We start from the raw sequence: 125,000 nt of genomic DNA, 5'->3' as shown, positions 1-125,000 counted from the left end.
GACTATACGGTGTGTGTAGGCAAAGGGAAAATGAACCGTAACCAGAAAGAACGATCCAATGTAGTACTGTCTGGCCAGTCAAAGGACTTCATAACTCTCTAGCGGTAGTATCTAAACGGGTGGCTGGTGCCCTGGCCAACCTACTACCTAAAAATCAAGGTAATTAAGGCAACGTTCGAACAGTTGCTTTCGTTTTAATTTCAGACCTATCTCTAAAATTTGATCGTAGTCTGTTCTAAAAATTTTCATGTGTGCAATTATTAATGAACATTTTAAATCCTAAAGAGAATAGCTGAATCTTGAGAGGTATTTCTTTAGACTTTTCATAAAATCGGCGATAAATTCTTATGCATTGCTAACACTTTCATAACTACAACATTATTATTACTAACAAAGTAGTAGTAATAATAGCGAATGAGAAAGGTGGTATTCCTCCTTTTGTGATCAGCAGAAGCAATAATAGTTGTGGTGGAAAATCATTAAATAAAAACCAGCAGAGAAAGCACACCATCGTCTCATTAAACTAAGCAAATCAAGCTTTCAAATTGAAGACAATTTACTCGGTTTCTTCCTAGTCACGTCACGTGCTACAAATAAACGTGTTACGAACAGGTAGCCATCATCGTCATCATCATTTATCAATCAGACGTGTCTGGGTGAAGGTGCGGAACTAAGCACTTTTAACACACTCTCTCTCTCTCTCTCTCTCTCTCTCTCTCTCTCTCTCATTAAGGGTCTATTTATTTCTCTCATCTTCTGATTCTTTGTAATTTCCTCAGTTTAAGATAATATAGTTATGATTATCTCTCTCTCTCTCTCTCTCTCTCTCTCTCTCTCTCTCTCATTTCCAGCTCCTCGCCGAATACTAGCGTACCATTCATAATACAAATTGGTGTATGGTAATAATAATAATAATAATAATAATAATAATAATAATAATAATATCAAAATGTGTTATCTCAAAGGCGTGGTGATTCAAAGACTCAAATTTATTTGAGGATCATTTTGGAAAATCTATTCATTATAGCCGAATTTTCACAACCTTTCAACATTTAATCTCGTTAAGGCTGATGAACAATCCTTTCTAAATCAATTGGGTATTAGGTTGGCCATGGCACCAGCCACCCGCTGAGATACTACCGCTAGAGAGTTATGGGGTCTTTGGACAGGCCAGACAGTACTACACAGGATCCTCCTTTCTGGTTACAGGTCATTTTCCCTCTGCCTACACATACACATACACATACACACACACACACACACACACACACACACCGAATAGTCTGGCCTATTCTTTACATATTTTCCTCTGTCCTCACACACCTGACAACACTGAGATTACCAAACAATTCATCTTCTCTCATGGGGTTAACTACTGTACTGTAATTGTTCAGTGGCCAATTTCCTCCTGGTAAAGGTAGAAGAGGCTCTTTAGCTATGGTAAGCAACTCCTCTAGGAGAAGGACACACCAAAATAAAACCAATGTTCTCTAGTCTTGAGTAGTGCTATATCCTCTGTACCATGGTCTTCCACTATCTTGGGTTAGAGTTCTCTTGCTTGAGGGTACACTCGGGCACACTATTCTTGCCTATTTCTCTTCCTCTTGTTTTGTTAAAAAATTTTATAGTTTATATAGGAGAAATTTATTTTGATGTTACTACTCTTAAGATATTTTATTTTTCCTTGTTTCCTTTCCTCGCTGGGCTATTTTCCCTGTTGGAGCCCCTGGGCTTATCGCATTCTGCTTTTCCAACTTGGGTTGTAGCTTAGCAAGTAATAATAATAATCAGTATGCAACTCTACATGCACTTAGCCTTAACAAATGTCTTCTTTAGCTATTTGACAAATCAAGTTACTACACATGTATACTAAAAAAGTTCCCGATTGTACAACGTTTTTCTTGCTTGATGGTACAAAATATATGTAAAAAGGGAAAAAAGTACGTTTTTCTCAATATTTTAACACCTATCAAATAAGATCTAAGAAAGTGTAATTCTCACACACTGTGACATGTGCCCAAAACGCAAACCAGAAAATACAACGGACTAAAATCCAGATTGAAGAAACGAAAATAAAATCGTATAACTCTTAGAATAAAATAAGAAATTCGAGCAAAATAGAAATAGAACGACCGTGAGAAATGGAGGAAAACAAAGAGAAAAATATGCAAATATATCGAAAAAATTAACATGCTTAGCAGAAAGTACAGAAAACGGGAGTAGGGTAAACTACATAAAACTCTGGTCGTTTGAGAGGAGGTTCCAGGTAACTCCTAAGAAAGTAGTTCGAGGTAAGTCCCTGTGTTGGAACAAAATTAATTTAGTCAATCCTTCCACAAAGGATTATGTAACCCAGGGCACCTCCAAATACAAAAGCCTGACATCATACGACCCTCTCCGACACACCCAAGGGCGCGGGCAACTTCTAAAAATACAAACAACATCCGTTTTCGAAATCAACAAATGGGTGGGCGCAGAGTCATGACTCATTAAACGACTATCTTTTATCTTGGAGAGAGTGGGGAGTAATCCGTGCTTTTAAGGAACTTACCAGCTCTTAAACACAGACATCCGGTATGTGAGAGAGAGAGGAGAGAGAGAGAGAGAGAGAGAGGCTTGGTATGAGGGTAAAATGGGAGATGACAAAAGAGAGAGAGAGAGAGAGAGAGAGAGAGAGAGAGAGGCTGGATATGGATGTAAAATGGAACACAAGACACGTATGATAAGAGGGAGTATGAAAAAAACAAAGGCTATACAATGGAAACAGAGGAATAGGAGAGAAATTTGGTAGGTGGGGATATATATGGAAAGACTACAGGTAAGAAAATGGATAAATAAATGTCATGTAGGTCTTAGTGGAGAAAGAAAGAAAGAAAAGAGACCCTTGGTTAAACACAGCAATAGGCTTTAACAACCCGCAAAGATTACAACCTTCAAAACGCTCTCCTAATTCGTAGTAGCAGCCAAAAGTATCAAGTTTAAAGGCCGCTCATGAATGGCAGAGGCAAGAGACAGTGACAATGCCTTAGTTAGCCGGACAACTCTACCCAAAAGCAAATGGAGTTTCTACGGATGGACTAAACAGTCTTTGATACATCCATAATCCTAATAAACTCACTCTCTCTCTCTCTCTCTCTCTCTCTCTCTCTCTCTCTCTCTCTCTCTTCCAGCGGATGTAGTATACAGTAACACGGTAAACGTGTTCAAGAATAAGTTAGACAAGATCATAAAAACACTAAATGTTCAAACAAAATTGGTCTACCCAAGGACAAATGAAGTCTCCACAGATGGACTAAAAAGTCTTTGAGACATCCAAAATCCTAATAACACTCTCTCTCTCTCTCTCTCTCTCTCTCTCTCTCTCTCTCTCTCTCTCAGATAAATCAGAGCCAAAACGATTGCCACCACAAAAAAAAACCTATAGAAAAATTATCACACTGTTCATCTGTCACGACCTGTCAGCCTGTCACTTATTGGTTTACCCTAAGGAATGTCAAAAGTTACGACAGGAACCACACCCTTTTCCCCCATACCTTCCCTTTCCTTCGTCCTGCAACGGTCATTTAAAACATAATTAACAAATTCCCTTCGCTACAGTAAGCTGTCGAGAGAGAGAGAGAGAGAGAGAGAGAGATGAGAGAGATATTGACTTCTTTCGTCGGTCAATAAACAGAAGAATATTGTGATATTTTTTTATTTTGTTCTGGTTGTTATGCCGTCTATATATATATATATATATGTGTGTGTGTGTGTGCATATATATATATATATATATATACATATGTGTATATATATATATATATACATATGTGTGTATATATATATATATATATAAATATATGTGTGTGAGAGAGAGAGAGAGAGAGAGAGAGAGATACTCTGTAAACAATCAGATGGCGAATACTGAGTTTATGTTCATTTGTTCTGTTTATGTAGTTTCTTTGTTTCATACCAAAAATGCATAACTTGTTTGGTTCATAAAATACCAGCTGACATAAGTAAATAAAATCAACTGATGCAATCATCATCACTCCACTCCATACGGTTGTGGTGGCCGATGTGGTAACATCCCTGACTGGTGAACGCCAGACTGGGGTTCGAGTCCTGCTTAAACTCGTTAGTTTCTTTGGTCGTTGCAACCTCACTATCCTGGTGAACTAAAGATGGGGGGGTTTGGGGGAGCCTATAGATCTATCTGCTGAGTCATCAGCAGCCATTGCTTGACCCTCCTTGGTACTAGCTTGGGTGGAGAGGAGGCTTGGGCAATAATCATATGTGTGTGTATAGGGTCAGTCTCTAGAGCATTGCCCTGCTTGGTAGGGAAGTGTCACTGTCCCTTATGTCTGCCCATTCATGGGCGGACTTTAAAGCCTTTAAACTGCAAATTTCATATTGCTCTTAATGCACTTGTCTATTCCTAATTTTTCTATATATAATTTCTCAATACAGATTTAAATGATAACGATCTGACGGTATCTACCACTCTCAATTGTGTATTTCAATTATTAGAGAATATCACTAAGTTTTGTCTGTACAATATATTTTCTTAATAAATAGGAATGCCGAGTCTAGCAATAAAATGGTAACACATGAAGCTTTCACACAACCAACGCCAATGACATAACTGCAGACGAACAAAAAATATGCTAAAACCTTCCAACCACAAACATCCCTGAGAGGACCATGGGCGTATGCATGCGGAAAAACGAGAGGAGAGAGAGAGAGAGAGAGAGAGAGAGAGAGAGAGAGTGAGTTTGCGTCTGCTACATCCTCCTGTAGCCAATAAGATCTACAGTTATCATAAGATTATTAGTCTTCGAAAAAGGAACGTTCATCATTCAAGGAGTCTCTAGAAAACTTGACACAAGGGCGGACGTCAAAATAAAAAAATAAATAAATAAATAAATAAATAAATGAAAATAAAAAAAAAGGCAGCAAAATAACATCACTAAAACAATGATTAATTCTGTCTTCCAAATCTAGTGTCCTTCCCTCATTCAAAAGACAAATTCTTGTTTCTTCCCAAGATTTAAAACTTTTTACTTTACCCAGATCTGTCTTTTGCTTAGGGAAAGCAAGGCTTTGGTATATTTATCTTTATCTTATTATATATATTTCCCCAATTAATACTAGAGTTCACAAATGCTCATTAAGAAATGCATTTAATCCCATGAAATAAAAAATGAATTTCAGAAGGGAGAAACAATAGCCATCATAAACATCAGAGAAGCAATTACAGAACTGTAACTATTCAAACAGAAATACTTCAACGTAATTTGTATTACCCCTTTAGCCTTGTAATAATTACGACTGACAAATAGTAAGAGCATATGCCACAAGGGGAATAACAAACTTGAAGAACTGTTATTGCAAGAGTAAAAGGACGGCAGTTATCAACAACATGTGATCCTCAAGACTTCAAGGAATTAACCATTCCGCCATTTAAGCAATTATGGGAAGGAGTACACGCCATAAGTGATTTCATGAAGTATTGCACTCTTGCAAGTTACCCAACTTTTAAATTGCCTAATGCAGATAAAACTTTCTTTTTAACTTAAAGAGTTCCCCTAAAGGAAGAGACTATTGGGGAAAAAATATTTGTTATCATCACATTTATACTTTAACTACTAAATGGTGGATGATATCACTGGAGAAAACTGCCTTAAAATTAGTTGCTTCATAAAAATATGCTCGAGGGTCATTAGCTAAGAGTCAAACTAGCATTCACACATTGTACAACGCACCTCTTTTAATCAAACTTTTACGCTTAAAGGTTTTAAAGATTTAAAGGCCGTTCATCAATGGCAGAGGCAAGGGACAGTGACATTGCCCTAGCAAGCAGGACAATGCCCTAGAGACTGACCACATATATATATGATCAGCACCCAAGCCCCCTCTCCACATAAGTTAGGACCAAGGAGGGCCAGGCAATGGCTACTGATGAAAGACTGCAACAACTAAAGAAACTAACGAGTTCGAGCGGGACTCGAACCCCAGTCTGACGTTCACCAGTCAGGGACATTAACACATGGACCACCACAACCCCAAGCTATTACGGCCCTTCCTTTCCAATACCTCTATTGCTACTTATAATAAACATTTTCCAAGTTTTCTCTACTCCTACATCATAACATCAACATACTGAATCTTTATATTCAACTCTAATCCATTTCATTCCACATAAAAATTAATCTGGAAATCTTCAAAATACTTGTCCCAATAACCACACAATCTAACTTGTCTCCTTAAAAACTGTCTAATCTTTTCCAAACCTCCACCAGGACTTAGATGATTTACTTCTCTGATACTCCTATTTTCACTAATCAATAACATCCACTTTTCTACCATCCACAATAACATTCATTGGTCACCTTTCTTGGGTTCCATTCACCACCTTAACACTACTCTTGCAAACATTCCCTTTCAACTTTCCCAACTTGCACAAACTTTAAACTCGCAATTTCTGAGGTTTTTTTATCACTATTACCAATCACCTCTGTAGCATCTGTAAATATACGCATGGTCTTAGTAAATTCATGATCCCCTTTCTTATCCCTTCTACTTGCTCTATCTCATGACCTTTTCTCAACTTCTTTCATCACTCCATAACATCAAATAGCGATAGAGACAAAGATGATGATCTTCTGAGACCATCTTTTATACTAAAACTCTCTTAATCTCCATACTAGCTCAGGCTTCCAATTGTTATCACTAGAATCATTTCTATAGCACATCTCAACAACCTCCACTTAACATCTCCATTAACTACACAAGCATTTCCTAGGTCAATATGTACCAAATATGCAGCTTTTATTTTTATTCAGAATGTTTATATCATCTATATTCCTTGATGTAAACAATTTCTTCCTCAATTACAAAATTGATCTCCTAAACGACAATCTTACTTCCTCAATCGGTCTTTTACAAAACATTTTTTCCAATATATTAGATTACTTTGCATCTATACACTATGTACAATGCTATAACACCTTCCATCATTTTACAAGTACAATACTATGGTAAGATGAAAATAGTGACAAGAGGATGAGCAAGTTGCGCGAGTTATGTCTAAATGTAGGACACATAAATAAGATACAGCATAATCAATCATGTGCAAAGATAATTATTTCTCCAGATAACTAAATCATCACTTTTTCACGTTCAATTTCATAAAACAATGTATGATAGCTTAATTTTCTTTAATTTTCATGTAACATCCACTCCTTTTCCATATAAATTCTTCCAGTATATTCCTACTCTTTAATGTCGTGGCTAAACCATAAAGTACAAATACAGAAGAAAAGGAGGTAGAGCATCATATTGTAACAGATAGGCAAAGTTTTATATGAAGTACTGTACACTAGAACATTTCTTTTCTATTGGGTACAAATTGGTCTACGAACCAGGTACAATATTGATAATGCAGTTGGAAAGAGGGTACCAATGGAAAGGATGATGTGGAGAGAGAGCTGTCCTGTTTGTTTCCCATTAATAAACAAATGTTACTTGAACATAAGGCCTGAACTATAAATATTAGGAATGAGGAATGGTAAAAGAGGTCAACACTTAGTCAAATGAGTGGTGAATATGGAATTGGCAGAACAAGACCTGTATGAAGACCAAGGAGATCTATATCAGATATAATTCCAGTAAAATGTGTACTGTACTAAACAAAAGGGGTAAATAAAACTCACTACCCATCTAACCCCGTAAAGAGAAAAGCCGACGTAAAAAAAAACTTACTAATGATGATGACGGAAAGATTTCCTTCTGATGAGGAATAATGCTTTACAGCCTGTGTACAACACCCTGAAGAAGAAAGATTTAGTCTAACAATTCCAATGCCTCATCTAAGGCCCAGGAGCTTACATCCGTATTACAATTATGGGATTCACATAAACGTGGTGTTATCAGACAGCACTACTAGCAAAAGAGCAATGCTGTCGATACTGTCTCATACAAAGGAAGCATCATAACCACTGATATCACTGGTAATGCATCGGTGAGGTGTCCTCTGCATTCTTGAAGCACTTCAGATACTCAGGCCCAAGTCCTTACTTAAAATCACTCAAAACTCTAATAAGCAATTGTAGTAAAGACTGATAAAAGTTGCAGAATGTGACAATACTCCTCAAGCGAAAGACCTTGAAGAACCATTTAACCAAGGTACCCAAAACATCCAGCCTGATCTGACATGACCATTGCAAGTGTAACAGATAAATCCTAACATTACTCCAGTAGATATGACCTGCCAGGCAGTGAATGACCTAGATATCAATCAGCATTTTGGTGGGACTACTTTCTTGAGTGTCGATGCCATATAAATAAGATCCCAAACTCCATTTTAATTTAGTTTATTCCCCCTTTTTGTGACTCTTCCCTGCTACATCATGAAGAGACTTGAACACTGAATTTTTTTCTTTGTATTTAATCCCTAAACAATGAAAGTAACAATAGTACCTGAAGAAAAAAAACTTATAAAAGTTTGACACAAGTACTACACAGAAAATTAATCAAAAGGTAGACTAGTTAAATACAGATAAAAAGCTGATGATACAAGGAAAAAAATTGACAATATGATTGTAAAAGATTCTTGACTTATGAATTTTGTATTACAGTATTATTATCGTCATTGTTATTAATAACTTTGATACTTTTCACAATTTTATTTTTCAAAACGGAGTTGAAGAAATTATCAAAATCCTGCATAAATATTCTTTAAGTGTATTTTCATATACCAATATTGCCATATATAATGTACAAAGGATATGCCAAACTTAAAAATGTTGGACAGCAGAGAAACTGCCATATGTAATTACAGTAGTTTTGTCAGTAAGTTATAGAAACAAGAAAACATTTTTATTATTTTTCTCTAATGGGTAATATATTTCAGTTGAAAATATATAACCAATTTTTTCTTATTAGAAATTCAACACTACTTCAAAAAATGCATATCAAGAATCCTCTTGCATTAACCTATTTGATTCAGTAAAATATTTCATTGCCTAATTTATTCATTCTTCATATATTCAATAGAGAAATTATCACATGAAAGAAAACTCAAATCCCCTTCCTTCTTTTCAGGTTGGCAGTGGTGTGCTGCACCCTGTGCATAAGTGTCACAGCTTTGCAGCATCATTCATCATATCGCCTAGTTATTGGAGATGGAGGTTACGCCCGTATTCTCAAACCAGCACCTTCTCTAACCGACCTTACTTTGGCTGCCTGGGTCAACATTACACAGTTCCCGTATGGGGTTGCACCAATTCTAACAGCTGTGTCGCCAGAAGCAGACAGCCAAGTGGCTTTTTTCCTAAGACATGATGGATTGGGTGTACTGTGGGGAGGACCACTTCCTGTTCAACCATACGAAACGGACCATGTAGATCGCCACCCACGAACACAGTGGACACAAAAGGAGCAACCCCACCAGAAGAGGCAACGAAGAGACGCAGTCGACTACAGTGTTGGACTTGGAGACATAGAAAATATAATGGCAGATTCCCGCAAAGGTCGCTCTTTTGATACATGGACACCATACAGTTTTGTTGATGTAGATACAATGGGTGTGGCAGACCTAGAGGCTTCTCCATCCGGGTTGAATGATAACCTTCATCTCCTTAAAACTCGAGATGGCTTTTCAAGATCAGAATCTTATAATGATTGGACAGTGGTTCCTTATGAACTAACAATGCAAGAAAGTGATCCATATGACTTGCACTTAAAAGAATCAGAACCAAGGATAATCACCGAGCCTTCAGGTGACGACGACTTTGTACTCTTCAACTGGAATGTTCCCCCGCCACCAAAGCCCTCAATACCACAGTCACCAAATGAGTGGTCCCCAATGTGGCACAACGACCAAGAATCCAAAGGTGTGGCTGACCAAGAAGAAACTAAGCATACATCGACTGAGAAAATTGATAGGGCAAATAACGTGAGATGGTCCTCCCAAGTGACCGAGGTAAAACTTGGACCCAACCACTGGAATCCATATGGAATCAGAGGAACAACCTTCACAAGCCAAAGACCTAAGCAGCAACCTCCAATAACTACAACACTTCGCCCCACTACAACTACACATAGAAAACCAACTGCTTGGCCAGCAAGAACCACTACACCTTGGCCAACAAGCAAGCCTAGTGAATCACGTCTCTCAGTACAAAGATTGACAACATCTCAGTCAACTTTAAGATGGAGGGCAACACAGCCCCCAACAACCCCCACCCCACCTCCTTCACCAGCAATTCACCATGACAGGCACGAGCTTAAATCTAGTACACAAAACATACTAAGAGGTACCACCACAAGAAGACCACATAGCGGAGAGCAAAACAAACCACGTCAAACCCCTTCAATATCAAGGCAATCGACTCGTATGCCTTTGTGGAAACTCATAAACCAACCTAATTCTCAACAACCTTCTTTATCTCATCATAAAAACGAAACAACCACCTTACCACCAACAACCACAACAGCTGCTCCACAAACAACACCCACAACAACAACTACAACAAAAACCACAGTAACAACAACACCGAAACAAATAATAAGGACTACAACAAGAAAAAGCCTGCCGCAAACCACAACAATAAGAACTACTACTTCAAGACCAAGACCTGTTTCTGTTATTCGTTTTACATCATCACAGAGGGAGCCAACAGAAAAGCCTCAGGTAACAGGACTAAAATCGAAAGTATCTGTTTGGTCAACAGCTGAAGATGTTTTTAAAAACAAGGAGCAAAATCATCATGAAAAATGGAGTGACAAATCATATGGGACTGCAAATACTGTAAATAAACACAAAGCAGTACAAATCAGACCTCAGCATATAGAAGAATTCAAACGTGCAATGGAAGGACAACCTGCAATCAAAGATGGAAATACAGCAGTTGTCTACTCTGTACCAATCACAAATGTTGATGCATTTAATGCTATGTATGAACATTACCAAGCACAGTCAGCCCCAGAACCCCCTAAAACAACAAAGGCTCCCTTTATCCTGAAGGATGAAACTTTTGTAGTCCATGAAGAAGAGACAAATGAAAATCAACTGGGAGAAAATAATCTGCATTTCACTGATAGTCTTCCATACGAGTTCCCAAATGGACCAGAAGATGTCTTTGAGGAGACTGTGGCTCCTGCCATTATAACAGAAGAGAAAGCTGTACTTATTCCAACTGAGGAACCTCTACCACCTACTCCTTCTAGAAGTGATATACCTATCAAAGAAGAGGAAGAAGAAGAAGAGTCATCCCCCTCTCGACCTACCAGTGATAAACCAATTGTACAGTATGTTCCACCAATTACAAAACACGAGGATGTACTTGAAGAGGCAGCTACCAACTACTCCCCTTCTGTCATCAAACTCACTGAGGAAAATTCTCAACATTTTCATAAACAACCAATTGTTATAGTTGCTAAAGAACAGGACAATTGGGATGCACATGAAGTCACCTCTGAAATCCCTGCAACAGTGACATCAAAAACTACTCTAACACCTGAAATTACTACCAAGATCTACAAACAAAATGTTGTTACTAGTACTTTGCCAGGTGTTTCAGAACCAGCAACAGCCGAAACTTCCCTACGCAACTCGGGATACAAACCAACTATCCCGCCAATTATAAATTTCTCAGCAGACACTGTAGGAACAGACAAACCACCAGTAATAAATGAACTTAATCCATCTCTACAAGGAAATCCTGTACTGCCAATTTCTGCAAAACCAACAACAGATGCAATCCCTATTACTACAACACAGAGAACAATTCATATCAAAACTAATGCTCACTCCAACCCACCAAAAAGTCAGTCATCAGGAGATAATGCCCCACTACAACCTTCATCTGAAGCAGATAACCCTTCACTACAATCCAACAACTTTGCAGTATTCCATATATCTGAAGATGACATCCCCTATTATCCCGAAGAAAGGATACCACCATCTGAAGTAGTGTTGTCAGTTGATGAGATATATCAACCCGAAGGTATTCTAGTAACACAAGAGGAAATCCGTCCTGTGTCCCATTACCAAGAACCCACTCATCTCTATCATCAACAATTACCACCAGAGTATAAATATGAAGCTGCCCCTCGTCCAATTGCTTACGGAGGGCCTGTTAACCAAGCAGCAGAACCCAAAACTGGGGAATCTGAGAATGTACAATACAGTGCTGACCCACAAACTTTGATAGAGCAAGGATTATTACCCCAGCCAGTGCACTATGTGAGTTCAAAAGAGGAAGCCGACATATGGATGCAAAGTCAATATGAGCAAGAGCCCAAAGGAGAAGAGCGTGTTTTTGCGGTTGATTCTAGTGCTAATGTGGATGCCGTATCGGAAATATCTACTCCTGATCTAGAAAATCCCTCTTCTGCAAGTGATAACTTCCACTTTAAAAAATTACCTTTTGAATTTTTAGAAAATCAATGGTACCACATTGCTTTTACTTGGAGTAGTAAGGATCACCAAGTTGGAGTTTATATCAATGGAGAACTTACAGGGACACTAACCAATGTCCTTTCTGGTCAAAATGTTCTTGAAGGTGGCGGATTAACAATCCTAGGTCAAACTCTCCTACCTGACCTGACTGACTTTGACCCCACATCACAGTTCATTGGCGAAATAAGCGACATCAACTTATGGGGACAGCGACTAGGACCCGATGCGGTGAAAGCACTCAATCAATGTAGAACAGATATCTCAGTTTCTCCTGTCTTGAATTGGCAAGAGCTTTCCATGCGGTTTTACAGTGACGTTACCACCCATGAAAACAACATTTTATGTGGAGCATGAACAGAAAGAAATATAGATTTCTAAAAAGACAAATCTACAGTGAAGGGGTCTGGATGTCAACATCAATTAAAAAGCAAACAGTGTACTACTTGGGAATAAATCCCCATATACATATGAAGAGTGTTAAGCTTAGAAGCATACAAAACTAAGGCCAATCACTTATCCATATGTAAGAATGTACTGTACATAAATAGATTTTAAGTCTTGAACTATTGCCCTGCTTCTTATTTCTTATTAAAGCAGGCCATTCAAGTGTTTGTGGTGGTGTGACAAGGCAAATGGGATTCGACCCTAATTGATGACATTTATCTGACATAAGTGCTATTACCAGTATTACCATTACATACATCAACATGCGGGTCGTGTTGATCAATTAAATATATTTGTATTGTGCTGTGACAAAAGACACTGAAATGACAGAAAATAGGATTCTCAATAAAATATATATCTATATGCCATACAGTATACTGTATTGTATATTTCAACTATGAAAAATTGTGTTATCTAAAAAAAAAAATATTTAAAGCCAAAAATTACATCAAGAAAACTTCTTGAGATACATATTGAATTTGCCAAACATCTTAAACAAAATTTCTCAACTTTTTCATCAGTGAGGATCCCCTACCAATCTGGTGACTGACAAGAGATATCATATGATGCGACAAATGTACGTTTACTTATGTGCAGATCAAGTGTTTATAATTGTTTGTTTGTTTCCTTGTTAGTGTATATTTATAGATGCAACTTTCATCCTGCTCTTTCTTGTTACTAGATGCATAATTTGCCATACCAGATTTCCTAACAATAAAATTCATCAATGATTCATAGAGTACTACTAATGTATCCAGATCATCAAGAACTCTTCAGAGTAAGGGATTGATCTCGCATCTAGGGACTTGGAAAATGCTACAAAGGATAGAAATGCAGGACGTTCCTTCCTATACAGATGTTCTTTCCTCATTCTAAATTGTAAAGAATTACCTCAGCTTTACAATGAACTCTTCCTTTATGCTAAAACATAGCATCTCGCTCTTCCCACCACATGTTTATCAATGCCATTTTTGTACAAGTAGATAACGCATTTTCTAATAAAGTATGATCCTCTTTTAATTTAGCCTTAATCAGTTTTCATGCGCTATTAGAGAGTAGATAATCATTACCATACACTAAATTAACTAAATTTCAATCATGAGCTGATTTCTGAATGGAAAAAGATGTAATTTCAGAAATATATCATTATTAAAAATTGCATTTCCATATTTAAGACAAATTCAGGCACTTCATCCTAACTATTTTAAATTACCTGATCACAATATTTTTTCACAACCTTAAAAACTAAGAAAAGAATACACACTTCTAAATAAAGTATGCTTTACCATGATTTAAAAATGATTTTTGTTTTTTAAAGTGAAGTAGGCTATTCTATCATGATCTTAACCATTCAAAATGGGTAGCAAGAAAATTAGTTCACATTTTATTTACCTTTACTTTGTAAAAATAAGAATACATATTTGGGAGTTTTCAGGCCGGAACCCTGAAAATTAATTTGCTGACCCAACGTAAAACCTATACCGATGCTCCCATTCAAATTCATGAGGAGCACCTGCCATTCGTGATTATACACATGTTGGATGTTGCATATCCATTCCAAATATCTTCAATAGGTATTCTTTCTTAAAAAGCACAATATTTGATTAAAAACCATTCATTATAACATCCATCACAGATGATGTCAATGTTGAAAAAAAAATTAGACTTCACATTCACAAGTAACTTATACTAAAGTTTAATCTACAAGCTGCTGGTAACATTAATACATATAAATCAGCAAATAAATTCAGGTAAACAAAAATGGTAGGCATCAATGAACTTAGTCCACTTAAAAAAACTGCCGAAGCTCATGAGGATACATAAAGTACATTTATGAAAATGTGGCTACTTGTGCTACCGTATATCGGGCTGTAATTTAAGCAGTAAGTATTTTTATAGTGATTTGTTTTTTAATACTGTATAAAGATTTCACTCAGTTGTTAAACAGAGAAAAAGTAATATCCTACAGCAGTCAAAGGTTGCAGTTTGTAATTATGAATAAATTGGAATATGTGCAGTGAATTCTTTCTTGAATTTTCATACATTTTCATGGTTAAGAATATTTTGGATATGAAAGAATTTTAACAAAGGTAACTTATGAAAAGTTTCCCTGAATAAATAATGGTAATTAAATGTAGCAAACTGTAGCTGGAACTATGAATAAAGACTACTTAGGAGTACTATTTTAATTTGTTTTTTATTAATCCTTTTGAAACAAAAATAGAGCATTCTGTAAACCCCATCCAGTTTTACCCCTTAGCAAGTTTTGGAGGTTCCTACAAATGTTGCTAATAGCAAAAACCACCAAGCCATTGGAAATTGAGCCCCAAGTCAGGACCTCTTCAGATGAGTATGTGGGTTGGACTGGGTCTAGTGATAGGGGGAAGTCTTGGATATGGAAATAAAGGATAGGGGGTGGAAATTTCCAACACCTGAACTAAAGCCCTTTTCTACTGCTGAATACAAAAGACCTGTCATTAAGGATACAGTGAACCCTCGCTACTTCGCGGTTCGACCATCGCGGATTCACCACTTCGCGGATTTTTTCCATAACCCATATATATACAGTAATATATATATATATATATATATATATGTATGCATGTATTTATGTATATATGTAGGTATGTATATGTGTATACATATAAATATATATATATATACACACACACACACACATTATATATATATACATATATATATATATATATATATATATATATATATATATATATATATATATATATATATATACATACATATATATATATATATATATATATATATATATATATATATATCTAAAGTAGGAAGATGTGATGTAGTTCTAAGGGAAAAGTATGGGAAATATGTCTGGGTAATAAGCAAAGCTCTACCTCCAGTTTGTTTCTACATTATGATCAGAGATAAATGTAAACAAAACATTGGTTGCCATTTTTTATCGTGCTTTTTAGCATGTTTAGGAAATGCATGATATAAAATCACCTTTAATATTTGTGCCTGTTTTAGTTTAGGGTACTGTAGTACATGCATTAAGTGTTCTGTACATTAAAGGGTAGTTTGTTAACAGTACTACGTACAAGGGAAGGTTTTAAAAGTCTGAATATACATGTTGAATAAATAGGTAAATATGGTGTCACTACTTCGCGGATTTTCACCTATCGCGGCCGCGACTGGAACCTATCTACCGCGATAAACGAGGGTTCACTGTACAAGAAATTTATCCGTTGGCCTTACCAGGCCAGATACAGTGGGCAAAACAATGGGCAAATATAAACACTTTGATACCTGTGATGGCAGCCCATTCTTGTCAGGGTTGGTAGCAGTGTTTTACTGCTACTAAACCACAACAGTAAATTTATTTTGGGACAATGAAAGAAAGTGAAGGGAGCAGAAAACTGATGCATATCAAATGAATAAAGATTTCTTCCAATATAAAAACTAATAATATCAAATACTTTATAAGTGTGATCAAAATTACACAACAAAGCATTAACATTAACTGCCAAAGATAAAGATAGGTAGCCCTATTATCAGAAGTAAGCACTAAAACACTGCCAGCATTAACATTAACTGCCAAAGTTAAAGATAGGTAGCCCTATTATCAGAAGTAAGCACTAAAACACTGCCAGCATTAACATTAACTGCCAAAGGTAAAGATAGGTAGCCCTATTATCAGAAGTAAGCACTAAAACACTGCCAGCATTAACATTAACTGCCAAAGGTAAAGATAGGTTAGCCCTATTATCAGAAGTTAGCACTAAAACACAACCATCACTAGAAACTACATGTGTAACAAGCACCGAAGATTGCATGAAATTACGAATCAAATCTAAAACTGAACCCATTTAACCAGAAAGATTATCCATTCATGCAAGTTAGTATTATTTCTATGAACCTCCCTTATGTTCCTATTGCCAAATTGCTGCACTTATGCATAAAATTGTTTTATATACTAATGCCAGAGGGGGAAGAATGAATGCTAGATTTATTCAGAGCAATAAGGGATTAGTTAATACCCTGTATTGCTTAAAGACTGGGAGGAGAGTCTAGTGGTATTTATATTTAAGCAGAAACGCGACATCGTGGATTGTGGCAACTACGGGAGAATTAAACTAACAGAGCATAGTTTGAAATTTTCTGAGGGTAAAACCATCCAAAACTGTAATATAATTCCCTCTCTACTCTGGAACAAATGAGTATTTTGGCGACTTAGTATAAAGAAGGAAGAGCATGGTGGTGGAGGTGGGAGTGGGGGGGTGAATATTCTTTGTTGTTTTATTTAGAGGTTGAGAAGTTGGCAGCCACTAAATTACTTGTTCAACTTTGAGGAAGGGTTCAGGGAAATAATTAATAACCCTTAGCTATCAAACACAGTAAAAATATTTCTAATTATCAAAACATACCTTTAATGCTGACTGCGCGACGAGAGTCAAGACTTTTGCCTGTCTTGCTTTGAAGTCATCTCCACAAACCCGTAAGAGGGATGCTAACTGCAATAACCGGGAGCCATGACGGTAAGAACCCTTCTGAGATTGCAGCCCTTCTTCAATCAAGGAGATGCGGTCTTCGCACAGCCGGACTAAAGGCATAGAAAATTCAATCATTAAATCTTTTTTACAAAAGATTTTCAAATGACAATTTCACATAAATTTAGCTGCATGTCAATAGTGAAACTTGCATGATACAAATATGAAAAACTACAATAAATTTACTGTCTGTAAAACTATAACTTTTCCAACCGAGGAAAAACTAAAATACTCAAATATCAGACAAACCCCAACTCCACTACACTGTCATAAATGTACCTTGTAAGGGAAGTTTTGCAATCCCAAAGTCTGGTAACATTTGTAAAGCAGCTATAAAGTCTTTTTCAACTTTAATGTCTTCATGTTCGGATTCAATCAATCTCAAACATTGCCTGGAAAATAAGAAAATTTTTAAAATTGCGTTTAAAGTAAATATCAAATGATTTACATGTGCCATGAGTAAAATTATCATATTCTATCTGTGCCATTATTAAAAAAACATTGGGTATTATACAAAACTGGAATTGCCAATTGCCTAACACCAGCTACTGCTAAACATATTTTACTCCTGGTAGGTTAACCACTCGCTCAGTGGGGTTAAGGGGATGGAGATTCCAATTCAATAACCTATTTTGCATTACTATGATAAGATCAAAAGAATAAGAAAATTTGTGTCAAAAATAATAAAAATCTTCCCTTACTTAGAACTGAGTCACTAAGATATCAAATCACAATCAACATTATTATTTTTACTAGATATGCTGCAACCATATATAGAAAAGAAGAATGCTATAAACCCAAGGAACCCAATAGGGAAAGCAGCTCAGTGTAAATTAAATCAAGAATTAGATAATAAACAAAAATAACAATTAAAGGAATACTGTACTGGATAAAGTATTAATAAGTAACAAGTGAACTATGAAACGAGTTAAAGTGTCAACCTGATCAACGTAAAAATAAGCCTTTGAAACCTATATTAAGTGGCCAATCTGATATAGCAAAGCCTACACTCATATTAAAACTAACAATAGCTAATGAAATTTATAACATAGGTAACTTACAAAAACAGTAACCTAATAAATTTCCCTTTGTACTTACACAGCAATACTAGTAAAAACCATTAAATATTATTATATTCTCATGCATAGCATAATATAGTACTTTATATACTTACAAAGCTAATTCCATGGCCTCATCAGCATGGTTTTCTGAGGAATTACAGTACTGCGTGGCTGCCGTAATGACGACCTTTACAGCTTGAGCAAAGGGGACTAGTTGCAAATACGGGTTATGGACTGGAGATCGGTCAGTTCTTGTCTCTAGAAGTTCTCCAGTAAATCGGATATTTTCTGGAATACCTGAACATAACAGAGCCTCAGTAAGTGTCTGAAAAAAGAAACGAGAAAAGGGTAAAGTTTAAAGTAGCAGAAATATTAAATGATATGTAATACTTCTCTCTCAAGGCATTTAAAAAATATAGTAAAATGTATTAAACATCATAAACAAAAAATTATTACAAATCCCTGCACAAATTTTGTCAAAAATATGCTGTCAGTACATAAAACTTATGTATCAGATTAACACACTGATCCAATTAAATTATGAAAAGAAATTATAGCATCCAACACCTTTCAAAATTATGTCATGCCTTGAAGCTTACATACAAAGGTACAGTCAACCTTCACTATATCTGACAAATCTTTCATAGAAAAAATGGTATTAATAGTATTTGCAATAGATTGAGCAACATCTTCCAAATAAATGGCACCACACAATGGACAAAAAGAAAGAAGCATTCAAAAATTAATTTCATAGGACTATTGGAGACCAGGTTTTACTAGACAGACTATAGTTTTATAACAAAAACATAATTGAATTAAAATTTATTAAATGAAACTATCATAAGCTTCTTACTTATATAGATGATTTTGCGTTCAAATGCCTTAAGCTTTTTCAGTTACTCTATTGGTATATATATATTTAGTTGAATATTTAGGATTTATAGCAGAAGTAGTAGAATACAATGGTTTACATCACCTTGAGGCAGAGCAGGTGGATTGGTCATTATTTTGTAAATTAGGACTTGAAGTATGCACACTTTTGGAACTAAAAGTCGAATCATGTGGACTCGATAAAATACTTGAATAAGTCTATCCTTGGGCATTATCATTACGCAAAGGTTTATTCTAGCTCCAACAAAGTTTGAGTGTTTAATTTTTACAGTTTCAAAGCTTGCTTGCTCATCTTTATAATGAGGACATTGTCATGATTTTGGAGTGGGATCCTTTACAATATATACATAATTTTCTTCTAAATAATCTACAGAGAAGTAATGGAACTTAAGAGCAGGCGAATTATCTTTGGCCATTAGTGCATTTGATATTAATATAGCCAAAATCATATAATTCATAACACTGAACGGGCCAAAGACAAATTTTTAACAGAAATAATTTAATGTTAAATCTTTATACAGTTTAGAAGATAAGGTGAAGTAAATACTATTAAGACTGCATTATTGGTTCCTTTAAGCATTTTAACTTTAATAATATAGGAAAGACACCGCTTCAATATGTCTTCTTAGAACTCAAGCTGATCTCTACTATAAATTGTTACTCCAGCTTGTTTAGTCTGGAGGAGATAACTTCTTAATAGCATCGGGAGTGGATGTTGCAAAGTTAGTAAGTAGCATATTGCCAGCTTTAACTAGCAAACCACAACCATATCTTTCCAAATTGCCCTGGGGTATGGTGCCAATCTTTTCTGCAGACCCGGATAGCCTTTAATCATATTGTTATGTACTTCCTTGTAGGAAGCGACATGCCTGACTGGTTCAGCTATGATTCTGGGAATTATTTTCATTTCCTCCCTTTGGAGATTAGTGTCCTTGGCTGCAAAGTATAATTCGGAGCTTGTAACATTTTGGCTGTAATGGCTAGACAAGCCCGAGACTTCATTAACTTCAACTTTTAGGAAGGCAATAAGATTTCAAAATTGTCTCTGTTTTCTGAAGTTTTTATTTTGTCCATTCAATTTTTATGAAAGATATAAAGTTTGTACACTATTTGATATCTATTGCAGGAATAAAGAAATTTCATATTTTCATTTTTACCCCAATGATCTTAGCCACTTGGGGTGCTGGGGAAGAGAGAAGAAAAGGCTCCAGTGTGATAATACTGGACACAGAATTATTGACAGAGCAATTCTTTCTATTGCCAAAGTCATCAAGAGTATTCAGGGTTACATGAAATGCTATTGATGTTATTCATACTTATATTTTTTGGGGAGGGGGAATAATAACAACCATAAACAAAATAAATGGAAAAATATAAGTTTAAGCGAAATAAAATTTTAGACTTACATCCTAAAAGACCCCGCACTATAAGTTCATGTAATTAAACCCTCCATCAATGACACCAGCGAGAGCTGACTCAAAAATATTCTCTCCCTACCATACCTCAATGTGATGGTACCACTATGCTTAGAGTGGCTCGTGTGTAAGCCGAACCTGCTTGATGGGACTGAAAGCACTAAAAGAATACTTTAATCATAGTGGCAGGCAAACCACACACAAAGTTTAAGGGTCCCATCTAGAAAAATCAAAATGCAAAATGAAGTTACATTAAAATGCAAATTCCAAATTACTGAAGCTGGGAGGTTACCAACTACCAATCCTCCACAGGTGATAGTGTGCATACAGCCACACTATTTCTTTTCTTCAACTTCAAAACTAGCATGCCTGTGGACAATTGCAACTATGATTTGCCTTAATATGAGTGATGGATTTACAATGAAAAAATGTCCAACATAACAAAAAAAATCATTGCACTTACCTCAAAACATATCAAGGGCTCTATACAGGTAAATACTTTTTGCTGTAACTCTAACATATCATAGAGCAATTTCCGCCAATCACTGTCAGTCAATCTTGGTTCTCTGAGTTTAATAAATCCAGAAGAATAAATGTATTAAAACCAATTGTACATTACAGTTTATATCTTACTACTTCAATTACTACTGTATATTGTATATAGATACTATAGTAAAACTATTTTTCAAATACAATTTTTAAAAATATATACTATAGCATTGGAAAATAATGAAAAATTCATGAAGTACCTTCTCGCAGCTGCTCTAGTTAATTTTGTCAAGATTTCTCGTACTTTCTCCCTATCAGACTGTAGCTGTCTGAGCTGACAAGGAGTGACACAGACACCATAATTACTAAGGAGCTCTGCGGCTGTTAAATGGGCTTCCATCGCATCTGCTAAGTCATGTAACTTGGTCAGGTTCTCAGATGTACCTTTCCTGGTATGAGATAAAATCATTCACAAATAAAGATTTTATAGTTTAAAAAATCATTTAGTTACATAAAGAGTACTAAACTATATACTAAGGAATACAGAGAACATTAAACCTTGATTTCTGTACAGTTAATTCTCAACATCTCTAAAGAAACTCAACACAAATACCGAGAGCTCACTGCATGTCATTCCTTACTACTATATAATTCATACTTCTGCAATTACTGTAGACTATAAAAAGCATGTTTACAATTCCTGCAATTTAACAAAACTCACAAATTTCATGTTTTCACATAAACAAATCAAAGTCCCCTTCAATTGCATAGTCCATATTTTAAATCTTTCTTTTTCTTTCATCTATTACACAGTTTTAAATTTCAATAACTAAAAAGACAAAGTACAACGATTCTGTTACCCAAAGAATGTTAAATATATTTAAGTGGAATTAAACCACTGAACAGTATACCTCTTTGATCGTTTCTTTACAAAGCTTAGATCTAGGTAGTAGGTTGGCCAGGGCACCAGCCGCCCATTGAGATACTACCACTAGAGAGTTGTGGGGTCCTTTGACTGGCCAGACAGTACTACATTGGATCTTTCTCTCTGGTTGTGGTTCTTTCCCTTTGCCTACACAGACACCGAATAGTCTGGCCTATTCTTTTTTACAGATTCTCTTCTGTCCTCATACACCTGACAACACTGAGATTACCAAACAATTCTTCTTCTCCCAAAGGGTTAACTACTGCACTTTAGTTGTTCAGTGGTTACTTTCCTCTTGGTAAGGGTACAAGAGACTCTTTAGCTATGGTAAGCAGCTCTTCTAGGAGAAGGATACTCCAAAATCAAACCATTGTTCTCTAGTCTTGGGTAGTGACATAGCCTCTGTACCATGGTCTTCCACTATCTTGGGTTAGAGTTCTCTTGCTTGAGGGTACACTCAGGCACACTGTTCTATCTAGTTTCTCTTCCTCTTGTTTTGCCATATAGGAAATATTTATTTCAATGTTTTTCCTGTTTTTAAAATATTTTATTTTTCCTTGTTTCCTTTCCTCACTGGGCTATTTTCCCTGTTGGGGCCCCTGGGCTTATAACATCCTGCTTTTCCAACTAGGGCTTTAATAATAATAATAATAATAATAATAATAATAATAATAATAACTCCATGTCATCTTCGTATTTTAACAGTGTTTGTACCCTCTGACTTTTCTGCTACCATTATAAACAACGCAAGAATCGATCCATCATCCAAACAGGAGAGGTAGTTCCCCAAGCCCAATATAATTTTTTTTGGGGGGTTTTAATGTGCTGTGTAATCCATAAGGACTTTCCTATTAAAGGCTAGAAGAGACCAATATGACAAAATCCCAAAGAAATATTGTCTTACCTATTCCAGACCCAATCAAGTGTGTAAGGGAGATGCACAAGTTCAAGCCCTATTGAACTTGTCACATGACCTCCAATGCAGAAGTTTCTGACAGTCGATGGCATGCCACCGAGAACATACATCAACACTGAAGACAATACTACCAGGCCACTTGTTTAATCCCAGCCACCACTTTCCTTTTCATCATAATTACGTCTTTTCTACACTCTCGCATTTGACAATCTTTTATGGCTCCATCAACTTTGAAGGTAAGTGCAGTTGTCTCTTTAACCTTAGGTGGCGTGGAATTTTATAGAATTTGTCTTGAACTTGACACAGGCCCACTTCTCCATATTAGAGATGAATAATTGACAAAGTGAATAGCCCACATACATATAGTCATTATTCTGGTGGCGACACATTATTTGCGGCAAGCAAAGAAAAGGATACTACATGCAGCAGGCAAGGACTCGTTGAGGGGCACTTCATCACACTGCTCCTATGCAAGTGTAATTGCCAAGGAGGAGGGCATTTCAAATGAAGACCTCTTGATCCTAGCAGTTTCTCATTTGATGGGGCACTGTCAATACCTAGGGAATGCCATAACTTACTCAGGTCCAGATCCTTGCTAGAGTTATATGTCAATACAGCAAAGGAAATACTTTGCAAGTAAGTGAGGCAAGGGTATTACCTTTCCTGGGAGAAGGTAATACTGCTGTATCTTTCAAAGAACTCTCAGTATAGTTGTTTGCATCTTCGTACCCGTTTATAAGTCTGTTTAGCTAGGATTGTTGACTATGACATTCGCCAGTAAATGCAAATTAGTCACTTTGTATATATTTAATTCTATATGCCAGATAATAGGATTTCTCTAATTATTTTTCTCCTTGAGCTGCAAGAATTCTTGTATTTATATAATTCCATAGAATTTCTTTCCACACTTACAGTTACCCCTCCTCTTCTGTTTTCTATTTTAACCAGGTTCTATTAACTATATTTTACACGTTCAATTTCTCTTAATAACTTTGTTTCCTTGTGACCCTTCCTTTTATCATATCCTTAACATGCTGTATGTATGCACATATTGATTCACCTTTCATCACCTCACTTATCTTCACATTTTATTTTGGTATCCTGGGCTCTCTCTCTCTTTTTATTGAATCAACTTATCAGTGATCTTGATGAGTATGCCTGATTGTGTTCCATGCTGATTGTTTGTTTAGCATTTGATGCTTAACTTTACTTGTCCTGTACTTAATAACTCACTAATTTACGTACATAATTAATTTCAGCCGTTATTTGCAGCTCCGTAACTATTTATAGATCTGTTTAGCTGTGACATACGTATGTAAATGCCACAGCACTTTCTGTATGAGGGTATTTAATTTTGTATGCCAGACCATAGGATTTCACAGTAATTACTTCTCCCCCAGAGCTGCAAGAATTCTCCCTGCATTCATATAAGTATCATTCTACATACCAGCATCATTGGAGAATTAAAAGAGCATTTTAAAAACCTTTGGATTGCCAATTCAACAATTTTCACGCCAACATCCATTCCTATGTACGATGATCAATGTGAGCGGCCTTCATCAGCTCACCTGAAATCAAGGAATTTAAGAATCTACCCACAGGATCATGATGGTCCTTTAAGAGCTGTCCTACTCTACCCACAATGAAGGGCAGACATGTGGCTTTTATTCATCGCCCTCTTTCACCTTTAACAGCAAGACCCAATGTATAGTTTCAAACTTACTTGAGTTATGGGACTCCTGGGACTCCTGTTATATTCCATCAATTGTGGAACTCTATAAAGGACTGCAACCACTCAACTCGAGTAATGCCATATCTGAAGTTTAATAATGCTCACTGCAAGCAACTATGTGATCAAGGCTGTGAACACATGGTGAAACCAAACATTTTTCACGACCTGATCATCTTTTAACATGACCCCATTTGTACTTTGAACCTTGGAAATACTGCATTGGATAATGCGAGGGTACACAATCATTTTGGTGCAAACCTGACCATCCCAGTGTTATGTAACCTACATGATCATGCATATCTAGTTAGGAAAATCCTGTATCTATTTTGCCTGGATTAAGTTATTTGTGGTGAATCAGAGGTTGTATATATTTGTATTTTTCATGTTTTTCACCCTTCTTCAACTCTTGCTTGTGAAGAACAAGTGTTCATGTTATTTGATTAAACCATTGCATTCTTGTTTCAATCATTGCATTATTTGAATTTTTTTATATGCTTAGAGTATAGGTTAGCTATTACTTCCAATTTTCATTTACGTAGTTTTGTGTATTTATGTCTCGTAAAATTATTTTAATCTTGTAATATTGTTTAGAGAAATAAGAGTGATTCAGTATCTCCCATATTCAACTCACACCATGGTTTTATATGCTTTTAAAGTGTTCATGCAATACAAGCCTAAAGTGCTTGCTTTGATTCTAATTATTTTCATTATACAAGACAGTCTCTCGTTTTAATTTTGTTTGTGTGAGGTCAAATATATATAAGAAAATGAAACTTAAGACCTTGTGATTTTAAAAATAAAGATCTGACTGAGGCAAGTTTTATATTACATCAAAGTTAAGCTATTAGTATCTGTCTCCCTTATTTTAATGTTCTAGAGTATCACCTCCCGGTGGTCATTAGAACCTGCTTACCATAACATATTTTGTGTCGCTGTCCTTTTCCATGTAATTTGTTCAAAGCACACTTAATTGGAATTTGCTATAACATGCCCTGGAGTAACATCTGAACATCAAGGTCATGTCAGTTTTGACAGGCATGATATATAAAATTCTTTGGATTTTAATGTGTGTACCTTTTTCAAACTATGTTCATTACAGTTCTCAGGCATGTGGTGTGGGAGTATTAGCCCTTCATCCTCCAAGCTCAGGTCCTGAAATCAGAGAGGGGAGGCTTTCCCGGATTACTTTATTTCCCATACCTTCCCCTTACGAATTCCTCTGCAAGATCACAAGGCTTTGAACTTGACAACATGAAGAAGGAACTAAATAGTTTCTTTGACATCAACTTGGCGGTTGCCAAATCAGATTTCAATGAATCCCTCTTAGACTGTTACTTCCTCTTCTTTGAGAACTACACCCACCGAAGAGGAGGGCACTCCCTACACTCGTCAAAGGGAGAAGTCTGTGAGCATTCATGCCCTCTGCAAGAATACCAGAATTGATGGGGATCGAATTTGGTTTATTCATATGCTGGTCACTCTTACCAGGCCAAAGCCATATGGGTGACAGTGGAGTCAAGTCAAAATGAGGGTTGCTCCACCTGTCTGGTGGGTGGGGCTTGCAGGCCACATGACAAGCCACTAAGTTTACTTAGTTAAAAATTTAAACAGCCGATGGATTATATTGTGCGTAGAAACAAACTGTGTTGTGAATATTGAGGACCATGGGATGAGGGTTGGATCAACAAGACTTACTACCCACCAAGCTCATATTTCCTGGGTTGGTGATATGACAGGCAATCCCAAAAGAAAAAGGTACTGTATGTATATAATTTTTCATTAAAAATTGAAAGCTCGCACTTCTTAAGATATAAGCAGTGTGACCATGAGATAAGATTCCTTATAATACTGTACAGTATACATTTTACATATATCAGCACTTACCCAGATTCTCTAACAGGAAGACATTCGAAGATGGCAAAAGCCCTCATAAGCTGGTTTTCTTTTTCACAAGTATAAACACATTCTAAGGCAATAGTCATCATTTCTTCAGGAGACGATATAATCGGCGCTTGTTGATCGGGTCGTGAATGCTGGAGTTGGAAAAAAAAAAGAAATTGGAATATGTTTATATAACCCATTCAACATCAAGTATACAATTCAATAATAAAAATACTGTAATATTCCACAAACAAAGTGGCTCCTCAGTTCATTAAGACTTCAATTCATTATAACTTTTTATCAATCAGAAAGGCTTTTATGCATTTTTGGCTATGCTACATTCTTGGAAGTGTTCCCCTTTGTGCATGAATCCTTTGCACTAAATTCTTGAGAAAACAGATTAGCTTACAATAAAAACAATCTTACAGTTTGTGAAATTAGTCTTGGCTGTGATATACAGTATCTTGAACTTTCAAGTGCAGTCTTATAAATGACACAAGGGGTGCGAAGCAAAATATATACTACACACTACAGTACTGAATGAGGAGAGCTCAGGTGGAACCTTTTGGGAGGAAGATCAAGAGGGAGGTAGAGAATTAGATGATATGGAGAAGAGGACACCTTTGATAGAATGCAATGGAGAAGACGCATCAGAGAACCGACTCCTTAATGTAGGGATAACGGTGGGAAAGAAAAAAGACATTACTCAAGTTTATCTGCTTACAACTGATTGCGCCCAAGACTCCTTTCTTCTATTTCCCTTTGTTTCATCTATATGGTTATCATAATTAAGGGTGCTCTAGTATTAAATGCGATTATTTTATAAGCCTATACTAAAAACTTTTTTAACTAAAGATTCAAAGAATTTACATATCCTAATAAGAAAACAGTGTGTTTTTGTAACACAAAACTAGTTTTTCACACAAACTCAATCTCATATCTAGCCACACACATTGTCTTTGAATGTCCCAAAACTCAACCCTCCTTTGTCTAAAAAATAGGATAGTCTTAGGACACCTACCATCTAGGATTTTCAAGTACAGTACCTCATTATCAATTACATAGTTTGAAAATTAGGCTGTGAGAATTTCAGGACTGGGAGAAGAAAGCTCACATGAACAATGGATCTATTTGGCAAATAAGTTTTGTCCCATAAAAATTCAGCTTACTTCATCATAACCTCATAAATCACTTTCCCTTATCCCCAATTACTGTGGTAGTGCAAAGTCGCTGAATATTCAGAGAACATACATGTAAAATCCCTACAGGCACTTGGCACTTCGAGACCATTATCAGTCGCCGACAAAGGCTCTAAAAAGCACTAAAGGTTAAGGCAAGCAAAACTTTTAAGTGTAAAACAGGGGACCTTTACTTGACAAGTGTTTTCAGTATGGACCATGAACATATTTCAAGGAGATATCAGTTAGTAGCACCAGATATATAAATCTCAGGGAAGTCACTATTAATAAATTAAAGGTTTCAGTCCTGAAAAAAGTCAGTTTTTACCCAAAGACAAATCTTGACACACCATAAATATAGTCTTAAATGATAACAATCCATCCCTTGCCATAAGACAAATATTTTTACAATTGAAGAAAAGACAGACGTAATGTGCTTCTCAGGTAAATTTGTCGTCGAGAATCACGTAAACTTGCAACCCAGCAGGAGATTGAGGACAAGGCAGCCCCCTAGTTCTGAATCTTTCAAAGAACAAAGTCATCTACTATCTTCAACGGCCAGTACTTGGGAACAGACCTCAAATCCTTCCGCCTTGCTTGTTGTTGGGTGAAGGGTATCTCCCAAGGGAGTGTAATACGACTGTCTCCTCTGTCTTAAGCACCTTGACCAGGATAACCCCGAGTTATTCCCTAAAGGAATCAGGCTTGCTATAGCCTACCTTCACGTTGAGATGTTGCCGATACCTAGACACGTGAACAGCACTGGGCCCCTCAAAGGAACCACAGGGGCTGGAGGAAGAACTGGAGCACACAAGGTAGCCGTTGTGCTGCTACGCCTTTGATCTGAGGGAACACAAGTGCTCCCTGGAGACCCCAACATCGTTGTAGGAATATTAAAGAATTCACATGGTCTATCTGGTGATTGTACTTTCATGGGACCAGTTGTAGCCTGCAAAATAGCTTTCATGAGCTCTTGAAACCAAGAAGAGTTTCTCAAAAACAAGAGAGCAGCCATTTTTGACTTGTGTTCCTGGCTGAGGATAGCGTTCTGAATTATTGAAAGACCACCCTTCCCCTAGGGAACATAAGGATGATCATCCACAAGGCACCGTGGCGGAGCATGCTGAAGGGGGAATAAACTAATCACTTACAAAATCAGAGATGTTCCCAAACGAGTCGCGCTGAATTGAGCGAGCTGGAGTGAACACATCTGCAACTGTATTGTGTACAAGCCTGGGCTACGCACTGGCGCACTAACATTCATGAGAGCTCTCTTAGAGTTCACTGACAACATTGTACTTAGCGCTCGTCCAGGCAAGAATGAGCCCTCGCAGATGGTGGTGCACAAGGTAAGGCTACTTTGGTAGGGAACGTTTGTAAATGTTGCAAGCACTCGTACAAGGTGTGAGCCCAGAGGGCTGCACACTTGCAAGACTTGCAGATAATGGTAATGCCCAGGGGATACGGTGGAAAGCGCCTCTATCCCCAGGAAGCCTTAAGACAATGATCACCAAAAGGCTTCAAGGAGCCTAGCTCCGGATAGTTAGTGCGAGGTGATAACAAATCACGCACCCACTTACGAGCAACTTAAGGGGTGGATCACTCGAACGAGGACGACCTCGCGCAGCAGAAAGAGTATCCACCAGAGGACTCCGAAGGGACAGCAGGCTCTTAAGGTTGAGGTTCCAAGGAATCTCAAGCTGGGCGAACCCAGCGTGCTGAGCAGCCTCAGCTCGCACACTCACCCGGGGAGGTGAGTGCACTAGACTGGAATCCCAATGAGAATTAACCTGCAGAACCTCAGGTGGAAGAGAAACTGAGGAAGACGTCTCTGCCTCCGGAAGAAGCTGAACGGGAAGAGGCTGGTGGGAGATCACTAACCGTGGGAGAAATAAGTCGGGATTTTTTATACCTCGGAGATGACCCCAAAGGCAGTGAATCCCTTTTAGATTTCTTCCTACACCTATTGTACTGTTCTCATAAGGAGTATGGCCACTCCAGACACATGTTTTTTGTATGGGTGTTCAAATTTAAGGCAATTACAGTTTACCACATATTGAAAGAGAATAAAATATCCCATCCACTTCACAGAATTAAGCCACAATACTTTCTACAAGGAGTATATATGGCCTAGCAACAATTCTGTTACGAAGAGTATACAGTACCTGATAACAGCCAGGCAATGAAGTTTGAATGATTTTTTTCATCAGCAGGAAATGAGAAATCCCGGTAAATGCACATTTTACTGGTAATTATTCATAGAACTTTTTCTTATAAGTATGCATACTTTAGAGGTAATTATTCATAAAACTATTCTTATAAGTACTATACTTTAAATAGTGAAGTGTTTATATAATTTCAATTTCAGAATTAAAACTTAATTAAAACAATCCATATACTTAACAAAACATGATGAAGTTCTCACCTGTAAAATCTTCAAAGGAAGTCCAAGATCATCTTTTGCAGTAGTTACAATATAGTCGTGTAACAGCTTCTTCGCACTTCCAGGTTTCCACTTATCACATCGAGTAAGAAATGGGATGAGCCACCTGCGAATGTTCTGGATGTATGTTTCTGGCGTGCTCTGTTTAGTAAGAGAAAGGGCAATCATACATCACAAGCTAGTCCCAATGCAAAATAAATATACTTATATCATACCCCCTGTTGTAAAAACAAAATTAGTACAATCGAGCTTCTATATTATTAACCCTTTTACCCCCAGGCTATTTGGAAATTTCCAACCCTTAACCCCCAGGGTGTTATTTTTTCCCCAGCACATTTTGCAGTATATTTTTTTTAAATTGCTCTAACAGCCTTAATTTTTGTCATAGAGAGGTCAGGTTGGTCTCATTCTCTTGTAAAATGCCTGAATTTTCTCAAAAAAATATAAAAAATATGAAAAAAAAAATATTTATAGCATTTTTTTGCAAGGACGTACCGGTACGTCAATGGAGGTAAAGGGATGGCTTTTGTGAAACGTACCAGTACGTCCTTTGGGGGTTAAAGGGTTAAAAAAGCTAACTACATAAATCATATCCACTCTACTGAAGGAAAAATATAATGTAATACAGTAACTACTGTATTACTTCAAATATAATACAGAACAGTAACTATAATATCAAATCTATTTTCTTACAAACATCAAAGCCAGATATTAAATCATTTGAAACCTAGGTATTTTCTGTGTAACTTATATCAAGTGGTGGACTTAATAAAAGACCCCTTTCATATCATCATGAATCCAATTGACTTTGGCTCAATTAAAAACAAGTGTCTTTGTTTGCAAGATTATTTTCTTTTCCTGTTGCATTCAGTGTATATTAAAATGCCTTTTCATCAGGGATGTTTATAAAATAAATAAATGGTTGCTTAATCAAAACACCATTTTAAATCCAATTACAAAACTCAGGTGATCATTTAAAACAATCTTAAAGATTCCCCTTAACCCTTTTACCCCCAGGCTATTTGGAAATTTCCAACCCTTATCCCCCAGGGGGTTATTTTTTTCCCAGCACATTTTGCAGTATATATATTTTTTTTAATTGCTCTAACAGCCTTAATTTTTGTCATAGAGAGGTCAGGTAGGTCTCATTCTCTTGGAAAATGCCTGAATTTTCTCAAAAAATTATAAAAAATATGAAAATTTTTATAGCATTTTTTTGCAAGGACGTACTGGTACGTCCATGGGGGTAAAGGGATGGCTTTTGTGAAACGTACCAGTACGTTCTTTGGGGGTAAAAGGGTTAACAAAGGTACTGCATTATAAACTAATTATACACTCCATTCAACCATTCTTTTTTAACAATATATATGAATTGACATAGAACTTTGTTCTGGAATCCCAACGTACCGTTGACATCAGCTGCACAATCTTCTGAGAATCATCAAGACTAGTGAAGGTGTCAAGAGTCATGGAGTAAAGGCCTGCTTCATACACCAACACTTCTAAAGTATCTAGAGTATCATGAAGCTCCTCAAGATTCTGAAAAAATACAAAGTATACAGTATTGTAAAACCTTTACATATTTCAATTTAAATATGAAGGCAATAAAGAGTTCTCTTTTTCTCAATAAAGAGCTCTCTTTTTCTCAATAAAGAGTTCTCTTTTTCTCAATAGAGTTCTCTTTTTCTCAATAAAGAGTTCTCTTTTTCTCAATAAAGAGTTCTCTTTTTCTCAATAAAGAGTTCTCTTTTTCTCAACCATATCAAGATTATGAATAGAATACATTAATAAAATCCTCCGAGTTAATGCCTACATAAACAGATGGCAACTTATAAATGTAAAAAATATTGTAATTCCTGCATTAAAAAAGGAGCATGTCTAATGTATGAAAACCTACAAAAATAAAATGGCAACCTATGGCATGATGTAAAACACTTCAAGTTAAATGCTAAATATAAAATGATTAACATTGGCATAACGTAAAAACCCACATAATATTTCTTAAAAAAGGCAACCGATGATCTGGTGGACACACCAAGTTAATTCCTTAACTAAAAATGGCAATCAATGGCAAAGAGTAAGAACTCATAGTCAATGCTTGAAGTTAGAAAATATCTTTGAAATAATAAAAAGTAATCTCTGGCATGGTATGGAAAGGCAACTTCTCGAGTTGTTTAAAAACTAGTGCATTTGCTAAAATAAGCAGCCTTTACAGTTTAGTAAATGAAAGCCTTCAAATTAATCCCTGCTTAAAAACACCAACTTTAAGAGAGGCACATAAGCCATCAAGTCAAAGCATAAACCACATAAAAGATGGCAAATTCTGGCAATGCTTAAAACCTTCAAGATAATAAATTTTAAAAATGATCGTTTCTGGCACGACATGCAAGACTATATGTTAATGCCTAAATAATTACAAATATCAAACATACACCATAATAGTGTATGCGACCCGTCAAAAAATGATGGCTAAATATTTATGTAGATATGCACACACTTGCATCCCACTCTCACCAGGGTATGACCACTTCCTCTCCCCAACCCAAGGGACGGGGTGAGCTGAAAGTGACCGATATTTGTTAACATATTTATGTATATAGCCATACACTTGCTCTTTATTATATAGATGACCTACTTTAACCCTTTTACCCCCAGGCTATTTGGAAATTTCCAACCCTTAACCCCAAGGGGTTATTTTTTTCCTAGCACATTTTGCAGTATATTTTTTTTAAATTGCTCTAACAGCCTTAATGCTATTTTTATAGCATTTTTTTGCAAGGACGTACCAGTACGTCCATGGGGGTAAAGGGATGGCTTTTGTGAAACGTACCAGTACATCCTTTGGGGGTAAAATGTTACTGTCTATACCTCACTACCCCAGTGAAAGTTACTTCTAGTCAAAAGTAGAAAACATTATGTAAAAAATACATATGAATCCTTATAGTCTAAGAGCAACTTATTAGGATGATCTTTACAGTATATGGATGTGTTATCACAGGTACGTTTCCAAAGGTCACTATAGCTATTGCTCAAGCTACAAGTCAAATAGGCTGTTATTAGCGAGGGATCTTCATGACCTATGTCCTGCCTGTAAAGGAAACCAATACAACTGAGTGGACATTTTGGAAGGATTTAATATTCTAACTGATGCTAGGACATTAAAGAAAGAACAAGAGAATCTTGACACAGAAAGAGGGAGTTTAGCGCAAGTAATTTAGAACAGAGCTCTGATGAGTTGCTTTCTCCCTGTCTCGATGCATTAATTTCATGTCAGAGGTAGTCCAGGTAATGGAGATTGAGAGATACATGTAGTATGCTTTCTAGTCCCATTAAATTGAGATCAGAATGTAAATAAGAAATTCATCCTATGAGAACCAAGATGTCTTTATTCCTGCACAGATGCAGGCTAAAATGTCTAAACTTATGAAGTTGAATTCACCTTCACATTCTCATGCTGAATCAATAGTCAACCAAAATTTCTTATACTGCGGTAGAGGTTCCCAAGTCCTTCAGATGGAGATATTTTAGGTGTAAATTCTAGTTTCTGGAAGCGTCATTAAGTATACTGTGGCAATACCACATTGGGTCCAGATCGTACCAGAAAACTTGCTCTAAAAGCTTTTACGGCATGACCAAAATGGGCACTTTAAAGGAAACCAATCAGGATGCAGGATATCAAAAACTCCTTATATGGCGGTGTCATAATTAGTTCCACTCAAGTACAAGTATGTAAGCTGAGAGGAAAGAGATATGAACAAGATAGGAAAAAAAAAGAAGAAAACCAATCCTCCATCGAGATATTTTGTTAACACTATTTTCCAACCCCTTCCCTCTGATCTTCAATACCTTGAATTAATCTATGCCATTGAAAGCTAAAGGAGCAGCAACATTAATTTTCTTTGTAATCGAGTTTGTAAATAAACATGTGCTATTTTGTATGTAAGTTTTTTATATCAATTTTACAGATTTCAAATGCGGTTGTCGAACCGTTTTTGTTAGATTGAAAGAACCTGTAATGATTCTGAGATTGTAATAAGCACAACACCAACAAAACTTGGCTGGTTAAGTTTGTATTAGAATACACTGTCATGTCGTATTTGTCATTATCCCGGTTATAAACAACTAACTAGTCAAGCCTTCTCTGGATTTCCCCCTGAACTAAACATCTGTTTCATTAGCACAGTAACTTTTAAATATACTTTCCTTATGAGGAATAGTTGGACAATCACACTCCTCACAACAATTCTAATCACAGTACTTTTCATATAAAATAATTACTAACAAATCCAGAGGAAGGCAATTCAGAATGCAATAAAACTTATCACAATTTGGAAAAGGGGTACGTCGAGCTGTGAAGCTAGCGACTGAGAAACCGAAATAACAGGCCCTGGTGCTTTGCTTCTTGCCATTAACTGCTAGCATGTTTCATAACTTTACAAGATTTAAAAGAGGCATAGTTTCTATTTAAAGGAAAGACAATAGGACGTATTTTTGGGGGGGGTTAAGCATTGATATCCCAAGCTTCTAGAGAAGAAGCAATATGAACATTAGGCAAGTACAAAAATAAAAAAAAAAAGATTACTAAAATTCCATTTCTCATTCTGTAAATGTGGAATCAGATAATAGTCCACGACTCGCATTTACTCACCTCAAGTATTATTAGAACTTCCTCAAATTTTACAGACACGTATACTGTACAGTTAAATAGAATAAAACCTAAGGCAGATTTATCATTGACAAAGCTAAAATATTTGCCATTACTAAAATGATAAATTATGCAAAATATCTGAACAAAAATTTAATACAATAAATTTTGAATCCCTTCTTGCTACATGACAAAAGAAATGCAGTACATAAATATTCTCACCTCAACATTTCTTTCCCGACCAAGCTTAAGCAAATCTAATGCAGCATCTACAAAATGACTAAATTTCTCGATCTCCCGAGCTCGCTCTTGGTACCATAGGCTAATTGTTTCTGCAGTGACATTTAAGCCTTGGAACTTTCTTAACTCAGGATTTTCTTTGTACAAAAACTCGGCAGGGTCCTCTGTATCTTCTTTTACCGCTTCCCTATTGGAGAAAAAGGGTCTAGTTCAGCACAAATTTATTAATACAAATATTTTACACAACTTTCAAAAAGCAGTTCCTATACCCTGAAAAATATCTTGCTTATCTGATAGGTTCATGCTCATATCAAGACCAGTTAGGCATGAAATAGGTATCTTTCAAATAGGAGCAGCTAAAATAATTTTTCCCAATAAAGATGCTCTTCACCTACAGGAGTCTTAACTTGGTAAGTCATCACACATTAATTCAACAATAGATAAACTCAAGCAACACAATGCATGCAACCACGGGTTTGGTAGAAGGATACCACCCGGCTAGTTAAATGTCAACGTTTACTCTAAATATCTCAAGATTTCTGATTTTCCATCACTCCTAGTCTTGCCCCTTCAGTGAAGTATTGACTTTATATGGAGGTTTAAGGAAATAAGAGTGCTTCACTATACAAACACAGTGTCACTTTTTAGAATAGAAACTAAGAGATCGGCACTCCCTATTTGTGGTTGATCAACAAGTGAAATTCCACTTATTTTTTTCATAACTACATCATAGTTATGAAAAAATATAAGCAAAATTTCACTGGCATGGAGTGTGCGAGTTGCATAGAAAAATTTAAAGCAAGCAGTGTTCATAATCGGCCAGCAGGACTGCACAACAATTGAAAGGTATCAAAGTGAAAAAGGTAGATCAATTTAAATATTTAGGATCATCTATAAAAAGTGATGGGGGGTGTGATGGGGGAGGTGTAGAGGAGGATTCAAGCTGAGTGGAATGGCTCTAACAGTATGGTTTGGAGACTGTATTGAAGCAAGAAGCAGAGATGGAAGTTGCAGAAACTAAAATATTGAGGTTCTCCCTGTGAGTAATGAGGAAGGATAAGTAAGAAATAAACTAGAGGAACTGCACATGTCTATCTGTTTAGAAAAAAAGGGAAAGCAAGACTAAAGGTGGCTTGGGCAAGTGAAGAGAAGGGAGGAAGAGTATGTCGGGAAGAGAAAACTAAGCATGAACCCACCAGGTAAGAGGAGGAGAGGAAAGCCTAAGAGGAAATATATCAGGTGTGGTGTAAGACAAAAGAATATCAGCAAGTCTGAAAGGGAAGGCCTATAAGGTAGTGGCAAGAACAGTTATGCTGTATGGTTTGGAGACTGTATTGAAGCAAGAAGCAGAGATGTAAGTTGCAGAAACTTAAAATATTGAGGTTCTCCCTGTGAGTAATGAGGAAGGATAAGTAAGAAATAAACTAGAGGAACTGCACATGTCTATCTGTTTAGAAAAAAAGGGAAAGCAAGACTAAAGGTGGTTTGGGCAAGTGAAGAGAAGGGAGGAAGAGTATGTCGGGAAGAGAAAACTAAGCATGAACCCACCAGGTAAGAGGAGGAGAGGAAAGCCTAAGAGGAAATATATCAGGTGTGGTGTAAGACAAAAGAATATCAGCAAGTCTGAAAGGGAAGGCCTATAAGGTAGTGGCAAGAACAGTTATGCTGTATGGTTTGGAGACTGTATTGAAGCAAGAAGCAGAGATGGAAGTTGCAGAAACTAAAATATTGAGGTTCTCCCTGTGAGTAATGAGGAAGGATAAGTAAGAAATAAACTAGAGGAACTGCACATGTCTATCTGTTTAGAAAAAAAGGGAAAGCAAGACTAAAGGTGGTTTGGGCAAGTGAAGAGAAGGGAGGAAGAGTATGTCGGGAAGAGAAAACTAAGCATGAACCCACCAGGTAAGAGGAGGAGAGGAAAGCCTAAGAGGAAATATATCAGGTGTGGTGTAAGACAAAAGAATATCAGCAAGTCTGAAAGGGAAGGCCTATAAGGTAGTGGCAAGAACAGTTATGCTGTATGGTTTGGAGACTGTATTGAAGCAAGAAGCAGAGATGGAAGTTGCAGAAACTAAAATATTGAGGTTCTCCCTGTGAGTAATGAGGAAGGATAAGTAAGAAATAAATTAGAGGAACTGCACATGTCTATCTGTTTAGAAAAAAGGGGAAGCAAGACTAAAGGTGGTTTGGGCAAGTGAAGAGAAGGGAGGAAGAGTATGTCGGGAAGAGAAAACTAAGCATGAACCCACCAGGTAAGAGGAGGAGAGGAAAGCCTAAAAGGAAATTTAAAGATCCACTGAGAGAAGATGTGAGAGCAGTTGACATGACAAAAGTAGGAATCAGTGGATAGTAGATGGGGTTAGATGATCCACCACGACCCCTGAATGGAAGAAGTCGTAAGAAATAGTAGTAGTCATGAGTGTGTTATAAACATGAATGTCTCCCTGGTAGAGATTTTCACCAATTCAGGAGTAGCAGAATGCTTCTCTTGCACTATGTGGATGGCAGTATAGCAAGAGCCATCTGCTAAGTACAGTAATACCTTGGGTTACAATTAACTCGAATTGAGCAAATTAGGATACTGTACGAGCTTACAAATTTCAATTGGGTTACGAGCATTGCATCAATATGATTAAAAAATTTCGCTGTACAGGCATCACTTGTGGACAAAAGCACAATAATACCTTTGTCTTGGAGCAATTATTTCTCTCCATGCGCACATTTTTTGTGCTCAAGTACTAGCACACAATTTGCAGAAAACAGTCAAGCAGTACCCAGAGACCATCAATGCAATGTGCATATGCTATTTACACAATTCCCCCCCCCCCCATAGCTCGGAAGAGTTTCCTGATCGCTGATTGGTTGGACAAGATAATTCTAACCAATCAGCGATCAGGAAACTTTTCCGAGCTAAAAGGGCACCGCTGCGAGTCGGTGCAAATCTGCCACGCTAAAAGAAATGGACTGTAGTAATATGGTCTTCCCGTAATTATTCACTTACTTGAAACTAAAAAAACCAGCAAGCAGCTCTCTGCTAGTAAAGGCAGAAAAATTAGAGCTATAGAGCAATTAAATAACAGTTATAAAAACTATTTAGAGAAATCAGGAAAATAAAGAGCTTAGTGCTGGTGAACAAGTAGTAAACTAAAAGATAAGGTTTCACTGATACTTTTGTTATTCTCAATATTATCACCCGTTCAATAAAAAATCAAATATAAATAAAAACTAATCAAATTTGGAAACAACACAGTAATACTCAACTGTTCAGCAAGTCTAAAAAGTCTCTGGGAACTTCACCAATTAGTAGAAACACAGAACTCGTTTAACCTTTGTGGGCCTAACAACCTATATGTGTATTTGACAAATCTACTTGGATTTGCCCGATCTTCATCTTTTTTTCTTTTAAAAAACTATAGAATCTTGGATTTCAGGTTATAGGCTATGTGAAAGTAACAAGTAATGAAATTAATTTATCATTACTTTTAAAATGTGTTAACAACATTAATTAAGGTATCAAAAATTATTTGGCAACCTGTCACAAATAACCACTGGCCATAATTACCTTTTGTTTAATTTCTTTTAAGTGCTAATATGCCTTACTGTATAGAAAATAAGAAATAAAAATTATACATTTCCCACAGAACTTGTCTTTTTCACTACCATTCATACTATCTTAACCCTTTTACCCCCAGGGGATTTGGAACTTTCCAACCCTTAACCCCCAGGGGTTATTTTTTTTCAAGCACATTTTTCAGTAGGTTTTTTTTAAATTGCTCTAACAGCCTTAATTTTCGTCATAGAGGGGTCAGGTTGGTCTCATTCTCTTGGAAAATGCCTGAAGTTTCTCAAAAATTTATCTAAAATATGCAAAAGAAAATGTAAATAGCAATTTTTTGCAAGGACGTACCGGTACGTCCATGGGGGTAAAGGGATGAGTTTTGTGAAACGTACCGGTACGTCCATGGGGGTAAAGGGATGAGTTTTGTGAAACGTACCGGTACGTCCATGGGGGTAAAGGAATGAGTTTTGTGAAACGTACCGGTACGTCCATGGGGGTAAAGGGATGAGTTTTGTGAAACGTACCGGTACGTCCATGGGGGTAAAGGGATGAGTTTTGTGAAACGTACCGGTACGTCCATGGGGGTAAAGGGATGAGTTTTGTGAAACGTACCGGTACGTCCATGGGGGTAAAGGGATGAGTTTTGTGAAACGTACCGGTACGTCCATGGGGGTAAAGGGATGAGTTTTGTGAAACGTACCAGTACGTCCTTTGGGGGTAAAAGGGTTAATTAGTCCTTTGTAATATTTAAAGACTTATCTTACAGTATTTAAATTTATGAATAATTAAACATTAATATACAGTACCTGCATTCTGGCTCTTCACACCAGTCATCATCACGGAGTTGCTCTTGTTCCCAACAAAAGACTTCACTACCTTCGCATTCTGGCAGCAAAGACCTTAAAAATAAGAAAATTCTATTAAATCAAGAATGAAAAGTGTACAACAAATGAATGATTGAATAAAAATGATGAAATAATGAAAGGATTTACTCTATTTAATCATTTGTTTATTTAGTATAACTACATTTTCACATAGCACTAATAAATCCTGTAAGATGGTATGGTATGTAGTGTAATTAATAGTGTCCCCTTAAGACCATCTAACTTTACAGGTAGTGTCCCTAATTAGCTATGAGAGTACAATTCAAATTTATCTTGAGCTTCAAGATATGAGGAGGAAACCTTTATAAAAAAAAAAAAAAAAAAGATAAAAATTATATATATATATATATATAATATATATATATATATATATATATATATATAATTGAATGGGAAGGAATTTTAGCAGCAGCAGTTCAATATTGAACCATGTTGGCGTTCTATGGACATTACCCTATAGAGGTTGCTTGGTTTTAGATCCTAAAGTAGCTGTTGGCAATGTGATATTTTGATTTTTTATGTCCAATAATTCTATAGTTCTCTTTTTCAATATTTCAAATACCCAGTAGGAGCCCTATATTTCAAACAGTATTTTAAGTTTTCATTAATTTAGATCAGTTGAGTTAAGAACTTAATGATTTTATGCAGTTATATTTCAATTCTGACCTACCTCTTTCTTTAACTAGTATTTTACCTCCATAAGAGTGGGGGTCAAAAATATGAACATAAGGAGAGGTTCATAGAAATAAATGAAAGTTTAATAATAAAATTAGTTATTTCTATAATTCCATAATGTTTATATATATTCCCATTCTCCTCCCAACTAGCTTATGATATCAAGATGTAGAGAATACTTCATACGTCAGAACTGAATCACAAAGAACTCTTTGTGCTAATTGCAATGCATTGTCAGTGTGTTTCATTACTTTACTATGGGCAGGCATCTATAGAAAGGATAGAAAATGGGTAAATTCTTCATAAATTTTGGGAGTAAACATTGATAAACCAAGCTTCCGGTGAAGAAGCAATATGGACATCAGGTGAGCATACAAATAAATTATCAAAATTCTGTTTAATTGCTAATAATATTTTCACTGATAACAATAGTATCTAGTATCTTGACCTAAAACATACTTTTGAAAGGCTCTTGAAAGTGTCATAGGTATATCGCCTATAACAAACATTTATATAATAATCATACAATGATCAAAACACACTAAAGTTAATACTGAAGATACTCACAATATACCTCACACTGTATAAATAATTACCAGTAGGGTGAATAAAAACACTGCCTCCAAATAACTAAGATACATTGGAAATACTGGATTTAATCAAAGAAACCTCTTATTATTACATATTCTTATGTTTTATAAAAATTTTAAAAAATCTTAAATTTTTTACCTGTATTCAAATGGCCCCATAGTGGCTGGGAAATTTGATAAAATGGCTAGCTGGTGGGGTAGGGTTTCATTTCCATGATATGTAAACATGGCATCTACACCACGCCAGTCGTAACCCCGAGCAAACTCTACCGCAGCAGAAACAGCAGACTGACTTCGGAACTTGTCAAAGAAAGTTGCATCATAGTGTTCTGGTGCAATATGAGCACCTCCAAGGAGAACCTAGAAATTACATAATTGATAAATAAAGAACTTTTAAAAATGTAGTATTTCATAACAAAAAAAAACTTTTTCATAAAAATCATAATTTCATACCATATCAAGTCGAAACTTCTTTCATCTTACCTCATAGGTTGCCAAACGATCCAAATACATAAGGAGTTTCTGTCGAGCTCTTATTACTTTCTTCTGCTCACTATTTAGATTTTTAAAGTCAATCTGCAAGATAAAAGTTTTGTCACTTTGAAATCCTCTAATGTACGATGCATTTTTCAAAAGAACATTACACCATCTACTGTAGAGACATTTATAAAAAAAGGGGTATATTAATTGTTAAAACATTAGTAGTTATACACCTAAAACCATGACAGGTAACTAATGTTACAGATGGCAAAACTTCGATCATTATGTTCTTCTCAACCTACTAAGGGATGAGTATCACACTGTATAACAAAAATGGGTTTTTGACAGTATTGTATTAGCATGAATAACTTTGTAGCAGTATAAGAGACAACCAATTGTTAATCTAGAAAATAATTTGTTCATCTTCAAAACCTCACACTTATCAAAAAAATCAAATACAGTGATACCTCTGGATACGAATGTTTCTGCTTACGAAAAATTCAGGGAACGAAAAGCGATACAAATATTTTTATGCCCCAGTATACGAACAAATTTTCAGGATACGAAAAGCTTACGAGATCCCAACTCGTCGCCGAGAGTACAGTACCTTTTTTTTCAGGGTATCAACCCTTAATTTAGGTGTACAGGTAACAATACACCTTCACTGATCCAAATGCTTTACATACAGTACCGTAACTTTTATACAGTAGTAAAGAAAACGGACCGTTTTCTTAGGGCTTGGAGGGGATAACTAGGCTATAACTACATTATTGAATAATCTCATGGTGGTTTCTGGAATGGATTAGGCTGTTTTTAACGGTTGGGTTAATTATTGAATGATAGAAATAGCTGCATTGCATGTTTATTACTACAGTTTAGCGTGTTTATGAAAGAAAAGGTGTCTTTTTGTAAGGCTTGGAACGGATTAGGCTATTTACATGTAAAACGCGACTCAGGATACGAAAAAATCATACGAAACCGTATCCTGAACGGATTACTTTCGTATGCTGAGGCATCACTGTACTTAGAACATTATAACTACAAAACCAATTTTTTTTGCCAATATTTCACCTGAGTCAGTAGTTCGTGTCGTCTTTTTAGCTCCTTAGCTTCTCTTTCTTGAACCCTGACCTCATATTCAGTAGGATCGATATCCAATCCATCATCATATATCAAGTCTGAATCACAGTAGATGAACTCCCCTTTGTCTTCACCCTCACCAATTGCGATGATTGCCTGAAAAAACGATAATTTAATTGCAAACAATCCCTATCAATATGATATACGGATTTAAGTAAACAAATGAAAAGTAAACTAAAAACACAAAAAATTAATGTACAGTATATGTACGTAAATAATTTTTGCTAATCAATAAGTATCATTAATAAAGTGTAATACAGTATTACATTTATACTAAAGGATTAAAATTGTAGCAGACATATTTCTTTAATTATGTCAATAATTTTTAGCCCAACTGTAATCTTTTTGACTAGTTAGTAATGTCTTCACGAAAGCTATAAATTCACATTGATAATTAGATTTATATTGTATCACTTAATTCAATACAACATAAACACTATAAACTGTCAAAAAATATTCCTTGAATATCCCTCGATTATTACTACAGATAAAAAAGCTAAAATCCACATTACCTCAAGGTCAGTTCCACGAAGACCATACAACAATAATTCACGAGCAGCATCAATGTTTTCAGGCACCCTTTTAATGCACTCATCAAGCACCCAGGATCTTTTATGAACTTTAGCCAGGTAATCTTGTATAGAAGCTACAGTGACAGAAGTCCTTCTCCATTGTTGTTGGTAAACTTGGTCACAGTCGAGGCTACAGATAATCATAAAATTTGGAATGAATGTAGGAATTTAAGCTAAATATTTGTTCTTGGGCATATGCAGCCAGTCAGTGCTTTAAAGTGAGTATGAATATCTACACATACCGTATATAACAAAATTTTATTCATACCAGCTAAAAATCAAGTTCTATTTAAATTCGAGAAAAAAAACTATTACAACTAATGTTAGGAATCATCAATAAGTATGTACTCTACTTTACTTGTGTAAGGCATCAAGCCTTTATAAAAATGTTATTTTGATAATAAAATAAATTTTTGAATATACTTACCCAGTGATTATATAGCTGCAACTCTGTTGCCCGACAGACAACTCTACGGTAAAAACGCGCCAGCAATCGCTACACAATTGCGGGTGTGCCCAACAGCGCCATCTGTCGTCCAGATACCCAGTACTCAATGTAAACAAAGACTCAATTTTCTCCTCGTCCCACTGCGTCTCTATTGGGGAGGAAGGGAGGGTCCTTTAATTTATAATCACCGGGTAAGTATATTCAAAAATTTATTTTCTGGGCTCAATCCCTGTGCCGCGCAGTGAATTAGCCCTTCAGGCAGTGACCGAAGATAAGCCTTTGCCACAACTCCGGGAGACAGATCCTACATCTCTGCTGTTCCCATCAGATAATGAATGTTGGCTTAACATTCAATCGACATTCACTTCTGGTAAGCTATCCGCGGACTGTGCATCGACGCAATTCAGTGAACGCCTCCCAAGACTACCTGAAACCTTAATCCGACTCGAGTTCGAGTCCCGGTCTAGGTTTAGCCGGAGCCTCAACATCTCGACTATGGCGGAGATGTTTTCTCTTACTTATGACGAGGAACACTCTTTTAAAGTTATGACTAAAGCCACCCTGCAATCTTTGTTAGCAGACTGCTACGACTTCTTGGTGACCAAAAGACGTTGCCGTAAGCATGTCTTATCTGAAGCCACTATCCGCCATGAGCCAAATAAGCTCATTAAAGCCTCTGCTTGGGGTCCGGACCTTTTCCCGGAGGACATGGTCAACTCGGTATTGAGCGAAGCTGCCAGAGTGAACCAGAGCCTCAAAGTCCGTTGGGGTCTCACTCCCAAACGGAAGTTCGAACAATCGAGCATTCACTCCCGGGGCAGAAAAAGGCTACGCCCTTATAGCTCTACCCAATTCCGCCAACCTATTCAAGTAGTCCAGTCGGCCCCGGTCTCTCAGGGCATCCAACCCTCCACCTCCAAGTCTCAGCCCCAAGTGAAGTATGTCCTCGTCCCTGAAAACCAAGTGGCTTCGAACTCGTTTACCTCTCCTGTTTATAACCCGGTCTATGAGTCCCGTTTTTCCTCCCAAGGATACCAACGAGGCAGGGGCCCCGGTTCGAGGGGTTCTTTTCAGAACAGAAGCAAAGGGAGATATTTCTCCCGTGGAAAAGGGTCACGTGGTGGCCGAGGCGGTAAAACCTCCAACTACTGACGGTCTTCAGGTAGGAGGGAGACTTTATGTGTTCCGGAGTCGCTGGAAATTCAGTCCTTGGGCCTTCAGCATAATCTCCAAGGGCCTGGGGTGGAGTTGGATAGAAGGGCCTCCTCCACCGAACAGATTCCATCAACCCTCGACACCGGACCTACTTTTGTTTACCCAAGATCTTCTTCGCAAGAACGCGATCAAGGAAACGAAATATCTGAAGTTTCAAGGTCGCTTATTCAGCGTTCCGAAGAAAGACTCCGACAGCCGAAGGGTCATCCTCGATCTGTCTCGACTAAACTTGTCCATTCAATGCGACAGGTTTCACATGCTTACCGTCTCGCAGGTGCGAACCTTGCTTCCCCGTGGGGCCGTCACCACCTCCATCGATCTTACCGATGCTTACTATCACGTTCCAATAGCGAGACACTTCCGCCCATTCCTAGGATTCAGACTGGACGACAAGGCTTACACGTTCAAAGTGATGCCTTTCGGGCTCAACATCGCGCCCAGAATCTTCACGAAACTGGCGGAATCGGTCATTCAGGAACTCCGATCCCACGGAATCCAAGTCGTCGCATACCTGGACGATTGGCTAATCTGGTCAGACAACGTCGAGGATTGTCTCAAGGCAACAAACAAGGTGATCCAATATCTTCAGTTTCTGGGATTCCAGATAAACTTCGGAAAGTCTCGTCTGACTCCAAAGACCAAATTTCAGTGGCTGGGATTACGGTGGGACCTACGTTCTCACACTCTATGTCTCCCCAGGTCCAAGAGGATAGAGATTGCGAAAAATACCAAACGCTTTCTCGGGGAAAAGGTAACTTCCAGAAGGAACCAGGAGAGGATTCTAGGGTCCCTACAATTCGCTTCAGTGACAGACCTCCTTCTGAAAGCGAAATTGAAAGACATCAACCGAGTTTGGCGCTCCAGAGCGAACACCAAACGTCGGGACAAGAAGACACGCCTTCCTCCCATTCTTCGGAAGAGGCTTCTCCCATGGACAACCGCCAAGAGCCTATCAAAATCGGTTCCGTTGCAGTACCCCCCTCCAAGGATAGTCATCCACACGGATGCCTCCCTATCAGGTTGGGGAGGCTACTCCCAACACAGGAAAGTTCAGGGCCTTTGGTCTACAATGTTCCAGCAATTTCACATAAACGTCCTGGAGGCCATGGCTGTCTTACTAACCTTGAAACGTCTTTCCCCGGCCAAGAAACAACATCTGAGGATAGTCCTCGACAACGAAGTCATAGTCCGTTGTCTAAACAGAGGGGGCTCCAAGTCAGGTCCCATCAATCACGTGATGGTGGCAATCTTCTCCCTGGCGGCCTCAAACCAATGGCACCTATCCGCCGTTCATCTGGCTGGAGTTTGGAACGTTGTGGCAGACGCACTCTCCAGGACGGTACCGTTGGAGTCAGAATGGTCACTAGATCGCAAATCCTTTCAATGGATCCTCTTCCAAGTGCCGGATCTCCAGGTAGACCTCTTCGCGACGGAATCCAACCACAAGCTGAAATGTTATGTGGCCCCCAACCTGGACCCTCGGGCTTACGCCACGGATGCCATGTCTCTCGACTGGAACGCCTGGGAAAGGATTTACCTTTTCCCACCGGTGAACCTACTGATGAAAGTGCTGGACAAACTTCGAACCTTCAAAGGTCAAGTAGCCCTGGTGGCCCCCAATTGGCCCAAGAGCAATTGGTTTCCTCTTTTACTGGAGCTGAATCTCCACCCTCACCAGATTCCCAACCCGACTTTGACCCAGATAGTACAAACGTGCACTGTGTTCGCTTCCTCAAACATTCAGACCACCCTAACTTTATGGACTTCATGAAGTTTGCGGCACACAAAGGGGCTAACATAGACCCCCAGAATACTTTATTTTTAGAATCTGACAAGAGAGACTCCACTCTTCGTCAATATGACTCAGCGGTCAAAAAACTAGCTAAGTTTTTGAAAGATTCTAGTACTGACTTTATGACACTAAACCTAACGGTAACCTTTTTCAGAACCTTGTTTGAGTCGGGCTTAGCAGCCAACACTATTACTACCATCAAGTCTGCCTTGAAGAAGATTTTTCTAATCGGCTTTAATATAGATCTAACAGATTCATTGCTAGCTTCGATCCCAAGAGCCTGTGCCAGACTGAGACCATCTTCTCGTCCTAGCCCGATTTCCTGGTTTCTCAATGATGTTCTTAAACTAGCGTCAGAAACCGTCAACGATTCATGTGAGTATATCCCTCTACTCAGGAAAACTCTCTTTCTCGTGAGTTTGGCATCTGGCGCCAGGATTTCGGAATTAGCTGCCTTATCAAGGGATCCAGGCCACATAGAGTTCCTTCCGTCAGGAGAGGTCCTCCTCTCCCCAGACAAGGTCTTCTTGGCCAAAAATGAAGATCCTCAGAATAGATGGTCCTCCTGGAAAATCATCCCTCTCCTTCAGGATCCTTCCCTATGCCCGGTTACCACTCTAAAGTCCTTTCTATCAAGGACTTCCTATAAGACCTCGGGACCCTTGTTCATCAGGGAGCGGGGAGGGACTATAACTTTGAAAGGGATCAGACAACAGATCTTGTATTTTATTAAACAGGCCAATCCAGAGTCTTTTCCTCACGTCCACGACATTCGGGCGGTAGCGACCTCAATAAATTTTTTCCATCATATGAACTTTACAGATATCTCTAAATATACCGGATGGAAATCCCCCTCAGTGTTCAAGCGGCACTATCTTAAACAATTAGAGGCCCTTCAACTCGCTACCGTAGCTGCAGGGAGCGTGGTATCCCCCGGACAAATTCCTTCTAACTAATCCCTGAATCCTATCTGGGCGGCACAGGTCTCTCGCCCAGAAATAGATTTTTCCTTCGTCAAAATCCCTTTTATCATCAAAATAACATTTTTCAATATTTAACTTAGCCGGTGATTATATAGCTGATTCACACCCAGGGGGGTGGGTAGAGACCAGCAATATATGTTTACACTTTTATGAGCTAAGAGTTTTTATTTCATTTTAGAAGTTATCAAAATAACAAAAACAAAATAAATAGGTACCTGGTAAGGAAGTCGACTTGAACAATTACTCTGCCTTTTAAGTACGTCTTCCTTACGGAGCCTCGCGATCCTCTTAGGATGCTGATCGACCCCTAGGATCTGAAGTATCAAGGGTTGCAACCCATACAACAGGACCTCATCAAAACCCCTAATCTAGGCGCTCTCAAGAAATGACTTTGACCACCCGCCAAATCAACCAGGATGCGAAAGGCTTCTTAGCCTTCCGGACAACCCAAAAAACAACAATAAAAACATTTCAAGAGAAAGATTAAAAGGGTATGGAATTAGGGAATTGTAGTGGTTGAGCCCTCACCCACTACTGCACTCGCTGCTACGAATGGTCCCAGTGTGTAGCAGTTCTTGTAAAGAGACTGGACATCTTTCAAGTAAAATGACGCGAACACTGACTTGCTTCTCCAATAGGTTGCGTCCATTATACTTTGCAGAGATATATTTTGCTTAAAGGCCACGGAAGTTGTTACAGCTCTAACTTCGTGCGTCTTCACCTTAAGCAAAGTTCGGTCTTCCTCACTCAGATGTGAATGAGCTTCTCGTATTAACAATCTGATAAAGTCTGACCAAGCATTCTTTGACAAAGGCAAGGATGGTTTCTTAACTGAACACCATAAAGCTTCAGATTGGCCTTGTAAAGGTTTAGTACGCTTTAAATAGAACTTAAGAGCTCTAACAGGGCATAAGACTCTTTCTAGTTCATTGCCTACGATCTCCGATAAGCTGGGGATATCGAAAGATTTAGGCCAAGGCCGAGAAGGCAGCTCATTTTTGGCTAAAAAACCAAGTTGTAGCGAACAAGTGGCTTTTTCTGACGAAAATCCTATGTTCTTGCTGAAGGCATGAATCTCACTGACTCTTTTAGCCGAGGCTAAGCATACCAGGAAAAGAGTCTTAAGAGTGAGATCTTTCAGGGAGGCTGATTGTAACGGCTCCAACCTGTCTGACATGAAGAATCTTAGTACCACGTCTAAATTCCATCCAGGGGTAGCCAAACGACGCTCCTTGGTGGTCTCAAAAGACTTAAGGAGGTCTTGCAGATCTTTATGTTTGGAAAGATCTAAGCCTCTATGCCGGAAGACCGATGCCAACATGCTTCTGTAGCCCTTGATAGTGGGAGCTGAAAGGGATCGTCCTTTTCTCAGGTATAAGAGAAAAACAGCTATTTGAGCTACAGAGGTACTGGTCGAGGATACAGAAACTGACTTGCACCAGTCTCGGAAGACTTCCCACTTCGATTGGTAGACTATAATGGAAGAAGCTCTCCTTGCTCTAGCAATCGCACTGGCTGCTTCCTTCGAAAAGCCTCTAGCTCTCGAGAGTCTTTCGATAGTCTGAAGGCAGTCAGACGAAGAGCGTGGAGGCTTTGGAGTACCTTCTTTACGTGTGGCTGACGTAGAAGGTCTACCCTTAGAGGAAGACTACTGGGAACGTCTACTAACCATCGAAGTATCTCGGTGAACCATTCTCTCGCGGGCCAGAGGGAAGCAACTATCGTCAACCTTGTCCCTTCGTGAGAGGCGAACTTCTGCAGTACCTTGTTGACAATCTTGAACGGTGGGAATGCGTAGAGATCCAGATGTGACCAATCTAGGAGGAAAGCATCTATATGTATTGCTGCTGGGTCCGGGACTGGAGAGCAATAGATTGGAAGCCTCTTGGTCAGCGAGGTTGCAAAGAGATCTATGGATGGTTTTACCCCAAGAGGCCCAAAGTCTCTTGCACACATCCTTGTGGAGGGTCCATTCGGTTGGAATTACTTGCCCTTTCCGACTGAGACAATCTGCTATGACGTTCAAGTCGCCTTGGATGAACCTCGTTACTAGGGAGATGTCTTGACCTTTTGACCAGATGAGCAGGTCCCTTGCGATCTCGTACAACGTCAGTGAGTGGGTACCTCCTTGTTTGGAGATGTACGCCAAGGCCGTGGTGTTGTCCGAGTTAACTTCCACCACTTTGCCTCGAAGGAGAGACTTGAAGCTTTTCAAGGCCAGATGTACTGCCAACAGCTCCTTGCAGTTGATATGCATGCTCCTCTGACTCGAGTTCCACAGTCCTGAGCATTCCCGACCGTCTAGTGTCGCGCCCCAGCCCACGTCCGATGCGTCCGAGAAGAGAACGTGGTTGGGAGTCTGAACAGCCAGGGGAAGACCCTCTCTTAGGTTGATATTGTCCTTCCACCAAGTCAGACAAGACTCTATCTTTTCGGAAACCGGGATCGAGACCGCTTCTAGCGTCTTGTCCTTTTTCCAGTGAAAAGCTAGATGGTATTGAAGAGGACGGAGGTGTAGTCTTCCTAGTGACACAAATTGTTCCACGGATGACAGCGTCCCTACCAGACTCATCCACAGCCTGACTGAGCAGCGTTCCTTCTTCAGCATCTTCTGGATGGATAGCAGGGCTTGATCTATTCTGGGGGCTGATCGTCTTGTTGTTCAGCAACGTCCACATCAGAGGGTTCCTCATCCGAAAACTGATGAGGAAACGGCAACGGAGTGGGCAATGTCTGGCTCGCCGAGTCCGGTCGCACTGGTGGATGCGTGACGGAGCCGGACGCAACATCATGGAACTGCTGTACAGTCTGTGAACTGTCAACAACCATGGGTGCGCGAGGAAGCACAGCGTCAACCCGAGACTGTCTAGACCGTCTGGGTTGTGCAGTCGACACCCTACCGGGTTGCTGAGGTTGACGCACTGCGTCAAAACAAGTCACCTCTGCTGGTTGTTGAACGTCCTGAACGTCAACAACCACCTCCGAGCGTCGCTTAACGTCAACGTGCGGCAGGCAACCCACACTGGGTCGCATCGGTGGAGGAACCACACTCAACTGGCAGACGCGAGTAGGTTACCTCAGCGTCAACAGGGCGCACAACCGACCGGTTGGAAGGTTGTTGGCCAGAAGGTTCGGTAGCAACCTTCTCCGCATTAAAGTCCTCTATCAAGGACGCAAGCTTGGACTGCATGTCTTGCAGCAAAGCCCATTTAGGGTCTACGGGAGCAGGTGTGGCAACAGACGGGGTTAGCGACTGAGGCGGTACCGCTTACCATCCCTGAAAGCCTTGTTATGCATGACATAATTGTACAGCAAAACTTCAAAGGCTCGAAAACAGCTGTGAAGTTGACCTGTAAACAACTTGGAGCGTCTCCTGGCCAGGCACCAGGGAGAGTCTACGAGAATTGAGAAGTCTATCTGGGCAGAGGCATGAACTCCCAAGCCGAGAACTTCTCTCGTGTCATATCAGACTCTCGCTCTATAAACCAGTTTAAAAGAAGGGAAAGCAAAGGCTGTATCCCCCAAACTCCTCCTGGTGAAAAACCAGTCGCCTAGCCAACGTAAAGCTCTCTAGGAGAGCGAGAGAGCACTAGCTTAAAAACAACGGCTTCGAAGTAGCTAGGCCTAGTGTAAGCTCTGACGTTTAGGCGAACGAGGAGCAGCAGTCACAAAAAGATCCGGACAAAGATCCTTAAAAAAATCATCATGATTTAATTAAAGTCCATAGGAGGCTAAGCAGCTTTAGGCTCCTCTCCATCTGACAGAGTCCTCAAGGGAATATCAGTAGGAGGGGGAACAGCAACTTCCTCATCTACAGGAACCTTGTCCGATAAAAGCTGAGTCTCAAGCAAGGGAGAGACCTACAGTGGTGGCAATGCTTTACAAGCAGAGTCCACACTCACTGGTGCATTAGTAGCGGACCAGAACGCAACGTCATGTAACTGCTTGACAGTCTGTGAACTGTCAACAACTGATCTGTCAACCACAACAGGTGCGTGAGGACGCACAGCGTCCACTCGAGACTGCTTTGACTGCCTAGACTGAGCAGTCAAAACAACTCTAGAATGCGGAGGTTGACGCACAGCGTCAAAACAAGTCAACTCCGATTGTTAGTGAACGTCTTGAACGTCAACAGGAGCATCAGCAAGTGGCCTAACGTCCAAATGCGGCTGAAAAACCACACGAGACCGCATCGAGTGTGGTTCTAAACAACCTGACTGACGTGACTAAGCTACGCCAACGTCAACAGTAAGCACAAAGGAACGTTAGGTTGGCTGAAAGCCAGGATATCGATGAGATAAACAGCTAGACTCAACGGACTAATCGGCAGAATAGTCTTCCATAAGGGAGGCAAGCATATACTGCATGTCTTGCCATACAACCCATTAAGGATCAACGGAAATGGTTGTGGTAAGAGACGAGGGTAACGTCTGTGACCGCAACACTTTGCCAACAAAAAAAGACTCTCGGAGTCTGTGTTACGCTTTTGTTAGGCGGCGAGCAGTTATCCGATGACTGCATAGGGTCAGAGCTGTCCTAATGGTTGTAACCAGGACGCTGGACCTGTCCTGAAAGGACTGACTTTCGCTTAAGGGCTTCGAAACCTTGTGACAGGTTTCTTATGCGAAAAGCCTTCGGATGACGAGGAGAAACAACGTCTCTCTCGTCTTATGGTAGGGGAGATCTTGGTAAGATACACCCGATACCATAGAGGGAAAACGTCTGTTCGTTGATCAAGGCCTCTCGAACCCATAAGTCGTTTGACATTACTTCTCCCCTGGGCTTGGGAGCATGCAAGAGGTCCCGGACTAGGTGAACGACAGGCACGAACAGACGAACCCTCGGACGCAACACTGTAACACTTTGCGCATATCACTTTATCACTTCGATTTTCTGTTTTGCACTTATTTCACTGAAATCGAAACTTTTACTGATTTCTACCTGAAACACGCAATTCTACCCTTCATTAAAAGGTAGTAATTGCGAAATCAGTCGTATAATGCAAGCTCATTAATACCAGCAAAAAACAGAAAACATATTTTAAGATAAAAAAATCAGTGGCTGGGAAAGAGACTAAACACTAGTTCATATACTGTAACTACGTTTTCAATCTCTCACCGCACATAGCCTGGGGACGAGAATAAAAAACTAAAAACGTTTTATCCTTCCTCCCCGTACAGCGACTAGGGACGAGAGTAATTCGAGAACAACGTTACCCGCTTGAACGGAACGTTTTCTCTCCTCTCTCTCCCTCCGTCTCTATCTCTCTCTCTCTCTTTCTCTCTTGATTTCGCACCTAAGAGAAGAGCCCAATTATATTTTGTCAAAAAAACATGTTATTTGACTAAAGGAAAAAACTGAAAGGTTTTTCAAATAAAAAGTTCCTTTAAAATAGAATTTAAAACATTTAAGCTAAGAAAGAATGAACAAAACGTCAGAATCGATTTACTCTTACTGCAAAGTGAAACCGTGATACACTCTCTCTCTATCGTAACGATAGAGCGCATGTTGCACGTCCTGAACGTCAACAACTGCGTAGCATAAATAAACTAAACGTTAGTTCATCTTTGAAAACAGTACGAAGACTATCAAAGAAATTCTTTCATAAAATATTACATTTAAAAAGTTTTAAATCCTTAGCTCTTTAGAAGCTAATTACGATATAAAGGGCTCAACGTTGATTAACTTCGGTTTCCAAGTTAGGACCGCCTACTCTCAGGAAAGGTCTATATAAACAAAACATTAAAATTATTTTTATATGTTTATAATAAATGGAAAGTTAATCGAAGAGGCCTAATAAAGGCGGAGAGATATAAAATATATAGAGGAAAATCTATAACGTGATAAGATAATTACTAAAAGCCTAAACACACTTCCGTCTAAGGGAAGGGTCGGCCATTTAAAAGTGAAAGAAAGTCCATACTCTCTTTGTCACCATAATTAAATCTATCCAAAACGAGTTCAAGATTTAAGATGAAGATAAAACACCTGCATAGCGAAAGCTCAAAACTAGAATAAAGTACTTCACCAATTAGTTGTGAAAAAACTCCAGTTTAGCAACAGCGAGTAAGTACGTCTTGTCGATAGCTCGACAGAGAGAAAATTGAGTCTTTGTTTACATTGAGTACTGGGTATCTGGACGACAGATGGCGCTGTTGGGCACACCCGCAACCTGTGTAGCGATCGCTGGCGAGTCTTTACCGTAGAGTTGTCTGTCGGGCAACAGAGTTGCAGCTATATAATCACCGGCTAAGTTAAATATTGAAAAATGATGGTTAAACATTTCTATTTAGTATCAATACCAGAATGAAATATGAATAAATTCAGTCAACACATAGGTACAAATTTCTATTTCATAAACGCCACAAAACATCTATAGTATGTTTCTTGTCCAATCCTTCCTTAACCAAGTTTCTGTTCTCCAGCCTCTTTTAGCAAACTACCTGTTTCATTGCTCCAAACTTCTCTCATTTGCCCTTACCATCGCCTTTTAACCTCTCCACCTTTTTCCCTCAATAAAATTCTATTTTCTTCCCTACCTTCTCTCTTAAGAATTTGAAGATTTTTCACTTTTAATTGTCCCTGAACATCTTTGCCCCTCAAACATATGTCTACTTCTTAAATCTCTCTCCCACAATATGCCACTTCATACTTCAGCTGATGCCATTTGTATGTCTTCTTTAAATACTGTCAATTTCCTAACTTTAATTCTTTATTTGCTGACACTTTTATATAAAGACATCATCACTATAAACCACTGCTGAATTTGTTACAAGCCCAAATATCAACATCCCATCACAATCTAAATTCACAAACTCAGCCTTTTCTGGATTCTCCAGATTTGGAATTCTCTCTCCTTTTACGTTTAGCGTCCTTTCATGAAGTTTTTTTTAGGAACTATCCAGACATATTCTTCCATAAGATTTTCTGGTAACTTAGCACACTCTGAACATTTAAGTTTAAAGTCACAATACTACCCTAAACTTATTCAACACATAAAAGCATTCTATAAGCAGTGCAAGACATCAAAGAATAAGTTAAAGCTAACAAACACTAGAAAAATGGATTTTTTATGATAAAACAAAGTTTTATGAATATTTACCTGGCAGTTATATATACATAGCTAATTATCTCTATTTCGGCAGAATTTTTCTAAAACTAGGCAACCGCCTTGTGGTGGTTGGGTGGTAACACCCGTTAAAGGGTGGTAGGAGGAATCATTCCCGTTTTCTGTTCTTCAGTTCATCTATGCCCGACCTGTCTCCTGAGGGGAGGTGGGTGGGCCTTCGAATGTATATATAACTGCCAGGTAAGTATTCATAAAACTTTGTTTTATCATAAAAACTCCATTTTTATGAATAGAACTTACCTGGCAGTTATATATACATAGCTGATTAACACACTTGGAGGAGGGTGATAGACAGTAACATCGTTGGGGAAACAACCAAAAAAGTTGTAGGATAAATAAACACCTTGATTCCTTACCTGCTAAGGTAGCTGACTTCAAAGGTTCCTGCCTCTTGAGTCGCTTTCCCTTAGGAGTGTCAGCCAGGATGTGACCTGCAGTGCTGAAAACACTCAATCGAGTCTGTCAACGGGGTGAGACCAACAATCTGACTAGACTTCAGGACTACCTATTGCCCAAAATAAAAAACCGCAACTTTACCAAACCAACCACCTAACATTTGCAAAGTAGATAAAAATTATCTAACTAGACTGAGGTGACTGTACACAAGTCGAAGTCCTCAGACAACCAATAAAAAATACACCAACCTATGTACAAGTAAACAAAACTAAGGTTGAGGGGAGGTAGTAACTCCTTTGCCTAATACAGAAGCCGTAGCTACGTATGGTCCCAAGGTATAACATTTCTCATAATCCACCCTCACCTCTCTGAGGTAATGAGAGGCGAACACAGAGTTGCTCCTCCAGAATGTCGCATCCATAATTTGACGGAGCGACATGTTCTTGCGGTAAGCAAGCGAGGTCGCAATGGCCCTCACTTCGTGAGCTTGCACTTTTAAACGTCCGAAGTGTTCCTCCTCACACAAGAGATGCGCTTCTCCTATCACTTCCCTCAGGAAAAAGGACAAAGCGTTCTTGGAAAGGGGCTTTTGAGGATCTTTCACAGAACACCACAGGGAGCTAGAAGAGCCTCTCACACTTTTCGTGCGAGACAAGTAGGTCTTGAGGGCTCGTACTGGACAGAGCAGCCTCTCTTGCTCTTGACCCACTAGGTTGGTCAAGTTAGGAACCTCAAAGGTCCTCGGCCAGGGCTTAGAAGGATTCTCGTTCTTAGCGAGAAAGTCTAATCTCAAGGCACAAACTGCCCCATTCAGATTGAAGCCTACCTGTTTTTCAATTGCATGGACTTCACTAACTCTTTTAGCTGTTGCTAAGGCCAAAAGAAAGAGGGTCTTCTTGGTAACCTCCCTAAGGGGAGCCTGTGAGATGGGCTCAAATCTCTTGGTGCACAGAAATTTAAGAACCACATCAAGGTTCCAAGAAGGGGGCTTTAACTGGGTCTGCTTGGTCGTCTCAAAAGACTTCAAGAGGTCATGTAAGTCCTTATCGCGAGACAAGTCCAAGCCTCTATGCCGACAGACGGAAGAGAGCATACTTTTGTACCCTTTGATAGTGGACACAGCTAGCTTAGCGTCCTGTCTGAGGTACAACAAGAAATCCGCAATCTGGCTCACAGAGGTAGTGGATGAGGAAATCTTGTGCTTCCTACACCAAGCCCTAAAAGTCTCCCACTTGGACTGGTAGACCCTCTGCGAAGAGACCCTCCTCGCTCTGGCGATAGCTTTCGCAGCTTGCGCTGAAAAGCCTCTCGATCTGACGAGCTTCTCGATAGTCTGAAGGCAGTCAGATTGAGAGCGAGGGGGTTTTGATGATACCTCTCGAAGTGGGGTTGTCTGAGCAGATTTGGACTTGCAGGGAGGCTTCTTGGAAAGTCCATCAACAAGTCCACCACCTCCGTGAACCATTCCCTCATCGGCCAGAACGGAGCTATCAGGATCATCCGTCCCGAATCGAGGAGGGCGAATTTCCTGACTACCAGATTGATGATCTTGAACGGGGGAAAAGCATAAGTGTCCATCCCCGTCCAATCCATCAAAAAGGCGTCTACTGCTATTGCCTCTCTGTCCGGAACTAGGGAGCAATAGATGGGGATCCTCTTGGATAAATTGGAGGCGAAAAGATCGATGAGGGGTCTCCCCCACAGCCTCCAGAGACTCTGACAGACCTGTTGGTTGAGGGTCCATTCTGTGGGAAGGACCTGCCCTTTCCTGCTGAGCATGTCCGGCCTCACATTCTTCTGTCCCTGAACAAACCTCGTCAGCAGGCTTATCCTGTTCTCCTTCGCCCAAAGAAGGAGTTCTCTTGCTGTCTCGAAGAGAGACAGAGAGTGAGTCCCTCCTTGCTTCCTGATGTAAGCAAGAGCTGTGGTGTTGTCTGAGTTGACCTCCACAATCTTCCCAGACACCAAGTCCTTGAAGGCCTTTAGCCCCAGAAAAATGGCCATCAGCTCCTTGTTGTTGATGTGCCATCCCAGTTGAATTCCTTCCCAATAGCCTGAGACCTCCTTGCTTCCTAGTGTTGCCCCCCAGCCTGACTCTGATGCGTCTGAAAACAACACTAGGTCTGGGTTCTTCTTGTGTAAGGAGATCCCTTCCCCTAACAAGGTTGGGTCCAGCCACCACTTCAGAAGAGTCTTGACTTCTATTGGAATGGGGAAGGAAAAGGAGTCTTCCTGCATCTTTCTGTTCCATGTCTTCGAAAGAAAGTGCTGAAGAGGCCTTAGGTGGAGTCTCCCCAGAGAGACAAACTGTTCGAGGGAGGATAGAGTCCCCAGCAAACTCATCCACTCCTTCGCTGTGCATCTCTTCTTGTCCAGGAAAGTTCTGACTTTTACGAGACACTTGGTCTGTCTTTCCTGAGAGGGAGAAGCCCGAAAAAGAACTGAATTCAGAACTATCCCCAAATAGAGAATAGTCTGATTCGGTCTGATCTGAGACTTCTCCCTGTTGATGACCAGGCCTAGATCTTGAGCCATCATAAAAGTCTTCCGTAAATCCTCCAGACATTTCTCCCTCGATCGTGAACGAATCAGCCAATCGTCCAGATAGAAGGATATCCTTATCCCCTCCTGATGCAGCCAACCTGACACATTCGCCATTACCCTGGTGAAGACTTGAGGAGCCGTGCTGAGACCGAAGCAAAGAGCTCTGAATTGGAAGCACTTGCCCTCCATTACAAATCTCAGGTACTTCCTCGAAGTCGGATGGATGGGGACATGGAAATATGCGTCCTGCAAGTCGAGGGACACCATCCAGTCCCCTGGACGTACTGACGCCAACACCGACTGAGTCGTCTCCATGGAGAACTTTGTCTTCTCCACAAATACGTTGAGAGCGCTGACATCCAGGACGGGTCTCCATCCGCCCGAGTTCTTGGGGACCAGAAACAGGCGATTGTAAAAGCCTGGGGAGGATAGATCCCGAACCGGTTCTATCGCCCCCTTGTCTAGCATTTGGTTGACAAGGTCTACTAGGGCCTTCTGTTTCCCCGGATCTGAGTACCGGGCTACTAAGGCCAGCGGAGCATCTGCGAGAGGAGGTTTTTTCAGAAAGGGGATCTTGTATCCTTCCTTGATGACTGAGAGGGACCAGGTGTCCGCCCCTCTCCTCTTCCAAGACTGCCAAAAACCTGACAGTCTTGCGCCTACTGTCTGGAGGAGACGAACTTCATTTTCTGGAGCGAGGTCTGAAAGAACCCCTGGTAGATCTTGGTCCTGAATCTTGCCTTCTCCCTCTAAAATCTGGTCTTGAAGTAGTCCTGCCCCGAAAGGGCTGCTGGAATCTCCTTTCCTCCCGTTTCAAAGAAGAAGGAGGGGCTGCCAAGGGCTTACGAGCAGAACGAGATAAAAGGTCTTGGGTGGCTTTTTGGGCCAGAGAACGCGTAATGTCATTAACCAGGGACTCGGGAAAAAGATGTTGAGAGAGGGGGGCGTAAAGAAGCTCAGACTTTTGAGCATTGGTAACAGACCTAGAAGCAAAAGAGCAAAGCAGAGCTCTCTTCTTTAGGACCCCAGCTGAAAACAGAGCAGCCAACTCATTCGCCCCATCTCTGAGGGCCTTATCCATACAGGACATAATACTGGTAAGGTCCCTAGATCCTTCCATCTGTTCAGTTTTCCTTGCAAGAGTCCCAAGCGACCAGTCTAGGAAACTAAAAACCTCAAAGGCTCTAAAAATACCTTTGACGAGATGATCCAGCTCCGACATCGACCACATGACCTTGGCTGAGTTGAGAGCATGCCTTCTAGCAGAGTCCACTAAACCAGAGAAGTCACCCTTGGAGGAGGAAGGCACTCCCAGACCCAAAGGTTCTCCAGTTGCATACCACATACCCGCTCTTGAAGCAAGACGAGCTGGTGGAAACGAGAAGGAAGTCTTAACTGTTTGTCTCCGCTCCATCATCCAGTCATCAATCTTCGTGAGAGCCTTCTTTGCGGAGATAGACAGCTTCATCTTGATGAAGGCCGACTGTTTCTTGGCCTTCTTTCTGTTAAATTGGGACTGAGGAGATTGAGGGGCAGCAGGTTGGAATTCCTCTCCAAAAAGTTCAAGAAGGGAGCGAGAGAGAACTTTGTAATCTCCCACAGCGTCGGCAGGATTATCATCGTCATCAGAAACATCCTCGAGGTCCTGATCCACATCTGCAATATCCTTCGAAAGAGAAGAAGGATCCTTAGAACCCGACAAGGGCAAATCAAAGGCATCATCCTGCAAAAGACGGGTTGCATCCTGGAGTCCCGCGCTAGAAGAATCCTTGGGACGAGAGGCAGTATCGTCCCGAAGAGGCAGGGTGGTATCGCCCTGGGACCGAGAACGAGAGGCAGAGTCGTTCTGTCGTCGAGAGCGAGAGGCGGTATCGTCGTGGCGGCGAGAATGAGAGGCGGTATCGTCGTGGCGGCGAGAATGAGAGGCGGTATCGTCGTGGCGTCGTGAACGAGAGGCGGTATCGTCGTGGCGTCGAGAACTAGGGTCGGTATCGTCGTGGCGTCGTGAACGAGAGGAGGTATCGTCGTGGCGAAGCGAACGAGAGGAGGTATCGTCGTGGCGAAGCGAACGAGAGGAGGTATCGTCGTGGCGAAGCGAACGAGAGGAGGTATCGTCGTGGCGAAGCGAACGGGAGGCGGTATCGTCTTGGTATCGAGAACGAGAAGCAGCGTCGTTCGATAAGGTATCGTCCCGGTATCGAGAACGAGAAAACGTATCGCCCTGGTATCGCGAAGAAGTATCGCCTGGCGAAAGCACACATTCCTCATCCTGGCGTAGAGAGGGAGAAGTTTTCTTTAAAGAAGAACTCCGTTCTCTCTTAGAAGCAGACTTCTTAATCGGCAACGAGTCGTCTTTACGTCTGTCAGACTGGGCGTGAGGGCGGCTAAAGGCTTGTACTAAAGTCAAAAGTTGTTCCTGCATGACAGACATAAAGGATTTAGCAACATCAGCTGGGTCTTGCGGACCCGAAGGGGGGGGCTGACGAATAACACTCGTATCTTCGGCAGCAGGCTTCGTCCTTTTCACAGGCACGGAGTCGAAATCATCCTCCGACGGACAAGGTTCATAACTGCTAGAACCGGGAGAGAAAGAACGAGACCGTTCGTCGCGGTTCCATCTCCTCTTAGTAGGTCTTGAAGCTTCATACTTCCATTTACGTCTGGACGAATTCGGAGAAGAAAACAACACATCCGACACGTCTTTCCCGTGACGGTCAAGAGCAGCCTGGGAATCGACAACAGGACTGTCTGAGGCGACGGCTGACCGAGGGTACGTACCTCTCACCCCCTTTCGGTCATCGACGTACCTTCTCCCTTGGTCCTGGGAGCTTGGTAGAGGTCTAGGCCTAGGGGTATGACAGATTCGGTCAGTCGCCACCTCCACTGCACTAACACAAGCACTTTCACTTTCCTTACCTTTAAAGGCCTCCAGTTGTTCTTTAATGGCCTTCAACTCGGCCGCCAGGCTAGCGTACCGAGGGTCATCCGTAGATATGGAACCTGTAGGAGGTGCAGGAGTTACTACCTCAAGGGAAGGATCAACTTCCAAAGAGGAATCAATAATAGGATCAATAGATATATCTACGCTAAGTTCGTCTTCCTTACCACTAACAGACTTAGACTTAGACCTAGAAGCTCTCCTAACTCTATCGAGCTCTAGCTTACGCACATAGCGCTTCATAATTAACCAATCTTTCTCATCCAAAACCTTACATTCCCCGCACCTATTATCAAGGGCACAAACAAAACCCCTACAATTAGAACAAACTGTGTGAGGATCTACCGCCATTTTCGGTAGTCTCACCTTACATTCCTCATTCGCACAGATACGGTAATGACTCTTTTCACTCATAATGAAAAACAGCAAAAAAAAGGTAAGAGTAAAACAAAATACAACGATAGCCAAAACCCCAAATCAGAGTACTTCACCAAAAAAGCAGACTGGTACACCGAGCAGGGAAAGCGAAGAAAAACTCTTAATGACGGACCAACGTGTTGTCGATCCGGCCGGCAGAGATGAACTGAAGAACAGAAAACGGGAATGATTCCTCATACCACCCTTTAACGGGTGTTACCACCCAACCACCACAAGGCGGTTGCCTAGTTTTAGAAAAATTCTGCCGAAATAGAGATAATTAGCTATGTATATATAACTGCCAGGTAAGTTCTATTCATAAAAAATGCTAATTGGAATACTCAATCTGGAAAACGGCATGAGGGAATAACAGGGTTGGTGACAATTCCTGATCAAGGATAATGCTGAAAGCGTATCCACACCATATTACTTGCCCTGCAATGCCACATACTGGCAATAGCATCCTAGGGGAATGAGGCAAAATTGGAACGACGGAGAATGGTAACTATTTTTATTATGATACACATTGCTAAGAGTGAGCTTCAAGGAGGAAGCGAGATGAACTGCAGTTGAATATCAAAAAAACCAATTCTATTATTACAATTCAATTTATTAATTACCTTCGCTTTAATAATTTTATCTCTATCTTCTATCCTTAACTATCAAATAAAGGCACAACAACGTATGTTGTACTAAGAATGTCTTACTATATTTACAACAATAGTTCAATTTGTTCCTTTGATTTTATCTATACATCAAAATAAAATCTATCTGATTACAATAATAATAATGTATAATTATGTCTCTACTCTTAATGTTTCCTTATTATTCCAATTCATACAGATTATGATCACTTACTTGTAGCTACGAGCTAAAGCTAAGGCTTCTCCATACTCTTCATTTTCAATTTTGCGTGCAAATAACTCTTCCGGGGTTGTGCTCTTCAAACATAGAAGACGAAAAGTTCTTTGGACAATTTTGGGCCTCTTGCTTGGAGGCCTAAATCTGTAAGAAACAAAAAATATTAGGCTTATAACTGTAAGGAACGAAAAGGACGAACAAAAATCTCTTAACTATTTTAGGGCAAGAAAAATAATGAAATTGCACTATCAGACAATTGTGCTGTACTAGTCCAAAGTACGAAGCACAGCACTGCTCGAAAGTGACACACCACGAGTCTCTTTGTACTGTCTAAATCTTAGCTTTAAAATAATTTTAATAATAACTAGTTTAAAAGTAGTAAATTTTTCCAATTTTCAATTTCAGACAGTCCAATAAGTTTCTGGATTCATGGCAAAAAAATCATCTATGGTATGCTATTTTGAGGTAGGTAAATAGGATCACTTTCATGAATTGGCATTATTCATAAAATACAGGGTGCGGCAAAAGTTACGCCCTTTTCATTTTTATATCTTATAATGTATATTTTCTTTTGGCCTAGGCACACTAAATTAGTTTTAATTTTTCATCTATTCTCTTTGGTCTATTCCTATTAAACTCCCCAATTTCTGCTGTATTCGTTAACTATAATGTTAGAATATATCTCTTGTAGTGCCTGCAAGTATTTGGAAAGCTCATTTGTCTTGTGAAAATTTACTTAATAATAACAGATGCAAAAATACCAATATAACAATAAACTGAACCATAACTACAAACCTTTCAGCGTCTGTAACCCAATAGAGGGCACTTTTAGCAAGACGGTGGGACCTTTGAACAAAAGAAAGCTCCTCTTCGTCATCAGAGTCAAGATATTCTTCCTCTTCATCTGGGCCCTCTCCAGTTAAGATTCGTTTTGTATTCACTCTACTTTCAACTTCCAGACCAAGAAAACCCCTGTCATATGATTCACTTATCTGTAACATAAAAAATAAAAGTAATCTGACAATTCAGTATTTGAGTAGCATTTGTTTATGTAGACATTTGTTATGCTAAGAGAAGTGGGAGTTTACCAATTAATCTACATTAGGTGAAAACTGCTTTGCAAACAGATCTATGGCATGAATCACATACATAAAGTGATAAGCCCCTGTACTTACCTGTGGAACGCCTTCTAAAAATTCTGGCGACTCTCCCAGTAAGTTTCTCAAAGAATTGACAGAACTAACAGTTACAGCACCAGAGTACCGGGCCAATATCACAGCTACATCTGACCACCAACTAAGATCAGCCGGGTGATTTCTTAAAGGACCAGCATACTGAAGAAGGCGCTGTTTCTGGCCCGGAATGTACTCGTTAGTAGCAGGATTCACAGCATCGTGATCTGGTTGACCCGACAGAAGCCAAAACTTTTTTTTGCGCAGTGATGGTAGTTCCCAAATTGACAAACTACCAGACATGTGAAGTGCTGCTAACTGTCGGCCACTAGGAGACACACTCAAGTGGAAAATGCAGTCATGGTGTGGTAATTGCTGCCAACCTAGTAGGCGAGTCATCAATTCCACACTAGGTGGAAAATACTCTTCTTCATCAATAGTAGGCACCTGTGCAATAAATATTCACATTATAACAATTAAGTCTTACAAAAGAGATACAAACAAGAATTAATGTACTGAAAAGTAAAGATAATACAAAAAAGAAAAAATGCCAATCCTATATTTCCATGTCGATAAATTTCATGAAAAGAAGGAAAAATACAAGAAATAGAACAAATGTTGCAATAAGCTGTATGAAACACAAGGAAATATTCTGGTTATATTAAAAAGTCAACAAAGAATTATTCAGTATACATATTTTGAAAAAAATAAAAACATGGATTTTGTACTTGAGGGGCATTCCATACATGTTTTAATTAATAAATAAAACTTTTTTTTCAGTATAGACACTTCTGAGGAGCATAGAATCCTACAACATTCATCATCTATCAAATCTCTGAACATTTCACGCATCTAAATGTTAGCCAAAAATATGACATAAATAAAAGTTGCATTTGAAGGATGACAATTTGTCATACATACATGACAAATGACAAAAAATAAAAATAACAAAATCTCCAGTACCAGTGACTGATGATAACTTACGTGTTTGTAAAATGGATAGTCGTTAATCATACGCCAAATGGTTATCCCATGGCCTAGGCCACTGCTTTTCAAGTTTGTGTCGTTCATGTAATTACACGAGCCAGCGACCATGATAAGATTTCTGTTGATGAAAATATTTCTCACAATTTGACAAGAACTATGAACAAAATAAATACAAATTAAAAGCATTTACATTTTAAAAGCTTAATGACTACTTTACATATTAACATGACATAATGGCAACACAATGGTTTTGGAACTTATAAGCAAAAATATTCAATTTTTAACACGATACTTTTTCCCGAAAATTCAAATTAAAAGCATTTACATTTTAGAAGTTAACGACTACTTACATATTAACATGACATAATGGCAACACAATGGTTTTGGAGCTTTAAAGTAAAAATATTCTATTCTTAACATGACTTTTTCCCAAAAATTCATTTACATTCAAGTGCTAATGAAAATTACTTAGTTCTAGGGAAAAGTTCAGAGAAGACTAGGCTAGAAGTTTATACCAAGCATAATGATGAATATGACACACCAGCACCTATCTCTAATTAAAACTAACTAAGCAAAGTTTTGATAGTGATTCTGATATCACCTGGACGGATGCTAACCCTAACCTGACATCCTTAGTCGGATGCAGAGTAATTTTGTTCCATTCAGTAAGGGTTCTGAATGTTTGCTGTGCATTACCGAGTCAAGATCCTCTCTTAGAGCCCCAATGTCTTTAATTACTTTAGATCCTTCTATTGCTAAACCCTTGTATTCCCACATTCCTAGTTGCTATTTTAGACAAGTAAATTTTGAGGCAGAAAACCAAATTGGTAGTCTGGATCCTAATGTCCATCCACTTACAAAAGTAAGTGCTCTCAAGCCATGGTATTTCAGATAGTAAGATTCTCATAGCCATTTACTGTTGTTGGTAACGTTTCAGCTAAAGCTGGTCAGTTTCATCACGTTTCGGATGGCAATACGCTTCGTTCATTTGCTAGCTCAGCCACATGGTCATCATGGGTTAACATTAACTGGGTAATGGTAAATACTACAATAATGACACTACCAAAATATATATGAGAGGAGAGAGAGAGAGAGAGAGAGAGAGAGAGAGAGAGAGAGAGAGAGGAGAGAGAGAGAGAGAGGAGAGAGAGAGAGAGAGAGAGAGAGAGAGAGAGAGAGAGAGAGAGAGAGAGAGAGAGAGAGGAGAGAGAGAGAGAGAGAGAGAGAGACGAGAGAGAGAGAGAGAGAGAGAGAGAGAGAGAGAGAGAGAGAGAGAGAGAGAGAGAGAGAGAGAGAGAGAGAGAGAGATATTTTGCTCTGCATAAGTCAAGTCCTCACTGCACTGGTGAACTTTTTTATCAATAATAGTTACTAGTAACACCATCTGAAATGCTCTGAGCAGATTCAACTATACCAATGGAAACAATTTTCTAAGAGTCTCATCTGAACTATCCTGTTGGCTAGCTCAATGCTCTATTCCCAATAACCTGGCGATGGCACCCATCATTGTAAAAACATCAGATGAGCAACTGAAGATCCACTTTTCTAGTTATTCATCAGATCACTCCAGATACTAAACATAATAATTTTAAAAATAGCCGTGATATGAAAGCTGAAAATACACGAGGAGATACGAATACTATCTAACATAAAAAAAAAAAAAAATAGTTACCCGTGTTTAGCTGCAGCTGTAATTCCAGAGGGATATAGTTTACTGAAGGAGAAAACGTGACTTTCTTGATAACCCTCAGTAGGAGAGACAAAATAACTGCGAAGATTTCCCTTGTAGTCTATCAAGATGAGCTCTGATGCCCTGTGAAGTAATTAAATAAAAATTATTATTAAATAAACTTTAATAATGATTATAGTACCATACCGCTTAATCATTTCCAAGGTAGACCATTTAAGTAACAAATTTTGATAACACCTTATTTCAAGACTATAATGAAAAAATATATTTCTAATATGAAGTAGTCTATGTTGTTTAAATATTATGTAACTAATTTTTTCAATACAAATCCATCACTCACAATAATAACATATAGAGTTACATTTGAAATCATCACATGTCTAAGGAGTTTAAAGGTTTAAAGGCCACTCATGAATGGCAGAGGCAAGGGACAGTGACTGCCTATCAAGCAGGACAATACCCAAGGAGGGCCAGGCAATGGCTGCTAATGACTCAGCAGATAGACCTATAGAAACCTCCAATCCCTAGCTCACAAGAATGGTGAGGTTGCAGCAACCAAAGGAACTAACGAGTTTGAGAGGGCCTCAGTAACGACGCTACCACCAGGCCACCATAACCAAGACTAGTACCCAATTAAGATTGTTGCATAATCCTGACGTAACTCGATCGAACACTAGTATTAAATTTTGAAGACCGTTATACAATAATCACAACTGAGCTAAATATCTAAGTTCCCAGAGAGCTACATATCCCTCAGGGTTTGTCCTCACAGATAACCAAAGCCAAAATGCAAAATATAATGATGAGTGCAGTTTTTCTATTTTTAAAAAAATTCTAACTTGCTATAATAAAAAATAAAAACATACCGATAAATAACAAACTAATCGGAAGGTATGTGGGAGTTCCAGGCTGACAACAGAGAGTGATAAAGCAAACTAGTATACCCAGGAGAGAAAATAGAGACCAAAGTAGGTAGGGAACCATAGTCCCCACAAAGTCATGGCATTCTCATTAAAAAGACTTGTTCCTACTATTTTTAAAATGGAAGAGCAAGCCAAAATCATATCTTATGATAAATCATTCGATATACAATACATATACAGTATACAAAAATAACAAATGCTGCCATTTCTTGTCCACCACAGAACAAAGGCCTTACACATGTCAATTCGTGCACTAGCCGTTTCTATACCACTGCAGGACAAAGGCCTCAGACATGCTGATCCTAATATTTTTCAGGCAAATGGAATCCAACACTATTACAAAAAACTTACAAGGGCAAAGAAAATATAAAATACTGTATAGTATAATATACCCCAAAAAAATTATCACCCAATAAAAATTAACAGGATAATAAAAAAATATATACAAATGACAATTTTTGCAATATCCTAAGACTTCTGCTCGCCTACTAAAAGTTGTAACACCCCTCTACACATGAAAAGTGAACACGGGTTTAGTAGAATACTGGTCTGGCAGCCACATTCAAAGCGAAGTGCAGATCCTATTCTGTCTAAATAAACTAAAGATCTTTATTCGGAGATTTGTATAAGCGATGGCTTCATGATGGAAAAACTACTTGACATGTCGAATTCATGGTAAAACCGTATTTAATAATGCATCGATTTATGTAAAGAATTATAAGTTAATAAAAAAATATATATAAAGTACCTGTAAAATACATATTAATTTGAATACTCATCAGTCATGAAGAAAATGAAGTCCTTTGCCTAAGCCTGACAAACAAGAATAACACACTTGATAGTAAGTTTTGATTTGGTTCAATATCTAAATATGATGAAATAAAAGTTAAGTAATTTTTGTTCTTGAATATAAAAATCTTATTATTTTAATTTGTTATACTTCATTACACTGGATAGTACATTACGTACTTATGTCATATAAAAGGTTTGTATGAATGCAAACAAATGATAAAGTCTAAATATCCAACAAATGAAAACCTCACATATCACAAGTGTCATAATGCTTGATCAAGCTTAGATTAGGAGTGAAGTATGAAGTCAAAGGAGTATTTTGTATGAAAACATCAACTTTTCATGCAAGTGAAAGTAAGCAATACAGCTAAATAAGTTTCAAGAACAATAAAAATTAGAAACTTCCAAACTTAACCTCACTATAGATTTTATAAATAATAAAACCAAAACATTATCATCTACATCAATAAACACTCCAATAATATAGATAATATTTAAGCTAAAAAATCAAAGGGCATCAATAAACACTCCAATAATATAGAATAGTATTTAAGCTTCAAACCAAAGGGCATAACAAAATACATTACCATTTAATTTTTTGAGTTCTGATATCACAAAAGAGAAGCGCAGCAATGGCATTACTGGTGTCAAGCTGGGTTACTCCTTCACGGAATCTGTAAAATAATAATAGATGAAAAAAATTGCAAACTCTAGTGCTGTAATACAGTAATATTTTTTTTCAATTTACTTTACAGTATGCCTGTGGTTGGCACGCAATTTTTACCATGGGCATATTTACTGCTATGATGTGTTGCTCAAGGTGACGTTGAATGAAATATATCAGAATTTTGTAGCCAAGGCTGATTATCTAAAAATCAAGAGCAGTAACAAGGTGAAAGTTGAAAGTACAATATTGAAAAAATCTCGATACTGAATAGTTTAACATTTACTTAGATCATATTTTGAAGACTTTCCTATGAAAAAAAAAATGTAACATCCTTTTTTGGGACATTCTGCAAATCCCCTGAATGTAGCGTGGCCAATCTTACTGTCAATTATAATCTTAAAAAAAAAAAATTCAAACAAACTTCCAGATTTTTTACTGGCTGATTATGATATTTCTATCAAACTATCAAAGGTAGCATTATACTTTGGTAAAAATCCTAGTAGTAATTGTTATTGTTGTTGTTATTATTGTTATTGTTGTTGCTGTTATTATCAATACTAATATTATTATATTATATATTATATCATATTATTATTATTATAATTATTATCATTAACATTATTAATATTATTAATAATAATAATAATAATAATAATAATAATTAATAATGATATTAATATTATCAACAATAACAATAATAATAATAATAATAATTATAATATTATTAATAATAATAATAATAATATTATTATTAATAATAATAATAATATTAATAAATAATAATAATAATAATAATAATAATAATAATAATAATAATACTTATATTAATAATAACAATTCACATTTTCTAATGAACTCTATTAGAAAAGTAAAATATAGCAAACACAGCATGTTATCTAATAAAGAAAAAAAAATCAATCATGAGATTACACGTAACGTTGAATTTACAAGTAGGTAGGCCTTTCCGCATCATAAAAATTACTAAAACCACTCAGGAATTTTTCTAAACTAAGTAATAAACCTAAAATATGGACTTCTAACTATTTAAGTGTGAGAATTTAATAGTACAGCCTGCATACCTTGGGGGATATATAGTGAAGATAGATGTACCAAGTGTGTTGAAGATTTCTACAGCACCAGAGCTATAAGCGACGCCAACCATCGAGCAATCAGCTGACCAGGCTACTCTTCGCCACGATGGGAATGGATCTGCATACACTGCAAAAACCATTATGCATAATACTGTAAAACATTTTGTAATATACTTTAATAAAGAAAGGCTTATACAATATTAATCATTGCTGTATCTTCTTTTTGCTGTTAAAAAAATACCAGGGTTGACAGGAGGAAAAACATCAAAACCTACTTATATTTCCTTATACAGATATTTGAAAGAAATTGAAGTAAAATTTCCAATTGCATCCATTAACCTATCTAAATTATATGAACAAAAATTACAATTTAAACTCAATTACGGCAAGATCCAGCCTTTTACATAACGCTATATTTGAATATGCACATTGAGTTTCTATACATATACTGCATGTTGAAAAATAACAAAATGCACGCACTCTCACTGAGAGAGAGAGAGAGAGAGAGAGAGAGAGAGAGAGAGAGAGAGAGAGAGAGAGAGAGAGAGAGAGAGAGAGAGAGAGAGAGTGTGTGTGTGTGTGTGTGTGTGTTACAAGGATTTTGGATGTCTCAAAGACTTATTAGTCCACCAGTGGAGACTCCTTTTGCTCTTCGGTCGAACAATTTAGTAGCATTTAGAGTTCTTACAATATTGTCTAACTTATTCTTGAAGTCGTTTACCACGTTACTGTTCACTACATCCGCTAGAAGTTTATTTTACGTATTTGCTATTTTGTATGTAAAGAAATTGGTGATGTATCTTTTCAATTCCAGTTTGTATCCATTACCTCTAGACTGATTTTTGCTAAGCTTGAATAGATCATTTAATCTACATTTGTTATTCCTTTAACAATTTTGAACGCCTCTATTAACTGTCCCCTTAGTCGTCGAGTTTTTAGATCAAATAAGTTCAAACGTTCCAACCTTCGTCTATATCCAAATTACCTGTGTTGGAACTAGTTTGTTGGCCCTAGCTTGTACTGCTGCCAGTCTATCTATATCCTGTATAATTGGAGCCCCGAATTGGACTCTGTATTCTAGGTGGGGTCTTACTTGTGATGTACACAGCTGTAGTACAGTGTCTTTGTTTCTATATTCAAATAAGTCTTTTTATGTAGCCTATTAGTTTTTGTGCTTTCTTTTCAGCTTTCATGCTCTGTTTTGTGAATGTCAAATCCTTGCTGATAATAATACAAATACTTTCCTCACAGTCCACACTTTCTATTTCATTACCTAGCAGTGAGTAATCTGACTGTGGGTTACTATAACCTATTCACATGACTTTACATTTCTCTGAGTAGAAAGGGATTTGCCATTTTCTGGACCATTCTGCTAGCTTTATTAGATTTTCTCTTAAGGCTTCTATGTCTTCCGAGTTCGCAGCATTTATGCCTAGTTTAGTATTGTCGGCAAATTTGCCTATTCTACTAGTCAATACTAAATCTATGTCAATATTGTAAATCAGAAATAGCAATAGGCCAAGGTCAGTTCCTTGAGGTACTCCGCTTGCAACAGCTTTCCACTCTAAAGCTTCTCCATTGATTACAACTCCCTCTTTTCTGTTTGTTAGCCAATCTTCAATCCAATCAGCTGGCTCGTCAATGATGCCTAGTGCTCTAACTTTGACCATTAATTTTCTATGTGGAACTTTGTCAAAAGCCTTTTGAAAGTTTAGATTTATGTTGTCTATTGCCCTGCTTTTGTCATGAATACTAAACATTTCGGAAAATTATAAAAGATTGGTCACACATGATCTCTTTTGTCTAAAACCACGTTGGCTGTCTATCAGAAGATTGTTTTTCTCTATGTTCTACTATTGAATCTACAATAACTGATTCTAAAATTTTGCAAGGAACTTTAGTTGGACACAGGTCTGTAGTTGCCAGATTCTTCTCTTTACCCCTTCTTGTAGATTGGGGGAATTCAATGTTGACAAATTCCAGTAGCCTATGTCCCTCTGTGTTTGATGTAGAATCCATAGTCTCCCAGTTTACTACTGCATTGAAGTCTCCCATTAGGACAGCTAACTTATTGTTAACTTCTTGTCCAAGTTGTCTACACAACTAATCATCCTGTTCTTGTGTTTGATGTGGTCTGTATATTGCTAGTATAAACATGTTTTTTCCTATGACGTTGATATTTTCACCTGTCGCTTCAAATTCGGTTTCTAATTTAATATTTATGGGGTTTAAGTGAATTTTAAAATAGAGCATTACCCCTCCACCTTTTTTGACCCGGTGATCCTTCTTGAAAAGCTTGAAACCTGGGATTTCGTATTCTACAATAAGATCCTTTGTTTTTTCTTGAATCCAGGTCTCTGTAATGCCTATGACATCTAGTTCATCACTAGCTATCATTGCCCCAAAGTTTTCCATTTTGTTTAACTGACTAAGCATTGAATTGTGCCACTTTGAGGAAATTTCTATCTTTTTCTCTTCCTCTGTGGCTTTGATAGTTTCCCAAATTTACTAGTTTTATTTTTACTTTTATCTGCATTATCCAAATTTTCTGCCAAATTCCTCTATCTGTTGTTGGTAGATTTTCTAAGGGTCTAGTTTGTTCTTGGTATACTGTGTTTAAGAAATTGTACAGGCTGAGATTAAGTTGGTTTCCGTATACAGTGTACTGTACTCTCTTGCCTTCTTCACTAAAGCGCATTCCGTCTCTTCTGTATAATTTTCTCTTGCTGTAGAAAGTATCCCAAAGATTTATAAATTTCTTCCCTTATTCTGGCACGTGGACTTGAGCCTTTCATTTATCCCTATGGCCTTACTGAGGCTGAAGTGACTGACGTCGAGTCTTGGGAGAATACCTATAGCTATCATATTGGTCTTGTTTCAAGCAATTTCAACAGTTTTTTCCTAGCTGTTTTACCAAAGCTTCTGTTTGGCCAGCAGTATTCTTTCTTAGGAATAGGTCATTTCCAGTTGCCTGATCAATAATAGTGGTCTTCCTGTTCTCTTTTAATAGTTTTACTGACCACTTCTTTTATCTTCTGTGTGTTGGCACCTGGATAGGACCTGACCTTTCTCCTCTTTTTGAGGCTGCAGTAGAAAGTATCCCAAAGATTTATAAATTTCATTTTCCCTTATTCTGGCATGTGGACTTGAGCCTTTCATTTATCCCTATGGCCTTACTGAGGCTGAAGTGGCTGATATCGAGTCTTGGGAGAATACCTATAGCTATCGTATTATTGGTCTTGTTTCTAGCAATTTCAAGTTTTTTCCTAGCTGTTTAACCAAAGCTTCTGTTTGGCCAGCAGTATTCTTTCTTAGGAATAGGTCATTTCCAGTTGCCTGAGCAATAATAGTGGTCGTCTTGTTCTCTTTTAATAGTTTTACTGACCACTTTTTTTATCTTCTGTGCATTGGCACCTGGATAGGACCTGACCTTTCTCCTCTTTTTGAGGCCGCAGTGCTCACCTTGGTCCTTTACCATAGTCTCTGACGAACAACGTCTCATATTCCTCTTTCTCTACTAGGGGGAGAATCTGTTTTTGGTGTTAGTTACATTTATAGGCTATTGTTTAGTCTTCTTGGCCTTAGTTACCCTTCCTCTAGTGGGTTTCATGAACTCTGTTTTTGTTGGTTATTTCCTCTCTAGGTTCTGTCCTTGATTTTACCTTTTGTATTTCTTGGATACTAATCCCATTTTCTACACCACCATCTATGACTTCTTGGTTCCTTATTTCTAACTGTTGGAACTTTGACATGATCTTGTTCAATTGTTTTCTTAGTTCTTGGTTTTCATTTTTTAATTTTTCTATTTCCTAATCTTGTTGACGAAGCAGGCATATACCAAAACGGAGTAGGTTGGTAGAGCACCCTTCTTTCAAGTCTACACACCATTTGTTTATTTGGCATTGTGCACATTTGTGCTTTAACTTCACTTTCTCCCTCATCTTTTATTTCTCTGTGATATAGTCTAATGTGTGTCTGTTTGGAAATCTCAGCTAATAACTTCTATAATTCTTACCTTTGAGACCACTAGTGTAAAAAGGAAGGTGACTGATAGTTACCCACCTGATTAATCATGGATGACTTTCCATCTTTTCTGTCCCTAACCTCCTATAGGTGCTCCCAAACAACAGTTAAGGCTCCTCAAAGTTGGGCTATCCCTAACATGCTGCAGCTCACAACTGAACAGCACAAGGCAGAAGCTTGTTTTCTCGCCAGGATTGGCCGCCGAAAGCTAGAGATCACTAGGATTTCCGGACATCCAAGAACAGCCAGACTCTTAGGTACTACTGAGTTGTACCAAGAAGCAGCAACTGGGTTTTTTTAGTTGGCCAGGACTCCAAGGCACAAAAGCTATGTCAACCACATGAGCAGTTCAGCCTATTTCACTAGGGGTCAATCACAGGTAGTGGTCAGCAATCACACGTTAGGAATGCGCTTTGCGGGGCACTAATAGCACTATTCCATTCTTGCGCCCTGTCACCCTGGGTTTCCTCCATCCCAGTCACTCGAAAGCTGTGAGCGAGTTCCTAGCGTTGTTTATAGAGGTTCCAAAGCCTCTGCTCTGTCACATGAGGTAGCTTTCAGCTCCTTAATGTCTATTATGTACAGGCTAGTTATAAATAGCCGTCATATCTCGAGAGAGAGAGAGAGAGAGAGAGAGAGAGAGAGAGAGAGAGAGAGAGAGAGAGAGAGAGAGAGAGAGAGAGAGAGAGAGAGAGAGATTTAGTAATTTCTTATTTTTACTTGATAGGATAAAAATATGTATATTCATTGAAAAAACTACTTATACTTTACTGTATACAAAAATTGCATAGGCTAAAGCCTAAAACACGCCATTTAACTTCGTTAGTTGACTGACTACAGTAGTTCAAGCAGACATTATCGCATTCTAAAAGAATCATGCTTTTTAAGGATAGCTGTGCTTCATCAAAGTATTTTTGTACTTTTGTTTTCCCTTTTGGGTGCATTTTAATCATCAACAATTAGAGAGCTCGGTCACGGACAGCCCGCACCGTAAACAGCTTGGAGCTAGAATCAAGAGACACTGGCCTTGTTAAATTAGATACAAACTAGTGTTTTATAGTTACTTATACATACGGTGGTGTGGCAATGACTTCTGTTAATAGTTACCTTGTACTGAAGCTGTGTTAATAATGTATAACCACCTCTGAAGAGTAATATGAACTACAGTACAATGCTGTGATAGAAACCCCGTGAAAATTATCAATATAGTGCAGTGCAGTGGGTTAACTATAGTCCATTTCTTTAAGCGAGGCATATTTGCACCGACTCGCAGCGGTGCCCTTTTAGCTCGAAAAAGTTTCCTGATCGCAGATTGGTTGGACAAGATAATTCTAATCAATCAGCGATCAGGAAACTTTTCCGAGCTAAAAGGGCACCGTTGCGAGTCGGTGCAAATCTGCCGCTCTAAAAGAAATGGACTATAGTACAGTATTTTAGTCAACCATGCCTAGGCAGTGGTCTGTGTTTCGAGGGAGTTACAAGTTGACCCACCAAAGGGCACCAAGTAATTGCAAAATTTCGCCCTTTAAGGGTGTCAGTTACTTGACCCCCACCCCCTTCCCGTGAGTAAGAGGGAAAACGGTATCATAAAAAATTACCTCCGACCTTAAAATCTCCCGAAACCCAGTCGATCACCCACCAGATTCAAAATCTAAGCCAAACACTGATCTGGAAAAGTTGCATGAAATTTTGTCCACATTCCAATGGCATTCCCTGCCTCCTACCACCAGACTAATATATCAAAATGCTTACCCCTTTTACCCCCAAAGGACGTACTGGTACGTTTCACAAAACTCATCCCTTTACCCCCATGGACGTACCGGTACGTCCTTGCAAAAAACTGCTATTTAAATTTTTTTTTGCATATTTTTGATAGTTTTTTGAGAAACTTCAGGCATTTTCCAAGAGAATGAGACCAACCTAACCTCTCTATGACAAAAATTAAGGCTGTTAGAGCAATTTAAAAAATATATACTGCAAAATTTGCTTGAAAAAAAATAACCCCTGGGGGTTAAGGGTTGGAAATTTCCAAATAGCCTGGGGGTAAAAGGGTTAAAGGGTTGAAAATGAATTTAAAGAATAAGGAGATAATCTACAATGAGAATTAATACTTAAAAGTTTTCATATACCTAGTACAGATAGAACTAAGATCCTTTGGTTCTGTGAAAATTCTGTATAATCATACACTCAAGTACAGCCTGATAAACCTGAGACAGTTTTATGAATAAATCCTCATATTCATCCAGTTACCTCTGCAAAAGTAAACATACACACTGCTATATCATAGCAGTACAAATTTCAAAGAAGTTTAGAATACAGCACAGGTAATGTATCATTAGATTCTGTGAATGAAATAATTTAGTTTCACAATCAATATAAAAAAATTGACAAAACATAGCATTCAATGTATCCTCGTTAGTCACATGTCGCATAAAATCTTAATAAACCTGGTGGTTATGACATTTTTAGCTTTTTAGACAACTAATTGATGGGTAACATACGTAAATACAACCAGATTTGAGTTTGAGAATGTTTTCTAAGACCAAAGTTTCTTAACTATGAAAATTCAAATTCCTTGAATAACCATACAATAAAATAAATGTCTGAATGAAATTTAATATTGTATTTGAAATTATCTTAAAACAATTAATCTCTGGTTTCTATTTTGCTGAGCATGTTAAATCATACAATTTTTTACTTCCCCTCAACGCAGGTTTTGAGAGCGAATTTTCTGAGACAATATTCCTACCACATTAAAGAATGAACAGATTTCATATATATCTCATGACCAAGAAAGGTAAGAATCACAGACATTCATCTATCTATCTCTGAAGAACACAAAACCAGTCTTTTCTCTTTTAAGTTTAAAAAGTTAACCTTAAACAGCATGCAAGAATGCATAAAAGGTATCACATACAGTTTATATTCTTTCCAACAACCGAGGCAAAGTCATCTTTCTTTGCTCGGATCTCCAAAGACGACGCCTGGACTATAACAACGACTGCCCCTTGTGCTCCAACTCCCAATTGCCATCCAGATCCTCCACCAACAAGCCTAAAAATAAAATTGGGTTAACACCATCCTGCTTTTCCAACTAAGGCCGTAGCTTAGCTAGTAATAATAATACGAGCACAAATCAATATGGAATAAATCTCAGATATTGTATAAGAAGTATTATTAAATACTGTAACAAAAATACTATATAATTTAATGCAGTAAGTAAAAGGGAAAGGAGAGGGAGCCTGAGAAAGGAGAGGGAGACCAAAGCGAAGGTGGGTGGACTGTATCAAGGATGACCTTCGATCAAAGGGATTAACCGGTGATGAGGTGTGGGACAGAGGTAGATGGAGGAAGCTGACCAGGAACATCGACCCCACATAGAAGTGGGAAAAGATGTAGAAGAAGAAGAAGAAGAAGAAGAAGAAGAAGAAAAAGAAGAAGAAAAAGAAGAAGAAGAAGAAAAAGAAGAAGAAGAAGAAGCAAGAGGACATTGGCAATATGAAACGTGACTATTTATTGACATTTGCAGCTGAAAATCATAGGCATGCAAGTTAGGGGGAAGCCTACCCTAGGCCAAAAATTTTACAAAATTTAACTTACAAACAGCTCCTTGAAATCCATTGAGTTTATAAGATGAGAACTTTCTGTACACATATTGAAAATTAATTCACATTTAATCACTGCAGTGGCCTCATAGAATGAAGTACTGTATAACTGTTTTGCATTACAGTAAATAAAAATTCATCTCGTATGGTTTCACTTACAAGCAATTGTAAATCAATAAATATAAAAATAAGAAGATATAAATTAATGGTTAATTTTAATTTTGTGCAAACTTTGCTGCTCTTTTCTACTCATTCTACAGGATGCATTAGTCATACCCTAACATCCCCAATAAATAGTCTATCATATTTATTATGGGAAGGGGCCATTTTGTTTTAAAAAGAATATATTCATAAACTTATACTGCATATAAAGCATAAGCATGTTTCTTAATATAATACAATTAAAAGTTAATAGATAAATTATATCTTATACCAAATCCATTAAAACTAGGAGTAGATGTTTTTAATTTTTCGATCATGGCGTCAGCTCTCCTTATCCATCATTATTACGTTCAGAGCTTCCTACTCGATAGGAAATTTAACATATTCAAGGCAGCATTAAACTAAATTATTTCTAATATATGCATTCATAAATATAATTATACAGTACTGTATAATAGGGATGCACTATAAAATATAGGCTGGAGGCCAGGCACTAGGACCCGTTTAGCACTCGTCACTGTCATTAAATATCTCAAATTTTATCAAGTATTTTGTATTTTTCTTAACTACTGTATACAAACCAGGGTCCTTTAATACAACCAGTGAATTTACCTGTCATTCTATACTTACATCGTGATCACTATCTTAAAAAAGAAGTTTCTTGTCATGTGAGGTACAAGAACTATTTCTAGTAACAGGCTCGTGAACACTTAACAGGCACCGCTCAGCACTTGGTATGACCTTGGTACATACTGCTACCTCCTACTGTAAGCAGAGAAAATATAGCTACACTGATGGAACATCTTACACGACATCTTCTCCAAGTGAAGTAGTAATCGATTAAGGCCACTGCACTCGGTACAAGACAGAACACAGATGCAAAAGCGGAACATTCCAATTTTTGTTCCTGAAGGAACCACTGTCGGTACGCACTGCTTCCCTCTCTTTCGTGAATGAGAGAGATTATCCAGAAAGGAGAAAGAAGGGCACAGCCATTTATCCAACCGGAAGTGCAAGTACTGTACACTTCTCTTGAGAAACAACAGGTAGCAGGTGTAAGCACCTGTACCATGTAGGTATACTTATACTTGGAGATGGTAATATTCCTGATACGTACCATAGCACTTCGCAAACGAGGAGAGAACGTAGTGGTGCAAAGGATGCTTGTACCAATGACTGTTCCCAAAGGGAAAACTCTTTCCATACATTACTTTTCTCTCTCTCTCCTCCAAAAGCAAGACAGAGTTCGTTCAGGAAGGGAAAAGAATGGTAGGGATCTATATTCATACACCTAGTGCGAGTGCTTGTTCTCATGAGAAAAGAGTAAAGTACAGTAAAGATAGCAGGTATGTAAGCACCATTACTGTGTACTGATAGTTATATGTACTATGTACCACACTGTTTCCCCCACAGGGAGAGAAACAGCAAGAGTCAAGTCACTCGTACGTGACTCCTTTGGATTTCTTCCCCATTCTCCTCTAGAAGTAACCAAGAAGTCACCTGACTTTGAGTCTACTTGAGAATGAGTGGGACGGATCCATGTCGTTGTTCAATCTAAGAGCAAGGTAAGATCTCGTGAAGAATATCATATGATCATGGTTATCTGGCATGTATTGGGTTCTTTTTCTTGGGGAACCATGTGCAGAGACCTAGTGGGTCAAGATCCACTGTGTGGTACATTCCTGGAACATATCTCAAAGGTTTGTACTGTACATGCAAAGGTCCCGTACGGGAGCAAAAGACAAGACTCCAGCTCACCATATAATGAGAGGATAATCAGCCCTGAATAACACCTTACTTGCCCATCATTGAGATGAGTAGGCTAATAGGCCCTGGCCAGTACTAGGCTATATACCGAGGGCAAGGTGCAGTCTGGAATTAAATACCTGGCAAATGATGACTAATGGATTACATATTCATTCCACCGTCCTCCCCGTCATTAAGAGAGGAAAGGGAGAATTACTTCTTACACCTCTAGTCTAATAAGAATAGTACTCAAAAGTATAGCTTACCAGACTTCAGCCCCAAGGTCGATGAAGGAAAAATGGAGCAGATGAGCCAGTCATTCAAACTTTCATCTCTGACTTTCATCAAACATTTTAAAATGCAATACTGTATGCTTACTGTACAATATGGAAGTTGGACTGGCAAAAAACTATCTGGGAAGCCACAACAAAGCCAAGAACAAAGGTGTCAAAGGACTTGAGGGTATATTCCCTTAAAAAGGTGATGGTGAAGGTTGTCTAGTACTAAACTCATGCCATCATCACTTGGCCAACTGCAAGATTTGTTCGTAAGGCCAAAGTGGGACTAATACCCGACTTCATGAGCTCTCTACCAATCTGTTGCCATGACTTCCTCATCGTTCAAGGCATACATGTGTTTCGCTTCCTCATGAGGCCACGAAGAGATCATTCTTCTATACACCTTTCTTGCTTCTACAAGTCCAAGGAAGAGAAATTGACACTAGGGCAGAAATATGATATTTTAATTATAAAATAAATTTTTGAATATACTTACCCGGTGAATATATAATAGCTGCAACTCTGCGGCTCGACAGACAACATACTTAAAAAACTCGCGAGCGATCGCTATGCAGGTTGCGGGTGTGCCCACCAGCGCCAACTGTCGGCCAGATACCACTCTCGGATGTAAACAAAACCTTCAATTCTTCTTGTCCCACTGCGTCTCTATTGGGGAGGAAGGGAGGGTCGTTTAATTTATATATTCACCGGGTAAGTATATTAAAAAATTTATTTTATAATTAAAATATCATTTTTAAATATTTAACTTAGCCAGTGAATATATAATAGCTGATTCACACCCAAGGAGGTGGGTAGAGACCAGAGTTAAATATGTTTACAGCGTATAAGCTAAGAGTTTTTTCATTTTGACAGTTATCAATATAACAAAACCAAAATAAATAGGTACCTGGTAAGGAAGTCGACTTAGACGATTACTCTGCCTTGTAAGTCTGTCTTCCTCACGGAGCCCAGCGATCCTCTTGGGATGCTGACAGACTCCCAGGAGCTGAAGTATCAAGGGCTGCAACCCATACAACAGGACCTCATCAAACCCCTAATCTGGGCGCTCTCAAGAAATGACTTTGACCACCCGCCAAATCAACCAGGATGCGAAAGGCTTCTTAGCCTTCCGAACAACCCATAAAAACAACATTAAAAAACATTTCAAGAGACAGATTAAAAGGATATGGAATTAGGGAATTGTAGTGGTTGAGCCCTCACCCACTAATGCACTCGCTGCTACGAATGGTCCCAGTGTGTAGCAGTTCTCGTAAAGAGTCTGGACATCTTTCAAGTAAAATGACGCGAACACTGACTTGCTTCTCCAATAGGTCGCGTCCATGATACTTTGCAGAGATCTATTTTGCTTAAAGGCCACGGAAGTTGCTACAGCTCTAACCTCGTGCGTCTTAACCTTAAGCAAAGATCGGTCTTCCTCACTCAAGTGTGAATGAGCTTCTCGTATTAACAATCTGATAAAATATGACAAAGCATTCTTTGACATAGGTAAGGATGGTTTCTTAACCGAACACCATAACGCTTCAGATTTGCCTCGTAAAGGTTTAGTACGAGCTAAGTAGAACTTAAGAGCTCTAACAGGGCATAATACTCTTTCTAGTTCATTGCCTACGATCTCCGATAAGCTAGGAATATCGAAAGATTTAGGCCAAGGACGAGAAGGCAGCTCATTCTTGGCTAGGAAACCAAGCTGCAGAGAACAAGTGGCTTTTTCTGACGAAAACCCGATGTTCTTGCTGAAGGCATGAAGCTCACTGACTCTTTTAGCCGAGGCCAAGCATACCAGGAAAAGAGTCTTAAGAGTGAGATCTTTCAGGGAGGCTGAATGTAAAGGCTCAAACCTGTCTGACATGAGGAATCTTAGGACCACGTCTAAATTCCACCCAGGTGTAGCCAAACGACGTTCCTTAGAGGTCTCAAAAGACTTAAGAGGTCTTGCAGATCTTTATTGTTGGAAAGATCTAAGCCTCTATGCCGGAAGACCGAGGCCAACATGCTTCTGTAGCCCTTGATCGTAGGAGCTGAAAGGGAGCAAACTTTTCTCAGGTATAAGAGAAAATCAGCGATTTGGGCTACAGAGGTACTGGACGAGGATACGGAAACTGACTTGCACCAGTCTCGGAAGACTTCCCACTTCGATTGGTAAACTCTAATGGTAGAAGCTCTCCTCGCTCTAGCAATCGCACTGGCTGCCTCCTTCGAAAAGCCTCTAGCTCTCGAGAGTCTTTCGATAGTCTGAAGGCAGTCAGACGAAGAGCATGGAGGCTTTGGTGTACCTTCTTTACGTGCGGCTGACGTAAAAGGTCTACTCTTAGAGGAAGACTTCTGGGAAAGTCTACCAGCCATCGAAGTACCTCGGTGAACCATTCTCTCGCGGGCCAGAGGGGAGCAACTAACGTCAACCTTGTCCCTTCGTGAGAGGCGAATTTCTGCAGTACCTTGTTGACAATCTTGAATGGTGGGAATGCGTAAAGATCTAGGTGTGACCAATCTAGGAGAAAGGCATCTATATGTATTGCTGCTGGGTCTGGGACTGGAGAGCAATAGATTGGAAGCCTCTGGGTCAACGAGGTTGCAAAGAGATCTATGGTGGGTTGAACCCAAGTCGCCCAAAGTCTCTTGCACACATCCTTGTGGAGGGTCCATTCGGTTGGAATTACTTGACCTTTCCGACTGAGACAATCTGCTAGAACGTTCAAGTCACCCTGGATGAACCTCGTTACTAGGGAGATGCCTCGATCTTTTGACCAGATGAGCAGGTCCCTTGCGATCTCGTACAGAGTCAGTGAGTGGGTACCTCCCTGTTTGGAAATGTACACCAAGGCCGTGGTGTTGTCCGAGTTGACCTCCACCACCTTGCCTCGAAGGAGACTCTCGAAGCTTATCAAGGCCAGGTGAACCGCCAAAAGCTCCTTGCTGTTGATATGCATGCTCCTCTGACTCGAGTTCCACAGACCTGAGCATTCCCGACCGTCCAGCGTCGCGCCCCAGCCCAAGTCCGATGCGTCTGAGAAGAGAACGTGGTTGGGTTTCAGAACTGCTAGGGGAAGACCCTCTCGTAGACTGATATTGTCTTTCCACCAAGTCAGACAAGTCTTTATCTTTTCGGAAATCGGGATCGAGACCGCCTCTAGCGTCTTGTCCTTTTTCCAGTGAAAAGCTAGATGGAATTGTAGAGGTCGGAGGTGTAGCCTTCCTAGCGAGACAAATTGCTCCAGGGATGATAGCGTTCCTCCCAGACTCATCCAATTCCTGACTGAGCAACGTTCTTTCTTCAACATCTTCTGGATGACGAGCAGGGCTTGATCTATTCTGGGGGCCGACGGAAAAGCCCGAAAAACTGGACTGTGAATCTCCATCCCTAAATACAGAATAGTTTGGGATGGGATCAGTTGGGACTTTTCCAAGTTGACAAGGAGTCCCAATTCCTTGGTCAGATCTAGAGTCCAATTGAGATCCTTCAGACAGCGATGACTGGAAGAGGCTCTGAGAAGCCAGTCGTCCAAATAAAGGGAGGCTCGGATGTCCGATAAATGGAGGAATTTTGCCACATTCCTCATAAGCCTCGTAAACACGAGAGGAGCTGTGCTTAGGCCAAAGCACAGGGCCCGAAACTGGTACACCACATCGTCGAAGACGAATCTCAGAAAAGGTTGGGAATCTGAGTGAATGGGGATGTGGAAGTAAGCGTCCCTTAGGTCGAGAGAGACCATCCAGTCTCCCTTTCTGACCGCTGCTAAGACTGACTTTGTGGTCTCCATGGTGAACTTCGTCTTTGTGACAAAGACATTCAGAGCACTGACGTCTAGCACCGGTCTCCAACCTCCTGTCTTCTTTGGTACTAGGAAGAGACGGTTGTAAAACCCCGGTGATTGAAGGTCCGAGACTTTGACCACCGCTCCCTTCTCTAGTAAAAGAGACACTTCCAGTTTCAGGGCTTGTCTCTTTGCTTCCTCTCGGTACCTGGGAGAGAGATCGATGGGGGACGTCGCTAGAGGAGGTCTGCGTACAAAAGGGATTTTGTACCCCTCTCTGAGCAACCTCACAGATTGTTGATCTGCGCCTCTCTTCTCCCAGGCTTGCCAGAAGTTCTTGAGTCTGGCACCTACTGCTGTCTGAAGTTGCGGGCAGTCAGACTCTGCCCCGCGAGGACTTGGATCCTTTCCTCTTTCCTTTCTTCCCTTCGGTACGAGCACCTCCCCTGCTGGGGGCTCTGCCACGAAAATGCGGATAAACCTGGACGCTGGAGTGTCTATCCTAGGTCTAGCAGACAAGGCAGGCAAAGGGGGAACTTTGCGAGCCGAGGACGCAACTAAATCGTGGGTGTCCTTCTGCACTAAAGACAAGGCAATTTCCTTAACTAAGACTTCAGGAAACAAGCACTTAGACAAGGGCGCAAAGAGTAGCTCAGATCTTTGACATGGCGTCACTCCTGCTGAAAGAAAAGAGCACAGAGACTCTCGTTTCTTTAGGACTCCTGACGTGAATGAGGCGGCAAGTTCGTTGGATCCACCACGGACGGCCTTGTCCATGCAGGACATAATGAGTAAGGAAACATCCCTATCGGCAGATGAGATTTTCCTACTCAGGGCTCCCAAACACCAGTCCAGGAAGTTAAAAACTTCAAACGCCCTAAAGATGCCTTTAAGAAGGTGGTCCAGGTCCGAAGATGACCAACAGATCTTCGAGCGTCTCATGGCAAGGCGGCGGGGAGAGTCTACAAGACTTGAGAAGTCGCCCTGGGCAGAGGCAGGAACTCCCAAGCCGAGAACTTCTCCTGTGGCATACCAGACGCTATATCTAGACGAGAGTTTAGATGGGGGGAAGGCAAAGGCCGTCTTCCCTAAACTCCTCTTGGTCTCTAACCAATCGCCTAACAGCCGTAAAGCTCTCTTGGATGAGCGAGAGAGAACGAGTTTCGTAAAGGCTGGCATGGCAGCAGGAACGCCTAAAACAAACTCAGACGGCGGCGAACGAGGAGCCACAGAGATAAAGTGTTCAGGGAACAACTCTTTAAAAACAAGCATGACTTTTTTAAAGTCCATAGATGGTGGAACTGCTTTAGGCTCATCTAAATCTGAAGGCTGATCCTCAGGCTGTGGTTCAGCAACGTCCTCATCTGAAAGTTCCTCATCTGATAACTGATGAGAAAACGGCAAAGGGGTAGGCAACGTTTGACCCGCAGCGTCCGGCCGCACTGGTGCATACGTGACGGAGCAGGACGCAGCGTCCTGAAACTGCTGAACAGTCTGGGAACTGACAACAACAACAGGTGCGCGAGGACGCACAGCGTCCACCCGAGACTGTTTAGACCGTCTGGGTTGTGCAGTCAACACCATACTGGGTTGCGGAGGTTGACGCACCGCGTCAAAACAAGTCAACTTTGATGGTTGGTGAACGTCCTGAACGTCACCAGTCGCATCAGTGAGTTGCCTAACGTCAACGTGCGGCTGGAAATCCACACGGGACCGCATCGGGGGAGGTACAACCCCAACTGGTTGACGCGAGAAAGCTACATCAACGTCAACAGGACGCACAACAGAACGCTTGGAAGGCTGACGGCCAGTATCTCCATGAGAAAAACGGCTAGGGTCAACGGAAACCTTCTCTGCGTTGTAGTCTTCCATAAGGGACGCAAGCTTAGACTGCATGTCTTGCAGTATCACCCATTTAGGGTCTACGGAAGCGGGTGCGGTAACAGACGGGGTTAGCGACTGAGACGGCACAACTTTGCCTTTCTTAGGCGGCGAGCAGTCATCAGATGACGGCAACGGGTCCGAACTGTCCCAGTGACTACAACCGGGACGTTGGACTTGTCCTGAAGGGACCGACTTGCGTTTCATAGGTCTAGAGACCTTGCTCCATGGTTTCTTACGTGAAACGCCTTCGGACGACGAGGTAAAAATGGGCTCTCTCGTCTTATGGTAGGGGCGATCTTGACGAGATACGCCTGATACCAAAGAGGGAACGTCTGTTCGCTGATCAAGGCCTCTCGAACCCATAAGTCGTACGACATTGCTTCTCCCCTGGGCTTGGGAGCTTGCAAGAGGTCCCGGACTAGGTGAACGACAGGCACGAACAGAAGAACCCTCGGTCGCAACACTGTTCACAACACTTTGCGTAACACTAGGCACTTTCCCACTTTCCGCCGTGGCACTTTGGCACTTGAGTTCCTTCACGTCCGCCATGAGTTGATTACGGTCACTTGCTAAAGCCTCAACTCTCTCCCCCAAGGCATGAATAGCACGCAACATGTCTTGCATAGACGGTTCCTGAGTGCTAGGAGGGGGGTTAGGAACAACCACTACAGGGGAAGGATTAGGTTCAGGGGCATGTGGAGAGGAAAAATCTACGGACCTAGAAGAACTTCTCCTTACCCTATCTCTCTCTAGTCTGCGTGTATATTTATCAAATTCGATCCAATCGAATTCCGAAAGGCCCACGCATTCCTCACATCGATCTCCCAATTGACAGGTTTTACCCCGACAATTGGAACAAACAGTGTGAGGGTCGAGAGAAGCCTTTGGAAGACGCCTATTACAGTCCCTAGCATTACACTTTCGAAACTTAGGAACTTGAGAAGGGTCAGCCATTTTGAATTAGTCAAAGAAAATTCCAAAAACGATCTAAGTCATCAACAAATAATCCGATTCAAAAAAAGAGTTCAAGAGTTTATGTTGAAGAAAAACACCTGTACTGCGAAAGCTCAAACCAAATTAAAGTACTTCACCAAATATGATGGGAAAACTCCAGGTTCTACAGCGAGTAAAAGTACGTCTTGTCGTCAACGTCGACAGAGAAGAATTGAAGGTTTTGTTTACATCCGAGAGTGGTATCTGGCCGACAGTTGGCGCTGGTGGGCACACCCGCAACCTGCATAGCGATCGCTCGCGAGTTTTTTAAGTATGTTGTCTGTCGAGCCGCAGAGTTGCAGCTATTATATATTCACCGGCTAAGTTAAATATTTAAAAGTTGAATCTTTTAGAGATAGCATTGCAGAGTCAACAAATAACCCAGTATATCTAAACTCAATTATCACCCAACACTAGTTCCATCAAGGATATGGAAATTATCTCAAACCTGAGGTCATGAGCAGAAAGGTACTGGGTTTTGGCCACAAATTTAGGCAAAGAACTAAAGAAGACCTCCTTCCAACCCTCTGAGTGGGTAATTGCTCAGAGAGAGCATGCAGCACTACTTCCATCAAGGATATGGAAAATATCTCGAACCTGAGGTCATGGGCAGACAGGTTCTGGGTTTTGGCCACAAATTAAGGCAAAGAACTAAAGAAGACCTCATTTCAACCCTCTGTGTGGGTGATTGCTCAGAGAGGGCATGCAACTCACCTACTCATTTAACCAATGCCAAGGTTAGTAAACAGATAAATCTTGACATTTAAATTTGGCAACCTTCTCAAAGGCTCATACAGGATAATGGTGAGAGACTTATGACATGAGTCAACTCCCAATCCATGGGCCCGACGTCCAGGAAAGGGCAAGGTTGCTTTGAGCTCCTCTCTAAATACACTACTAAGCTCCCATGAAGAGCAGGGTTTTCCGATCTAGCTGGAGTAGAACGTCCAAGCAAAGCAGCGCGCTCATCGGTAAATGACAATAGATGAATCAAAGTAAAAACCCTACGCCCTCCAGGACATGTTGCTCGCGAATGCATGCAGTGGCAGGGGAGGACACAACTCGCTCTGAAGATATGAGAAAGCAAATGCAATCATCTTTAATAAAATAACCAATTTATTTCTTCCGAGAAGAACTTATTTCTCCCAATGCAGTCTTCTTCGTAGAACTCATAGAGGGTTGGTCAATCACAGAGGTCTAACCCAAGGGGGAAATATCAGCTGGCAGCTTGAGTTCAGACATAATGTCAAGGTCAGACAACGCTAAAGCATTATTCACCATCGATGGATTAAGTGCCAAGGCTAACTCTTCTTTACAATACTACTCTCGAGAGAGAGGCTCACATGTTACACTTGGGGAAATATGAGTCTCCTAGCCTTGAGACTTGTCAGAGAGTTAATTCATCACCATTCTTGTCCATCTTATCTCCCTGAGACCAAAGGTAAAGGGTCAGGGGACAGAGTAGAGAGAGTTGAAGGAAGAGGTCTAGCCAATTTATTCGACCTCGAGGATGAGCCTGAGTGAGAGGAGTCTTGCTTAGCAACTTTCTACCCCCCACTGAGAGGGTAACCAACCACTCCCTACATTTCTCACAGGGAGAATCCAAGGAACATACATGATGGCCCCTACAAGAAGGGCAGAAGCAGGGCGAGACTTCCCACCACAGTAAGTACGGTCATACTTCTCGATACAAAAGAATCTGCTTACGAAATTTTCACGCTACGAAACGAGGTACAAAGAATTTTACGACCCGCATCACGAAAAATGTTTCATGCAACGAAAGGAGGTATGGTACGAGAGCCCGACCACGTGCAAAACTTGATCTTAAAATGTGCGCACTTCCAGCCCATGAACTCGCCCCCATCGTCTAGCACTCCCATTGATTATTTCCCTACTCAGATGCTAGTTACCATAAGATCCTGCTCACCTATTGGTCAGCATTTATTGTACAGTATCTCATCATGCATCTACACATTGGCATTCCTTTTTATTTTCGGTTCGGCAGCGGTATCGTACGCATTGACTTTGTGTTTGTGATTTCTCTTTCATGAATACTGTACTGCTTCGTGTTCCAATATTGTTACTTTATTAGCCATGGGTCCAAAGAAAGTTGCTGATGTGCAGGAAATGAAGAGGAGAAGGCTTTCTTTGGAGACGAAGATGGAAATAGTCAAGAAATACAAGGCTGGCATGCAGTTAAGTGTGATCACGAAGGAGTATGGCTGAAATCGGTCTACGATAGGAACGATCCTGAAACAGAAGGAAGCCATCAAAGCCGCATCACCTTCTAAGGGCGTGACTATTTTCTCAAGCAAGAGGAGCTACGTCCACAATGAGATGGAGAGAGTGCTGCTTGTCTAGATTAAGGACAAGGAAATCGCTGGAAACAAGATCACCGAAGCGATAATTTGCCAGAAGGCCAGCACCATTTTCAGTGACTTCATGCATGCTCAGGCCGAAGCCGACACAGGAGAAGGGATATCAAAGTAGGCACCCCCATTATTCAAGGTTTCTCGGGGGGTGGTTTCAAAAATTTAGGAGACTGTCTGGCATTCATTCGGTGGTGCGTTATTAGGAGGCTGCAAGCTTGTACATAAAAGCAGTCAAAGCCTTTGTTAGGATGTTCAACAAGTTGACTGTCCGGGAAGGCTACAGTCCCTAGCAAGTCTTAAACTATGACAAAAATGTTATTTTCATTAGTAAAATAAATTTTTGAATATACTTACCCGATGATCATGTAGCTGTCAACTCCGTTGCCCGACAGAAATCTACGGTCGGGATACGCCAGCGATCGCTATCCAGGTGGGGGTGTACACAACAGCGCCATCTGTGAGTAGGTACTCAAGTACTTCTTGTCAACAAGAACTCAATTTTCTCCTCGGTTCACTGGTTCTCTATGGGGAGGAAGGGCGGGTTCTTTAATTCATGATCATCGGGTAAGTATATTCAAAAATTTATTTTACTAATGAAAATAACATTTTTCAATATTAATCTTACCCGATGATCATGTAGCTGATTCACACCCAGGGTGGTGGGTGGAGACCAGCATACATGTTAACAAAGAAGCTAAGTATCCCGTATTTCATTTTATCAGTTATTCAAAATAACAAACATAAAATAAATAAGTACCTGGTAAGGAAGTCGACTTGAACTATTACTCTGCCTTTTTTAAGTACGTCTTCCTTACTGAGCCTAGCGGTCCTCTTAGGATGCTGAACGACTCCTAGGTGCTGAAGTATAAAGGGCTGCAACCCATACTAAAGGACCTCATCACAACCTCTAACCTAGGCGCTTCTCAAGAAAGAATTTGACCACCCGCCAAATCAACCAGGATGCGGAAGGCTTCTTAGCCTACCGTACAACCAAAAGAACAACAATAAAAAGTATTCAAGAGAAAGGTTAAAAAGGTTATGGGATTATGGGAATGTAGTGGCTGAGCCCTCACCTACTACTGCACTCGCTGCTACGAATGGTCCCAGGGTGTAGCAGTTCTCGTAAAGAGACTGGACATCTTTGAGATAGAATGATGCGAACACTGACTTGCTTCTCCAATAGGTTGCATCCATAACACTCTGCAGAGAACGGTTCTGTTTGAAGGCCACTGAAGTAGCAACAGCTCTCACTTCATGTGTCCTTACCTTCAGCAAGGCAAGGTCTTCTTCCTTCAGATGAGAATGTGCTTCTCTAATCAGAAGCCTGATGTAGTAAGAAACTGCGTTCTTAGACATCGGTAGAGAAGGCTTCTTGATAGCACACCATAAAGCTTCTGATTGTCCTCGTAATGGCTTTGACCTTCTTAAATAGTACCTAAGAGCTCTAACTGGGCAAAGTACTCTCTCTAGTTCGTTCCCCACCAAGTTGGACAGGCTTGGGATCTCGAACGACTTAGGCCAAGGACGGGAAGGAAGCTCGTTTTTAGCCAAAAAACCGAGCTGCAAGGAACATGTAGCCGTTTCAGATGTAAAACCTATGTTCCTGCTGAAGGCGTGGATCTCACTTACTCTTTTAGCTGTTGCTAAGCACACGAGGAAAAGAGTTTTTAATGTGAGGTCCTTAAAAGAGGCTGATTGGAGCGGTTCAAATCTTGATGACATTAGGAACCTTAAAACCACGTCTAGATTCCAGCCTGGAGTGGACAACCGACGTTCCTTTGAGGTCTCAAAAGACCTAAGGAGGTCCTGTAGATCTTTGTTGGTGGAAAGATCCAAGCCTCTGTGGCGGAATACCGCTGCCAACATACTTCTGTAACCCTTGATCGTAGGAGCTGATAGGGATCTTACGTTCCTTAGATGTAACAGGAAGTCAGCAATCTGGGTTACAGTGGTACTGGTTGAGGAAACTGCATTGGCCTTGCACCAGCTACGGAAGACTTCCCATTTAGATTGATAGACTCTGAGAGTGGATGTCCTCCTTGCTCTGGCAATCGCTCTGGCTGCCTCCTTCGAAAAGCCTCTAGCTCTTGAGAGTCTTTCGATAGTCTGAAGGCAGTCAGACGAAGAGCGTGGAGGTTTGGGTGTACCTTCTTTACGTGAGGTTGACGCAGAAGGTCCACTCTTAGAGGAAGAGTCCTGGGAACGTCGACTAGCCATTGCAGTACCTCGGTGAACCATTCTCTCGCGGGCCAGAGGGGAGCAACCAACGTCAGCCGTGTCCCTTTGTGAGAGGCGAACTTCTGAAGTACCCTGTTGACAATCTTGAACGGCGGGAACGCATACAGGTCGAGATGGGACCAATCCAGCAGAAAGGCATCCACGTGAACTGCTGCTGGGTCTGGAATCGGAGAACAATACATCGGGAGCCTCTTGGTCATCGAGGTAGCGAATAGATCTATGGTTGGCTGACCCCACAGGGCCCATAGTCTGCTGCAAACATTCTTGTGAAGGGTCCACTCTGTGGGGATGACCTGACCCTTCCGGCTGAGGCGATCTGCCATGACATTCATATCGCCCTGAATGAACCTCGTTACCAGCGAAAGCTTTCGATCTTTTGACCAAATGAGGAGGTCCCTTGCGATCTCGAACAACTTCCTCGAATGAGTCCCTCCCTGCTTGGAGATGTAAGCCAAGGCTGTGGTGTTGTCGGAGTTCACCTCCACCACCTTGTTTAGCTGGAGGGACTTGAAGTTTATCAAGGCCAGATGAACCGCCAACAACTCCTTGCAATTGATGTGAAGTGTCCTTTGCTCCTGATTCCATGTGCCCGAGCATTCCTGTCCGTCCAGTGTCGCACCCCAGCCCGTGTCCGATGCGTCCGAGAAGAGACGGTGGTCGGGGGTCTGAACAGCCAATGGTAGACCTTCCTTGAGAAGAATGCTGTTCTTCCACCACGTTAGAGTAGACCTCATCTCTTCGGAAACAGGAACTGAGACCGTCTCTAGCGTCATGTCCTTTATCCAGTGAGCAGCTAGAAGATACTGAAGGGGGCGGAGGTGGAGTCTCCCTAACTCGATGAACAGGGCCAGCGATGAAAGTGTCCCTGTTAGACTCATCCACTGCCTGACTGAACATCGGTTCCTTCTCAGCATGCTCTGGATGCATTCTAGGGCTTGATTGATCCTTGGGGCCGACGGAAAAGCCCGAAAAGCTCGACTCTGAATCTCCATACCCAGATAGACAATGGTCTGGGATGGGACGAGCTGGGACTTCTCTATATTGACCAGGAGGCCCAGTTCCTTGGTCAGATCCATAGTCCATCTGAGATTCTCCAGACAGCGACGACTTGTTGGAGCTCTTAAAAGCCAGTCGTCTAAATAGAGGGAGGCTCTGATGTCTGCCAAGTGAAGGAATTTCGCAATATTCCTCATCAGTCTGGTAAACACAAGAGGTGCCGTGCTTAGGCCAAAGCACAGGGCTTGGAACTGGTACACAACCTTTCCAAAGACGAACCTTAGGAAAGGTTGGGAGTCTGGATGGATGGGGACGTGAAAGTACGCGTCTTTCAGGTCTAACGAGACCATCCAGTCCTCCTGCCTGACCGCTGCTAGGACCGACTTCGTCGTCTCCATCGTGAACGTCTGCTTGGTGACAAAAGCATTGAGAGCACTGACGTCCAGCACCGGTCTCCAACCTCCTGTCTTCTTCGCTACCAGGAAGAGACGGTTGTAGAAGCCCGGGGATTGATGGTCCCGGACTATGACTACCGCTTCCTTTTGTAGCAAGAGCGACACCTCTTGTAGCAACGCTAGCCTCTTGTCCTTCTCCTTGTAGTTGGGAGAGAGGTTGATGGGAGATGTAGCTAGAGGGGGACTGCGGCAGAACGGAATTCTGTATCCCTCCCTTAGCCACTTGACAGACTGAGCGTCTGCACCTCTGCTCTCCCAAGCTTGCCAGAAGGTCTTGAGTCTGGCTCCCACTGCTGTCTGGAGAGGAAGAAAGTCAGAACTTGCCTTTTGCGGACTTGGAACCCTTCTTGGATTTGCCACGGTGACTGTCGGCACGGGTACCTCCTCTGCTGGAGGTTCTGCCACGAAAGGGCGGGATGAACCGAGTTGCAGGAGTGTCCACTGCTGCAGGGCGGAAGGGTCTAGGCACGGAAGGTAAGGTTTTAGCCTTACGTGCAGAAGATGCCATCAGATCATGGGTATCCTTCTGGATAAGAGAGGCAGCCATCCCCTTAATCAGCTCCTCCGGAAACAGACACTTGGAGAGAGGAGCAAACAACAACTCTGACTTCTGGCAAGGAGTGATACCAGCCAATAAGAAGGAGCAAAGATGTTCTCTCTTCTTGAGCACTCCCGACACGTACGAAGCCGCAAGTTCACCAGACCCATCCCGGATGGCTTTGTCCATGCTGGACATGATCAGCATGGCAGAGTCCCTATCTGAAGGGGAAGTCTTCCTGCTTAAGGCTCCCAAACACCAATCGAGGAAGTTGAAGATCTCGAAGGCACGAAAGACTCCCTTCAACAGATGATCCATATCGGAAAAGGACCAGCAGATCTTCGATCGTCTCATAGCCAACCTGCGGGGAGAGTCAACCAGACTTGAGAAGTCGCCCTGGGCAGAGGCAGGAACTCCCAAGCCGGGTTCCTCTCCCGTGGCATACCAGACGCTCGACTTGGAAGCAAGCTTGGTAGGCGGAAAGATGAATGCAGTCTTTCCCAGTTGCTTCTTGGAATGCAACCACTCTCCCATAACCCTCAAAGCTCTCTTAGAAAATCGTGCGAGAACAAGCTTGGTGAAAGCAGGCGCAGCAGACTGCATGCCCAGAGCAAACTCGGAGGGAGGAGAGCGAGGGGTTGCAGACACAAACTGCTCAGGATACAAGTCCCTGAACAAGGCAAGGACTTTACGAAAGTCTAAGGAGGGAGGCGTAGACTTGGGCCCTTCAAAGTCAGAGTGTGGCTCATCCAAGTGTGCAGCTTCGTCATCTGATACTCCATCATCCGAAAGCTGAGTAGGAAGTGGCAAAGGTAGAGCAGAAAGCTGAACGGCTGAATCCGGCAGAACGGGTGCATGCGTAGCTGCGGATCCAACATCATGCCGCTGCTGGTCTGTCTGCGAGCTGGCAACAACAAAAGCAGAGTGCTGGTGCGTGGGTGGGGCTGCGGTGGGTTGCGGAGCATGCTGTATGGTATGCGGAGCATGCTGTATGGTATGCGGCGCATGCCGCATGGGTTGCGGAGAAAGCTGCATAGTGCTGGAACCCGGCAGCTCTACAGCAGCAAGAACATGCGTCTGGCAGGGAGGACTGCGCATCGGTGGTGGAGCTCTCACAGGTGGAGTGTGGAAGCAGGCAGCCGCAGTATCTGCTGAGCGCACAACCTCGGCGGGTTGTAGGTTAACAGGTGCAATGTTAACCTTCTCAGCATGATACTCCTGCATGAATGCCGCAAGCTGAGACTGCATAGTCTGCAGCATGGACCACTTAGGGTCTACCGTGGTTGGAGCAACAACAGACGGAGCAGAGGCCTGTTGTGGAACCACTCTACCTCTCTTGGGAGGTGTGCAGTCATCAGATGACTGCAGCGAGTCCGAACTGACCCAGTGGCTACACCTGGGCCGTTGGACTCGCTCGGAAGGGACCTTACGTAGAGCGGTCGTGAGACCTTGGTCCATCGTTTCCTCCTGGAAACTTCTTCCACAGACGAGGAATGTAAGGGCTCATTCGTCTGTTTGTGGATGGGACGATCTTGAACAGATACGTCCGCAACCACTGAGGATACATCCGTGCGCCGATCAAGGCCTGCCGAACCCTTTGGTCCTTCGACATTGCTTCTCCCCTGGGCTTGGGAGCTTGCAAGAGGTCCCGGACTGGGAGGACGACTGGCACGCACAGATGTACCCTCATGCGCAACACTGACACTGACACTTTTCACATCACTAGCACTAACACTTCCCACTGCACTTTTCGCTTTCAGCTCTCTGACATCTGCCAAGAGCTGATTACGGTCATTAGCCAATGACTCCACTCGGTCACCTAGAGCCTGAATGGCACGCAACATATCCGCCATGGATGGCTGAGCACTAGTAGCAGGTTCGGGAGTCACCACCACAGGGGAAGGAAAAGGTTGAGGGGCATGGGGAGAGGAAAAATCCACAGAGCGAGAAGAACTCCTCCTGATTCTCTCCTTCTCTAACCTACGTGCATTTTTGAGGAATTCGTTAAAATCGAATTCCGAAAGCCCAGCACATTCCCCACATCGATCTTCCAATTGACAGGTTTTACCCCTACAATTGAAACAAACGGTGTGAGGATCTAAAGAGGCCTTCGGAAGACGCCTAGCACAAGTCCTAACACTACACTGCCTGTATTTAGGGACTTGAGACTGGTCAGACATCTTGAATTTAGAAGTAGTCAAGGGGGAATTCCAAAATCTAGCAAAGTTCGTTAACAACTAATCCAAATTAATTCCAAAAGCTTGCTAAGCTAATGATAAAGCTTCCTGAATAGCGAAGGCTAAACTCTAGAGTAAATACATCACCAAAACGTGAACAACAACTCCAGAATCAACAGCGTATCCAAGTAGGTCTTGCCGGCGGCACGACAGAGGAAAAATTGAGTTCTTGTTGACAAGAAGTACTTGAGTACCTACTCATAGATGGCGCTGTTGTGTACACCCCCACCTGGATAGCGATCGCTGGCGTATCCCGACCGTAGATTTCTGTCGGGCAACGGAGTTGACAGCTACATGATCATCGGGTAAGATTAATATTGAAAACTGGGCTTTTCTGGAAGAAAATGCCTCATTACATGTTCATCACGGAAGAAAAGAAGTTACCCGGGAATAAGCCTATGAAGGACAGGCTTACCCTTGCACTCTGTGCAAATGCTAGAGGGGATTGTAAAGTGAAACCCCTGCTGGTGTATCACTCCGACACTCCAAGCCTTCAAGTCCCACAAAGTGATGAAGGAGAAGCTTCAGGTGTTGTGGAGGGCTAATACAAATGCCTGGGTAACAAGAACCTTGTTTACCGAGTGGGTAAACCTTTGCTTCGGCCCGAGTGGGAAAAAATATTTAGAAGCGAAGTACCTCCCACTGAAATGCCTGTTGGTGTTGGACAATGCCCCTGCTCACTCTACTGGCCTTGAGGAAGATATCCCAGCAGAGTATTCCTTCATCAAGGTTCTCTATCTTCTGCCTAACATCACCCCTTCGTGAATCTTGGAAGGAGCATTTTGATATTGTGATATGCTTCAAAATGATTGATAGAGCTTGGCAAGAGGTTTTGAGGCACACCTTGAACTCAGCATGGAAGAATCTTTGGCCTGATGCTGTCTCCGCACGAGATTTCAAGGGCTTCCACGCAGACCAAGCTGAAGCCGATTCCAAAAATGTTGTTGATCCCGAGCCTGTTGCTCAATCAGAGGTTGCTAAAATCGATACACTCGGGACATTCATGGACCTGGAAGTTGATAAGGCCGAAATCAATGAGCTTATCGAGGAGCACCAAGAGGAACTTACAACAGCTGACCTGAAGGAGTTGGACGCCATGCAAGTGAACAAAGTTCAGGAACAGTTCCCTAGCAGCGAGGGGGAGGAGGATGACCCTATGACCACGGCAGAAATAAAGGAAGCTCTAACTTGCTACCATAAAATGGCGGCTGTTGTCGAAAGGACATATCCAGAAAAACGTTGTCACAGATCGTGCACTTGAATATTCAAGACATTTGCTCGAGTCATTTCAGGAACATTTTAAGCAGGCAGAAACAAGCTTTCTTGGATAATTTCTTTTAAAAAGAGGCCTTCGGTAATAGAAGGCTAAGAGGAAGATAAAAGTAAAACAAAATGAAAGAAAAGTGGCAGTGATGAAGAAAATAGGTAATTAATTTTAGAAAATATAAAACTTGAAAAAAGAAAAAATTAGAAAAAGGCAAAAAAAAAAAATTCTATTTTAAGTTTATCCTAAAATTTAATGTTAATGCTTTCTGCCATTTATTAATCTGTTTTGTATTGTAGAGTCAGGTGTTTATGTTTTCTGTCACTTGTTAATGTTTTCTGTCGTTTGTCATAGTCCTCTACTGCCCAGACCCTTCGTTCTTGGACGTTGCCTCACTCCAAATGTAAGGTTCCACACTTTAGTTACAGTATTCTTTGCTGTTTGCTCTGATTATAAATTTCCTTTACAGGTTATAAATGATCCAAGTGATTGTACAGTAATTCGTCGAGTACTGTATAGTGGAGTGTATTCTTCTTATAATCACCTAATGTGGCGTTTTGTATGGCCTGGGATGAATTAGGCTATTTACATGCAAAAGGCGCTCAAAACACGAAAAAATCACGGTACGAAAGCCACTACAGAACCAATTAATTTTGTGTTGCGAGGCATTACTGTACAGTAATTACTTGCTAGCGTCGACACCTTGTCATAAGTTTTAGCTACAGAGTTCCAGTACCACTTGAACCAATCTATTTAAAGGACAAAGGTTTGTACAGTATTTGTGTAGGAACAAACACTTTCAGTATAACAAACAAATATAAGAAAAGATCAAATAGTTGAAGAAAGCAACAATACATCCGTATTGATTGCGGCCAAAGACAAAGGTGGCGAGTCTATGACAAACGAGTGAGCAGACCTTCACCCTTGTACTATCTGTCGACTAAAATTCAAAAGGTGTTCCAGCTCCACTAAAGACGTCTATTTTAAGGAACATGAGATTTGTTTACATGTAGGAAAACACCTTATTACCATACAGTACTACATGTTACTAAAGTAAACTTAAAGCAAATGCAAGATATAATTTTACAGCTGAACTAATCACTATCATACCATGAAAAAAAGTTTAACATAAAAGTTATGATACATTATAGTACAGTATAGCATTAATATGCATGAAAAATTTAGTTATCAAATTCACTTTTCTCTCCAAAGGCACCATTACTTAACTGATAAATTACATCTTTAGAACTCACTTTGCTAAGTCTGGTGGGACTGCTGGCGATGACCTGACATAAGCCCATAGTGATGATGCTAATGCCCAGATGTTGGCTGGAGTTTGTGTTATGGTCCGGTAAAAGAAGTTCCCTCCAAGACTAATGACACCACCTCCCTGAAACAAATTTTTGCAATATAGAAAATGTAAAACTTATCACCAAGTCTTAATTAGTCTAAAGTGAGGACATTAAATAGTTTCCTAGCTTCTTTGCAAATCAGCTCTTCAGGTTTTGCTCCAAGTCCATAAAAGACTACAGTAATATGATTCTAATTGTCAATGTGTGCATTGTGGCATGTATAATTCCACTCAATATTACAAAAATTTTATCTATTGTTTGTATTAAATACAGTACAGCATAGTAATATCTCACCCTATGTAACCGATAGATTTCAGAAGCCCCAACGTCAATATGTGACGTGTCAGATTTTTGCCCTATAAAGCGACTTACAGTCCACATACAAATACAGAAAATGAAACCCTATAAAGATACTTACATTCCACATACATATACAGAAAATTTAAAGGTACTTAAATCCTATCATTTCTTAAACAGATACCTACTCTAATAACCTTTCATTTTAAGTACAACACAGTACAGCACAGCACTTCATTATTGTGCGAGGTTGTACGTGCAGTTCGGGAAAGAAGAGAACAGTTCTCTAAATGTATCTTCAGGCAGGAATAGAAGGTCTGAGTGCTATTCTCCTTGCTGCCACTGCAAAGTTATCAGGGTCATCAACAGATCTCTTAATGCCCTTCTTAAGAATTAGTCTCCTTATCAGACAGGAGGAGGGAAACACATACACGTCCCCCAGATGTAAGAGGGCCTCTAGTAGAAGTGCCTGGTTATCAAGTACTGGTTAACAGTACTCTAGAAACTTCTGGGCACCAGACATCCTAAACCGACATCTCGTCAACAACTCCCGCCAGGGTCAGGACTTAAATGACTAACTGAGGGAGAGAAAGTTACCTCAAAGCCCACTACTGTATTTGAGTCCACCTGCTCAGAATGACTGCCAGTTAGTTTTTCTTGCCCACACTGAGTCGGTTTGCCAAGGGCAATAGAGTTTGTCTCATGTCCAACTCCATCTTCTAACAGATAGACAAAAAGTAGTCGTGCAAAGAATATCTTTGTCTAGGTGTTCTATGGTGTGCTAAGAACACCCTTGTCTGTACTCTCCCACTATCATGTTTTGATAAAAACACTATGATGTGACTAGAAAGAAGTTATTGGAAGAGATTAAAAACCAGGAACACTGCACTCAAATCCAGGAAGTAAATTGCAAGGCACTGCTGATAGGTGTCGGAACATAGGTCAGTGGCCATGTGTCGCAACAGGTGAGCACCCGCCCCTTTCTTTCGATGCATCCCCCAACAGCAATAAATGGGAGGAAGTAGAGATAAGGTCTACTCCCCCGAGGAGGCTGGTAATTTTTTACCTCCCAACTCAGGACTCACTTTCGCTCTATTCATATTGGACTAGTAAGTCCGCAGAATCTCTGCTAATGCTCAAGGTTTTCAGTTACCACTAACTTACTTACTGAAGTGCCGTGTCCTGGACATTGGCGGTCAGTCGCCTCCACCTCTCCCTGTCTCTCACCATTTTTATCATTCATTTGGTGTCTAATTACCCTCCACAATACTGTACTGTACATGTACTTTGTCCTCTGCCTACCCATTGATCTCCTCCCCTCTATCCTCCCAGTGAGTCATAAGTGATCTATTCTCTCTTTTGATGTGCCAAACAAAGCTCAATTGCTTATTTCTTATTGCCTTTAACATTGCTCTCTGCACTCCAAGTCTTGTCATTTCCTCCTCTTTTGTTACTCTGTCCATCCATAATATTCTGAGCATCCTCTTGTAAAACATCTCTGCTGTATTTAGCTTATTTCCTAGATCTCTTGTTATTGTCCACCTCTCCGATCCATAAGGGTAAACCATTTTGTTCTTAAAACTAATTCTTGTGTCTGCACCAATTCTATTTGTCAGTAGATTCTTCATGTTTTTAAAGGTATTTTTGGCTATCAGGATGCTCCTCTCTATTTCTCGTTTTGCTCTAGCATCTTCGAGTCACCATACTACCCAGGTAAAGAAAACATTTTTATTACTTTATTCTTTCATTGTTTATTCTTACATTTATTCTCAGTGTTTAGGAGAAACACCTGCTAGAATCAACCTCTCATCTAAGGGACGAGGAGAGTGCATGCATTGGCACTGACCCCAGTTACAACTAGAAAGAATATTATTGTGAATACTTGAGGAGTTGAGTGTAGGCCGGAGACTCATATCCTGTACTGTACTGGCAAATTATTTCTTGAAGGATGACACTATGTACATCCTTGGCAGATACCCACATTGATAATCAAGTCGATACAGTATCACTGAATGTCGAGTCAACAGAAGGAGGGAGAAAAAGAAGCGGGACGTGTCATCTCGCGCAAAGGATCAGGGTCATCCGAAAATCGGACCCTAGGGTCTCTCATTTATTCCCTACTTTCACGGCATCGTTCCCCCGCAAGACGGGTGAGAGGGATGCCCTTCCTAGCACGAACAGTCCCGACTTCTACTTGCCCTTAGTGTAGGTGCCAGAATACTCCCCAAAAACTACGCAGTTTTCAGGCTACCTAGATAGCCAACTACTCAGTACAGCAGCTAGTACTGCCCAAAGATTGTCTCTGTTAAAAACCCCAAATGGTCAGATGGTTCAATTGAGAGGAACAAGGATCATTTGACTCTCAAGCGAAAGGCCAACTCGCATCCAAGTGCCCGAGGGCGCCGAGAGGTTGACTAACAAGTAAACATTTGAAGTCTATCGCTAACGAGTCATGTGATCTGTTACAAGCAACTGTTTTTGTAAAGGGAGGATGAATCCTTCCCTTCCAACTGCCCTTGCTAGGATGGGAGTTGGCCGTGTATGCCCGTCCATGGACCGATAAACATTAGCGCAACGAGCTATCTCTAGTGGATCACAGCATTACAGTGAACGTCCCAAGTTGATCGCTGTCAACCTAACAATCTGTTCTCATGCTTGGGGGTACTCTCGTGTATGCTGTTCTACCTTATTTGGCTTCCTCTTGTTTTTTTGAAGTTTTTATAGTTTATATATGAGGGATCTAATTTAATGTTTTTACTGCTCTTGAAATATTTCCCATTGATTGTTTATTCTTCTCTTGTGGTAAACTGTATCTATTTCCTTGTGTCCTTTCCTCACTGGGTTATTTTTCCCTGTTGGAGCTCTTGGACTTATAGGATCTTGGTTTTCCAACTAGGGTTGTAGCCTACCTTGTAGTAATAATAATAATATTACATTTGTCAGGAAGGTAGTTGTGTGCACAAGTCTAACTATGGACCAATAAATGTAGACAGAAAAGTTACCTCTATAGAAGGTATATGTCCCCCAAATCTTACGGCAGGAATCTCCTGTGATGGATACCCAAGGCAGCCCAAAGATCATGGAGCAGTCCGAATGGTTCGTTGCGCCATTAGGCAGAGACAGCAAGGTGCCAAAGGTCAACATCATGCGATTGCCCTGAAGAGCTGTCTATTGCGTAGGGAGGAGAAGTCATTGGCAATAACCCAGAAGGATTATGTTTCACGAGATGGTTGAGCCACGGGCGGCACAATGGTTAGAGGCGGTGATCACAAGCTGTTGGCAGGCATCACCATGAGGGTATTCCAAAGAGCAATCCCGTAGGGTGTGGAGATCTGCAACAATAATCATGCAGGGTTGTCTTGCAAGACTTTTTGCCTGGGGCACAATGGTGAAGGGCGGAGGCTGCAGCCAGTCAGCACACATCCCCATCTGGCGGTAGGAAAGGCGAGCGCACATGCACAACCAAAGTAGCATGAGTCAACTTCACTATGGAGGTGTGAGCACGCAACCAAAGTTGCACATAGACCTTCGTCAGCAAGAGGAGTGATCCCATCTACTTTGATGACACTCGGTGGTTGGGTGCGAAACAGTGAATAAGACACTTAAGCAAGAGTAGGGTCTGTACATTCACGCCCTGAAGCTGCATGAAATGAAGCACGAACACTAGTCAACACTCCCGCAGGTAGGTTAGCAAGTAGCCTTGCGTGCATCTACAGGAGGAGGCACACGCTCGGATGGTGGCGAGCAAAGTTAGAAAGGCTTTCCTGCGTACCAATGCACAACAGGAGAGGAAGGCTTCTACCCAAAGTCCAAGGCAGAGGTCTCAAAGGGCCTGGCCTGTTGTGCACATTGTGGGAAGTGGCGGCCACGAGCGGTCAGCAGGCATCACCATCTGCAGCAATAACCCCAAAAGGTTTATCACTCACAAGACTCATTGTGTCCCGGGGGCACGATGGGAGAGGCAGCAACGACAAGCAGTCAGTAGGCATCATCATCTGGGTGCTCCAAAGAGCAGGAGTGAGCAATCCACGAATAAAGCACTTTTCTGAAACCCCATGGGGGGCGACCACTTTAATGAAAGGGCCTCACTAACGAACGAGAAAGGTGCTCAATACCGGGTGGAAAAGGTAGACGTTTCTTACGCTGTGGGACCTCAGCATACTGAGCGAACTCAGGTTGAGGGTACACCGTGTAATCAGCAAGCTTATTAGTCTGACCGTAGTCAGCTTCTGTTCACCTCGAAAGATCATCCGAATGGTTGCAACTCCGAGGAAAACCAGTCTACAACTGTTCACGTTCATGCGCTCGAGCTGCATGAATGAATGGAAGAACAGATGTAGAGGGCATTGCAGCCAAGGGCACGAAAAGCTCTAGATTCTAAAGGGTTACCCACCCCAGTTTCTAAGAGGAGAAAAATGGGATAGAAGCGATATTTTCAATACTTTGACTGGAGAATGCTCCAAATCAGAGAAATGCCCTTGGTTCTGAAAACCTGAAATAAAGGTATGGTGTTCACCAATGAGCACACTTGTAGGAGGAGTTGGTGATCTGTTAAAATCAGTATTATTATCTTATCATCATTATTATTAAAAGCCAAGCTATAGCCCTAGTTGGAAAAGTATGGGCTCTAACAGGGAAAAATAGCCCAGTGAAGAGAGGAAATAAGGAAATAAACAAACTACAAGGGAAGTAATAAACAATCAAAATAATATATTTTAAGAACAGTAACATTGAATTACATTTATATATATTCTGGAACTAAGGATACTTATACAGGCTCATGTTCAGTTTGTATCATGCGGGATCCAAAGGATCAATATCAGATAAATTAATCTTTACTATGACCAATGGGTGACTAATGCTTCACTAATCTGGAAAGTTATTAGGGCCATCATCCTCACAAACCAGAGTTGTGGGAACTAATATAAAGAGGGATCACAGAGGGAATGATTGTGCACCACACAAAAAAGTTTCCGTTTTATGCACTTAATAGAGGAATTTATGGCAGTAGATCTGTCTCTCTTAGCCGCCACCTTACAGCACGTCCGATACTATTCACACGCAGAGGGCGGCCACTCCCTGCAAAAATCCCATCGTGACTCTAAAGAACACTGCCTATCCTGCCAGTTAGGACAAAATGGGCGCAGATATACCTGGCTCATGAAGGTTCCACTTGGTAGCCCTTTAAGGCCAGGACAAATCTGCATACCACTGTACTTGAAAGACCACTCATTCGCAATACACACTTTAAAGGAAAAGGGTACTCTGCAATTCAACATGGCCTCATGATCATAGCGTGGGAAAACTGCTAGTAATGGCGACCCGAAGGAGAATGAGCAGCCTCTGGAATGAGCTAACCCAATGTGGCGATATGGCTGGTAACCATACACGATTGCCAGTTAGGCACTTTTTCTTTTCCGGTCGTAGCAAAACAACTTGGAAGTAAACCCGTATATACGTGGGATTGTGTAGTTTGTATCTGCATAGGAAAAAAAAGTGTTTTGATAAGCAAATACAAAGCTCAGTAGACTAGGTTTCAGAGTAATACGAGGTTTTGATGCCAACTACAGTTGTAATGGTGCACAAGTAAAGATTTATCCCAGTTTCTCTTGAATGGTATACATATTAATTTTGTAATTTGAAATAACCCAATATATATAAATAAATATGTTATTTTCATTAGTAAAATAAATTTTTGAATATACTTACCCGATAATCATGTAGCTGTCAACTCCGTTGCCCGACAGAATTCTACGGAAGGGATACGCCAGCGATCACTATACTAGAAGGGGGTGTACTCACCAGCGCCACCTGTGGCCAGGTACTGCAGTACTTCTTGTTGACACCACCTCAATTTTTCCTCGGTCCACTGGTTCTCTATGGGGAGGAAGGGTGGGTCAATTAAATCATGATTATCGGGTAAGTATATTCAAAAATTTATTTTACTAATGAAAATAACATTTTTCAATATTAATCTTACCCGATAATCATGTAGCTGATTCACACCCAGGGAGGTGGGTGAAAACCAGTGTACATGTATATCAGTAAGCTAAGTATCCCGTATTTCATATTATTAGTTATTCAAAATAACAATGAAATTATAAGTACCTGGTAAGGAAGTCGACTTGAACCATTACTCTGCCTTTAATAAGTTCGTCTTCCTTACTGAGCGCAGCGTTCCTCTTAGGAGGCTGAACAACCCTAAGGTGCTGAAGTATAAAGGGCTGCAACCCATACTAAAGGACCTCTACACAACCTCTAACCTAGGCGCTTCTCAAGAACGAATTGACCACCCGCCAAATCAAACAGGATGCGGAAGGCTTCTTAGCCTACCGTAACAACCCAAAAAACAACAATAAAAGCATTCAAGAGAAAGGTTAAAAAGGTTATGGGATTAAGGGAATGTAGTGGCTGAGCCCTCACCTACTACTGCACTCGCTGCTACGAATGGTCCCAGGGTGTAGCAGTTCTCGTAAAGAGACTGGACATCTTTGAGATAAAAAGATGCAAACACTGACTTGCTCCTCCAATAAGTTGCATCCATAATACTCTGCAGAGAACGGTTCTGTTTAAAGGCCATCGAAGTGGCTACAGCTCTCACTTCGTGGGTCCTTACCTTCAGCAAAGCAAGGTCTTCATCCTTCATGTGAGAATGAGCTTCTCTAATCAGAAGCCTTATATAATACGAAACTGCGTTTTTGGACATAGGCATCGAAGGTTTCTTGATGGCACACCATAAGGCCTCTGACTGTCCTCGTATAGGTTTTGACCTTTTAAGATAGTATTTCAGAGCTCTGACAGGGCAAAGAACTCTCTCTAGCTCGTTACCCACCATGTTGGAAAGGCTAGGAATTTCGAACGATCTAGGCCAAGGACGTGAAGGAAGTTCATTTTTAGCTAAAAATCCGAGCTGTAAAGAACATGTTGCTGATTCGGATGTGAATCCTATGTTCTTGCTGAAGGCGTGAACCTCACTAACTCTTTTGGCTGTCGCAAGGCAGACGAGGAAAAGAGTTTTGAGAGTAAGGTCTTTGAAGGAAGCTGACTGGAGAGGTTCGAACCTAGGAGACATAAGGAACCTTAAGACTACGTCTAGATTCCAGCCTGGAGTGGACAAACGACGTTCTTTAGAAGTCTCGAAAGATTTAAGGATGTCTTGTAGGTCCTTGTTGGAGGAAAGATCCAAACCTCTGTGGCGGAGAACTGAAGCCAACATACTTCTGTACCCTTTAATCGTAGGAGGCGAAAGAGATCTAACATTCCTAAGATGTAACAGGAAGTCAGCAACTTGGGTTACAGAGGTATTGGTAGAGGAAACTGCATTGGCTCTGCACCAGCTTCAGAAGACTTCCCACTTGGATTGGTAGACTCTACGAGTGGATATCCTCCTTGCTCTGGCAATCGCTCTGGCTGCCTCCTTCGAAAAGCCTCTAGCTCTAGCGAGTCTTTCGACAGTCTGAAGGCAGTCAGACGAAGAGCGTGGAGGTTTGTGTGTACCTTCCTTACGTGAGGTTGACGTAGAAGGTCCACTCTTAGAGGGAGAGTCCTGGGAACGTCGACCAGCCATTGTAGTACCTCTGTGAACCATTCTCTTGCAGGCCAAAGGGGAGCAACCAGCGTCAGCCGTGTCCCTTCGTGAGAGACGAACTTCTGAATGACTCTGTTGATGATCTTGAACGGCGGGAATGCATAAAGGTCGAGATGGGACCAATCCAGCAGAAAAGCATCCACGTGAACTGCTGCTGGGTCTGGAACTGGGGAACAGTACAAAGGGAGCCTCTTGGTCATGGAGGTGGCGAACAGATCTATCGTTGGCTGACCCCACAAGGTCCAAAGTCTGTCGCACACGCTCTTGTGAAGGGTCCATTCCGTGGGAATGACTTGATCTTTCCTGCTGAGGCGATCTGCTGAGACGTTCATATTGCCCTGAATGAACCTCGTTACCAGAGTGAGGTTTAGACTTCTTGACCAAATGAGGAGGTCCCTTGCTATCTCGTACAGCTTCCTCGAATGGGTCCCTCCCTGCTTGGAGATGTATGCCAAGGCTGTGGTGTTGTCGGAGTTCACCTCCACCACCTTGTTTAGCAGGAGGGACTTGAAGTTCATTAAGGCCAGATGAACTGCCAGCAGCTCCTTGCAGTTGATGTGAAGCGTTTCCTGTTCCTTGGTCCATGTTCCCGAGCATTCCTGTCCGTCCAAGGTCGCGCCCCAGCCCGAGTCTGATGCGTCCGAAAAGAGATGAAGATTGGGGGTCTGAATCGCTAACGATAGACCCTCCTTGAGAAGGATGTTGGTCTTCCACCACATGAGAGTAGTCTTCATCTCTTTGGTGACAGGAATAGAGACCGCTTCGAGCGTCAAATCCTTGTCCCAGTGAGCTGCTAGATGGAATTGGAGAGGGCGGAGGTGGAGTCTCCCTAACTCGATGAACAGGGCTAACGATGACAGGGTCCCTGTTAGACTCATCCACTGTCTCACCGAGCATCTGTTCCTCTTCAGCATGCTCAGAATGCACTCTAGGGCTTGGCTGATTCTTGGGGCCGATGGAAAAGCCCGAAAAGTCTGACTCCGAATCTCCATTCCCAGGTAAACGATGGATTGGGATGGAATAAGCTGGGACTTTTCTAAGTTGACCAAAAGACCCAGTTCCTTGATCAAGTCCAAAGTCCAGTTGAGACTCTCCAGACAGCGACGACTTGTGGGGGCTCTTAACAGCCAGTCGTCTAAATAAAGGGAGGCTCTGATGTCCGCTAAGTGGAGGAATTTTGCAATATTCCTCATCAGACGCGTAAACACCATAGGCGCTGTGCTTAGGCCAAAACACAGGGCTTGGAATTGGTACACAACCTTTCCAAAAACGAATCTCAGGAAAGGTTGGGAGTCTGGATGAATAGGAACGTGAAAGTAAGCGTCTTTCAGATCCAACGAGACCATCCAGTCCTCCTGCCTGACCGCTGCTAGGACCGACTTCGTCGTCTCCATAGTGAACGTCTGCTTGGTGACATAAGCATTGAGCGCACTGACGTCCAGCACCGGTCTCCAACCTCCTGTCTTCTTGGCCACCAGAAAGAGATGGTTGTAGAAGCCCGGGGATTGATGGTCCCGGACTATCACCACTGCCTTCTTCTGTAACAGGAGCGACACCTCCTGGTGTAACGCTAGCCTCTTGTCCTTTTCCTTGTAGTTGGGAGAGAGGTTGATGGGAGAAGTGGTCAGAGGGGGATTGCGGCAGAATGGTATCCTGTAACCCTCCCTTAGCCACTTGACAGACTGGGCGTCTGCACCTCTTCTTTCCCAAGCTTGCCAGAAGATCTTGAGTCTGGCTCCTACTGCTGTCTGGAGAGGAGGAGAGTCAGTGTTTGCCTTTCGAAGGCTTGGGACCTTTCTTAGACCTGCCCCTGAAAGCGTCTGGACGGGTACTTCCTCGGCTGGGGGCTCTGCCACGAAAGGGCGGAATAAATCTTGTAGCAGGAGTATCGGCCACTGGGGTGCGGTAAGTTCTAGGAACCGAAGGAGCAACCTTAGCCTTACGAGCTGAAGAGGCCACAAGGTCATGAGTGTCCTTCTGAATAGGGGCCGCAGACAATTCCTTGATAAGCTCCTCAGGAAACAGGAACTTAGAAAGCGGAGCAAAAAGTAACTGAGACCTTTGACAAGAGGTGATACCAGTGGAAAGGAAAGTGCACAGTTGTTCCCTTTTCTTGAGTACTCCCGAAACAAACATGGAGGCAAGTTCGCCGGACCCATCGCGAATTGCTTTATCCATACAGGACATTATAAGCATGGCCGAGTCCTTGTCAGCAGGGGCAGTCTTCTTGCTCAAGGCCCCCAGGCACCAGTCGAGAAAATTGAAAATCTCAAAGGCGCGAAAGACACCCTTTAAGAAGTGGTCTAAGTCGGAAAAGGTCCAGCAGACCTTAGAGCGCCTCATAGCCGATCTACGTGGAGAGTCAACCAAACTTGAGAAGTCAGCCTGGGCAGAGGCAGGGATTCCCAAGCCTGGTTCCTCTCCTGTGGCATACCATACGCCCGCCTTAGAAGTCAGCTTAGTAGGAGGAAACATAAGTGAAGTCTTCCCTAGTTGCTGTTTGGACTGTAACCAATCCCCTAACATTCTTAAAGCTCTCTTAGAGGATCTAGCAAAGACGAGCTTAGTGTAGGCCGACTTAACAGTTTGCATGCCTAGAGAAAACTCTGACGGAGGAGAGCGAGGGGTAGCAGAAACAAAATGATCCGGGTAAACCTCTCTGAAAAGAGCCAGGACCTTGCGAAAGTCAATGGAGGGTGGTAACGACTTGGGTTCCTCCACGTCCGAAGAGGGATCATCTAGGTGCGCAGCTTCCTCCTCCGAAACCTCATCACCTGAGTGTTGGGAAGCGAGAGGTAAAGTTACAGCGGTATGCTGAACAGCAGAATCCTGACAAGCGGGTGCATAAACACTTGCGGTCTCATCCTCAAGTCTCTGTTGAAGAGGATGAGGGCTGTTAATGACAAAGTCATGAGGCTGGGATGAAGGAGGTACTGCGGAGGTTTGAGGAGCAAGTGTGGTGAGAGGCGACTGAAGTAAAACCTGAGGTTCAGGCTGCAAAGACTGGTCAAGTAGAGGAGAAGGTGGTAGATGCATGCGTTGAGGTGGCTGACTCATTGCATGCGGTTCCTGTCTCAAGAGTTGCGCTTGCTTCAAGGGTTGAGGTGGTTGCGCAGTAAGAGATTCCTGTCTCACGAGTTGAGGTTCTTGAGGTGTGAGCTGCGAGAGTTGAGGTGGCGGCTGCGCAGAACGCGGTTCCTGTCTCACGAGTTGAGGTTCTTGAGGTGCTTGCCTCGAGAGTTGAGGTTGCAGCTGCGAGAGCTGAGGTGGCTGCCTCAAGGATGGTAGAGGTTGTCGTACCTCAAGAGGTTGCTGCCTCGAGGATGGTCTTACTGCAAGAAACTCTTGTCTCAAGGGAAGAGGAGGTTGTAAGGCATAGGACTCCTGTCCCCATTGTTGAGGAGGTTGCTGCACAACGCTGGTAACTGGCAACTCCCAACGCGGTAGCTCACGCATGGAGGTAGTTTGAGGAACCTCAACTTCGTACGTCTGGCAGACTGGACTGCGGAGAGGAGGAGGAGCGCTCGCAGGCGGAGGTGTAACCTTCTCTGCCTGAAACTCACTCATTAAGACCGCAAGCTGCGACTGCATGGACTGCAGCAAAGCCATCTTGGGATCAACAGACGATGAGGTCTGTTGAGGCAAAGCCTTAACAGAAGTTGAGGTCTGTTGAGGCATCGCCTTACCTCTCTTAGGAGGTGTGCAGTCACCTGATGACTGCGGCGAGTCAGAGCTAGCCCAATGACTACATCCGGGCTGTTGAACTCGTGAGGTTTGGACTTTACGCTTAAGAGGTCTTGAGACCTGAGTCCAGCGTTTTCTCCCCGAAAAAGCTACTGCAGACGAGGAAATTAAAGGCTCAATAGTCTGAGAGAGGAAGTGACGATCTCCGTAAGATACGCCCGCAACCACCGAGGATACTTCTGTGCGCCGATCAAGGCCTGCCGAACCCTTTTGCCCTTCGACATTGCTTCTCCCCTGGGCTTGGGAGCTTGCAAGAGGTCCCGGACTGGGAGGACGACTGGCACGCACAGAAGTACCCTCACGCACAACACTGACACTGACACTAGCACTCGGCACAGCACTGGCACTACCACTTCCCACTGCACTTTTCACTTTAAGTTCCTTGACGTCCGCCAAGAGGAACTTGTGGTCACTCACTACCGACTCCACTTTATCACCTAAAGCCTGAATGGCACGTGAAACATCAGACATATCAGGCTGAGCACAAAAAGTAGGTTCGGGGGTAGTCACAACAGGGGGAGGAAAAGGTTGAGGGTCATGGGGTGAGGAATAAAGCGAAGAGCGAGCCGAACTCCTCCTAACTCTCTCTCTCTCTAACTTAGTGGTATACTTTAGGAATCGAACAAAATCAAGTTCCGAAAGTCCGGCGCATTCCTCACATCGATCTTCCAACTGACAGGATTTTCCCCTACAGTCAGAACAAACGGTGTGAGGATCAACCGAGGCCTTCGGAATACGCCTAATACAAGTCCTACATCGTCTTTGGGGAGGAGCTTGAGAAAGGTCGGACATCTTGAATCAAAGAACAGTCAAGGGGGATTCCAAGTAAAGCAAAAGATCGTTAACCATTAATCAAATCAATATAAAAGCTATCTAAGCTAATAGACAAGTTTCCAGTATAGCGAAAGCTGAAATCTTAGAGCAATACTTCACCAAAAACCGTGAACAAGACTCCAAAATTATAAGCGTATCCATGTATGTCTTGCCGGAAGCACGACAGAGGAAAAATTGAGGTGGTGTCAACAAGAAGTACTGCAGTACCAGGCCACAGGTGGCGCTGGTGAGTACACCCCCTTCTAGTATAGTGATCGCTGGCGTATCCCTTCCGTAGAATTCTGTCGGGCAACGGAGTTGACAGCTACATGATTATCGGGTAAGATTAATATTGAAAAATGCATACGTATATATATAAAATTTGTAGACTTCAAGGTTTATTAGTGACATTAGTTAAGCAGTATTATTATAGAAAAACACATTACAATATTTACTCATAAAATTATTGGGTATACAATATATAGAAAAACTTTGGTTTTCTTCAAAAATTACCTTTATGTCCCTTGCAAATATAAGCAGTACTTTATAAGATAGCCTATATCCTAATAAATCCTACAGTAATGGGGTCCACCCAATGGGACCCAGGAGTTTTGAGTGGGGAAAATTTACTGGCGAATCGATAAACAATGGTAAAACTAACCGTTTTTTCTCTATAAATTTTTCTCTGGGACGCATAATAAATCTACGAAAAACGGCACAAAATATGGGGATCCTCTTCCCCTGAAATGTTTATTTTACTCCTTTGTTTACATTTTGCAAGTCGGATGTTTCTGCTTCCGTTTGTGCATTTGTACATGGTTTCTTGCGCTATTACGAGTTTATACTTCTGTGCACAAGCCCACCTCCTTGTTGCTCCCCAACAAATTTATACTTCCTGCGCACATACGTCATTCTCCTACCATGCCTACCATATGACAAAGTTTACCATATTTGGTCATTTATGTACGCTAGAGTGTGATATAGGCAGTTCTATGACACGCCCCATTTTCTCCGACAACGCTTCAGTTCCTTTGTAGCCATGTTACATGTTGGATGAGCCTTAGGGAGCTTAAAGTAACAAAGTGTAATGGCTGCTCTTTTGACTATTTCAATGCTATAGCCAAGTTTCACGGTACTTGTGGTGTGGTGAATAATTTTTTGAAAGCTCATCGTGTTAACCCTCAATGGTTAAAGTGTTCCAAGTGCAATTCTGACTTAGCTTTTAGAGAAGACCAGCATATTTCCTACTGCAACATTCTGTAAAGATTGCCAAGACAAAAAAAAAAAGGAGACGTAATTATCAATCATAAGGTGATGATTTATTTGTGATTTACTTTCAGCTTGTGACCTGGGAAGGGGGGTCTGGATCTGGTAAGGGGTTGTGACCTGGGAACTAATAGGTTAGGTTAGGTGGGTTTGTTAGGTTCTGTACCCTTTCTTACAAATCTCAAAAGTGTTAAATAATCACATTTTGTGACCTGCAAGGCTTGCCCTGGATAGGGGATGTGACCTGGGAACTACTAGGTTAGGTTAGATGGGCTTGTTCAGTTCTGTACCTTTTAACTTATCTCAAAAGTGTTGAATAATTACGTTTCGTCCTGGTCTTGCACACCCAAAATCCCAGGTTCCCACGTGTCCTTCAGATAGGGGGGCAGTTCCATACTGCTAGAACGGCTTATTTGAAATTGAAATGAAAGGTAAAAATTGTTGAAAGCACATTTACTATAGTAAGAGTTATTATTTTTCACTTCGAAATGTTGTCCCATGTTTTTCTGTAATTAACAGTTAAGCTAAGCTACCGTAGGATACACCTAACCTAGTCGAGGCGCCTTTGTATATCAGCGGCCAGTTCCTCTCGTGTGGATATCATCTAACCTAAAGTTTACCCCTAACCTAACCTACAAGCCTTATACTTACCTACTGACCTAATGGGGGGCTAACTCCCCCTGCAATGACCCCTTACACTACCGTATTCCAAGGTATCATACATACACCCATAGTCGACTTTATGATGGGCTACCATAACGCTCAAGGCATGATAATGAAAAAAACTATGGGACCGATTACGAAACCTGCGGAAATCTAGCTTGAACGAAGTACTCGGAGCCTTTGTATATCAGCGGCCAGTTCCTCACACGTTCATTAAAAATGGACATCAATTGACCTAAACTTTTCCCCCAACACTAACCTACAAGCCGTGTCCTTACCTACTTACCTAACGGGGGGACTAACGACCCCCTGCGACCCCCACCACACTGCCGTATTCTAAGGTAGACATAATAATACATGCAGGTGACCGCTATCATACATACACCACACGAAATGTTAACTTACTATAACTTCTTGTTCCAGTGGCCATTCTGCATGTACTAATAATTCGTAAAGGATATTATCCTCACGTTCTTCTAATCCTATCATCTTTCATTCGCGCAGTGGTGACATTTAAAAATACATGCACTTCACAGATTTACGTTTAAAAGGATTAATACAGCAAACAACTTTTGCACGTCCAGCATAAGGGAGAGTCTTTTCCCTGAATAGCAGGACTAGAAAAACACTCTTTAAATATAAAACTACTATACGACTTATGTCAATGACCGAATGGTCGTAAGTAGCAAAGCACCGATTTACAGATTACACGTATATTTTTCACGTAGAAATGTAAACAAATCTTCTTCTTCTTTTAAATATACTTATTGCCTGACAGTTATAAAAGAAATTGAAATTTCCTTTTTTTTTGTGAAGAACATATTGAAAATAAGAAAAGTATACTACAACAAATGTGGATGAAAAGAGAAAAACTAGTGAAAATAAGGAACACAAAACTAAAAGATACAGAGGCGCAGATGCAAAGCCGCGAAGCCTCAACGTGAATCTGATCTGATCTGAATGTAACATAATTGTCATGATTTTAAAATTTTCTTGTAAATAGAACTAAAGAATAGACTCAAGTCTAAGATATATTTATAAGATTTATTTAAAAACGTACATGAGGTTATGTTTATCTATTACTCTTTCGACAACGTAACAGGCTATGGTTAAGGCTGGTTGGGGATGAGTTGGGCTTCCTTGGTACTTCGATAATGGGGATTTGACAATAAACAATTAAAGAAGAGTTAATTTATGACAATACATTTGCTTCAGTGATATTTTTAGAGCAAGAACTAATACGTTAAAACTAAATATTGTAAACAGACACAATGGAGGGAATGTAAACTGTAATTTTTGTGAAAATGAGGAGGAAGATTTGATACATTTTTTGTTATTTTGCCAGGAATATAGAAAAGAAAGGAATGAAGCAATTGAGCTACAACAACCATACGACGAAGACCCAAAGAAAATAGTAGGATTATTTTTATTTAGTGAAACAAATATAGAAAAGAAAAAAGAAGTATTAAACATAATGTGGAAGAAAAGACAAAACAGTACAAGAAGATAAGCGTTTGAGGCGCCGTTGTAAAGGCTATGCCTCACCCCAGAACCTGAACCTGAACCTGAACAAATTATGCAGTGTGATATGCGAATACCTAAGAATGTAAAGGACAAACTTGCCTAGTATGTCGGAAAACTATTACATTTAATTAAATGGACGTTGTCAAGTACATCATATATAAGTTATAAAAAGACTTCTATCAGCCTGTTCAACATAAACAATATTTACTGCTAGTTTGAGCTTTTAAAGTTCTACCGATTCAACTATTCGATTAGGAAGATCATTCCACAACTTGGTCACAACTGGAATAAAACTTCTAGAATATAGAGTTCTGAGAATTAGAATTAACTGCATGCCTAGTATTACGAACAGGAGGAGACTGTCCGAAAGAAAAATCTGAATGTAAAGGATGATCAGAATTATGAAAAGTCTTATACAACATGCATAACGAACTAATTGAACGACGGGGCCAGAGATTAATATCTAGATCAGGAATAAGAAATTTAACCGACCGTAAGTTCCTGTCCAACAAACTAAGATGAGAATCAGCAGCTGTAGACTAAACAGGGGAACAATACTCGAAGCAATGTAGAATGAAAGAATTAAAACACTTCTATAGAGTAGATTGATAACAAAAATCTTAAAAGACTTTCTCGAATAAGATTGTTATATAAGGGTAAAATAAATGAAAATTCCACATGCTAATGTTAGCAGGAAAATTAATTATAAGGTTGAAGGTCCCTCTTGGAAGTAACTTACTAAAATCAATACGATGTAAAAGTTCACCAAGACTTGATAAAAACCATACTGTTAAAAATTTGTATTAAGAAACGACAAAAGTCTGGCAACATTTATTCTAGGAGTTTTACCATTTAAAAAAGAAAAACGGTTACATTGACGAAAAAAAAAAAGGTGATATTACGATCACCATCTCGCGAAAGATGATAACAAAGTGAGGTAAAATTACGATCGCCTGTATCTTACTGAAATGCAGTTAAGATCAGTATATTTTCACGGAGAATTTACGATAAAAATTACGTTTTTTTTTTCTAACTGTAACGCATCTTAAAAACGGTTGAGAAACCGGTTATCAGCTGAGTATCTGCATCCGAAGTTCTGTATACCCAGTCCAAGGCCAATATATAGTTAATAATAATAATAAAAATAATAATAATAATAATAATAATAATAATAATAATGATGATGATGATGATGATAATTGTAGTAGTAGTAGTAGTAGTAGTAGTAGTAGTAGTAGTAGTAGTAGTAGTAATAACAACAACAACAACAACAACAATAATAATAATAATAATAATAATAATAACATTGGAAACGTTCCAGCCTGGTGATCTGCTTGACTGAGTTCAAGCATTTCTTTCAGCGTCTGCAATCTCACCATTCCTGTAAGCTAAGGAAGGATGGTTAGGGGGACCCTATAGATCTACGGAGTCATCAGGAGCCATTGTCTGGCCCTCCATGGTCCTAGCTTTGGTGGAGAGGGGCCCTGGGTATTATCACTCTCCCTTCAGTCTGTCATTCATGAGAGACATTTAAAACCTGCGTGGACTTGGATTATAACTTGTATGATTGCAGTCTTTGTTTCTTGGTTTGCCTCAAACATATTTCTTGTTCCTATCAGAGCTTTTAAACATTCATATTGGATGTACACACATTTTTAGCATAAGTGCATTACTATAGTCATTTTTTTTAATAAGGCGCATTTGCACTGACTCTCAGGAGTGACCTTTTAACTCGGAAAAGTTTCCTACTAGATAATTGGTTAGAATGCATTTGCACTGACTCGAAGGGGTGCCCTTTTAGCTCGGAAAAGTTTCCTAATAGCTGATTGGTTAGAATGCATTTGCACTGACTCGAAGGGGTGCCCTTTTAGCTCAGAAAAGTTTCCTACTAGATAATTGGTTAGAATGCATTTGCACGGACTCGCAGAGGTGCCCTTTTAGCTCGGAAAAGGTTCCTTCTAGATAATTGGATAGAATGCATTTGCACTGACTCGAAGGGGTGCCCTTTTAGCTCGGAAAAGTTTCCTACTAGATAATTGGTTAGAATGCATTTGCACTGACTCGAAGGGGTGCCCTTTTAGCTCGGAAAAGTTTCCTAATAGCTGATTGGTTAGAATGCATTTGCACTGACTAGAAGGGGTGCCCTTTTAGGTCAGAAAAGTTTCCTACTAGATAATTGGTTAGAATGCATTTGCACGGACTCGCAGAGGTGCCCTTTTAGCTCGGAAAAGGTTCCTTCTAGCTGATTGGTTAGAATGCATTTGCACTGACTCGCAGGGGTGCCCTTTTAGCTCGGAAAAGTTTCCCAATAGCTGATTGGTCAGAATGCATTTGCACGGACTCGCAGGGGTGCCCTTTTAGCTCGGAAAAGTTTCCTACTAGATAATTGGTTAAAATGCATTTGCACTGACTCGAAGGGGTGGCCTTTTAGCTCAGAAAAGTTTCTTACTAGATAATTGGTTAGAATGCATTTGCACTGACTCTCAGGAGTGACCTTTTAACTCGGAAAAGTTTCCTACTAGATAATTGGTTAGAATGCATTTGCACTGACTCGCAGGGGTGCCCTTTTAGCTCGGAAAAGTTTCCTACTAGATAATTGGTTAGAATGCATTTGCACTGACTCGCAGGGGTGCCATTTTAGCTCGGAAAAGTTTCCTACTAGATAATTGGTTAGAATGCATTTGCACTGACTCTCAGGAGTGACCTTTTAACTCGGAAAAGTTTCCTACTAGATAATTGGTTAGAATGCATTTGCACTGACTCTCAGGAGTGACCTTTTAACTCGGAAAAGTTTCCTACTAGATAATTGGTTAGAATGCATTTGCACTGACTCTCAGGAGTGACCTTTTAACTCGGAAAAGTTTCCTACTAGATAATTGGTTAGAATGCATTTGCACTGACTCTCAGGAGTGACCTTTTAACTCGGAAAAGTTTCCTACTAGATAATTGGTTAGAATGCATTTGCACTGACTCTCAGGAGTGACCTTTTAACTCGGAAAAGTTTCCTACTAGATAATTGGTTAGAATGCATTTGCACTGACTCTCAGGAGTGACCTTTTAACTCGGAAAAGTTTCCTACTAGATAATTGGTTAGAATGCATTTGCACTGACTCTCAGGAGTGACCTTTTAACTCGGAAAAGTTTCCTACTAGATAATTGGTTAGAATGCATTTGCACTGACTCTCAGGAGTGACCTTTTAACTCGGAAAAGTTTCCTACTAGATAATTGGTTAGAATGCATTTGCACTGACTCTCAGGAGTGACCTTTTAACTCGGAAAAGTTTCCTACTAGATAATTGGTTAGAATGCATTTGCACTGACTCGAAGGGGTGCCCTTTTAGCTCAGAAAAGTTTCCTACTAGATAATTGGTTAGAATGTATTTGCACTGACTCTCAGGAGTGACCTTTTAACTCGGAAAAGTTTCCTACTAGATAATTGGTTAGAATGCATTTGCACTGACTCGAAGGGGTGCCCTTTTAGCTCAGAAAAGTTTCCTACTAGATAATTGGTTAGAATGCATTTGCACTGACTCTCAGGAGTGACCTTTTAACTCGGAAAAGTTTCCTACTAGATAATTGGTTAGAATGCATTTGCACTGACTCTCAGGAGTGACCTTTTAACTCGGAAAAGTTTCCTACTAGATAATTGGTTAGAATGCATTTGCACTGACTCTCAGGAGTGACCTTTTAACTCGGAAAAGTTTCCTACTAGATAATTGGTTAGAATGCATTTGCACTGACTCTCAGGAGTGACCTTTTACTCGGAAAAGTTTCCTACTAGATAATTGGTTAGAATGCATTTGCACTGACTCTCAGGAGTGACCTTTTAACTCGGAAAAGTTTCCTACTAGATAATTGGTTAGAATGTATTTGCACTGACTCTCAGGAGTGACCTTTTAACTCGGAAAAGTTTCCTACTAGATAATTGGTTAGAATGCATTTGCACTGACTCGAAGGGGTGCCCTTTTAGCTCAGAAAAGTTTCCTACTAGATAATTGGTTAGAATGCATTTGCACTGACTCGCAGGGGTGCTCTTTTAGCTCGGAAAAGTTTCCTAATAGCTGATTGGTTAGAATGTATTTGCACTGACTCTCAGGAGTGACCTTTTAACTCGGAAAAGTTTCCTACTAGATAATTGGTTAGAATGCATTTGCACTGACTCTCAGGAGTGACCTTTTAACTCGGAAAAGTTTCCTACTAGATAATTGGTTAGAATGCATTTGCACTGACTCTCAGGAGTGACCTTTTAACTCGGAAAAGTTTCCTACTAGATAATTGGTTAGAATGCATTTGCACTGACTCGAAGGGGTGCCCTTTTAGCTCAGAAAAGTTTCCTACTAGATAATTGGTTAGAATGTATTTGCACTGACTCTCAGGAGTGACCTTTTAACTCGGAAAAGTTTCCTACTAGATAATTGGTTAGAATGCATTTGCACTGACTCGAAGGGGTGCCCTTTTAGCTCAGAAAAGTTTCCTACTAGATAATTGGTTAGAATGCATTTGCACTGACTCTCAGGAGTGACCTTTTAACTCGGAAAAGTTTCCTACTAGATAATTGGTTAGAATGCATTTGCACTGACTCAAAGGGGTGCCCTTTTAGCTCAGAAAAGTTTCCTACTAGATAATTGGTTAGAATGTATTTGCACTGACTCTCAGGAGTGACCTTTTAACTCGGAAAAGTTTCCTACTAGATAATTGGTTAGAATGCATTTGCACTGACTCTCAGGAGTGACCTTTTAACTCGGAAAAGTTTCCTACTAGATAATTGGTTAGAATGCATTTGCACTGACTCTCAGGAGTGACCTTTTAACTCGGAAAAGTTTCCTACTAGATAATTGGTTAGAATGCATTTGCACTGACTCGAAGGGGTGCCCTTTTAGCTCAGAAAAGTTTCCTACTAGATAATTGGTTAGAATGTATTTGCACTGACTCTCAGGAGTGACCTTTTAACTCGGAAAAGTTTCCTACTAGATAATTGGTTAGAATGCATTTGCACTGACTCGAAGGGGTGCCCTTTTAGCTCAGAAAAGTTTCCTACTAGATAATTGGTTAGAATGCATTTGCACTGACTCTCAGGAGTGACCTTTTAACTCGGAAAAGTTTCCTACTAGATAATTGGTTAGAATGCATTTGCACTGACTCAAAGGGGTGCCCTTTTAGCTCAGAAAAGTTTCCTACTAGATAATTGGTTAGAATGTATTTGCACTGACTCTCAGGAGTGACCTTTTAACTCGGAAAAGTTTCCTACTAGATAATTGGTTAGAATGCATTTGCACTGACTCGAAGGGGTGCCCTTTTAGCTCAGAAAAGTTTCCTACTAGATAATTGGTTAGAATGCATTTGCACTGACTCTCAGGAGTGACCTTTTAACTCGGAAAAGTTTCCTACTAGATAATTGGTTAGAATGCATTTGCACTGACTCTCAGGAGTGACCTTTTAACTCGGAAAAGTTTCCTACTAGATAATTGGTTAGAATGCATTTGCACTGACTCTCAGGAGTGACCTTTTAACTCGGGAAAGTTTCCTACTAGATAATTGGTTAGAATGCATTTGCACTGACTCGAAGGGGTGCCCTTTTAGCTCAGAAAAGTTTCCTACTAGATAATTGGTTAGAATGTATTTGCACTGACTCTCAGGAGTGACCTTTTAACTCGGAAAAGTTTCCTACTAGATAATTGGTTAGAATGCATTTGCACTGACTCGAAGGGGTGCCCTTTTAGCTCAGAAAAGTTTCCTACTAGATAATTGGTTAGAATGCATTTGCACTGACTCTCAGGAGTGACCTTTTAACTCGGAAAAGTTTCCTACTAGATAATTGGTTAGAATGCATTTGCACTGACTCGAAGGGGTGCCCTTTTAGCTCAGAAAAGTTTCCTACTAGATAATTGGTTAAAATGTATTTGCACTGACTCTCAGGAGTGACCTTTTAACTCGGAAAAGTTTCCTACTAGATAATTGGTTAGAATGCATTTGCACTGACTCGAAGGGGTGCCCTTTTAGCTCAGAAAAGTTTCCTACTAGATAATTGGTTAGAATGCATTTGCACTGACTCTCAGGAGTGACCTTTTAACTCGGAAAAGTTTCCTTCTAGATAATTGGTTACAATGCATTTGCACTGACTCGCAGGGGTGCTCTTTTAGCTTGGAAAAGTTTCCTAATAGCTGATTGGTTAGAATGTATTTGCACTGACTCTCAGGAGTGACCTTTTAATTCGGAAAAGTTTCCTACTAGATAATTGGTTAGAATGCATTTGCACGGACTCACAGAGGTGCCCTTTTAGCTCGGAAAAGTTTCCTAATAGGTGATTGGTTAGAATGTATTTGCACTGACTCGAAGGGGTGCCCTTTTAGCTCGGAAAAGTTTCCTACTAGATAATTGGTTAGAATGCATTTGCACTGACTCGAAGGGGTGCCCTTTTAGCTCGGAAAAGTTTCCTAATAGCTGATTGGTTAGAATGTATTTGCACTGACTCGAAGGGGTGCCCTTTTAGCTCAGAAAAGTTTCCTACTAGATCATTGGTTAGAATGCATTTGCACGGACTTGCAGAGGTGCCCTTTTAGCTCGGAAAAGGTTCCTTCTAGCTGATTGGTTAGAATGCATTTGCACTGACTCGCAGGGGTGCCCTTTTAACTCGGAAAAGTTTCCCAATAGCTGATTGGTTAGAATGCATTTGCATGGACTCGCAGGGGTGCCCTTTTAGCTCGGAAAAGTTTCCTACTAGATAATTGGTTAGAATGCATTTGCACTGACTCGAAGGGGTGCCCTTTTAGCTCGGAAAAGGTTCCTTCTAGCTGATTGGTTAGAATGCATTTGCACTGACTCGCAGGGGTGCCCTTTTAGCTCGGAAAAGTTTCCTAATAGCTGATTGGTTAGAATGCATTTGCACGGACTCGCAGGGGTGCCCTTTTAGCTCAGAAAAGTTTCCTACTAGATAATTGGTTAGAATGCATTTGCACTGACTCGAAGGGGTGCCCTTTTAGCTCGGAAAAGGTTCCTTCTAGCTGATTGGTTAGAATGCATTTGCACTGACTCGAAGGGGTGCCCTTTTAGCTCGGAAAAGTTTCCTAATAGCTGATTGGTTAGAATGCATTTGCACGGACTCGCAGGGGTGCCTTTTAAGCTCGGAAAAGTTTCCTACTAGATAATTGGTTAGAATGCATTTGCACTGACTCGAAGGGGTGCCCTTTTCAGCTCAGAAAAGTTTCCTTCTTGATGATTAGTTAGAATGCATTTGCACGGACTCGCAGGGGTGCCCTTTTAGCTCAGAAAAGTTTCCTACTTGGATAAAGAGGTAAGTGCCAGAAAAGTTGGCGAGGTTAGTTGAAATATGTTAAAGAACAAAGATAACATTAATAACACTCCGTGGCAAAACATACATGTTTAAGTTGTAGATTATTATTATTATTATTATTATTATTATTATTATTATTATTATTATTATTGTTGTTGTTGTTGTTGTTGCTGTTATTATTATTATTATTATTATTATTATTATTATTATTATTATTATTATTATTATTATTAGTTGGAAAAACAAGATGCTATAAGCCCAAGGGATCCAACAGGGAAAAATAGCCCAGTGAGGAAACGAAACAAGGAAATAAATAAACGATATAAGTAATGAAAAATCAAAATAAAATATTAAAGAAAAAAACATTAACAACATTAAGACAGATAATTCATATATAACTATAAAGAGACTTAAGTCAGCCTATTCAACATAAAAACATTTGCTGCAAGTTTGAACTTTTGAAGTTCTACTGATTCTACTGGTTTATATCAAGGATTGGATCTTAGCCCCTTTCGTTTTAAAGGTATTCGTGAGTGGTAGGGACAAGGGACAGGACAACATCTTAGAGATCAAGCTTATTTATATATGATCAACGCCCAAGACCCCTCTTCGCCTATGCAAGGATCATGGAGGGCTGCTAAAGACTCGACAGATGGCTCTCCAAAACCCAGCCCTCATAAGATCACAAGGACGTTGGGGTTACAGACACTATCAGAAGTAGAATGCGAGGCAGGGAAGTTTCTCAATATGCTAGAACAGCCCTCGAGTTCTGGGTATGCACATACTGAGTGAAGAGATTGGGAATGAAAGTATACAGGTAACTAGGTAGTAGGTTGGCCAGGGCACCAACCACCATTTGAAATACTACTGCTAGAGAGTTTTGGGGTCCTTTGACTGGCCAGACAGTACTACATTGGATCATTCTCTCTGGTTACAGTTCATTTCCCCTTTGCCTACACATACACCGAATAGTCTGGCCTATTCTTTACATATTCTCCTCTGTCCTCATACACCTGATAACACTTGAGATTACCAAACAATTCTTCACTCAAGGGGTTACCTACTGCACTGTAGTTGTGCGGTGACCACTTTCCTCTTGGTAAGGGTAGAAGAGGCTCTTTAGCTGTGGTAAGCAGCTCTTCTAGGAGAAGGACACTCCAAAATCAAATAATTGTTCTCTAGTCTTGGGTAGTGCCATAGCCTCTGTACCATGGTCTTCCACTATCTTGGATGAGAGTTCTCTTGCTTGAGGGTATACTCGGGCATACTATTCTATCTTGTTTCTCTTCCTCTTGTTTTATTAAATTTTTTATAGTTTATATAGGAAATGTTTATTTCAATGTTACTTGTCTTAAAATATTTTGTTTTTCGTTGTTTCCTTCCCTCACTGGGCTATTCTCCCTGTTGGAGCCTCTAGGCTTATAGCATCCTGCTTTTCTAACTAGGGTTGTAACTTAGCAAATAATAATAATAATAATAATAATAATAATAATAATAATTGTCACACGCAGATGATCTAATAAATCGTCAGCATAACATATGCCCTATTTTATAAAGAGATTGCATAACATTGCTTTTTAATTTAATTCATGCTATTTTTTTTCCAAGTTTTTCCCTTTTACCGCTTTCACCTGTAACACCTTTACTATGCAACTTGTCATCTATGTCATCATTATACCTTACAATATCTCTCTTGCCAGGTTCAAGGTAAGATCTCTTTCTTCACCCAGTACCCTTTCTTTATCAGCTGGCATGTCGAATCTCTTAGTTTTTGTATTTCTGTACTCTTCTTACGGTCTATTAAATTTCTTATTCCTGATCTAGATAATATTCTTTGGCACCGTCGTTCAATTAATTCGTTATGCATGTTGCATAAAATTTTTTCATAACTCTGACCATCCTTTACATTCAGATCTCCCTGGACAATTCTATCCTGTTCGTAATACTAGGCAGGCAGTTAATTCTAATAGCCAGGCCTTCTCCATCATGAGGCTCAATACTACACAGTATACTAGAAGTTTTATTCCAGCTGTAACCAAGTTGTGGAATGATCTTCCTAATCGGGTAGTTGAATCAGTAGAACTTCAAAAGTTCAAAGTTGGAGCAAATGTTTTTATGTTGACCAGGCTGACATGAATCTTTTTATAGTTTATATATGATATATCTGTTTTGACGTTGTTAATAGTTTATATATGACATACCTGTTTTGACGTTGTTACTGTTTTTAGAATGATTTATTGTTAATTTGTTCTCATTATTTATTTGCTTCCTTATTTCCTTTCCTCACTGGACTATTTTTCCCTATTGGAGCCCTTGGGCTTATAGCATCTTGCTTTTCCTACTAGGGTTGTAGCTTGGCTAGTAATAATAATAATAATAATGAGTGATTTTTTTTATTCTGAAAAGTTTCTTCATTCTCTATGGCGTCGGTTTAATGGACTACAGGTTTAGGTCAAAGATCATAAATGAAAAACATCTTTTTTACGGATTTCCATATACGAGATGCATTGTTAAAAGTGTCTGGTTTCAGTTCCAGTTCCATCAGAATAGATGCCCACCAGAACGTCAGCCGGTCAAGCCCAACACCCCACTTTGGTGCCCTACCACATCAGTGGCCTCCCCAGTAAAGAGTTTAAACTCACAGTCCTGGGCGGGGATCGATCTGCTGCCATGCTAATGCTAGGCAAACACGTTACCACTGTACCAGGGAACTTCTGTCGATATATTTTATAGAGAATTTGAAAATCATTTAATATACAAGACCTCATTTTTTCATAACCTTTCACAGCGTTAGGTAATGAGCCGTTAAAGGGCATGATATTGTCTAGTAAATCGAGCCGCTAAGATTGAAGATCACTTCTCATTTGGCCCTTCATAGCTTATCACGATAATGTACTCGACCTCTCAATGTTAGGCAATCGCAGAGATTAACTGGGCTATTTTTCCCTGTTGGAACCCTTGGGCTTATAGCATCTTGCTTTTCCAACTAGGGTTATAGCTTGGCCAGTAATAATAATAATAATAATAATAATAATAATAATATGCTAGTGAATAACTGAAAAGATACAGAGCAATATATTAACTGGAAAGAAATTATCTTCACACACCAAGGCCCGCCTGAACAGACTCTTAGTGTCTGATGGAGGGCGAGAAATAAACCACTAAAAGTAAAAGTAATAATAATAATAATAATAATTGTCACACGCAGATGATCTGATAAATCCTCAGTATTTTATAGAGATTGCATAACATTGCTTTTTAATTTAATTCATGATATTTTTTTCCAAGTTTTTCCCTTTTGCCGCTTTCACCTGTAACACCTTTACTATGCAACTTGTCATTTATGTCATCATTATACCTTACAATATCTCTCTGACCAGGTTCAAGATAAGATCTCTTTCTTCACCCATTATCCTTTCTTTATCAGCTGGCATGTCGAATCTCTTAGTTTTTGTATTGCTGTACTCTTCATACGGTCTATCAAATTTCTTATTCCTGATCTAGATAATATTCTTTGGCACCGTCGTTCAATTAATTCGTTATGCATGTTGCATAAGATTTTTCATAACTCCTGATCATCCTTTACATGCAGATCTCCCTGGACAATTATATCCTGTAATATTAGGCAGGCAGTTAATTCTAATAGTCAGGCCTTCTCCATCATGAGGCTCAATACTACACAGTATACTAGAAGTTTTATTCCAGCTGTTACCAAGTTGTGGAATGATCTTCCTAATCGGGTAGTTGAATCAGTAGAACTTCAAAAGTTCAAAGTTGCAGCAAATGTTTTTATGTTGACCAGGCTGACATAAGTCTTTTTATAGTTTATGTATGACATATCTGTTTTGACGTTGTTAATAGTTTACATATGACATATCTGTTTTGACATTGTTACTGTTTTTAGAATGATTTATTGTTAATTTGTTCTCATCATTTATTTATTTCCTTATTTCCTTTCCTTATTGGGCTATTTTTCCCTATTGGAGCCCTTGGGCTTATAGCATCTTGCTTTTCCTACTAGGGTTGTAGCTTGGCTAGTAATAATAATAATAATAATAATAATAATAATAATAATAATGAGTTATTTTTTTATTCTGAAAAGTTTCTTCATTCTCTATGGCGTCGGTTTAATGGACTACAGGTTTAGGTCAAAGATCATAAATGAAAAACATCTTGTTTACGGATTTCCATATACGAGATGCATAGTTAAAGGTGTCTGGTTTCAGTTCCAGTACCATCAGAATAGATGCCCACCAGAACGTCAGCCGGTCAAGCCCAACACCCCACTGTGGTGCCCTACCACATCAGTGGCCTCCCCAGTAAAGAGGTTAAACTCACAGTCCTGGGCGGGGATCGATCTGCTGCCATGATAATGCTAGGCAAACACGTTACCACTGTACCAGGGAAGTTCTGTCGATGTATTTTATAGTGAATTTGAAAATCATTTAATATGCAAGACCTAATTTTTTTTCATTTTTCATAACCTTTCACAGCGTTAGGTAATGAGCCGTTAAAGGGTATGATATTTCTTGTAAATCGAGCAGCAAAGAGTGAAAATCACTTCTCATTTGGCCCTTCATAGCTTATCACGATAATGTACTCGACCTCTCAATGTTGGGCAATCGCAAAGATTAACTGGGCTATTTTTCCCTGTTGGAACCCTTGGGCTTATAGCATCTTGCTTTTCCAACTAGGGTTATAGCTTGACCAGTAATAATA

The 125,000-nt window shown here is 40.4% G+C and overlaps 2 protein-coding genes across 2 annotated transcripts in view; one reads left to right on the top strand and one right to left on the bottom strand.

Moving 5' to 3' along the window:
• LOC137639966 (mediator of DNA damage checkpoint protein 1-like) overlaps positions 1–15,061 on the top strand; it is a 28,390-nt gene extending 13,329 nt beyond the window's left edge. The window contains exon 2 of the mRNA XM_068372294.1: positions 9,056–15,061. Within this exon, the coding sequence (XP_068228395.1) occupies positions 9,056–12,799 (3,744 nt within the window). The 3' untranslated portion in view covers positions 12,800–15,061. The remainder of the gene's footprint in view (positions 1–9,055) is intronic.
• Positions 15,062–26,727: 11,666 nt separating this feature from the next.
• On the bottom strand, positions 26,728–112,180 carry LOC137658262 (NBAS subunit of NRZ tethering complex-like). Its single transcript, XM_068392938.1, has 19 exons — positions 111,872–112,180; positions 96,997–97,133; positions 76,120–76,256; positions 69,168–69,306; positions 68,009–68,095; positions 65,689–65,829; positions 64,014–64,134; positions 63,033–63,476; positions 62,653–62,849; positions 61,855–62,001; positions 43,075–43,264; positions 42,494–42,658; positions 41,426–41,518; positions 41,082–41,302; positions 39,600–39,692; positions 35,217–35,421; positions 31,757–31,888; positions 30,332–30,490; positions 26,728–26,880 (listed from the first exon to the last, which is right to left on the bottom strand). Exons 1-19 carry the CDS (start codon positions 111,953–111,955, stop codon positions 26,728–26,730), a joined length of 3,045 nt encoding a protein of 1,014 aa, XP_068249039.1. The 5' UTR covers positions 111,956–112,180.
• Between the last annotated feature and the right edge of the window lie 12,820 nt (positions 112,181–125,000).

The sequence above is a fragment of the Palaemon carinicauda genome, chromosome 1 (assembly GCF_036898095.1).
Source record: "Palaemon carinicauda isolate YSFRI2023 chromosome 1, ASM3689809v2, whole genome shotgun sequence".
Lineage (NCBI taxonomy): Eukaryota > Metazoa > Arthropoda > Malacostraca > Decapoda > Palaemonidae > Palaemon > Palaemon carinicauda.
Note: the sequence above shows the minus strand (reverse complement) of the source record. Positions and strands in the feature narration are given on the sequence as shown.

Excerpts from the sequence above, each read along its gene's own strand:
- LOC137658262 (XM_068392938.1), bottom strand. The coding sequence starts at position 111,955 with ATGATAGGATTAGAAGAACGTGAGGATAATATCCTTTACGAATTATTA. Across the intron at positions 31,889-35,216 it reads GTCGGGAAAGAAATGTTGAG|AATCTTGAGGAGCTTCATGA; the intron begins GTGAGAATATTT and ends GTATTTTTTCAG. Across the intron at positions 26,881-30,331 it reads TTCCTTTGAAGATTTTACAG|CATTCACGACCCGATCAACA; the intron begins GTGAGAACTTCA and ends TTCCAACTCCAG.